This window comes from Leptonotus elevatus, chromosome 9 (genome assembly GCF_054856555.1).
Source record: "Leptonotus elevatus isolate MCC_2025b chromosome 9, RoL_Lele_1.0, whole genome shotgun sequence".
In the NCBI taxonomy this organism is placed as follows: Eukaryota; Metazoa; Chordata; class Actinopteri; order Syngnathiformes; family Syngnathidae; genus Leptonotus; species Leptonotus elevatus.
The window spans coordinates 9,562,115-9,663,124 of record NC_141247.1 but is presented as its reverse complement, the minus strand read 5'-3'; the positions used below and the strand labels follow the sequence as shown (position 1 = coordinate 9,663,124).

Sequence of the window (101,010 nt, the reverse complement as noted above, 5' to 3'; positions counted from 1 at the left end):
TAGGGTTTCAATCCTATAGGGTGGTTGTAATTACAAACGTGTGCAATTAAAAATGAAGTGATGACGTCACCCTTTGGGGTGGGGGCGATGGGGGGGGAGAACACCACCACCAACAACAAAAGAATTATCAAAAAAGTTGTTGACCACGTGAGATGTGTACTGAACGTAGTGGAATGGGCGGGAAAAGAGCGGCGCAGAGAAAGAGAGAGAGAGAGAGAGAGAGAGAGAGAGAGAGAGAGAGAGAGAGAGATGTGGTGGTGTGTGTGTGTGTGTGTGTGTGTTTGGACCAAAGGCGGTAAACTAAAAGGCGCTCTCGCAAGACCAACGCTCACTTTCCGCGCATGCACTGGCGGGAATCACTTGGCGGGAAACACCTGCGCGGAGAAAAGGGAGACGCGCCAAGATGGCACGTGGGGACGTGAGCGAGAGCACCGCGCGCATGTGCCGCCGTCGCCGGCGCGCAAGCCAGGACTCGAACTTGTGATTCGTCCAGCGCGAACCACTTCCAAAGTCCCACTATCATGTCCCGAAACGCCGCGTAAAAATCTCTCGAGACGCTTTTCTCCACCATGTTGCGCGGGCAGCGAGACCCAGCGGCTAGGCTGGTGGACCCGCGGCACCTCCCGCAGCTGATGGCCGCCCAGCAGCAGCAACCCCCGGCGTGGCCCCCCGATGCGCTGGGGGCCACGCCGGGGCCGCGCAACTTCACGCCGGCCGGGGCCCCGCAGCAGCAGCACGCTTTCCCCTGGGCGATGACCGTTCTCGCCGGCGTGCTCATCACCACCATCGTGGTGGACGTCATTGGCAACCTGCTCGTCATCATCTCAGTCTTCGGGAACAGGAAACTCAGGAAAACTGGTACTACACTTTCATCACTTTACTATTTTGCACTACTTTTACTACTGGTCTTCATGTTTACTTTTATTATGTAAATTGTTCAATCTAACTACTAGTATTACAGTGCATGCTCAACCCAGCTGTCTAGTTTTTCTTTTTCTTTTAATGTTTTTACAATTGTTTTTACAAGTGTTATTTGTTAGTTAAACTACCATTTTTTAACTGTATTTTTTTGTGTGTATTTTGGGTGCTAATTACTGGTTTTCCTATACCCCTATTTTTTTTACTATTATTTTTAAACTATTTTTACGAGTCTTTTTTTTTTTTTTTTCCAACTGTTGATGCTAAATGCTATTTTTGCTACTTTTAGGAGTGCTGTGAGTATTCTTTACCGGTATTATTTTCATTTTTGCCATTTTCACAAGTACTGTTTTTAGTAGTATGATTTTCATTTTTCACTTTTTTTTTTAGGTATAGTTTGTCCTACTTTTAGTGGTATTTTTTAAAACTATTTTATTTATGAGTGTTCTTATTTAGTTTTGACAAGTCGTATTGTATTACTTTTAGTAGTATTCTATCCTTTCTTTTTCTTTTTGTTTTACCAGTTTATTCTTTCTACTTAAAAAAAATCTTTTTTAATGATTTTATTATTTACAACTATTATTATTGTTTTTTGTTACTGTTACTAGTATTTGACTTCATTATTTATTTATTTATTTATTATTTGTATACTTTTTTTTACTTTTCCATTACTACTACTTATACTTGGATTATTTTTATATTAACTCTCTATATGTATACAGTGTACTATTTTTTTATTTCCTTTTTTTCCTAATGTTATATTTGATTTGAACTATTTTGTATTCTTACAAAAAAAATCTTTAATAACACGTGTTATCTTGTCTGCTTTTGCTCAATTTCAATATATTTGAACCGATTTGTGCCAATTCTCCATATGATTTTTTTACTTTTATTATCTTTAATAATGCTTCCATTGGTTGTTTTCATTTGACTTTCATTTATTGTACGTTCTTTATGTTGCTTTTAACGTGTAAAGCTGTGTTTTTGAAAAGAACTCCGTATTGATGATGGACACATTTGATTTAACTGACTGTTAAAAAGAAACTCATCTCATTGTGTTTAGGATGCAAAAATTTTTTACATATCATTTACATTGTCCACTCACACTCAAACAGTTCCATGTTTTAAAAAATAACATTTATGAATGGGAATGCATATAAAATTCCAAAGTCCATTCGTCAAATCAAGGCAAATGTTGAATTTTTCATATCAGATTTGTAGATAAGAAGGTTCCGGGTTGGAATCTGAGCAACTTAATGTCTGTCCATTTTCCTCTGAATGCCTGTAAATGTATGAATGTCTGCTCCATCGTGTGATTGACAGGTGATGGGAGTTGAGTGTCATATGATGATATGAGGCTTTGTACGATGTATGATGGCACACATCAACTCCATCTTCCCGTTGACACCAAACAAGAAGACTATTGAGTAGAAATGAATGGCGCATTGATTGATTGATTGACGACTGTCGTGTTTCCGAGGTAACGTGCCGCAAAAAGATCAAAGAACATCACATTTCCATTTCACAAATGGATTTATTTTATTTGTGCCTTTGGAAGTCTAATGCGTAGCGTGGTCAAACTGTGCGTACAAAACAAGTACGAAATGTCTCATTTGCGCCGTTGTGGGCGTAAACACAGCTAATTTACTTGGCACCCAATGGAAGCGGCTCCTATTCCTTTTAAGACGGGTGCGTGGGAAAAAAAAGACAAAAGGGCCCTTTAGGCATCAATAGGATAAAGGGCAGGAGCTGGAGCACCCAAAGCCCCCCCTCTGCACTCACTTTCATGTGTCCACCTTCATACTAATACCTTCCGACCTGCCAACGGAACTACCTTCTAATTCTGACATACTGAGCTATACCCGCCAACCAAAGTCTTTTGTCTAAAATGCAATTTCGTTTTAGTCCGAATTTTGTCATGTAAATTGTTTGACCGGCCTTCATGCCAAGCCTCCCGCTGCCAAATACCTTTTCTCCCGTCTTCTCCACTCTCGTCTCAATTTATCTCCCGACATTCCAATTTCTCTCCCGTCTTATTCCCATGATTCATCCCTCCCACCACATTCCTCCACAATCCTCTTGTCACCCTTGGCGGCTCTCTACTTTTTCCAATTTTCCATCCCGACTATTCTCCTCCCGTCTCCATTATTCCGTATCGCGCCTCCCGGGATCGTCCACTGGACCTCCTGCCGGGCTATTATATGCAAATGAGCTGCCATTGTTCAGACCTGAACGTTTTCACGGAACAGGCGTAAGACCCTGTGAAAGTGGAAAGGGATGCGAGTGTGGGAGCACGAGGCGGATGAGAGAGAGAGAGAGGGGGGGGGGGGGCGTAGGTCGTATTGGTGTGCAGAGCACGGTGACGTTGGCCGGCGGTCAGGAACATTCCAAGTAAAACATCTGCTCCTTAAGATGTGCATCGGGGAACGGGGGTTTGAGCGGGAGTGGGCTGTTAATTAAAGGCTTTCCCCACGCTGACGCAACCCCGCCTTCATGATCACAATTCTCAAACCCAAACCCCAATTAGAAGCCCTCACGCTCATTTCAACCTTTCACTTCAAACCCTAATTTTAAAACTTAACCCTAGTTTGAAACGCTACTTTAAGACCTTAGCTGTCATTTGAAATTTGATCGGTCTTGAAACCCTCATTTGAACCCTTCCTTGAAATTTTATTTCAACCCTAATTTCCAACCCTTGCTGTCATGAGCCCCTAATTTGAAACCCTAACCCTTGTTTGAAACATAAAGCTTGAAAACCAGTTGGAAATCATCAAAACGTCAAACCTTCACCCAATCTCTAAACCCTAATAATTGAAGAATGAGACTCTAATCTGACTTTAAACCCTGATTTGAAAGCCAAAAGCGTGTTTAAAACCCCAACGCAAGCCTTGAAACCCTAATTTGAAACATTCAAAACCCTAACTCAATATTGTAATTTCAAACTTTTAAAATTTTTGGTTCTAGCACTTAATTTGAAACTAACATTTTCTTGAAACGCAAATCTGAAACCCTAATCCTGTCTTTAAACCCTAATCCTGCATCCCTCACCCAGACTTGAGCATTTCATTTGAAACCCTAATTTCCAACCCGAACCCTGCCTAAAAGCTCAAATTTGAAACCTTATACTAGACTTGAAATCTTAATTTGAAGCCTTAACCCAAAGTTGAAACCTTACTTTGCAACCTTCGCTCTTGTTTGAAACCCCAACTGTGTAAAATCCTAATTTGAATCGTTAACTCTTGTTTGAAATCTTAATTTGAAAAACTAACCATGTCTTGAAGCCCTAAAATGCAACCTGACTTCAAACCCTCACCCGGAATTGCCACCGATCATTTCCAACCCTAACCAACAGTGCATGCGTTGTCGCATCTTTCATAAATGCCGCCTCGTTTATTTTCCTACTGCCCACCGCATGACCGAGCGCCGTACCGCTGTGCCGCTTAGGCCTGATGATAATAAATATGCCGGCAACGCACCGCACCGGCCACATTTTTTCTATCTAATTTCCGATAACCGCACGGCAGATTTGTCACTTTAGTGGTGACATGTCTCCACCTTACACCTTAAAAATACAACGTTCCATCACAATTTCAAACCTAAACCCGTGTCAAAACCTAATCTGAAATCATAACCCTGGATTTGAAACCCTGATTAAAAACCATAACGCTGCCTTGCAACTCTGGGCCCTATATTTATAGACATAAAAATGGCCACATCTTCGTTTTTTCGCGCCATGGCAAGTCTAGTTTACCGTGTTTGGGAATTTGTGCTGCTCCTTGCTGGGCATTCCAGCAGACCAAGGGCATTGTGACAATTTCAAGACAGAAAGTATAGACCAGACCTTAGACCAGCTAAAAGCAGGTCTAAATTGTGGCGCATGTGGCGTAATGGGATTTTGGTGAGTTTTATCGACATGCATCTCCGCTGCCATGTGTGTGGGGAGCCGCTTCAAATGGCCAGGAATCAAGTTGGCTGTGTTCACTTCCCCAACGATGCAAAGGTCCATTTCTAACTGCACCTGTCTATGAAAATAGCAAAAGAAAAGTCCACTCATGCACAATTAGATTGCACTTTGCGCTAGGAACACAAAATATTTGAAACTCGAAATTTGAAACTGTAACCCTGACTTGAAATCCTAAACCTGTCCTGAAACCTTGAGTTGAAACCCTAATTTAAAACTATAACCCTGACTTAAAACCTGAATTAGAAAAATCTTAAAACTCAAACTTTAAAACACTAACCCTTTGAAACCTTACTTTGAAACTGTAATCTGAAAACCTAACCTTAGTTTAAAAGTAACCCTGGTTTAAAAGATTCGTTAACACGAACCCTGGCTTGAAATCCGGATTCAAAACCAAATCTAGAAACATTGTTTCGTTCCGTTGTTGAACGTGTCATTTGAAAGCCGAACTCATGCAGGCAATATTGGTCTTCCCTACAGGAAACGCGTTTGTGGTGAGCCTGGCGCTGGCTGACCTTCTGGTGGCCGTGTACCCGTACCCGCTGGTGCTGACAGCCATCTTCCACGACGGCTGGATTGCAGGATACCTGCACTGCCAGGTGAGAGGCACAAAAGAGAGAATCTATTCTTATTTAGGGATTTAGGATGGAGCCCTGCACTGCTTTGCCTACAGATATGCTGCACTATTGCTATTCACTAAACATGCAAAGATCTTAAGAAAAGAGTGTGTAATGATGCCATCTAGTGGCTATAAAAGTGAATTACAGTTAGCGACGTTATGAAAACCAGACATATATTTTACTCTACGCCCTGCCACAGTGACGTAACAGTCGTTAACAGTCTTGTTCACAGCCAACAACATGCCCTTATTGTGGACATAATTGCTGAGAATGTCGCGTGGCCAATACTAGGGAGCTAATGTGGCTAACTGACGCACAACCATACAGTCTACAGACTAAACGCAGGATACGAGCACGCAATATGTACTTTTGTCACGAAACACAAGTGCTGAAAAGAACATCAATGAGGTAAGTAATAATAATAATATTATAAGGCGACTAAGTTCTTATTTATCGACCACAACAGAAACAGGAAATGAACGCCGGACAACGTATTTGCCATGTTTCCTTGAGGATAAACAATAAATGCCTTTTGCTATTGTTACATTATCTACTTGTGTTGCTCCATTTTGATAAAATATCTGTCGCTTTTAAAATTGCAACTGTCGATGCTAAATGCTAGCACGTCAATGGCATTTTGCATTGTTTGCTTAGCAGACTTGGCTATGGCAAAGCTGTGGCTGCTTTAAAAACACAACATGCTATTCTATTTGTTCTGTTTATTTTTGACAGTAAAGCGGGAGTGGGATTAAACCGATTGAAGACTCTTTCAAATAATTGTCAACTATTTGTCACAGTGCTGCGTATTGTGAATCAAGTTCGCTGCCACCAGGCAGTAATTGGATCTCAAGTTTGCGCATTCAAGCCAAAGCAAAAATTCAGCCGATCAAAGGCTAAGGTCGAGAGAGAAAAAGAAAAAAAGCTCGGAAGTTGAGCCCCTCTTATCTCAAGGCGCCACTGTACATTATTGAATTTACAGAAAAGTAAAGTGAAGTTGGATCATTTTCATCACTGGTCCATATTATGAGCCTCATTTAAAAACTCTGACCTGTCTTAGAAACCTAACTTGAAATCCCAACTCTTAATTGAAGCCTTAGCACTGCCTTAAAACCCCAACAAATGACCTTAATCCTGATTTGAAATTCTACTTTGAAACCCTCATTTGAGAGCCAAACCCTCACTTGTCTTAAAACCCTAATTAGTAACCCTGAGCATGGTTTAATTAGAGCCCTAAGACCTGCTTGAAACTCTAACTCTGTTTTAAAGTCTTGGTTCGAATCCTTAACTAGAAATCCAAGCCTTGGCATAATATGTCAAATATACGGGGCGTGGGCCGGAAGCGGCCCATCAAGGGATCCAATCTGGCCCGTGAAGACAGAACACAAACTTCAGCTTTTCACTCAAATGAACTGTTGTTACTAATTTTGTCCACTGGAGGTCACACTCCAATGATATTCTGAGCTTGAACTTGAGTGTCCAGAAAGGCACCTATAACTAAAATTTGTCTATTCCTCAGGATTTGATGCAAATATTGTGCGCTCATTTTTGTGAAGAGAATTCAGATGACTGAAATGGGAATATTTTCCGAATGTACGTGTAATTATTTGCTCCAAAAATAAAAGAAATACTTTTCACCTGCTGTTGTTTATAGCATATTAGGCCACGTGCACACTGGTCAGGCCCACTTAAGGTCAAATTTGGGTGAACGTGGCCCTTGAATTTAATTGAGTTTGACACCTGCGCCCTAACCCATGTTTAAAGCCCTAATTTGAAACCCCGATGTTGTCTTTAATAATGTGAAGCCTCGGCTAATTTGAAGGCCTCCCCCCCCACCAATCCCCCCCGCCCTCGCCCCCTGCAGGTGAGCGGCTTCCTGATGGGCCTGAGCGTGATCGGCTCCATCTTCAACATCACGGGCATCGCCATCAACCGTTACTGCTACATCTGCCACAGCCTGCGCTACGACCGTCTCTTCTCGGGCGCCAACACCATGTGCTACGTGGCGCTGGTGTGGGCGCTGACCGTGCTGGCCATCGTGCCCAATTGGTTCATGGAGTCGCTGCAGTACGACCCGCGCGTCTACTCGTGCACCTTCGCCCAGTCGGTGAGCTCGACGTACACCATCGCCGTGGTGGTGGTCCACTTCGTGCTGCCCATCGCCATCGTCAGCTACTGCTACCTGCGCATCTGGATTCTGGTCATCCGCGTGAGGCGCCGCGTCAAACCCGACTCGCGGCCCAAGCTCAAGCCGCACGACCTGCGCAACTTCCTCACCATGTTCGTGGTCTTCGTGCTGTTCGCCGTGTGCTGGGCGCCAATCAACCTTATCGGCCTGGCGGTGGCGCTGGACCCCCGGCTGGGTCGAGCCATCCCCGAGTGGCTCTTCACCGCCAGCTACTTCATGGCCTACTTCAACAGTTGCCTCAATGCCGTCGTCTACGGCGCGCTCAACCACAACTTCAGGAAGGAGTACAAGCGCATCGTGCTCGTCGTCTTCAAGTTTCAATGTTGAGGGCGACGCGAGGAAAATGTTGGAGGCGGAAACTAAACACTACAAGGAAGATGGAGTCCCTCGTATTATTTTAAATACCATCAAGCTGTGACATATTGTAGGCGATCCTTCTTGCCAGAAAGAGAAAAAAAAAGATGTTTACAAAATGGCGGGAACACATTGTTGGTGCTTTTTAGGACGATGACATCATCATCATCGTTCATTCTGAAGCTGTCGAGTGTTTGGAGAGGGGGAAAAGTTTTGTTATCTGATGCTACATTCAAGGACACTGGGAAAATGGGAATTTAAGGGTACGTCAAATGGTTATTGGCTGGATTATTAATAATAGACACCTTTTTTTTCTTCCTGGGTACCATTTTACATTTATTTTTTACGTTGACTGCATTTACCATTAGCCTCACTATTCACATTCTGCATATTGAATGCTGCTTTCATTGAAACTGGGAAAACTGAATATTCAACTTAATAGAGTTACTTGGATATAAAAGACGATAAAGTACGCATTGTTTAACAAAACAATTTAGAAACTCCACATTTCACACGAGCCTCACTACATTACTTTCTGCACATCTGATGCCACATTCAAGGAAAATGGGAAAATTGTAATTTAAGGGTATAAAATGGTAAAATGGTTATTGGCTGGATTATTAATAATAGACACTTTTTTTTTTCCTGGGTACCATTTTACATTTCTTTTTTACGTTGACTGCATTTACCATTAGCCTCACTATTCACATTCTGCATATTGAATGCTGCTTTCAATGAAACTGGGAAAGCTGAATATTCAAACTTAATAGAGTTGAATATAAAAGACGATAAAGTACACATTGTTTAACAAAACTATTTAGAAATCCTCCACATTTCACACAAGCCTTACTTTCTGCACATCTGATGCCACATTCAAGGAAAATGGGAAAACAAAAATGTAAAACTACTTAGCCATAAAATATATATATATATATATATTTTTTTAAATCTGACTTTCTTGCCGACAAGCCCCACTAGTCACATTCTGCACATCTCATGCTGCATTGAAGGAAACTGTGAAAGTGGAAAGCTCATCTTGACATCGTCTCGGCTGCAATAGACAACAAATAAGAAAAATATCCTAGAAATTTAGCACACTTCCCGCAAGCCTCCGCCATCTTATGCTGCTTTAAAAGACACCGGAAAACAGAAAACAAGTAGACTTCTTAGCAGTAGTACCAGCAACACAATATCATTCGCAAATTCACTCCACAAGCCTCACTCGCGACGTTCCAACAAGGAAATGAGGAAGCATAAAATTCATCTCGATGTAGTTCGTGCCACTTGGCTGCAGGATAAATGATGATAAAGCCAATATTCTCTACGCCTTCCCACAGTAAACCTGCTTTTCCAATGTTGCATTCAATGAAACTAGGAACTAGCAATTATATGTAACAAAACACTATAGACATTTACTACAAGTCTGAGTAGTTGCCTTCTGATTTCCCATGCATGCAACAGACAATATCTGGTCAAAAGTAATGGGACAAGGCTTGGATGATACATTTATAGTTATCAATACAATGTCTTTTTTCTTTATTACAGTAGCTTTCTCCTACAAGAGGCAGTAATTCATATTCATAAACTGTCATGGTTGTATGGAAAAAAAAATTGAGGTTTTAATGCTTCAAGTGGAAGTTTTTCAACAAAAACAACACAACGCCTAACACTATATGGACACAAATATTGAGACACATTTTTTAATCACAAATCATTTAGACGTTGAATTGGATTATTAATTTAACACAAAAAAAAAACCTCTCGGTTATGTTGGTTGGCCATCTAATTTGTTTACTTATAACTGTTAGGGGAACATTTATTTCCCAGATGTCGCGAATGCAGCACGACTCAAACGCCACATGGACAAAAGTATTGGGATGCAGCTGTTAAACAATTAATGACAAACCAGAAGTCAATTTGTTTGTCATTTTCTGTTTGGATAGGTTTGCTGTGGAAGAACAAACAGATGCAAAATATTTTTCTTTCTATCTTTTTCAATCCATATTTTCTTTACTTCCTGCCAGTGTTAGACTGATTGATTTAATTCCATCACATTCTTTAAGGGGTTTCGTGTTCCGTTTTTTTTTTTTGGTTTAAAAAAAATTGACATTTGAGATATTCGCAATTGCTTCGTTTTCCTATGATCATTACCTCTACACCCACCCTGAACATGTGAGACACAAGGACCCAGGTTGCACCCCCCTCCTCCTCCTTCCGGCCTGTTAATTGATTCCGACTGCCATTTTGTCAGTGGAATAACAAGGGACCACACATTACTGTGACTCATCTGATACACACACATACACACACACTTTACATCAGAACATGGTGACCGAATCACTGTGTTACATAAAATGTGGAGGAGGCATGTTTATCATCTGCTTCTATTGTGTGTGCGTAAAAAATGTGTAAGTGTGTGTTTTGAAAAACAACTGTAAACTGTCAGGATGAACTCCAATAACAGAGCATTCCCGCCAAATGGAACTTTATCCTTCTCGGCAGGGTGAGCATTTCCGGAGAGACTAATCAATATTTGGCGTGGCGTCTGATTGGAGCTTGAAGATGGAGAGAACTACAAGTAGCAAGAACTTAAAGGTGGAACTTTTCCCCAAAATTTGGTTCTTGGGTCTGGAAGGGAAGGTTGTACTTTCAAAAGGTCCAAGAAGCTTGTGGGTGGGGTTTTCAGTGCTGAATCTTTTTGGAACTTTTCGGTTTCTGGAACTACAGGTACAATGAACTAAAAGCTAAAAAATAAAAAATAAAAAATAAAGGAGGTGGAAATGCAGACTGTGTATGTCAGCAGTCACCATGGAAACAAATGTCTGTGTGTTTACATGATTTTAATCGCAAATGCTTTCAGGAAAACGCAAGCCTCAATTTTGGTCTAAAATGTGATTATGGGATATTTAAAAAAACAAACAGGGGAAAGTTTGTAAATTAGATGGCAGATGGGACATTTTCAAACAAATATTTTTGAAATGCTACGAGGTTGTGATGCTCCCTCTGCCATACACACTGTGAACAATGTTGACATATTTTTGTTGAAATGTTTTGCTGACATGCTAAAAGTTTTTTTTTTAATTTGTTGTCTTAGTTTTCATGTCTATCATGCACAATTATTTATTATACTTCCATATGATACCTCACTCTTTTTTACATTGCTTAATAGCTACTTTTGCACTTTTCAGCTAGCAGCTAATGCTAACTGGCTAATATTTCACGCATCATTTCTGCAGCCCGACCAGCGCACAATACACACCGCGTACTAAAATGCCATACTCCATAAAGCAAGGCACACAATACACGCTACACAACACACCTGACAGACAACGGAGGCCAAATAGTTGTTAAATGAGTCGTAAGCCATTTTGTTGTCTTCTTGTCGCCTTCAAATGACCTTGTGACAGCCGTGTTGTCAAAAAGCCTCAAAAGATGGAAAAAGTGACTAATTGCTGTCAGCGGTGCATTCAAGGAGTTCAGGCCAGCTGAATGTGGGGTGCGTCACATGACCTTTTTGCACATCGCCATGGAGAATGTTCCGTCTGAATGTTTTTGTCACGTTGCTATAAAGATGCTAATGGAGCTGAGCTAATAAAGAGTTCACTGTGACAACCAGTCTGTGTTATGCCTCACGCGGTTTTCATTGATTACACACACAAACACAGTGCACGACATTTCATTTGGTACTAATGAGATAATGAAAGAAATAATATATAATATCTTACATTGTAGTGTACAACGGCGTATTAGGGCCGCGTATAAATATATTAGTTTTTTGAGGGCGGGGGCAATATTCCGAGAAAAAAACTCGCAAATTTGTCACTTTACATAGTGGCAGATTTGCGAGAAAAAAAAGCTAAAAAATACACGTAGCGTACTACTTGACTGTTTGTGCCATTACTTTTCGGTCGGATTTCCAAATAAGGAGATAGTAATTGCTTTAGCATAGATTAACCATGTTAAGCGTTGTGTATGGCCCCTGGCCAGCGACAAAGACGCCTCGCTTTGCGAAGGTCCACACCTGGATGATCAAGCATTTAAGTTAATTTGTTAAACTGTATATTTACTTGTACATTTATGTTTCCAGAATTATTATTTACACATTCATGCATTTTGGTATTTTTTTTGTACAAGTATCTAAATTGATGTGTCAAATCTGCTGCTCTCCGTCATTCACTTGCATTTACCAATGGTCTGCTAGCATCTGATTGGATAGTGTTAGTCAGCTGATAGGGGATCAGGAAGTGTTGTCGCTCTGGCTGCGGTGAATGACAAGTAAAGTTTTAATTTAAGAATGAATCCGTCTCCATCCTGCCTTTTCATTTTATAAAGTGTCCCATTAACCACCAACAAATCCTCCCATAATTAGACTATAGCTACGCTAGGTGTATTTCGAGTAAATGTTTCAGAGTTTTTTTTTTTCACAAATCTGCCACTATATAAAGTGGCAAATACATGGCCCTAATACGCCGTCATAGTAGTGAGTGTACATCTTGAATAAAAGTGTAAATGTACTATCCCCAAATTGCCCCATAAAAAGATATCAAATAAACAAAAACGCGGCGTGTATTCACTTTTGTTGCCAGACGTTTGGACATTAATGGCTTTATGTTAGTTTGAATGTTGAAATACTCTCTATTTACCTTATTTGTTAGTACACAATTTAAAAACACTGTTAAGTCGTTATGATCAATTGCTAATTTATTACGCTGTCTCATCTGCTGGAGACTCGCCACTCGTGCCAACTGGCTGCTTGCTTTTGCTTGCCATTCATGACAGGTTTGATTTTCAACTTTAGTCCCCTTTAAGAAGAAGGAGAAAACGAGGAAGGTGGTGGTCACGTTCGAGAACTTTAGTGCACCATTAACAGCCTGCTGTGTCTCCATTGAATTAGTCACTACAGTGCAGATGTCACTTTTACAGCTTTGGAAGGTGAACATGACTTACTTTAATGTGTTCCATAGAGTCGATATATTGCCAGTGTGTATATATATGGTATGTCTAGATGCGCACCTTTAATGCACTGTTAATGCCGCAGCTGCTTTATATTCAGCATACGTCTTTTCTTTGATGTCCAACACGAAATCAGCATACAAAGCCAATTGCACGTGAACCAGTTTCACGCTGTACACTTTAGACATCAAAGCCATACCAGAAGCTACGGCGCTTATCAGCCTTGTAGTTTTCATATAGAAACAAGTGAGGAGAGACTTTACGTCAACTGTGCACATTTTCACGCAGCAAATCGGCATCTCACATTTGGATGACGCCAACGTCTCGTGTGACACGTTTAAATTGTTGTTTTGTATCTTATGTTGTTTGAAAGCGATCGTTGCTTTCAACGCGACTGTCGTACATCTGAAGCCGTCAGAATGTGCATGCTGACTTCAAAACACTCGTGCGTTGTAAATGAGAAATTGTTCTCAGTTGCCGAGACTTTGCCATCACACGTTGATCGAAGACAAGAGAAGATGACAAAAAGAACAATGAAAAATGTTTTCGCGGCTTTGAACGTGTTTTGAGGCATTTTCCCACATATAGAATTGTTTGTGTGAATTTAAATTGTTAGCAATTCTTAAAAAAAATAAAAAATAATGATGTTTCGTCTTCAATGTCTTTTATTGTTGGCAGGGAAGTATATGAATGGAAATGGAAATGCACAAACACTGCATTTGTCCGCCAAAATAAATGACTAAAACATGTGCAGTTCAACAGTTAACACAGATCAATTACACTTTTATGTGATTTATGGTCACAATGTGAATAAATACAATTTTCAGAGTCCCTCTGTCACAGTACAGCTAAGGCCAGTTACACACATAATGACAATTGTCCCAATTATCAGTCGAGTCATTGACTCGGTTATCTGTGACATAAATGGAATGGAGCCAATCCAAGAAGTGTCCTGGCTGACAAAAACGAAATGGCAGGAAAAAACAAAAAAAACAAAATATGTTTCAAGGTAACCTATATCGTCTTTTTTTTTGCATAAAAGTGGGTTTGCCAGACAAACGGAAATATTTTCCAGAGCATGTCTTTTCTTGACAATATCACCAATTTACAACCCTTCGGCCTCTTCAGAAACACTCGGCAACCATCGGCGCACAACCGGAAGTGTCTCCTCGGCTTTGTTTGTGATGTCACCTGTGATTAAATGAAAGCTCCCCCTCGGAGGAATAAATGCCCAATATACAATCTTTATGTGTGGGGTCTGACACAGATTCGAAAAAATAAATACAAATCTATTAAAATTTAAAATCCTCATGTGTGTACCGGGCGTGTGTACCGGGCCAAAAATGCATTGCCATAATCCAGCATGTGGTGTGTTGTCTTTTTTTTTGTTTATGTTTATATATATATATATATAACATAACATATGGTTCTCACTTTCACTGTATATATATTACATATAAATGATGAATTGTAAATGACAGTCCTTTGTGATTAATTACACTTACAACAAACCATCTAAAAAGATGTGCAGCTTTAATTAAAAATAAAAACTTTTATTAAAACATGTTTTTAGTTAAAAGATAAAAATGGAAAATTTAACAATCAAAAAAGGAAGTTTAAGGACGAAAAGAGCAGATAGAATATGGTTGCTGCAGGGTTGCCATTGAGTTTTTATTAATCCAGTAACCTCAAACCTACCCCCCCCCAATCCCCCTAAAACCAATTTAAACTCATTTTCTGCCATTGACGGTTATAAACGTCAAAACATAATTTTAACTATTTCTATTAGTTTAACTTTTCCCCCCTACTTTTTTTAACAAGAGTATGAAAACCTAGACTTTTTTAACTCACAACAAAAAAAAAATTCTAGGTTTTCATACTCTGTGGGGGAAAAAATGTTAAACTAATAGAAATAGTTCAAATTAATTTTGGACGTTTATAGCCGTCAATGGCAGTGAATGAGTTAAGTTTAATGCTCACCACTAACATTGTAACCCTAAAAATAAACCTAAACTCTCTCTAAACCCTTAACTCAAACTTGAAACCACTAAACATGACAACTAACCCCTAATCTCAACCCTATCCAAAAATCTAACTCGTAACCTAAACTCCTGAACATAATTCTAAATCTTAGCCTCAATGCTAACCCCTAAATTTAACCCCAATCCCTTAATCTACCCCTAACTTTAACCTCTTAACCCAACGCCTCAGCCAACAGTGTAGTAAAGTGCGGGGAAGTTAACAAAGTGAGATTACAAGTGTACTGAAAGTGAACATGTTAAATTTGGTTGAATGGCAGTGATATCATTTTGAATTTCAACATCTGGAACTTGCAGATATTTGTTTAAGTGCAGTTTGGACGTCAAATGAAATTCCTAGTGCTGCTCACTTTATATGTGTACAAGTAATTAAAAGGAGGAAAAAAATATCTTTGGTTAAACCGTGTTAACAAAATGGCCACTGATTTAAACTATTTCAAACTGGTCCCAGTTCATAAATTCAAAGCACAACCCACCTTTTTTTTAACATTAAAATACTGAGATCTTTACGTCCATTTTTTTCCGTGCTCTTTTACTGCATAAGGCAAAAAAAATCAAAGTGCAACTTGAATTTTGTTGATCAGGTGCTGGTAAAAACTGTAAATAAAGGTAAAAGGTACTAACAAGCATGCCAGTACTATCCAAAATAAAACTTGTTGAGGTAGTTTGACTTAACGTCAACAAACTCAAAATACAAAAAGTAGCAAACACCTACCTGACGGACTGAGTAGCGTACGACATGGATTAACACACACACTGCACAGTGACGATGAATAAAAACACCTCGCCCTCAATAAAAAGTCTCTGTGGCATGGCTACTGGAGCTCGCGTTTGAGCGTGTTGCGGGCAACGATCTGCTCGATGGCCACGTAAGTGCCTGCCAGGAAGCCCACCAGGCCCACCAGACTGATGGCCAGGTTTTTGGCAAGCGACGCCGGCGACAAACCCTCCACGTGGAAGGTGAGCACCTGCAGGATGGGTGGGAAGATGAGCGCCAGGAAGCTGCTGCTGACCGAGCCCACCAGTGAGATGACAAGGTCCAGCTCCGGGATCAGGATGGCAAGGGCGCCTGGTGAAGACAAAAACGCAGGGGATACGTTCACAAACGTGGATGTGAACAGTGTCTGCCCTGTTCGTGTGTCACGTGTATAGTTTGAATTGGGGCTCTAAAGACTGGAATCAATCAACTCTTTCACTCCCAAAAACGTATTTAGACGGTTTTTTTATCGTTGTTTGTTTTTATATAGGGCATACAGAAGGCTTTGATGCAGCTTTTGAAGTGAAGATCTCACTTAAAGCAATGATAGTCATTACAAAAACGGCCAGCAAGTGGCAGCAGAGTATAAGAGATCAACCAGGGCCAAAAAGCTATTTTCCCCACGGTTTTAATCGGATTTGTGAAATAATGATGAAACTTAGCTATATTCTAATGCTAATTGCTGCAAAATGGAAACAGATACAAATCCTCCTTCCTGATGAAAGGAGACTATAATCTTTCTTTTGGTAGGTTGCATGTTTTTATAGCAATAGAACATAATATTAGCCGGGAGCGAAAGGGGTTGCGTCTGTGAAAATGGCTGGGAGTGAATGACTTACTAGTGACTCGAGTTCCACAATGCCTGCACGAATCTTGAGCACCTTTAACAAAATTCTTGCTTTAACCAGCATTAAAATTACAAAGTTGCTCCTCAAACGAAGTCATTGATTTGCAAAACAGCTCCAAAAAACAACAACAACCTTATTTAGCGCCTTAAGTAGTCTGTTAACCGAACAAAACAAGCTGTGTGTTCTTATTGCATGTGTTAAGGAAAAAAATCATTTGCCCTCTTCGACAGGCGCATACAAACAAGAGACCATTACCAGGGTCAGCTTTTGAACGCAATCAATGGCAAACTGCTGCCAAATTAATCCAAAGGCCAACGCCAAGGTCGACTTTCATGTGACAGCAAGCAAAGGCATCACTCGGCTATGGAAGGACGCTCTTGAACAAATATTTAAGACTTTCCTGCACGTCAATCCAGGCGGGAGAAGAGGGAGCTGGGGAACTGAGGCCTACCTCAGGAGATGAAGCCCAGCTTTTAAGTCAAAGTGTATGAGTGTGGCTAAAAGGTTCAGTCGACGTCTCCCTGGAGGCGACAATGGCACAACGCAACAACTTTCATGGTATAGAAACAAAAGAAGAAAAATCAACGATTTTCTCATGTCCTCCTGCTGGCATCTCAGGGAAGAAGACCACTTAACGCTAATGGCTAATGATGCAACTCTAATGGATGAATGACGTTACGGAAGGACATTCAACTTCGTCTGCAGGCTTCTTGCAGGTTCTCCCTGGTTGTGATATCTGGCTAAAGCTGATGCTAAAGTAGTACAAATGTAGATAAAATAGGTTATGCTAGCTGCCTTAAAGCTTATGGTTTATGTAAATTAGCGGTGTGTTATAGTTGCATTAGTAGGTTAAAGCCAATGCTAATGATATTTGTAAAAACAAAATAAATAAATAAATAGTGTATATGTAAAATGGAGGTGCACTGTTGTCATGTTATTAGAAGCTAATGCTATTGCTAATTAGAACGTAAAACAGAGGTGTGCTGTGATTGTGCTAGCTAAAGCTAACATAACTGATACAAAAATAGGTCCACAATGCTGATGCAGTGTGCCGCAGCGTAAATAGCTGACTTGACTCATGTTGCAGAACACGTGTCGGCCTTTCACAAACTTTTGTGACCGACGTCAACAACACAACTTTGTCCTGAAACCACGTTCAAGTGAATCGACACGACTGAACAAGATCCTACTAATACTAACTGGTACTTCTTTCATACAAGTCAAGACTCAAATTATTCCTTTCTCAGTGCTGAATGCTTTTTAAAGGTATCAAAATGGTTTAGGTAAGTGACTTTCTACCAAAGACGTTCAAGAGGATTAATTCAATCAGTTCGTTCAAAGGAGCAGTAGAATCAAATTCCGCTGCCGTGCTTACTAATTTCATTCTAAACCTTTTGAATGCAATTGACGTGATTGGCTCGACGGCCAGGAAGCTCCCAGCACTCGTGAGGCCCTTGATTGAATCCCGGGAGTTGGGAATTTATTTTGCGGCCGTCACATTTGTTATTGATAAAACACTGGAGACGTAACACAAGATGAAACAATTATAAATGAAATGAAATCTGAAAGAAGAGACAAATGGGAAGTCCCACCTTTGCAATGGACAATCTTTAAAATCAACAATCTTTGACACCATGCTGTGCCTACAATTAAATGGTGTAGGCAAAAAAAAAAAGCTTTGCGCCCATCCACCTAGGTCTAGGAAATCTGTTTCTATTTGGGGCTCATTTTAGCAAATTCCACAGAAGTACATCAAAACATGCATCCGAAAAATGGCCTGAAATGGCTGCTTCAAATCAAAATCCCTGACATGGTTCCTGAAAACATTTTGTGCTTAGTTTTGTAATGATCAGTGAACTGGGTGGGAAGGACTGATTTTTTAATTTTTACTTTCAGTCAGTGGGCATGGGCAAATTTTCTGAATTTGCATAAACAACAATGACATTTGGAAGAAAATAAAAAAAGGTCAACTTCCTTTTGAAATGTTAGGCAAGGGCTCTTACGTTTTTATGCAGCAAGTCCTGATAGCCATGCTCAAAGAATTCCTTGGTGATCAATGAAATTCGTGTCAGGGACTACTTTTTTACTTATTTATTTTTATTTCAAATAAATAAATAAATGGCCAATGACCCTACAATGGCTGCTTCAAACTATAATAGCTTCTTGTTTCATACCGATTGGTGAAACTACTTTCAGGGTAGTGTTAATTTTATCCGCCAGTTTTAAGTTTAGTCTCAGTTTTAGTCCAGTTTCAATCACGCTTGTTAGTTTTTTTCATAGCCAAGTCGACCCCTCATCCCGTTTTTATTTAGTCAATTTTTAATCGACTATAAATCTAGCACTTAAGTCTTTATTTTAGTCCAAGAAAAACAATTTTATTCATCTAATTTTCGTCAACAAAAACTGTCAACGTTTTAGTCTAGTTTTAGTCAGGACAATCATGATTTAACCACTGCATTTTTTTTGTCAGCAGATTATGATGAACATTTCTGATTTAAAGCTTTCACATAACATTTTCTCTCATCTTTTTAACGAAAAAATACTTAACACAATTACAGTAAATAAACAAGTGGCTACTAGGCTCCATGCTATGAAGTAGTAAGTTAGCAGTAGTATTAACATTATTTTTGGAACGTTATAGTGACAGATTAGCAGAGACAAGATTTTACAAAATAATATTTTTCATCTCGTTTTTGTTCATGAACAAAAATGTCCATAGATTTTAAGCCAGTTTTTATTAAGTGAAGTACATTTTCGTCTTATCTTCATTAGTCAACGAAAATGCCTACTGATTTGGTCCCAGTTATTGTTTATTAATGACGGTTTAAGTCTAGTCTAGTCCAATTAATTTTAGTACAGTGAAAAATGTGTTGACAAAATTATTTTTGTTTAGTTTTCGTTGACGAAATTAACACTATTTCAGGGGCACATTTTTTCCAACTTTCCAGTGTCATGCCGTAGTGAGGTGGTCTTGTTTTTTTTGTCATGTCTTGTCTCTCTCGTTTCAGGTCACTTGCCCTTTCTCATGTGGTGTCTGTGTCCGCCCCATTCCTTGATTGTGTCCACCTGTTTCCCTTGTCTTGTTGCCGAAGTGTCACGTCCTGTGCATGGAAGCGTTCCCACAGTTAATCACAGACTTTGCCTTGTCTAGTCTTACACTCGTGTTCCTCTTTTTTTTTTGTATCCCGTTTTTCCTTCCTGTTTGGAGCGGCCTTTGTTACCCATTTTGAGTTCTTTGGTTCTTCCTCCAGTTGGGAGCGTTTTTTTGTTTAGTAGTTTTTCACTCTGTCAAGAGGTGATTTGTGTTGATTAAACTGCAGTTGTTGAGGCTAACCAAATCCCTGCGCCTGAGTCCTCCCTGCCTCGCCTTGTCATCCGGTAGATTTGGGGTGGAGGGGTTCGTTTGACTATGTCCTGAAGTCTTTGTTTATATCAGTATGCTGCGAATTTTGAGCTTTATATTGTAAGCATTGAATATTTTAGAAGTATCACAACATCCTCTATGGTTACACTTTTTATACAGTACTTAGCGCTTTCTATGGGGTCAGAAATAACATGCATCTTACGTTTTGCCTGATTGCGTCAAAGTGGGAGATGTAGGCCCTTTTGGAATCACTTTATATTATTACATTTATTACGAGTGAATTACATTTTTGGGGGCCTCAACATGCCTGGAAACTCACCCATTGTTGCAGCTTAGCACATGTATCCTTCATTTTAGGGCTAAGGTGATATATACATATTCCATATCCTTTTTTGTATATCATGAAAGCAGAGCTGCCAATCTATGGACATTTCTGAACAATTTATCAGAATTTTCAACTTCTGTCAGGAACATTACAGTGAGTGAGAGTATTAACAGGAACAGTGTGCCTATTAAGTCAGAAAGGGCTCAACACTTTTACACTAGTTTTATTTAAAGAGCTTTTTTTAAGTTGTGTTTTCATATATTGCAATCTTATTGCCAAGTTGTATTGACAGGCTATGAAGTTATGCTGTTCAACTTCCCACAAATGTTTCTGTGAGTGATTTTGATGAATAAGGTCATCCAGCTCTTTGAACCTAGCACGAAAGTAAGTGCCATTAGCTTTGTGGTTACTGAGTAACACTTAAGGGACCTTATTTTTGTGCCTTTACAAGCACATTTGTTTCTGAGAAATGCAAGAAAAAAAATCCTGTGCAAACATGAAGGTTTGACTTCTCCGGAATATTAAAACCAACAAGATGACTTTCTCCATAAGCACTAACAAATCACAAGTATACTGGGACGTGTGAAAGATTTTATCAGCATAACTAAACCCAACTGGATTATGAAAGGGTCGGTACAAGGGGACGATTAAACGCGGAGTAAATGAACACAGTTCAGCAGCTTGTATGACACTTTTAGTGGGAAAATAAAATGCACCTCGCAGATTGTAAATAACAGACATTGTCAGACCCCATTGCCATTTAGTTGGTTTATTTATTTATTTTGAGGGGTCATGGTTGTACAGTATAATATGAGCAGTGGATATATGTGCGAGACTAAGAAAAATCAGGAGGGATGGTTTACCTTGCCATGTAAACAGCGCACTTGAAATACATGATTGCCAAAAATTGTAGGGCTGTGAGTGTGAAGTATGACAAAAAAAGATGTTTTGCTGCTTGTTTAGCCCGCGTTTCATGAATAAATCCATACAAATGTGTCCTGAAATGATGATTTTGAAATGATTGACGTCTGCCTCAATGCAAAAAACGGGAAAGCATAATCAAGATTCCCAGGAGAACGATGGGAATTTTTTTTTACAACAGATTATGAGGAACACTATATGAATACTGACCTTTATCGTGGTGCAGTAGTTCTCAAACGGAGGCCCTGTAACTAGGGGTCTGCAAAATCATTTGCCGCATCACTTATGCATGCATATGAAGATTGGCGTGACAAAAAACAAAACAAAACAAGAGCTGCAAGCCGCTATAAAGGGCCCTCGCCACTTTGGGGTACTGGCACGTTGGGGTAGTGGCACAGTGGAAGCAGAATTTAGATGAAAATGGCATAATAAACCTTTACATATGGATTTTTTTTTTGCCAGGTGTGATGAGTGTGTGTGTATGTGTGTGTGTGTGTATATATATATATATATATATATATATATATATATATATATATATATATATATATATATATATACACACACACACACACACACACACACACACACACACATATATACATATACACAATTGCATGTTGTTTGTTTAGGAACGCTACGAAGGCTTACCTTGCTTGGAAAAGCAAACCAGCAGCAGGAGGTGAATCAGCTGGTAGTATTAAAAGGTGAACAAACATCACAAAAGTGAAAGGCTAAGAATGTGACAGCCCCATCGAGCGGCGGCACGAGGATGCCCTGCAGCATGCCACCTTTGCACTGAAAATTTGCAAAACGCTCTCCCGTCCTTTCTGGTTGGCGTCATCGACACAAGAGTGCATGCGAGCCTCTCTGGAGAAGAAACACCAATGAAACCAGCGGACAACAGTGCGCCTCAAAATGGTGATAAAATGGTGTATTATATACAGTGAGAACAATCCACAAAAGTTTCCCATTCATGTACTCAATCATATTTGCACAACGTTTTATGCCTTTATTTTGTCAAAGGGGAAGTCAACCACCCAAAAATAATTCTTGACAATAATATGTTCTATGCAGCCCCACTAGCCTGAATACGATATTCTGGCTAATATTGCGATAGTTGAATATGAGTTAAGTAGCAAAATCCAGCCGTTTTTGTCAATATCAGGTGACCATTTTGTCACTTGCTGTCGAGTGAAAACCATATCACAGTTGCTCAGGGCTCAGGCAACTACCAATCACAGCTCAGCTTCAGAAAACAGGTGAGCTGTGATTGGCCGTTGCCGAAGCAACTGTGATGTCATCTTCAGTCGACGGCAAGTGGCAAAATAGCCGCTCCCTGAGATGGATGAAAATGGCTGGATTTTGCTTCATAACTCATGTTCCACAAATGTAATATTAATCAGAATGTCGTGTTTAGACTAGTGAGGTCACATATAACATATTAGTGTCAAGAAATGTTAAAGTTGACTCCCTCTTTAAGTTTTATACGGATGCACATTGTCATTAGTGACGCCGCTTTCCTTCAAACAAGCCAGAAATAACACAGAAGATGATGTTAACAAGCTAGCAAGCTAAGCCAATGAAATATGGGCTGATGGGGCAAGGGACTTGGTGTGCCCATGCAGACCCTTTTAAGAAACATAGCAACCTTGTTCGGTGCTAACGGCTAACCAGAAGCCTACCTCGTGAATTCAGGGAAGAGGTGGTGGTGCTTCACAGTCCAAATGGCTCCTCCACTGGAGCTTTAATTCTTCTCTTTAAATCAATCTTAAAACATTGTATATTGAGAAGATAACTGAATACTGATTTTGGATTCATATTGTCTGTGTGATACGGTTTCTCATTCCAGATTAGAAAAGCAGGCAAGTAGGCAGACCCTGTTTGACAACCGCAGCAGCAAAAACACCAAAGCGTCTCCCTGGAGAACGGCCGGGAACCAGGAAGCACTACCTGATCAGCTCAAAGAACGAAATCCTCGGAGGCATTCGCTATGCCTGCGTTCAGAAAACGATTCCCCGCTTCAGTCTCACTTTGTACCCCTGTGCAAAAGCATTTTGACACGGCCCTTCTCGTCTCGTTCCCTGGCCACCCTCATCCCAACCCGGAGCTTGTCTTCTGAATTCTGCATTGAATGCACGACATTGCTAATTAAATCACGGGCTGCCTGCGGAATGACCCACGGACGTGAAGTGGTGCATGTATGCATTTATTCCCTTTTATTGGCTCATCAACATGCATGTGCGTAACGCTGTCCGCGTGAGTCGCTATAGGGTCCAATCACGGCTTAATGAAGGAAAGTCCAGAGGGGAGCGCAGCTGAAGCTGAAGCTGGGGCACGGGGATTCTGCTGAGACCCTAATTCGTGCCGCGGTTTTGCCCTTGACTCGCTCACAAGCATTCCCATAATGGCTGTTTATCAAAAGAAAGTAGACTACGCATTCAGTAAGCAACCACTTTTGTAGAGTTACGTAGCACTCTGAACAAAAACATCCCTTTAGAATAATTAAAAGGTTATTTTTTTTAAATTGCTAGACGGAGAGATGCAAATTGAGCAAACAAAAATGATTATCAGTGAGTACATGTTTACATGCAGTCAAAACCCTTTTAAAATCCGAATATTGGAAGTCTTCAGGTTTTGAAAGGCCATATTAACACATGCAGAAACCCAAATATGCTCTTATTTGTGTTTTTAAAAACGTATTTCCTCTTTTTGTTTGCTTTCAAACGTGTCACTTGAGTTGTGAATCTTTTATTTCTGCATCTCACAATGGCTTCTGCTCGTCCAAAATTCATGCCGCTATAAATGAGCACTCTTGCTTTGTTTTTTGTTCTCTGTCATAGATGAGGCAAGAATCCTGTTTGGAGCTTGATATGACAAATTTAGCGCATCTATTTTCATTGTTTTTTCCCCTCTGAATTTTTAGTGAATGCACATTTTTCATTCTATCCGGACTTTTACTGTACACTTTTCTTTTACTAGCGAATATGAAACCAGAAAACCATGGATTTTTTTTTGTATGTTTGAATTCGAAATGTCCTACTGTGTAACTGGTCTTTGAATGCACCTCATGTCTCACACGGACCACAAGTGACATCAGTGTTTAACAGTACTTATGACCCACGTTTTATAGATGAACCACAAAGGTTGTGTATATTACAAACAATAAAACAACTATCCAATTAAAAGCATCTGCCTGTGACATGGCACAAGTGAAATGAGTGATCAGCCCGCTTTCGCTTCACACACACACACGATACATTTTTTCCATATTTTAAGCTTGCGATTGCTTGATGGTTATGACCCAACCGGCCATACATATTGTGTTTGACAACAGCAACTAACTGCATTTATATTTCCACATGTAGGGATTAAATGGATCAGCGCTCCGTCTCCATTGTTAAAATGCACCGAGCGTGAATACTGTTAATATGGGAGATCAAGGAAGCCTGCGAAGTACACATCCAGACTCGGATGTTTGTTTGTTTGTTTGTTTGTTTGTTTGTTTGTTTGTTTGTTTGTTTGTTTGTTTGTTTGTTTGTTTGTTTAAACGGGAAGGCTTTAACCTGACCCGCATCGCACAGTGGCTTCCGCCTTCTCTGCGGCAGCTGATGCACCGCGCACAGTCCACATCTAAAAAAAGAGCTGGAGCGTTTTTTCGCTGCCCTGTCAATTTGAAATACATTCTTGTTTTTTCTTAATAACGGAATGGAAATGTATTCATTTATTTTATTTTGTATTTATAAAATTCACCAATTACTTGAAAAAGATAATCAACAGATTAATCTGTGATCAAAATAATTGTTAGTTGCAGACCATTTTAAGTGTGGAAAAGGTCAAATTTATTTCACCTATAAGGGTTATCATTAAGTTATGTGTGTTACTTCACCACAACTCTGCTCAAACTTGAAAAACTGTCTGATGAATTGTTGAGCGCAAAGGACAACTCGATTCTTTGTGTTCTTTGATTATTTATTTTCTTGAAGATGGAACGGTGGAACAGTAGGGTAAATTGGAACAGGTTGCAATAGTTTGGAACAGGTGGGAATGTGCTTTCCAGGGGTGCGCGGGTGAATGTGGTCCTTCTTATAGCACTTCCTGTTTCTAGGTTCCACTAGTTGTGTCTGTGTGTGCTTGCCCTCTGCAGGTTGGGAGGAGCATGCTGAATGTGCTTAATGGGATGAAGGGATGATATTGGTGTTTGACGCAACACCTCCCACTTGACCTCCTGGTTCTTCAACCCAAGGAGGTCAAATCTAGTTCTTATGCGCTTGATTCAGTTCTTCAATCAATGACTTCACAGTTGAGACTGGGTAGGCTGGGAAACGTTCTGACGTACACATCCCTTCCAATTCCCTTCTGGTCAGTGTTGACGTCAACAACTCTGGCAAGCTTGAACTGTCCTCTTGGGGCGTTTTGGTCAGCCAAGCCAGATAACATCTCTGATGGCCAAATTTTTGTGTGCAGTGTGCCATTTGGCCCTGATGAACAAGTTTGGCCCAGCTAATTGGCTCCATTTCCTCCAAAACCGGTCAACTTCTGTTTGGATAGCTCTTAACCTCTTGTAAGAGTAGCCTTCGAAATCAAAGGTCCCTGGATCTCTACTAGATGCAGTTCTTCCAAGCAAACTTGAATTTGGGCTGATGTAATTTACACAGTCCTCCCGGCTCTGAGTTCCTTTTATTGGTAAGGTTAGCGGCCATATAAAGGAAGGTTTGAAATTCACCCCATGTGAAGACTGCATTACCTCCCAGATTCTGCAACACGCGCTTTATGGTGCGGACAGCACTGCGTGATGGATTTTCCAGCTCCATTCTGTGTGGTGTTTGGTAGCCTAATTTTCCACAGTTTCCTTGGATGGCCTCTTAATGCTATGAATCGTTGGTAGGCCAACAGGAACCCTTCAGTTGACTGATCACTGACAAAGTCTGTGTGCACAGTTCTGGATGCCACTAGTTGTCTGTGTGTGCTTGCCCTCTGCAGGTTGGTAGGAGCATGCTAAATGTGCTCAAGGGGATGATGGGATGATATTGGTGTTTGACGCAACAGTACATTTTAGGTTTATCCTGTAATTTCACCCGAAAGTCCATTATCCCTAATTGTTTTTAATTGTGTATTGCAAGGACATATTTTATTCCACTCCTCTGCATTATTACTCAGTGTCATTGTGTCCCTTGAAATGCACTGTATTAGTTATTGTCATTAGAAATGAAGTAAGGGAAGTTAGCGCCACTCTTTCAATAGCAGCTCCACGCCAGAGCAAAAAGTGTGTGAACAGTCATTTCTAAAGTCATTCACTTTCAGGCTGGATGATTATAAGTGTTGGCTGTAGATGGCAGAACATGCCATTATTTTACACGAATGTCTCAGCTGAAATCACATGCAGATTTTTTTCTACTACGAATAGTGACCTTTAAATCAAGTCTTGGTGGTAATTGTCTCCAATGGGACTCGGGAGTAATACTTTCAGGAATGTGTTGTGTATCGCCATAAAATGCCTACAGAAGAAATGTATGATTTAGTTTTATATGTAATGACATGCAGATCATTATTGGAAAGGGCCCTTAAATAATTAGCGACATAAAAACATGCGTGCCCAGCTTATGAACACAAATGTTTTTACTGGGCCTAAACAAAACAACGTGCAAAGTCCCTCTTGGGATTGGGTTAAGATGCACGCATGCATTATTGCACACTGCTCATGAATACAAGCAAATTAATACAATGCATCTTTTTTTTATGGTTTAACCATAACAACATTTTCATTTTCTTTATGTGACCAAAAACATTTGAGATATAACATCCATGATAAGTTATCAATAAAGTACTTGTCACAGGCCACACCAAATGACAAATAATCTTTCAATTGACAAACTTATTAGATCAAATTTCCCACTGTGGTAATATGACCTCATTTAAGCAAGAAAATACTACAAGGATTAACAATAAAATAAGCAAACTTTGGCTGATGCCTAAGAAGATGAATTGTAAGCTGAATGTGATCTTCAAAGTTGAGGCTACATGATTTTATCTGTTGAGAGGTCAAACTTCCTAAAGTTTTAAACGGTTCAAATCTCAGACGATGACCTTACCTGCGATTAAAATTGACTTTTCCACTGATATTTAACAGTTCCTGAAAATTTCTGGTTAATATATCTATGGGCATTTGAAAGACGCATTAAACGCAAGTACCAAAACTTTAAACCCGCTTTTCTCAAAACTATGGATTTCAACCTTCCAACATTGAAATTGCTGTAACTGTCAGTTTTTTAGGTATGTCCTTGTATTATATATCATTTTAAAGGAAATTATGAGGATGATTGGCTGGCGACCAGTTCCCCAACTACCATCCGAAGACAGCTGGGCTCTAGCACACACGTGACCCTAGTGAGGAAAAGCCGTTCAGAGAGTGGAAGGATGGATCGGTGGATATCAGATTACAGAAAATTTGAATGACAGCAAACTGTGTAACATTTGAGTCTGCCATTTAGTGTTTGGCTAGAAGATGGCGGTGAAGTTAGATCATTTTTGGTAACACCTACTGATTTTTTTTCTTTAATCAGCCCCTGAAGCCAGATGGACTTACAAAATTAATTTGGTAACAATGTTGATCATGCACAGAACCACAAAAAAGGCTCTATGGCCCATGTTATAACAGACACAGGAAGCCTGCCATTTTGGTTTTCATTGCATGTGGGAGGAGCATGGTGGTGAAGTTTGGTGATTGACCATAATAATAATAATAATGCATCAGATCTATATAGCAATTTTCTAGACACTCAAAGACGCTTTACAATGGAATGGATACATTATTCATGCACTCACACATTCACACTGTGGTGGCGGTAAACTACTTTAGTAGCCACAGCTGCCTTGGGGCAGGCTGACGGAAGCGTGGCTGCCAGTGTGCGCCTACGACCCCTCCGACCACCACCAAACATTCGTACCTTCCATACACTATTGTGAGTAGCACTGGAGGCAATGTGTGTAAAGTGTCTTGCCCAAGGACACAACGACAAATGACTTGGGGAGAGCAAGGATCGAACAGCCAACCTTCTGGTTACTGAAGACCGTCTCTACACCCTGAGCCACGTCCGCCACTCAACACCAAACAAAAAAAAAACCCACCAAAACACCAAACTAATAATGCAAGTCAATAATATCATAGCTTGACCAAACGTATTGAAGATACAGAGGTAAGCTTCACTTGTCAATTTTGAAATTTGGCAAGGCTGTCTATCAAGAGTTGACCCACATGAAATGCTCAAGAACCCCGGCAAATTGCCGTTTCGGTTTGTAGCGTCACTCGTGCGTCAAAGACAAACTCACCAAGCTATTTGGTCTGACGAATACCAAATTTTAAACCCGTATTCTGGACAGATAGGTTAACGACAAATTGAGAAAATGTTTTACTTTTCATCATTGCGTGTGGCACATGGCAAATAAGTTTGCCCATAAGATATAAAACTATTGACACAGAGCTCAGAGCCTGACCAAAATGTCTCACGTGTGATTCACAGCCGCTCTCTATTCTCAGATGTGTGTAAATTCAATAACGCCACTCTGAAAGCTCTGATTTTATCTGCCCACATTGGGTGTGGGCTGCGGGGTTGTCAGTTCCCATTCATCGCTCACAACTTTAATTATGGTATCATTCTGAGTCATACTGCATTGAAAGGGGAGTATTTTCTTTGAGCTCCTATTTGACGTGCAAATTATCACAGGCATAAAAAAACAGGCACCCTTTTGAAAGAGCAGTGACACTATAGTTGTATGAAAGAAAATAAAAATGTAAGTTTTTGCCACAGTAATTTGGACTGCGGGCCAAGCAGCGGGATTGCAGACGTATAATTCATTGAGTCATAATTAATATAGCGGCAATAATCTTAAATGTGGAAAAAATAAGCTTTGAATGTGTGGAAGTCATGCTGCAGTACCTGCACACTGAATCAGGTAATGAGGGGTCTATATGGCCACAGCCACAACCATTTAGTTCCTGGCATAACGATCAATCAATGGTAACAAGAGGACTATACATTCTATTTATAGGAAAGCAACTGTTACTGCTTGGAAATCACGGAGGTGTGTTTTGCAAGGAAGCAGTACATTACTGTCTATTACTTCCAGTGCCACACATAACAACACTGCTACTACATTCATTATTTTAGTAGTCTGTGGGACCAAGAATATGGTCAATCTAATTATGGATAATTTATTTCATTTCATTTGCACATAGACAAAAAAAGACTTGACATTGAAAGTGTTTTTGTGCAGAAAAGATCAGAAAACCCATTTAAGGTTTATAAAAAAAAAAGATCTCAACTCAAATAATCTTCACATTCAGTATACATATTCAGTACAAAAACTAACGTAAGAAAGGAATAAAATAAAATAAACTTAGTACACTAATAACATTTAACAAAAATACATTGTAGGAATGTATATTAAAATAAAATAAGAGGTGTATCTGTAAGCCTACCACAAATCTGTGATTAGAACGGCGTATGATAGGGTTGAGTGACTTTGGCTTGTTAAGGTGTGCCCAAAAAAAAAAAGTTTTGCATAAGAATCAAGATTCAGAATCGATATAAAATGTCCCAAATTCGATTTAATTTATTTAGGTATTACCCTTGTTTGTGTGCCTTTATTGTGAGCGCTGTTCATGTTGTACAAAATGTGGCTCAGCACATTCAGATACACTCATAGCCCCATTAAAAAGTAGAAGAAAAAAGTTACGATCAAGTTATATGAATAAACGTTGTTGTTTTGCAGCGTAGGAAGAGCATATGCCTGTGAGTAATGTGAAGATACTTCCCTGTGTACATGCCCGCTGCGTTATGTATGAATAGACATTCTTTTGAGTGATACAATTGGCGTTAATTAGCGTTAGCGAGTCAATGGTGCTTTCCATTGTGCATTAGTCTTGAGCTAGCTACGTTTGAGAAACAAGCTTTTTGCATTTAAGTGTGTCATTTTATGTTTACTCTTACAGTTAGTGTAATAAACCAGCAACATTGAACTCTTTGAGGGACTGTTCACTATCTGCCAAACTCTACTCAGTAAGACAGGACCCTTTTACTACCAGGAACTTCTGTTACCAGTCACTCTTCTGGGCTTAGTGGAAAAAGGACAGTATTGGGTTTTGCTGTTTGTTTGGCTTTCTTGTGTGCCACTTTGATGATGACCATAGAAATAGAACTTGCCACGATGATGTGTGACACGCTTATGTTCCTTTGAGAATGTTGACCAATACAGTAGTGACATAATTTAAGTACTCACATGTGAAGATGACAAGGACAGAGCGGAGCAGCAGGTTGACGGCCATCTCCCAACGCTCTGACACTCGGGCTACGACAGACGGGATAAGGATCTCGGCAGGGACGTAGAACTGCAGGGCGAACGTGATGAAGATGCCGAAGCAATAGAGCAGCTTCACAGCTTGGTAAGTCCTGGAAAAAGATGAGGGAGAAGGAAGTAAGTGGGCACAGGCACAGTACAGGTACAGTTAAACAGGGGCGGCATGGCTCAGTGGTAGAGTGGTTGTCTCGCAACCGTGAGGTTGTGGGTTCGATCCTTAGCTCTTGTAACCATGTCGAAGTGTCCTTGAGCATGAACACTAAACCCCGATTTGTTCCCGGTGAACATGGCAGCGCCCTCCGATGGCAGCAGCCGACCACTGGTGTATGAATGTGTTTGTGAATGTGAGGCATTGTAAAGCGCTTTGGGCATCATCTGTTGTAGATAAAGCGCTCTATAAAAAGTACTTCATTCACCATTTAAAAAAAAAAAAAAGTATCAGCGACAGGACCGGCTTGAGAAGGCGAAACGAGTGGGCAGTTTCCCAGTGGGCCACCAGAGGTCACTATTTCGCTAATTTCAAAATCAGCCAATAACGTGCTTTTTGGTAAACCTTGATATTTAGATCCTCGGTAGAGAACAGTTGGACATGTGCGTTCAAATGTACAACAAAGGTCAAATTAAATTTACCTGTTAAGGTGATTTTAGGTTCATTCTGAAATTTCAAGCCTAATGTTCTGTTGAGTAATATATAAATAGATATATATTTAAGTGAGTTATTTAGCATCTTTGTGTCCCTTATTCAAAGTTGTTCCATCCATCCAGCGGAAGTGGATGGATGGATAGATGGTTGGATTTTGCAGTTCTAAGGTAGTGGAAACGAGAATGGGAGCCTCCAGTTATGTCCAGTCATTCACTCTAGGCTGGATGTTTAAGGCCAGCTTTACATGCACATGCCTTTTCTTTTCTTTTACCAAATGTCTCTGCGGATAATGTATGCAGATTTTTTTTGTGCAACTGACCTTTAAATCAAGAGCCTGAGGTAATATTATGTTTTTGCTCCTTATTAGAGATCATTGAGTTAACATATAACAGTTAGTTGGACTTATCATGCATTTGAGGTTCATCCCGAAGTTTCTTGAGGTAGCCAAATAGCCTTAACTTTTTGCGAGCAGTGTATGTTCAGCGCTGCACACTAAAGGTGCAACTCTAGAAAATACCACAGAGGTCTTCTTTCGGTCACAAACAAATAACAGAGGAACTAAATGTAGGCACTTAGGCACTTGTGATGTCATCTTACCAGCAGTTAGGCAGGTTGAGGGTGATGCTGCCGCCGATGTCGGTGCCAAAGCACATATACCCGATGGTGCCGAGGCTGATGTACAGAAATGTGACGATGCCCATTCCCAGGTAGAGGACCAAGGGGAAACTCTGTGGCCTGTGCATCTTGTTCTCCAGAGGAAGGACCTAGAGACAACAGTTGACAACCGCATGTCAAAGTGTTTGTCTTGTGCGCACGAGCCCTTTCTTTGTTGATCCGACACATACCACTCCAATCCCTTCAAAGGCAAAGATAGCCGTCCCGAAGAAGAGCGGGTATTCTTTGGCTCGGCCCACGACTGGAAGGTCGATGGGGTATTTGATATGCTGGAAGGGAAAAATAGAAGAGAAAACAGTATATATATATTTTTAATATTTATATCTTTGAAATGATTTAACCAGGAAAGCCTGATTTAAATTACAAGTCAAAGTTCAGTATTAATTGCAGGACCAGCGAAACTTTGAAATGTGTGATATAGTCTGAAAAATATGGTATATTAGTACTTTAAACCTAAGGCTCTTCCACTCGGCTGACGTTTGTGGTGACTAGGGCTGGGTATTGCCAACAACTTCACGATACGATGCGTATCACGATACAGGGGTCACGATACGTATCCATATGTATCCCAATACATGGTCTTTAAGGAGATACGTATCCCGACATTTTACATTGCTTTACATGCATTTTTATTATAAGAGCCATAGGTATATCTAAATGATTTTTATTATGCTGGATGGTAAAAATGTTTTTGTCAGCAGCTCTTTTGGTTTGCCACAGTGGCATGCGTGGCCTAAATGCGCGTGCATTGCAGAGCAAAGTGCCACTTTCACAGACACACCGGGAAACTTTACAAATAGGCATTGGCCAATATGAGTCAAACTATGATAGTATTAAAAATTACAGCTCTAAAATGTGCCTATTTGAAATATTTGGGGAAATAAAAACTTTTTTTTCATTTAATTGAGTTTCTAAACAAAATATAGGAAAATTGGTACATTAAGAAACATGTACCATGTTAAGTTTAAATAAATAAATGTTGATAGTGTTCTTCCGTTTTAATTTTTCTTGCAAGACAGTGTCCAATCACTGGTGAGCTATTTTTAGAACAGACTTGAATTTGTGGGACACCTACACATTGTACACTTTTTTTTTTTATTAAGTAAACTGTCTGCAAGGCACCAGTGTCTCTTTTCTCCGCCCCTTCCACTCTCTCCTCCTGCTGCTGCTTTGCAATTAACTTCAGAGGCTGCTGCAGCACAGCCCTGCAACAAAAACGAGTGGTTAACTGCCTACAGTATTTACAAATACAATGTGCAATATCAATTCTGACGCCAGCTTATCGATACGTGTATTGTTAAGATGCCCCTAACAATATATTGACTTATCGATTTTTTTAGCACACCCCCGAGTGGTGACGTACTAATTCATTTCCAATTTCCAGTTCCGGTCCTGTGTAGCTGTGTATTATTTCTCTCCAGACATTTATCAATTTGCTTGTTATTTCTTTGCTACAAAAAGTTGGTTACGCTCTACTGTTGGACGACTGTTCAATATGGACAAGTCGCTTGAATTTATTTTATTTATTTATTACACAATACAGTGTAAATTAAATCAAATTAATTTATGGAATGTGTACTGGCCAGCGTTATGGTGGACGCTTAATTTCAGTTTAACGGGCATAAAAAGTTAGCATTCAGTGTTTTCCATTATAAAATTCAGACAATATGCAACTTTTGGTAGCCTGTAATCCCATTTTGAAACCCTGACCTTGCCTTGAAACCCTAACCCAAGTTTGAAACTCCAACGTACAATCCAAACCCAGTCTTGAAATCCCTCATTGAAGCCTTAACTTAAAACTATAACTCACGCTTGAAACGTTAATTTGAATTCTTAAAGGGGAAGTTAACCTAAATATTTTCTTTGCAATAATATGTTGTGTGCACCCACTATCTTAAACACGGCATTCTAATTAATATTGCGCTTGTGGAATATGAATTAAGCAGAAAAATCCACCCCTTTTGATCAATCTCAGGGGGAGGCCATTTTGCCCCTTGCTGTCACCGCCATGCTCCGTCTAGCAAGCCAACAAAATCTGTCTTTATAGTAAACGTAGAAATGGCTACATTTAAATGACTGCCTAAGCTGGAAATAATCAGACTTCCCTTGTCTTTACAGACATGACTTCTTCAAGATGTTTTTTGTGGGTCTTTTCAAGATATATGCCTACCGACTACAGTAATTTCTGGACTATAAACGCACCTGACTATAAGCCGTAGCTATACTTGGGGAATACTCGAGTTACACATATAAGCCGCACCCACCCATAAGCCGCAAGTGTTTTAATGTTGCCGCACCGGGTTCCCGCTACTTTCTTTTCCATAATAAGGGCACAAATTGTCTCGCTCTTGTTCTGTCTCTCCTACTGTATTTGGGCTTACTTGGTTTGTTTTGCTCTGCCTGATGTTCTTGTTCTTCCTTTATAGTGGGCCTTTTTGTGATCTGATGGATAAGCCGCACCTTTGTATTAGCCGCAGGGTCGAATGAAAGTGAAAAAAGTAGCGGCTTATAGTCCAGAAACTACTGTATTATGGAGCTTAGCGATAAAAGCCTTTGGAGTCTCTCATGTTCAATCACAACTTACTGAATAAGGCCTGATACACACAGAAGGATTTCTCAAACCTTAAAATATGGTTAATTTGTTACACACATGAAATCAAAACAGATTAGCGTAGGATAATATTTCTTGCCTTCTGGGGAACCCACTTTTAAATAAAAACATTGGGTAGGATATGCTGGTTTTCGTTTACGGCTGCTTTGTTCCTCAGTCAGGGCGCTTCTTCGAATGGCTACATTCAACCACATCCACATCAAAATTCACGTCATGACTCGGAAGAGACATAAGCTTTCCCCACTCACAGAATTATTTGGTCAGAAGTAGTGAACACGTTGTATATTTAAAGTTGTCAGCCCGACCCATTTCAGACCATATTATCGGGACAAATTTACTCTTAACAAATTTCGGACCACAAGATAATCTTTTAGGATAATCTTCTAAGTCAAAAGATTGATTGTTGCATTTGTCGTCATTGGTCGGGAAGGGAAAAAATCGGGACAAATTCATCCCGATGTGTGTAACGGGTCTAAATCAACGTAAGAGTTTTGCATTTTGTGGACAGCCATCAAACTTCCCTGCCATGTTCTGCCAACACAATAATGAAAACTCAAAAAACTAGCCTTTGCAGTAGGAGTGGGAATCTTTGAATGTCTCATGATTCGATTCAGAATCGATTTTCGATTAAGAACGATTTTTGATTAAAAATGATTTGATTGACAATGATTTTTGCTTCAATCTATAAATGTGCAAGGAATTGTAATGATCTACTCTAGTCTGACTCGCTAATGCTAATTAGCGCGCTACTCGCGGCACTTTTATTACTCAAAAGAACGGCTCGACACTGCAAAAAAATAACTTTTATTGGAATAAATTGATCGTGATTTTTTCCTTCTACTCTCTAATGTGGCTACAACTTAACAGTGTATTAGACTGCGTGGAACCACACTGACCCTAAGTGGCTAAATTGGGTACAACATGAACAGCGCTCCAAATAAAGTCACACACAGACAAAGGCAAGACAGTATAAAATAATTTAAATAAAATAGATTTTGGGACATTTAAAATCGATTCTGAATCGTACTACATGAGAATCGCGATTCTACTGAGAATTTATTTTTTGGGCACACCCCTACTTTGTTTCGACAATGACCACATGACCCTATAATGGCCATTATGATATCCTGTGTCTTTTTCAACATAGCTTTTTGAAACAACATCCGTGGTGATCTTAACGAGTCACATGAATTTACAGCACAGCAAATCCCTTCAGATCTGTACATCCAGATGCTTCGTCCAGGGCTGCTTCACAGACCTCGTGCATCGTCCTATGTATATAATATTTAACTACCGCCTGTAAAACAAGAGGGCCTATTAAATATTTACACATTCTCCAAATCACTTTCATCAACATGTTCTGCATACCCAAGCGAGGTAAGATTAGGATGAGATATCAATAGGCGGGTCGGTGTAGCGACCCGCTGGTTGCCTGCGATTGGCTGGCAACCAGTTCAGGGTGTACCCCGCCTACTGCCCGAAGCCAGCTGGGATAGGCTCGAGCAACCCCTGCGACCCTTGTGAGGACAAGCGGTACAGAAAATGGATGGATGGATGGAGGGTCGGTGCAGTATCTGCAGTGTTGCAGACTCTGTATTGGTCCATTGTAGTGAAGTAAATGATTGGCTGTGTTCAATCCGAGTCATTCTCTACAGATGATCACCTATACTGTGGATAGTGCCCTCAATGTATCCCAAAATCTTAGTTTAAAAATAGTGAAGAGCCTATGCTCACAACTCAAAACATACCATGATGGATTGTACCGATACACTAAAGTGACTTCTATATTATATTATAATTTGAAACGGTGACACAGGCGTGAAATCATGTTTGGGTGTGTGTGGCATACCCCAAGTGGAAGCGTCTAAGACAAACAGTCCACTGATAAAACGGCTCTTTTTTTCTTTTTCTTTTTTAATATTTCAAAGAAGTTTGAAAAGTATAGCCAGAAAAAAAAAATCTAATAAATCTAAAGTTCCTTTTGGACTTAAATGTCATCTTCTAGAAGAGGAAGAATTCCCTTAGCCATTCAAATGTTCAATCAAACTACTTGTGATTCACTGCCTGTGCCCAACCACTTTACTCTAAGTGTCAAAGTGAACAAATAGCTTTTTATGCAAATGTACAGCAAGCATATCTCACAGACATTCATGAAATGTAGACTCTTCTGCCCTACTCACACGTGACGTGTGAGCACAGAAGCTAAAAAAATATATATATATTTATTTAAAGAAATACCCATTGATGTTTACCGTGATGGAGTAGAAGTAGATGAGGACCAGGCTGGCGGCCATGACCAGATTGGCGATGAGCGAGAGCGGCGCCAGGTACTTAAGGTTGGGCGTAAAGACCAGCAGGATGAAAGCAGGCAGGAAGCAGAGCATGTAGAGGCGCGAGTCAAAGCTGGGCACCAGAACCTGGGTCTGGTTGCCGCTGTCTACCTGGCAGTTGAAGGCGGTGGCGTTGGCCGCTTCCACCACCTGCCAAGAAGGGAAAACAAGGCAGAAACACTTCATTCGATTATGACTCTTAGGCTACAAATCAATTTGGATTCTTTAGGTTGCCATTTTGATTCGATATGGATTTGATGTCTGTGTCTGATGTCTATTCAGGTAGTTTTTTTACAAGTTTTATTATTAGCAATTTAACCCTGCCATGAAAACATGTGTGGTATGTCACATCGATTTTGTTGTTGTTGCTTTTTCAGAAAATAAATGCATGTCACTACTGTATATGATGCGCACACAAAACAAAGTGATGACCGCTCTGTAATGAAAAAGTAAAGTGTATGTAAACCTTTTTTTCTTCCTCTCAATGAAATGAGAAATGATAGTAAAGGGTCAGTCACTCTGGAAGTCCAACCATCCCACGTAAGAGGCACTGTATCACTGCCAATGACAATGACGCCAAACTCTGAACAGTTTCGGGATGACGACTTCTGACATGTTTTCCTGTTAGTATCGCATATCGCAATTTGAGAATCCGTCCCATCTTCTTGAACCTCTGGTTGTCCGTGACACTGTTCAGTGAAAGGTCCTGGCATATGAATGCAGCCATAGACTCCGTTCTCATCTATGCGCAAACAGAGCCTTGGCAGCAGTTTGCAGGCATTTTCAAAATAATGCAAACTGACCCTAAATGTTAGATTTAAAAATACTGTAGAAGGCGCACACTTTAGGCTCCTGCTGCTGTTTGCTTTTGTCACCATTTTTTTTATTTTGGTCCAAATGCGGCTTGCCTACATACAACGCAGGCTTCTCCCTAGCGTTTTATTTGCCCTGTAGCCCACCAGACTTTCCTTGAGCACCCCCCAGGCTAATCACTTTTCGATGCGTCTATATGAGGCGCAAAATGCTAATTTTGACTTGCAAATTGCAACGCGACCCGTTTATTTTTAGCCTTGAGACGCCAAAATAAAATGAGTAAAAAGATATGCAAGGTTACTTTTTAAGAATATCACAAGTTATCACATCAAACTGACAGGAAAACCGGTGTTACTTGCAACATTATTCCTTACTTTTCTTTCCTCGAAGCACCTAGCGCGCCTAGCTCGGGTGGAAACGAGCAGTGCATAAAGGTGCCAGCAACGGAGCTTGAGTAACTTCGTGTCTGTCGGATGGCCTACCATTGCAACTCGTGGGGTGGTGGCCTCTGTCACCACCTGAGTGGAGTCTATTATCCTTTTTGCGGAACATAATTTGCAGTCGGCTAATAAAGTGCTGTCACCTGTGTTCACCTGACAGTATCTCCGCATGGCTGAAATGGCTCCCACTCTGCCTGCCTGGAAGGCATATGTCAGGCTGGTAAAGTACTATTAGTGTTTTCGGGTACAAATACAAGCACCGACACAATATATATCAGTGCTGCCCTACGTGAAACTCTAAATCTGGCTAAACTCTAACTTGATTCTTAACTTGAGATCCAAGCTCTGACTGGAAATGTACAAAAAGTACAACGCCTGAAACAGCATGATTGACAATCTGACTATGAAACCCTGAACTTTGCTTTAATCCTGACTTGAAACCCTAACTTTAAAATTGAACCCTAATTTGAACTTTTGTTGTCCCACTGCACATTTGTAAGTTGATGGTAATGTCTGAACCAGCGTGACAACAGACTGGTACTGCCATCTAGTGGCCTTTCAAGACCCCTTCTTTAAATTCCGTACTGTATGAGGCTCAAGTGTGGCCCGAAGAACATGTGTCTAAAGCTCACCACAGTTTTACTTTGCAATATGAGTTTCAAAGAGCAGACCTGTGATTTGACGCCAACGGTCAAATGACAAAGTGACCACAGATAAACGGAGGTTGCCGTAGTGAATGGAAACCCCGCGTGTTTGTTACCTGCTTAACATTGTCGCTTAAGAAGACAAAGTAAACGCAGCAGAAGCCAAGCTGGGTGATGATAAGAAACAAGTTGACTGTCCGTCTAAAAGCAAAGGACAAACAGGCATTGATCACGACATGCCTATAAAACAAGTGTCGAATTGGTTCAATAAAAACAACAGCTGTGTAATGTTACGATGCTGGAGGATTTGTATACGTGTTTAACCTACTTTCCCCAATGCGAGTGTCTCCTAAGCCATGACACATTCTCCATGCCGTACTGGAATGCCTCGCCATACGTCAGAGACTGCCTGTTCACCCTAAAACAGAAAAACACATTTGGATTTGTAACAACACTTTGCAAGTCTGGAGGGTGGAACCAGAAAAGAACCAAGAACCAAGTCCACTCCTTTCACAATGAGTTGGTTCAGAACAAAAATGAGCCTCAAATTCATTATTTTATTTGTTTTTCATCAGTAAAAGCAGCCATATGCGGTGACAATATTCAACTACCCTTGTGCATCAAGAACTTGGTGAACTTTAGTCACAAGTTGCTTTGTAAACAGACGCACACAATTTGGCGTGCTGTTTAAAATGGAAACAAACACCACTGGGATCAACAGTGTGAAAGGGGTAATCGTGTAACACTTTGAGTTGAGCTATGGACACAAGAGCATCCCGGATAGTCTGTGTTTTTACCCTGTAACAAAGATAAATTACACTTAAGATGGCAAGTGTTGTTCAAAGCCAAACAAGCATGTGATCACAAGAATCAAATAAGGTGAGAACGGAGCTTACTTTGCACTGAGGTGGTGGGAACAGTCGACCAGCACCCTCATACAGTGCACCGCGATGAGGCCAATGCACAGCAGGCTGATCGGACCCAGCTGGACACATGAAACATACAAACAAACAAAGACAACATATAAAGTTGAGGGGCGATTAACACAATTCTTTAAAAAAAAAAAAAAAAAAAAAAAAGAGAGAAACATTGAATGTGTTTTCCCGTGGTGGGGGTGGGGGAACCATAGAAACACCCCAAAAATATTTTAAAATTTGGAGTGTCAAAATTAGAGCCTTAACGAGTTATCTTTAAGTCCTTAATGAAACCAGTTTTTTAACGCACATACCTTATTGGGAAAGCCCTGTACTCTGACAATTCCGATCGCAACGCAGCATTCATGTCCACATATGAATTATCCTCTACAAATGCACTGAACTGCAGCCAATATACTGTACACAATGTTTAAAGAGGAAGCAGGCTCCTGGTTAGCAGTTAGCACTGTGTGAGGTTGCTATAGGTCTCATACGAAAGCGTCTTGAAACTTTGGCGGGTCTCCCTATGAGAAATGTCTACCAAATTTCATGTTGCCAGTGCTTACTGTAAGTGAAACTGCGACAGGACAAATTCATCTTTAAAGGGGAATCGGAAATGGCCATTATGACCCTAAAATGGATGCTTTGACCAAAGTAGGGTTGAGTGCAAATGAAACTATAACATCTAGCTTCTAATCAAAATGGCAGAATTTCTGAGTGTTTTCAGGCATGGTTTTGCACACTCACAATAGAGATGCCTACTGAATTTCATGTTGAGCAGTGAAAAAGACTTTGAAGGATGAATTTAAAGAGGGCTCACCACCAGGCCTGCATTCTTGACCGCCAAAGGTAGACCCAGCAGACCTGTGCCAATGTTGCCCTTCAGCAGGTGGATCAGAGTCTGGCAAAAACTGCATGGGGATAAAAAAAAGTCACAGTCACTCCCACCTCACACGATGACGTTTTGCGGCATTTCTACTCGGCGACGTACGAGGTTCCGGTCTGCGTGCCGATCCTCTCATATTGGCGCTGTGTTCGAGAGGGTCCAGGAGGGGAAGGACACAGAGCATCCAATTCGGAGGGGTTTTGATCAGAGAACAGAGACCCTGTAGAAGGGTGAGAAGACAGATCTTAGCAGCACATCCTTCCCCCGCTGTACTCTAGTGCATAATGTATACAAATAGCATAACAGATCAGAGTTATAATAAGATTTTTGTAAACTAACCTCATCTCTATTTGCAGCTACTATGTTGTTAGCAGTACAAGTATACATCATGGGAAATCATTACAAATGACGGAAGTTGCTTTAAAAAAAAATCATCCCAAAAAATCATCTTGACAAACAAAAGTGATTAATCAGCCATCCCTAACACCAGATCATTTAATTTTTGAGCCCTCAATTTCCATAGGTTGATTATTTATGGCTTAATTGTGGCAATATGTCAACGTGGAAATTTGCTGATAAACACTGAGGCTCACACGTAACACACTAACTAACGCACAAGAGGAAGTGAGCGATGGCTGGTGTGAACGTGAAAAAGAGATGATTGCACATTTTGGCAACAGCAGGAGGAATGTGGACTCGTGATGTTAGACCTCAACGGCTCAAGTGAACAAGAGGTCCAAAATACATGCATGGTCACATGACATCGTGGTCACATGACCGTCTGTGTCCTTTTGTTTTGGGTTGCTGTTTTACAGGGTCGAACTTAAAATGCTTCAGTGAATTTCCTCGTTTTAACAATGCAGTGTCAGCCCTTTAGCGACACCTTCTTTTCCGTTATTGAACGTTCAAGTCCAAAATCCACACATGGTTCAGTATTATCATCCATTCTCAGCATTGTGTTATCTAAAGATGTCAAACATGTCAAAGCTACGGCGTCTATCAGCTAACAAAGATTACATAATGAGTTCAACGTGTCCGTGGACCTGGTCCATGTTACATGGGGAGGCGGCCGTCACACTAGTAGCACCCTTCGGTCTTTTTCAATAAAAGACAATCAACATGAACTCAAGCGTCTTATGCTGACAGGGTAAAGCCATTTGTTATCAATATGGGAGTTAGCGTGCATGCAAATCCAATGTACCTGCATCTGGCATGTAAACAGACAAGTCTGTTTACTAACGGCGGTGCCTCTAAGCATGCTTCCAGTTACCATATGGTGTGTCATATCTGTTGAAGATTTACTGCCTACTGATCATACATCACATGATCATTTTATGATTTAAAAAAAAAAATGAAGCAGTTTTGCTCTATTTTGTGCTTCTTTGTGCTTGCAAGAAGACAATTTCGGGTCTTCATTGAACTTAGCACGCAGTTTTCAAATTATCAAAGAATTGTGAGTGTTAATGAACCTAATGCATATATTTGTGTCAACAGTGTTTATTGAAACTACAGTAAGTAGCAGGTAATTGTAACATAAAAGATGATTTAATCTCTTAATATAGTCTTTCACAATCCAAGTTCATGTGTATAATGACAATTTAGTGTCTTCTTTTGACTTAACTTAATCTAATTTCTGAGACAATTTTGTCTTCCAAAAACAGCAAAGGCAATTTAATCATCAATAAACCTAACAAGATTTTTTTTAAACAAAACGAAAATGTAATCTTCCGCAAGCCTAATGGAAAAGTTTGGGAAACAAACAATTCAGTGCCCACTAAACATAGTATACATTTTTGTAAACACCAAAAACCATATAATCTTCCACAAACCTAACATAAATGTTTTGGAAAGAAAAAAAAATGCAGTTTTGCACTGCAACCTACAAATAACCTACACCTAGTACTTTCTTTTATAACTATCAAACACAAGTTTGTAATTGTTAAATATCAAAGACAGATTCATCATCAAATTGTACTGTTCACATTCACACTGCATGAAAAAAAATCTGCTTCATGTCGCATATGGGCAAAAAAAAATTTTTTAATTGAGCTGCAGTATAAATTGTATTCATTAAACACAATTTTTGGACTTTCAATTAAATTAGCTGAACTTTTTTGTCAAATTAAAAGACACGCAAACTAATTTTTCATACCTTCTCCTCGAACGTCGTCACTCGAGGACATCATGTCAGCGGTGCGTCTCCCAACCTCTTGGGTGCTAAAAACTGTACGTCACCAAGTGCAGCATGGGCGTCACTTGACTGTGAGGAAGAAGACAAATGTATTTAACATCAACAAGCAATGCCTCGACTAACTCTGTACTAATTACCTTTGTATGAAATAGGGACTAAACGCATCATAACATCCACTTTGGCTTGGGGCTGAAAAGTGGCAGCTTCAAAAGAAACTGCTTCACAGCAAATTAAAATACATTACCTGAAATATGATGAATATTAACATAAATAAATATTGACTGGTGACCGGTCCACTGTGTAAACTAGTGTTGTTCCGATACCAATACTGGTATTGGAAGAGGCTCCGATACTGCATTAAAACAGCGGTATCGGTATCGTTGAGTACTAACAAGTAACATGCCGATACCATTCATTTTGACTCTAATATTGAAGTTTGGGTGCAGCGTGTTGTGTCTTTTCTCATACACGAATTTCACTGATGCGCGACATGTTCACTGCATGCTGAGCTAAGATATCCTATTGGCCCTTGAATGCTCTGAACCAATGGCAGGACAGCTTTTTCATGTTGAGAAAAAAAAACTTAGGTATCTGTATGGTATCGGCAAAGCTGGGTATTGGAATCTGTATCGGATGCCAAAAAACGGTATTGGAACACCACAGTTGTGTAAACCCGCTGGTAATGGATGGATGGATGGATGGATGGATGGATGGATGGATGGATGGATGGATGGATGGATGGAGCTGAAATTAGAGAAAATGGTTCTGATCTGACAGAGTTATTTGTTTTGTGAGAGGATGCACCAAAACCAATACCAGTACAGCATTTCCTCGCTACTTTGTGGTTTGTTTTTTACGGATTCATTCTTTTGCGGACTTTCATTTGCAACCATTTATAACTCAGTTCCTGGGTAAGGTAAGCCATTTTAAGATTTAGGGAAAAAAAAGTTGAAACTAGTAGTTATTAAGCCGGTGTTTCATCCTCCTTCACATGTGCTGCCACGGTGGAGATCGTGCATCACATGAATTCATGAACGCAGGCTATAGTTAACCGCTCGTTATTTCTTCTACTCTCTTCTGATGCTGATTCCAATATTTGGCTGAATAAAACTCCAACAACCAATTTATTGCTCATTGATAAAAAAAACAATTAAAAAAAATAATCAAACAAATAAAATAACATCTTTTTTGCCATTCTGCTTGAAGTTTTTTTTTCTTCTTTTAAATCACCGCTTATGGGTCAACCTTTTCATCCCTGACTGAAGCTCCAATGCTAACTTGCCAAAAGGAAACTGTTTGCAGACAGTGTTTGTTTACTCATGACAAATAACTAATTTGTCATATTTAATTCCAACAGTTTGTTTTAAGTGAATTTTTAAAACCAGCCCAGCAAAACCTGAAACCACACCACACACATGTTAAAAATTTAGATTATCCCGTCATTTAACCCATTAAGGCCAGGAGCACATTACAGCATTTCTACCACGAGAGCCGGGAGCGCTCTAGCACTCTTCTACCTTGAAAGCCAGGAGAGTGTATACGTCATTTTGTTTTGACCAATTCGTGGTCTCTTAGCTGATGAAATGCATCAGAATATACACGAGGGTGACGTGGGCCTTGTAGCATGTCTTGGAATTTAGTTCGAGCATTCATGGCTGACGCAGATTCGCGGGAGTTATGAAATACATGACGGCGATTGACAATGACGCAGGGGGACTTCGAATCAGTGTAACCAGTAGACAGTGACATATTGTTACAATATATGTTTGTAGACAATGATGATGTAGAAAATTTTGACGGCTTTGTAACGGAATGGACGACGAATAATTACCACTCGATTCCCCGAGGTTATTACAACTGTGCTCCAGTGTTGAAGGTGGGACACAGTTTTTTGCTGAATTAAAAAATATATATATTGATTGAAGGTTTATAATAATAAACTTACCGGTAGGTTTGTGTAAACTAAACGCCACAGGTGTAAGCTATGAAATGTTTTTGGAATTATGTTTCTATCTGCATCAGGAGCTGAGATATCAATTATTTAGTAGGCATTGATAATATTCTTATAAGTTTTGCTCTATGTAGGCACAGCACATCTCTACTCATGTCCACCCTATCAAAACAATTGCCAGTGTTTTGGATTTTATGGGCATAAAGCCTCTAAGTTTACATACCCTAGGGTATGTACAAGAAGCACAACTGTATATTTATGTTTGAAATTGCCCCAAGAAAATTGCTGCCATGCAACAATGTAAATTTAAGAAATAGGAACTCGTGGTTATATAAACAGGAAACAAGTTGAGTGAGTCAAATGTTTTATTTTCTCTTTTGTATTCATAATTGCTTTTTTAATAAAGCAAAAATATATATTTTGTAAGAACATTTCATTATTCAATGGAATTTTCAATGCGATACTCAAACATTAAAATATCTAACCCTACAACTTAATTACGTTATTTGTCATAATGTCGAAGTCGCTCCTCTGTAGTCATTCATTAGCAAAAAATGCTCCTCAGAGAGAGAGAGAGAGAAAATGTTGGAGCCTTGTTATTATGTATGTGTATACAGTTAGTATAAGGCTTTCGATTCTGCCGATAGACCAAAATGAAGCAATACATTATTCTACTAAATTGCAGCTTTTGCAATTTGAAAATCTACTACATTGCGATGTTGATTTCATTTCCATGAATTGTTCAACCCTAATTTAGACCCAATCCGGGAGCAGACAACCTGTCTCCTCCCATTGACGAATCCTCGAATGTTATCCCTCTGATGGGACCAGGCCAGAAACACTCCACCGACGAGCTCCAATTTGAAAGCTTCGCCCCGGAGGTGGCTACATGATGGACCGATACATACTCTTGTCTACAACCGTACCAAGGCTACCATTAGCCGCGTATAACACAAAAACAACATGACGCGGGCGATCTAAAAATAAGATTAGTGACGAGGGTTTACATGCAAACGATGAGATAACCGCGCTAATCTAAACCTGTTACACCCATGACAGGTATAAAACAGCGAAACAAAAAATAAATCAGCATAGCTAGCCGACGTTAGCCATCCTTGCGACCATCAACACGCAGCGCCACATACAATCTATTTTTTGTTGTATTACCTCCGTAAAAGAAGTCGACGTCTCTGTCGCCCTTCGGCCCTCCGCGCGTTGCTTCTGGGATGCACGCTAACGTTTCCAAAGAGCTTTTGTGCTCATGATGTCGTCGTGAGCGGTGGCAAATCCCAGTGAGTGTGTGCCTTGGCTCGGATGCCACTGAAAATCGGCCAGAAGCCAGCCGTGAGGTCACGTGACACCAACCCGGAAGCAGCAACCAGTGCGCGTGATTGTACTGTTGCCTAGAAACAAACGATTTTTGCTTTTTTTAATTTACGTATCAGGACCAAAGAAAGACAGAGACAATAGCTTAATAGAGTCGTAAATCCCCCCCAAAAAAGTCAACCCCGTCTTCGCGGAAATGATATTTCCCAAAATTGCCAGAATGTCCAGACTTGGCTTTGGTTCAGACAACAAACAAGTCAAATGCAATGGCGAAAAGTGAAAAACGCTGATAAGATAGTGCTATGACATTCTGCCTTCGGCCACGACAGATGCCTATGGCTTTTTATATTTTATTTGTTGCACTCGTTTTGCACATTTCACATTACCAAAAGTGATTCTTACTTTTATGTAAAGCAAATATGCATTGGGGCCAACTGCCCTAACGATCTAAGGACACAATATAAGATATACTGCAATACAAAACTATTATTAAATTATTCTTATGCCTACACGTTTGACCCACGAAAATACTGTAAACTGTACACTTAAAGCCCCCAGTGGCCTAAATATATCCCACCGAAACGTTTTGTGGCCTTTTCACGCTAAAGCGGCAATGCCAGCCCCAAACCAGGCCTGCATGCTGGCTTTCATTTAAGGCATTTTTTTTCCCACCTATTCGTTGCTCTTCCACTAGTCAGGGGTAGGCAATTTCGGTCCTCGAGAGCCGTAGTCCTGCATGTTTTTTATGTCTCCCTCCTCGAACACAGCTGAGGCTCCTGCAGAACGTAATTATGAGCTGATGATTTGAAACACCTACAGGCAGGAGACACCGAAAACATGCAGGACTGCGACTCTCAAGGAACCAAACTTGCCTATCCCTGCACTAGTCTCTACGTGATGATTGAGCACTCACTCGTAGTTCACAACGAGGCGCTCTAAAGCGGCCTGTACACCACGGGCTGTTGACATAGCTAGATTACTACACTTTGCAACTGCCACTGACACAAAAGAAGAGCCAGACTCCACATAGTGTCACTTGGCACTGTTTAGCTACACAGAAAAATTCCGGAAAACTGAAATGGTGAAAAACACTTTTGACACTATACCTCAGCAATGGAGTACTGTGCTACATATAGTTCTCAGTCTTTGTACATGTTTTCAGGGTAATCATTTTTTGAACTTGGCAGTCGAGTGACTCGAGCATTAAAATAAAATGATTTAAAATAAATAAATTAAAATAAAACACAATCATCATCAGACAAATGAGAGGGGAAATGTTACAAAGCAAAAGTGATTATTTAAAATAATAGTAATAATAATCCCTTCAGAACCATCACTATACCCCCCCCCCTCCCCAAGTCATATTATTTTACTTTATACAATTTCCAATCAAGGTTAATAAAGTATACTTTTTACTTTTCAAAAGTAATATTAATTCCATTCCATAGAGGAATCACTATATTTTTTTACTTCCAAATCTGAAATGTATTTTTTTATTCAAGACTTTTCTCACTTGAATTTTTAAACATTTTGTTCAGGTATTAAGAAGGCAAATTATTGTAATTTTAGGCAGGATCACTTGCCATTTGTTCATTTTAAAAACATGGCAAAGATTATTTGGGCCGAAAAGCCTGTTTTTGTTATAGAAAGGTTTGATAATGATAGCTTTCTCTTTGAAATGGACATACACTTTTATTAGTTTATGTTTAGATTTACATTTTTAGGCAACTGTGGGTGGTATTGAGCAAGTGTATTGCAAGGTATTCAAATAGCAAATGAAGAAAATGTACATATAATTAATCAGGGTCTTTATTTGTACATTTTAGATACATTTCAAAAACAAAAAATCCCAATGCAATACTCCTCTTACAAAGAACGAATACATACAACTCACAAAATTCCATTTGTAACAGACAATAAATTAAAAATAGTAATGTAACAGGAGGAATATGTTATTCTGTGTCATTTACATTTGGGAACATGCACGGTTATGTGAATACTAAAAAGGAAAGGGGAGAAGAATAACCCTAAGGTTTATGTTTAATTCTAAGGATATTCCTTGAAGACTGGATTGGATGATGTGGATATTTAACAATTTCATGATTTGACGTTTATTTAGGAAAATCCTTTCATGACCTGAAATGACCACTGAAAGAAACATGCTCTCATTCAGTGATTCCCAACCACTGCTGCCATTCGCACAACAGAATAATAGCTTTGAATTCAACTAAAGAGGCCCAGGTTTCACACTGGAAAAATACATTTGGAAGTAAAAGTAAACAATAATCCCCAGCTACATCGCGGTTAACCAATCACGGCCCAGTTTTATCGTGGATATAACACACATTTTTATGCTTGACATTTTTTTGGGGGTGGGGGAGGGCGACGCAAGGAGATATGGTCGCTCCTTGCGAGTCTTCTCATTTTGCATTTGTATTTTTGACTATTTTGTCTTCTTCAATGAACGGCAGAAAGTGCCTCGGCAACTGTGGCATTACAGTACTTAGAATTGGAACAGGGTCTCACTCAGCTTGTCTGTGAAATTCAAGTTTTATAAATCGCCGTAATGACAAACCGATCTCTGTAGATGGCGGTGTTGCGTCACTTTGGATTTGAGATCAGCACAGCCTTTCAGTTGAACACAAAGATTATGCAGTGAATCTCGACTTGTCACATCGATTATGAGGGAAAGAAATGTCAACACGTTGGAAGTTGAAATATGTTAAAATGGTCTGTATGAGCTGACAGTAGAATATTATTAAAATGATCTTTGGAGAAATCTTATGCCTCTAATTATATTTTTGAATTATTATATTAAAACCCAGCACACCTTGGCAAGAACAGCCAGAGACTGCACAGAAAGACAGAAAGTGCTGTCAATCATTTGCCATGCAAACACGTGCAAGTAACCGCTTTTGGATACTTAATTGATTGTACATTCCAAATGACACAGCATCAATCCAGTAACATTCAATATTTTTGCAACACTCCATCATGAATGAGCCACGCTAGCATTGTGGCAGCCGTGGCTACGATCGGTTTGTTTAGCATGCGCGAGGCATGGCTTTGGTCAGAAAGTCGTGGGGGCGGATGGAGATGAGGAATAAAGCTACATTCAAATCTTGCTAGCCGCTAGAAAACTACAAATTCCCTCTTTTAGGTACATGGCATGATCTATTCCACTTCCCACACTACTCTTATCGAGAAGAATGTTCCATTTGCGCTATTTAAGTCGAGTTTTAGGGCAAGTGGCGCTGTTTAGATCGGTACAGTAATTTTGTTGCACTGACTTGGAAGAACCCTTTGGAATTTGGGCCTGTATAAGGTTGTTGGTGTTTATTTTTAACTGGAATTTGTAAGCCTATTGGAGAAGGGGTTCCCCAAGAAACAGACAAAAGAGTTGAGGAGATATGTTGATATAATTGTCAAGTTAAACTGTTTAACTCTAATTTGAAGGCATTTTTGGACCGTATTTTCTATAGACGATGTAACACAAATGTTTCCCAAAAAGAAGCATTCCCAACACACACTAACAAACTACATTTCTTTGGAACCCATAATTTTAGCATTAAAGTCACTGTCTGCTTGACATGTTTATTAATTTTTTTACAAAATCTAATTTTCTCCACTTTTTGGCCAGTGTCCATGTTTCTATTGCTGATTTCTAAAGATCAAAAAAGGTAGAAACTAAGGTTTTCCCTGGCAAAAGAACAAAGTCTTTCTTTTCTTTAGGTAGGATGGCCATTTATATTGTAACAACACAGTATTTTGTGGTCTTGAAATATCAGTCAAAATGCTGAAATATGTGGAACTGCTTTGAAAAGGGGCTGCCAGTGAAAGAGTTAATTGCTCCAATTTTTTGTCACGCAAATGGCACCAGCACGTGCAAGAAGTCGACTCAGTGACAGCTCATAACATGAAAAACCCACACGTTGGGGTGCTCTTAAGTCAAGGTGCCACCGTTTACTGTAAAAATCCAAACAAACTGGATCCCTTAAAAAAAAAAAAAAAAAAAACACGATGTAGCTGGGAAACACTAGGCATAATGCTAATTTTGAAATGGGACAAGACAATGACATGATCTCGTGTCCACAGGGATGATTGTCCACAGTCATGTTGAGGAGATGAATAACCACCAGTTCCAAGTATGTGTGTTAAAAATATCAATGCCTCCCTTTGCTGTAGCTGGATGGGTCACACAAAAAAAAGCTTTAAGACTGCTTGACCTTGTTCTTTTCCTGGTCGTTTACATGCTGCTGATGTTGCGGCTGCTGCTCCTCTCTGCTCTCCTCCCTCTCCGGCCGCTCGTCGCTCTGCCGGGCGATGAGCAGCCGGCAGGTGAGCAGGATGCCGAAGACCAGCGCGTGGGCGTAGCGTTTGAGGGGGTCGCCGACGAGCTGGTGGAAGAACAGCACGGCCAGCATGACTAGCAGCAGTATGAAGTTGGCTACGTCTTTGGGCCGGCCCGGCACCAGGGTCAGGACCACGCCGCAGGCCACCTCCAGGGAGCCGATGATCTTGCGGAGCAGCACGGAGGTCACGCCAATCTTTTTCAGACCTGGCAAAGCTTTGGCGTAGCTCTTGTACGCCCGTTTCTAGAGGAAAGCGTATAGAACAAATCAATGGTATGGGACATGTTAAAGTTTTGATCTTCTACTTCAGACAGAATGGCCCTGGGCCACTGTTAATGTTTAACCCTGGAAAGTGTCACGATTTCTATCTATCAAAACTTTGAGTGTGGTTGGGATGGCTTTCAACATGGCTACAACACACCAATAATTTTACAAATCAGATCCAGTAATGGGTTCTGGAGAAACTTAGTTTTTTTTTTTTGTGTGTGGTAAAAACAAAAAAAATGTCCTTTTGTGAGATAGAAAATCTGGCCAAAAAGAGTCTCGCTTCATTATTTTCAGCTTGAAATATCCATCAATAAGCTCATACAGGCCAAATTTCCAAAGGGTTCTCCAAGTTGACATCAAAATTACCGTGACACCGTCACTTGACCTAAAAACTTAAATAGCACAACTGGAACATTATTCTTGGGAAGAGCAGTAGAATAGGTCATGTATTTTGTCATGAATATAATCATGTTATGGAGCCTTATTTGTAAGTCAAGGTGCGATGGTACAGTGGTATCTTGAATTACAAGTTGAATTCGCTGTGTGGCCAAGCGTGTCATTTAATTTGCTTGTACTGCGGAACCTCCACATGTTTGTGGTTTATCATTGGCCGAGGTGGGGGAAATCCTCCATTATTTGCTGAAAATCACTCTATCCTACTCCTGATTTTGTGCTCAAGCCACTATAAAAGTATTACTTTGGCACCCTCTTGTGGCATCTTGATGCCAAAGAACAATGCTAAAGTGACTTGAAAGTCAAAGAACTATGTCAAAGTGAGTTTGGGGGCGATATTGAGACAAAAGTAGTGTGTAGCCAAGGTGATAATAAACCTCTTTGAGGGGGTGTCAAACTGTCAATTAATTGCAGCTGTTTGTGGCTGGGCTTGGTCCCTATCCCCTGCAAATATTGGGGAACACTATTATTCTGTTCCATCCCCCTAAAAAAAACAAATTTGCACTGTATTCTATAAAAACATACATAAAGAAACTGGTTTTATTAAGCGTACTTTTTATATGAAGTCAAGTGTACAGGTAATATTCGTGTGGTGGATCTTGAGTACCTTTACGATATGTGGCCAAGTGACATCAGGAGCTGGAGATTTATCCGCGCGAGTGCCTGGGTGTGAGCTGTGGCCTATAGAAGCGCCGTATCATATGTTTTCATTTAGCATTTGTATTTGACTGTTTGTCAAATAAATACATGGCATACATATAAATGGCTGAAAGTGCATCGGTAACTGTGGCTCTCCATGCCCACAGAGCATAGTATCCTTTTCACCTCATCAAGAGGCGGTGTATGTGAAGATTTTAACTTGCAATACTAGGCTTAAATTGTTTTTCAGATTAAATAAGCATTTTGAGGTCACATTTTGCAGCCAATTTTTTTCTTGCCAATGTCATGTCACGTAAACCTGACCACAAAGTTGAACATGAACCTGGGTGGAATAATTCAACTGCTAGTCAAAATATAATAGGCTGCTGTTAATTGCTCAATTTCACCCAATTAATATTACGGAGGCTATTTGAACCCATTTACGGCCTACTTCGTGCGCTGATGTGTCGGTAGTAGCAGGACAACACGTTTATACGATCTCGCAGCGAGGATGCTGAGGGAAGTGGGTCTGTTTGGAGGATTTCACGAGATAATAGAGGCGTACAAGAGAACGTTAAGCGGTTATTTTGCGGTTAGTTTAATATTTAGGTCAGCATCCACAGAACAATGGCCTTCCCCCACATCCCATTCACTCACCATCTCGCTGTACGCGTCTTTGCTAAGCCTCGGCGTCAGTTTAATGGTCCCCATGAAGACGAAGAACAAGCCGAGGGCGAAGGAGAGTGCCACGATGGTTATGGTCCTCGGTGAGGGCATTTTGGGGAAATTGGACGCCAGGAAGTCCTGCTGGGGGTTTGCGATGAATGGGAGTCAGTGGACCGGACGCTGTTGCCTGGATGCCTTGCCAAATAGTGATCCCGCACCGACAACCTGCTCGTGTTGCGCGGGAGCGCGCGCAGCCTCTTAAAGGGACAGTCGCCGATTTACATTCCCCCCCGCGGTGGTCACAAGGGCCCTCGTTTTACAACAGCTAGGGATTGTCTCAAATACTAAGAGTGTAGATTCATAATTATAGTAATTGTAATAATAATTGTGTGAGGGAAAACACATGTAAATTATAAGCCGTGATATTCAAATGGAAAAACAGTGAGTACCGGTAACCTTCACCTCCACCATCCACCAAAACCACTCATCCACTATTAACCCATCCTTCCATCGCTCAACCAACTATCCATTCAAACATCAATACATCTGTGCTAATCCACCCATACATCAATTTATCCTTCAAGCCATCCTCACCCTTCCAGCATACAGCCAACCAATCCATCCATCTTTCCATTCTTCCCTATATCCAATACTCCCACCCACCCATCCTTCCATCGATCTATCCATCCATCCATCCATCCGCCCGCCAAAATTCACTCATACAATGCTTTTTGTTCATAAAGAATTTGATACAGTTTAATATGTTCACTTTACTTCATGCATTACATGGAATGTTGTAATTTTATTAGAAAATGTAACATTAAAAAAATACACATTCCGTACTTATATACAATATGGATTTTTTAAATTATTATTATACAATGTATACCTACACTACATGATGGAATGTTCCATTTGAAAGATCCAGTGGGCAAATCGTCATTAGTGCATTGAAATGTGTACTGTCCATTTTGGTGATCGGAGAGATGAAGTGACTCCACACAAGCAGGGATTTTTTTTCATTGTCCCTTATCTTGACGCTCCTTCAGAGCCAGTATGGCTTTTCGGTAAAGATCTATTAGGAGACACAATCGTTATTACAAAATCCAATACGAATGGTGGGGGAGTGGTAAATTCTCACCAAATGTGGCAGAGAGGTCGACAGGTTGAGAGGAAGCTCCAGACATGTCTTCAGTGTTGATTTTGTTTCTTCTTTTAACTTTCACACCTTTCTTCCTTTTCCTTTTCCCCCCCTTGGCTGCACAGACAAATTATTACATTGTAGACTGTAATCCCTCATTTATCGCAGGGGTTGGGGGTTAAATACAAATATTATCCTGGCCTTACCTCTGAGGGGCTTCTCATCATTGTGTAGTGATTCAGGCACATCCAGGGTCTCCTTTGTCACCTTGCCCTTCTGTTTGTGTCTTCCCCTACTTGGGGGGATGATCGCGCTGCTGTTTTTCTCTCGATGGTTGCCGTTCTCCGTCTCCCCTTTACTGGCCTCCTCCTCCTCCTCCTGCTCGCTCGCCGCTTCTTCGTTTTGTTTGTCTTTGTTGGCTTTGATTGGCCTTTTCTTCCTCCTGGTGGATTTCTTCAGCTTATTTTTAAGCGTGTTCTCCTGCCAATTACAATGCACCTTGTCTATAATTCAGTATGACTGGCCAAAACTGAGGGTAATATTAAATAATACTCCCAAATCTATTCACCTTTGGCATTATGTTCTGAATGGGCTGCAACTTTCCTTCCCCATTGCAAATGTTCTCCTTGTCCTTTGGCCTGTGAACCTGGCGGAGGTCTGACTTGCTTGTTCTCATGCTATGGTTACATGTGAGGATGGATAACATGAAGTCACATGAAGGTTTCAGTTAATTGCATTCATACATTAGATGTGCACGTTGTTGTGCTCCTCCTCATGCTGAGAGTTTATCCCAGCCGCTGGACTGGTCGCTAAAGTCAATCTTAGAGCACAAATGAAGAAACAACCTTTCAAACTTACAATTACACCAACGGTCAATTTGAGTCTTCAATGAAACTGAAGTCCATATTTTTGAGAATGTTGAAAGAAGCCAAAGTACAGTGGTACCTTGAAATACAAGTGACCTGATTTAAGAGTTTTCCAAGAGCTGTCATTCAGTTAATTTTTGTTTTTACTTCACAATAAGCAGCACTTCGGCAAGTATTGAAAATTTGATTAACAAAAAAAAAAGAAGAGGCTTCAAGCTGTTTTTTGTCATTCCCACTTCACACGTTATTTAAAACGGAATGCTAACAAACAATTCAAAATGCCACTGACATGCTAGCGGTTAGCTTCTCTCGTCACAATTTTAGAAGCAACGGATATTTGAACCACACATGTTGACAGTACATTGCAATATTCACTATTCAATTATGTTCGAATGCTTTTTATAGAGTACAATATTATAGAGTGCTATTTCCCTCTTTAAAAACGCAAACATTCAACTTGTATCTCAAGGAACCACTGTACTGTTGAGCTATGACATCACAAAATAAAATGTTAAGTAAGGGTCTGCTCTCGTGCCATTCATTGCAAGCAAGCAACAATTTGTGAGAAATCATTATTAAGGATTTATACTTCTTGTGACATTTCTGTTTGCTGGAGTGCGGTGAGATTTTTGTCATGTAAATTTGATATTTGCTTCTCAAATTGAGCACTTCCACAACCACAACAATAAACGTAACCTGCCTCTCTGACAGGCATCACTCAAAAACGAGTCTTGCTTTCTGTATTTGTCATTCAGGTCTCATTGGAGTGGCACAAAGTCTGACTCACCGTTCACTTTTGTTTCTTCTTCTTGTCTTCTCTGGTTTGATGTTCCTCTCTCTGGGGTCCAGAGGCCTCTTGCTGTCCTGAGCCACACGGGCGCACAGCCCTGGGTAATCCAGATAGACGGCTCGCAGCAGCCAGCGAAGGCCCCGTAACGCCTTTCTGTCCGACCAACGCCGTAGGTCCATTAAGGCTGAACAAGGCTCCTTGTGAGGAGAGGGGATCGTAATGGGTTAGTTTGATGTGAGAAGGTAGCGGTCAGCCTCCTGTTACGGTGACTCACAATATGGCACACAGAGCGACTCTGGTTGACAAGCTTCTCCAATGAGAGCATCTCGGTCAGCTCACTTCCCAGCAGGGCATTCATTTTGTCTTGTTTGTTTGCCAAGCTGTAAAGATGAGGACAATACGCGGACTGAGTCACACATATACACAACAATCTAACGGTGTGGAGTTGGCTTTTTCCCATATTCTTGCTAAGGTTTATTAAATACTCCAAATTGTCCAGAATTGTCAATGTGAGTGTGAAGGGTAGGTTATACAGAATAAGTTTGTTTTTATCAAACATAATGTATCAGCTTTATGTTTATGACTTGGTGGTAGGTGGCTGTCTCATTCACTTAAAACCAGGAAATTGAAGTGTGCAGTGGAGCTCCACCGCATCGCTTATAGAAATAACATCTGTAGGTCAATCAGATAGCAGTGACCGCTCCTCCTTTTCACTGGACAGCAAGTGGGAAAATGTCCGCCCCCTGAGATGGATAAAAACGGGTGTATTTTGCAGCTTCATTCATGTTTCATAAATGTAATATTAATTGGAATGCTGTATTTAGACCAGTGCGGAGTAAAATGCTCATTTTTTTCAAGAATATAGTCCTATTTTTTCCAAGAACAAAGGCATATTTTCTAGAATACAAGAATAAAATTATATATTTCAAAATTACTTTCTCCCCTCAAGAAACTTTAATATTATAATGTAAATAAATAAATTCTCATAAGATTAAGACAATTTAGTTCGACTAATTGTCTCATTCATGTAGATCCCTCTTTTGTCCTGAAAATGTATGACTTTATTCTCATAACATTATAGTTTTATTTTCCACAAAAAAATATGAAGATGTTATTGTAACACTCTTTTTCTCGATAATAGGTTACTTTTTAATTTGTATGGAATTGAGAGCTACAAATAGTAGTCATGCTTAATTGTCAGGATTATGAGCGGTTCCTTGGAGAAAATTCTCCCGTCAAGGGCCCCTGGTCCAAAAAAAACCTGAGAATCTCAGTTCATAAACTGACAAAATTGGCTCCTAACAGTGAATGGTCATGCAGGTATAGGGGTATTCCACTAGAGGGTAGTGTTGGCAAAGTTATGCTCAGTAAAAAAAAAAAAAAAAAGGAATATAATTACACCAGGATGGGTTTTCCTGCCACTCTGGGCTGCTTAAGCAGGTCAGCCAGGACCTCCTTGACCTCCTTGATCCTTGGCCGGTCGCTGGAGTCCACCACGAAGATGACGCCGTGTGCCTCTCCATAATACTCGCTCCAGGCGCCCTGTGACTCCTCCGAGCCCCCCACATCCAGCAGGGTGACCAGGTAATTCTCCACCCTCAGCTCACTCCTCACGCAGCCCTGGGTGGGGCCTCCTTCCACGGCTTGGGGGACTGCGAAGGTAAAAAAGAACCACACGTGAATTCAGCAGCTCCAAAACAGGAATATTGGCCATACAACTGGAAGGAGCGACAACAAAAGTGCATTTTTAGTATAGTCTAACTTTGAATCGTTGGTTCAGGCTCAAACCTGTCCTGTTCACTTTTGGGACAGAAGAAAGAAATGAAGAGGGGAAAAAAGGACCATAGGAAAGGTTAAAAGCAATGAAGAAAGGGAATTAGGAATTGATGATGAAAACAGGAAGCAAAAAGCACAAGGGACTCGTGTTTGTTTAGCGCATCCACCTCACATTTCTAGGTCCTGTGTTAGAATCCCAGCTGGGGAAGCAAGAAAGAAAGTAATGAGGACAAAAAGGAAAGGACAATAAGGTACAGCAGGTATAAAAAGTCTACACACCCCTGTTCAAATTGCAGGTTTCTATGATATTTGAAAAAAAAAAATGAGACCAATATCAATCATTTTCAACAACAGAAAAACTGTGATTGCACAAGTGTGCACACCCGCTTATACCTGGTTTGTTCAGTATTACCCAGTCACATTCAAACTCTTGTTAATGGGAGTCAGCAGACAGTAACCTGTCAATATTTAAAGTGCCTCTAATTAACCCCAAATAAAGATCAGCTGCAAGTAGGCGTTTCCTAAAATGAAATAAAAAAACGTATTTCTATCAGAAACTTTTCATAATTTCTACTACCTTTACTAAAGCCCCAGTTCCAGCAGAAGAGGGGAGGGGGAGATTTTGTTAAAGCAACTTTTTGGCCACAAACACAACAATGCTCATCAGCAAAATAACACCATAACCACAAAAAAGCATGGTGCATCATTAAAATTTTATTTTCAATATAAAAATGCTTTTCTGCAATTAATGCCTTCCACGTAATATAGGCAGGCTAGACTGTCCACTTCTAATCTGGCCACAGCCTTTACATGTACAAATTCAGTATTTATCAGGGAAAACAAAACTATTTTTGAAAACAATAATATTTATTTGGATACCTCTTAACATGCCTCGGATGGATGACGTCTTTCCTGATTTGTCAAGACCCACCACGAGAACAGTCACTCGCCTATGAAATAAATACAAATATTTAGCATTGAAATCAAATCAGTTAGCAAAGTTAAGATGCCACTCAATGTATGGGAGTATTCATTAAACTATACAAGACAGGTGCCTTTAGATACACTTGTATATCAAAACATCTATTCCCAATTTAATGAATGTAAATGCCATTCATCAATTCCAGCCTTCCCTAAAAAACAAAAAACTGAAATTGTTGTCATGTATATTTCATTGAGCAAAACTAGCACTCCATAATATTGTACTTCATAAAAACATGCAGTAATTAGATCATTAAATAAAATCACAATGAATTAAAAAAGTTATTGTCACACTGCATCATAATCCTAACCCTACTTTTTTGGTCAAATTAAGAATATATAATTAAGTATTTTTATATTTTCTTTTTGCGTGTGTTGCTGTACTGTTTGTGTTCAGCTTGTTGCTTGAAGGGTTATAGCACTGCATGAAAGATGCTAATTAGCGTTAGCATGAACCTTGCAGACTAAAAGACACAGCTATGTGGTTCTTTTAAGTACACGAAGTGTAATTCTCTTTCTTAAATGTTTGATTTGACAGTAAAAGACAAATGAGAGTGACAATACAACGCTTAAAATTTGAAAGAATTGTTCACTATTTGCTAAATTTTTGCTTATTTTGAAGTAAGTTGAGTTCACTGCCATCATATAGCCCTTGTATCTAAAGTCGATGCCGGCTAGTCAAAGCAAAAAAAAAAAAAAAAACGAATGATGGCTCATATTTCGAAAACCTCGCAATTTAACGCACTGTATTTGAGTGATGTATGATGCAACTTTGTCAGCTGCAGCGTCAGTCAAAAATAAGCATTTGTTTAGCATACATTAGAAAAGGTCACCTTATTGGCTCCTGGATTTTGGAGAACCAGGTGCAGCAGTTGCTCATCAGGTTGAACATGTTGTCTTGAGGTGAGCAAGGTGTGCACAGTGGCCACCATTTTCTCTGCAAGCGGTACCTGGGAACACAAGGGGGCATAATTACGACTACGACTTGTTTGACTTTCGGCTGTCAGGGGTCGTCACAGCGAGTAATTTGCATGGGATGTTCGACTCATTTTTACGCAACCCACAAACGACAGTGGCTGGGCAACGATTACTACAGTATTACTACTACATGACAACTAATGAAATGCTCTCACAGAATCAGATGAAATATGTTTAAAACCCGTGGGCTGTATTTTATTTTTGAAATGGCTTGGTCAGAACCATGAAAAAAACCCAAACGGGTCACAATATTCCCTAGGGCTGAAATATGGGTGCATTTCAGTAGAGTACGTATGTGGTAATCCTGGATGATGTTCACGATGGTTCTGTCTTTTATTTGTGTGACCTGTTCAGAGGTCACTACAGGGGTTTGCTTCCAACTCAATCACTGAATCTAGTTTTGCCTAAATACATGCTCAGCGTTACCTACGGATTTCAATAAATTTGGACATCATCTGGAAATGCTTTTTTCTTCAGTGCTTTCTGAGAAAAAAAAAGTTTTGTACAATATTCAGATTTATTGAGATGTCCCTTAGTTAGTTTTGGAAATTGCATAATCAACCACAGCTAAGCAAAACTTGGTGTTAAAATATTTGTGCCTGTTACATATTACCCTTGTAAGATCAAGATGAGATCAAGTTTGGAAAATACCTATAGCAATCCTTGACAAAACAACTAAAACTTTAAGATGTCCTAAATAAATAAATAAATAAATAAATGAATAAAACTTCAGTCCCCTTGAGGAATACCACATTACATGGATGTTGTACTTTAAATGCCTTTATGCACTTATTGAAGAATAACTAACATATTAAATAAATTATATGAAACTGAAGCTTCTTATTTTTTTCATCTGGCTTGGCGTTTTGGTATTTCATGTCCACTTTTTCCTCAAACAATATATACAACAAAGAGTCTTTTGCTTTAAATGGGCAATCAAAATTTGATGCCTGCATGGCTCTGCCCAAATTACATTAAAATGTGGATAGTTTGACGTTATCCATTGGACTAGGATACCTTTTAACAATTGGAGCTCATTTGGATCAAATGCCTAACAGTAGTTGGTCAATGTACAAGGCCTGAAAATCACCCAAAATGGCTCCTTCAAACTAAAATGGCTGACTTCCTGTTCAGTTTGGGGCTTGTTTTTTTTTTAGGTGTGCTGTTATGGCAGACTCGTCTACCGGATTTCATGTCAATCAGTCAAGCTGATGTTGGGGGTTAATTTTGTCACAGTGAGCGTGTTTTGTTGTGTTTGGTACTGTTAAAAATCCATACATTCTAACCAGGAAGGATACATGCGCCTATAGTTGAACCCCCCCCCCAAAAGGTGAAACTTTGCACAACAACTCCAAGAGAGCTCCTAACAAATAATATGTGTGCTTCCTGAAATTGCACTCAACAACAGCGACCAACCATAATGTCCTCTAAGTGTATCTTACAAATGAGACATTTCTTTATTTTAGGGCCATGTGGTCATGCAGTGTGTACCACACAGCAGGTGTCTGAGGTCAGCAGACGACAACAACAACAACAACCAAATACGCACACACATACACTCACGCAAAAGCTGGCAGGTCTTTCACTCCAGTGCATCTGTTCTGTCTTTGTATAATCTGCTAAAGCCAGTTTGGAATGGCCTGCTTTTCCTGTGTTGTTAACAAGTCGACCCATATTTCCTTTGACACGAGGTCACCATACAAGTGAATGAGAACAAATTCTATGTCAGGAGCAACAGAAATATTTGTAAATGTAGAACTGGTAGTAATACTGCTAATGAGCAGCTTTCATTCATTTAGAGGTGCAATATGTATGTCAGGTTTGACATTTATTAGTTTTATTTCTACTATGCATAGAAGAACTTATGTATGACATTTTTGATACTTCTGTCAAACATAGGCCACACTCACTAGACACAAGATTGAATAAGAACAATTGCATGATTTAATAAATCCAATACAAGATTGTTTCAAAATCTAGATTCAGGTGTACAGTATCTCAATACATTAGAATACAATAGAAAAGTTAATTTATTTATGTAGTTCAATTCAAAATGTGTTGTATATCTTGGGCCTAATCTGCTTACTTTCAGTTCAAGTTTGACTGTTTCTTACGCAATATTTTCATTCCTTGAGATGGTGAAGTCAGGGTTTTCGCTGTTTCTCTTGTGACTTTTAATTTGAACAATTAGATTACATTTGTACTGTGTTGTTCGTGCATTACTGGTTACCTTATTTACCTACATGAGATGGGGTCAGAATTACAAAGCCAATTGACAGTCCAGTCATATACAAATTCATGCTCAAACCACGGACTTACAGGAGGTGTATATGGATAATGGGGCAGACATCGTACATTACCACATTTACTGGCAACTTGTTGTTTTTTTCATAGAAAACACAGTTATCAGTGTGTGTTTTACACCTGGATCCCTGTCTGGAGTAGCGAAATCCTCTGAAAGAGTGAACTTCACTGTCTGCATTGACCATTCAAACTATATGATCACAGTATTGTGAATCGTGACTCACAGAGGTTAGATTTACAATTTTACAGAGTTTTGTTTTTCCCGTATTGGCTTTTACTTTCATTTGATTGTTTATGGTTCTGGCAATATGCTACAGACGAATCTTAAGGTAGCACTCGGAGTTATACCATGTTCGAGAAAATCTCCCAGATTTATTGGTAAAACTATATACCTAGACGGTGGCACTTTCACCATAGAGACGGAAAATAAGGTAAAAATGCTACAGATAAATCAATGTATTCAAGCTAGGTGAGCTTACTGAGTGGCAACATATGGCTGTTGGTGAGTTCATTACTTTTCCTGACATGAGTAAGCGGTATTCTTAGTCCATTCATATATTATAAGTCCGTTAGTCCAAACTTATTTTTATGTTGACAGGGTCTAAAAGTTGTCCACTATAAATTGAGTGCAATAATTGTAAATGCCCAAACATCAATCATATATATCAGTATTTCATGAAAGATGAAAAGTAATATTGACTTTTCTTATTCATTCCAAGTGGTTGGACGGGCCTAGTATGTACTGTCGTAAATTACATAATATTTCATGATTTATATATTTTGAAAACATTTTAAGTGTTAATGACCAAACATGCATTACATTGGCGATAAAAAGCTGTGCACCTATTGATAAATAAACATACAATAGTGGACTCTAACCTAACATCAGCGGATGATTGTCGCATACAATTACTAAAATCTAAAACGTAATAATACTTACAGAAGTGGGTCTACGTCCATGCAATTGTTTGGGTACACCTATGTGCTAACATCTTGCACCTACCTGCTGCAACTCTTAATCAGGCTCACACTAAGCCTCTACTCACCCCATGTGGGAGGTGCCACCTGTGTTTTGGTCTCTCAGCCAATCACGGGGACACCGCGTGAGCCAGTAGCTTCCCTATTGGATGACATGTTTTCTCTCCTGTTTAAGTAACTTAATGGGGATCGCCATTAGATTTGTTTAGTCCACACAAGGCTAAACGGGTCTCATGGTGTAACCTGTGATGTCTGAAAGTGGCACCATGTTGCGTTGGAACACATTTAGGTTGGGTAGACAATGTAATGCCCTCGGCACCCACTATACATGTGAGACTTTCTAAATAGCCCATATGGACATAAGTAATACCTAATGGATTGATTCTAGTCACACTGGCACATATTATATGTTCCAAATATCTGTGCATAGATTCATGTTAAATAAACACAGAGGTGGCAAAAGTAGTCACACTCTGTAGTTATGTGGAAGTTAAACTACTTGTGATTGATGCTAATGGTTAGCATGTCAATGGCGTTTGCCATTAGGCCTACGTGTTAGCATTAAGCTAGCGGGGCTTACATATAAGGCTTAAATGCATGTGTAATTCTTTTAGTTTTATGTTTGGTTCGACAGGAAACTTTAACTGGGAGTCGCATTCATCAGAATTGAATTTGCCTAATTGCTTGTTGTCAAGTGGTTTGTTTTTTCACTGCCACCATGCAGCGCTCGTATCTCACGTTTGCACTCACAAGTCAGAGCAACAACAACGACAAAAGAGCCAAATCATGGATTGTATCTCGAAAACCCAATAAATTGGGTCACTGATTTTTTTTTCTTCGCTATGAACTGCATAAACTACATAGAAAAATGAACAAAAACATCATTTGGAAAACAGGTTTAGGTTTAACAGGGTCACCACAATCTAGGGCACACCTTCCATAATGATATTTAAAAACATGCAAAAACAAAGCTCGGAATTGGCTGCCATGCAAGTGTAACAACTAATGAAACCTAAGATCAAATCAAACTTTATTTATATAGCACCTTTCATACACTAAAATACAACTCAAGGTGCTCAAGATGAACCATCACATGTTCATTATATCTAATAATAAACTTTTGTTTAGTTGTGGCATTTTATTTCGAATGTATTAAGTTGTTTAAAAGGATCCCCACCCCTTGCCGACAAAAGAGATAGGCAAGTCATTCTTTACGTCATGATTTGATTAGAACAGATTAATAATCTTATTAAAGTGCTGCAGTATATTTATGGACAGTATAATTGCACATCACATAGAGAGGATCAACCCGTTACATAACATCATTGTGATGAACAGAATGGCATGAGCCTACTGGGATGCAAAAAACTACCACTAGATGGCGTTAAAGTCACAGCCTCTCCGCCCACCCCAACCCCCGAAAAGCGCACTAAATCAAATTGAGGCACCATATTTTCCACCAAGTGTCTTCCACAATTATAGATTGCATAGTGAAATTCACAACAAGTTATACTTAAAAATCCATGTCATAACACATCATCCATACTAAGCATTCAATAGATAGATAGATTTAAAAAAAATAGATAGATAGATAGATAGATAGATAGATAGATAGATAGATAGATAGATAGATAGATAGATAGATAGATAGATAGATAGATAGATAGATAGATAGATAGATAGATAGATAGATAGATAGATAGATAGATGGATAAGAATGTTTTATGTTTATATATATATATATATATATATATATATATATGCTAATAGAGTAGCTATAGTAAGGTACATAAGTATTGGAAGTGTGGTTACAGGGTTGTTTGTCTCATTAAGACATTACACTAATATCCGGTCTGGTACCGCCCTCCTCTACAAAATCATTACTCAAGCACACACACGCGCACACGCACACCCCCACGCACAGGCACACACACACACACACACACACCAAAAACAGCTGAGGTCAAACATAGCCGCCACACCCCCGTTTGCTCCACATAGCAAACATGCCTGTAAGCCCCCTGATAGTTGATTTTGCACTCTGTGCTAACCTCCTGATTCAGAGGCGGCTTTTCAACGATCCCAAAACAAAGGCTGCGCCACGCAAGCCTTCAATTCTGCTGCTCCGTAATGAGATTTCCATCTTCCTGTTTCTCCGAGGCCCCACAGGAGCGCAGCACCTCTGCAGTCTGGAGTCAGTGACCCACAGCAACGCATGCATTAGTGATGATGAGTCTTCATTTGTGCTGTCCGCTTCCTCCTCCTCAGTACCAGGCGCAACTCATTTACTGAGATTAAATCTGACAGGAAGTAGATAGCATGTTCGGGGTCAGCTCTGAGTTTAGTTTTTTTCCCCACAGAGGAAGCAATGGAAAATTGAATAATATGTTGGATAATACTGTATATGGATCAAAATGTCACCATTATTAAAGCTCTTAGCTGTAAATTCAACATTTCAAAGTCTCTGTAAAATGAGAGTAAATGTCTTCTAAATTTGACACTTCACAGAAGAGTTTTGCTAACTTCCCTGCCAGATTAAAAACAAAAACTAAGTACTGCATATTAAATGAGGACTCTCAGATGCTGTAGGTGTGTCTGCTGAAGGCATTGGGATTTATGCAGTCCTCAACTGTCAACTGTCAATCAAATACCTCCAATACAAGCTGAAAATGGATGCTACTGCATCTCCCTTAAGCCTACTCATGATAACCATATGTTTGAGCAGCGGAAAAATATGTGCTAAAAGCCTCTGGTGGCTGGACAATATCCAAGGCAATTTTCAATTGGAAGGAAGATGAATTTTCACCTTGCAAAATAGGCATAGCGAGCTGGCAACTGCGCATCACAATTGCACCAGATAACGGATGACATGAGCAAAGGTGCTTAAGTTCATGTAGTTTGGGTTAGGTCATTTATGTCAGATGCCCAAGTGCAACTCTGACATACATGTGTGCCGTTTTAGTCAAACCCATGCCCCAAAATCAGGAATACTGAAATGGTGGAAAACAGTTTAAAACTGTATTTCCACAATTGAGTGCTATGGTACTCTTTGCACGTTTTCAACAATTATCTTGAAACGTACATAATGTATTTAAAAATGCAAACAAATCTGTGAATTCGCTTTACAGGGTCTTTAACTCATTCACTCCCAGCAACCATTTTGACTGAAGCAACACCCTTTGCTCCCGGCTGTTTTACTGGATTTTGACTGGTTTTGCAAAGCCCACAGAATATTATGTTCTATTGCTATAAAAACATGGAACCTACCAAGAAAGATTAGAGTCTTTACTTTCATGTTTCTGTTTTGCAGCAATTAACATTAGCTCATAGCTAAGTTTCATCATTATTCACAAATCTGTTTAAAACACGGGGGAGCCTTTTTGAGCTCCTATACACTGCTGCCACCTGCTGGCCGTTTTTGTAATAACTACCATTGCTTTAAGCATTCTCTTCAGTTCAGAGGCTGCATCAAAGCCTTAAAAAAGCATTAAAAAAATGTTGTTGTTTTTTACGTTTTGGGACCATTGTAATATCTAAAATAAAATGTGTTTATATGCTTTTAGGAGCAAATTAGTTAACTTCCTTACAATTTTAAGAAGAACAACTAAACATTAGAAATTGTGTGTAAGTGCAAAAAAGAAGAAGAAGAAATCCTAAGCATGTGAGACTTGGAAAATGTAAATAAATAAATAAGTAAATAAAATGGTGAAGTACAATATAATGAAAATAATTTGAATGGTTTGAATCGGTTGAGGACTGATGAAGGACGAGGTCACTATGTAAAATGTCTGCATTGATTTTGGAATCTTGTCATGGAGAATGTGAAACTGAACATTTTAAAGTTGTAATGGTTGGAATCAATTGGAGTTACATTTAGAAAAATTCTTCATTCATTACAATGGGATTTTTCATCCATTCATTGATTGATTGATTTTTTATTGGCCACAATATACTGTCAGCGTGACCTGAATTTTTTTAGGCACGTTTTCCCCCCTAAAAATTATTTTGGTTTTAAAATCGTCGAGACTTGACAGTGCTTGCCTATGCTGTGTGTATTTGACTACAATAAAGCCTTCTCAGCAAATAGCAGCTCATTTGCTTTCCATGCTAAAGCCCAGCTGTCAGACTGGTTCTCTTAACCTCAATTTTAACATGTGCTCCAGAGAGCCAGTGTGACCCGAACAAGCAACATGACAAATGAGGACACATCTGCGTAAAAAGTCAATGAGTTGCAGAGTGAGTCACTCTGTTATTATTTCTCTCTCTCTGCTGTAGAGTTTCCAGCGCAACAAGTCCCAGGACAACCAGTGAGTAAACTCTAAAAATGGAAGTGCAAAGCAACTGAACTCTCAAAGCTAAATGTATCCCACTGCTAAGCTGTAGTGTGTTCCTCTCTGTGCTTTTGCTTGACAAGAACATGATATATTGCACAACACTCATCCATTTTTAGTTGAATGTAGTCTATTCATCTAGGAGATATGACATGATCATGTAACCATGCACTAATGGAAGTGGTTTTCCACTCTCATATGCTGGAATAAAAGCATCATCAAGAAGGAAACAATATTCAGACAAATATTGAAATACTGTAAAAACCTTATGATAACTACATTTCGCATCGCATCGGTATGGAACTGACAGAATACAGCGGGTTTCTCTCTGGACGCTGCTGCCAAAAAGCATATTTTTCTGTGAAGGCAAAAGGTTATGTAGCGTAGGGGAACAGTTACAGCAGATAACATTTAAAATACATTTGATTTAAATTGTTGTTTTGTGTCTACTGAGAGTGGAATGCTGGTAGTGGTGTAGTCCATTTCTATCTTACAGGTTACTTTTTCCAATCAAGACACCAAATTATTACAACTTTTACATCTATTGCTAAAGCATCATCAATTACAGTACATTAGGTGCAGGATATAAATTTAAAATTGTGTGCATTTCTAAATTAATTTAACTCTATAACTTAATGTGTGTTTTGTTACATATTTTAACTGATATTTTCCTCTCTTACTATAATCAATAAACCACTATACATTTTTTGTATTAGAGCACATTTATAAATTTAGCGGGGGGAACAAATAATATTTTTTTATTAACCCCCCACAATATCCAAGAGCACAATAGACATGAAATGACCATGCAAAACTGGAATCATTTGCCAAGAAAACATGTACCTGAAATAAATAATTTAACTATAGGCAATTCAATAAAAATAAAATAAACTGACTTGGGAAAGGCTGCTCTCCAGGAATGTGCCTGAAGGGATTTGTTATTGGACACTCATGTAACTTCTGCACAGTATTTTCCTTTTCCAGCTATAAGGGAAGGGTTGAGTGACACACCTTTAGTTACTGTAAACATTGACTATTCATCCCATAATTTAGTCTAAAGAAGTCTAAAATTAAACTATTTTTAAATCAACTTTAGCATTCATCCAGATTGTTTTCTCACCTCACAAAAACAAGGCCATTTCACACTGCAGTAATTTTAGACTGTGAACAAAGACATTTACTCTACTCAGCTCATCTTCATTTATATAGCGCTTTCACAACAACTGTAGCTCTAACAAAGCGGTTACAGAAACACATGACATAAAAAAGTTACAATATTGCAAATATAACAGCCATTCCTTACATAGGTTTTGCATTGTTGTTTGAAGTGGCTATAGATACAAGAGGAGAGATTCCATCTCCTTTAGCATAAATTTGACACGTGTTCACACCAAAGGAACTTTGGGGATTTTTTTAAAATACCATACGTAAAGTTGTTGACGTTTTGTCATGCCATTGTTTTAAAGTAGATGCAAAGTTAGCTTGTAGCTAACAGCTAATACGGTAATTGCATTATCCTATTTTTTTCCCCAGAACAAAATGTGTACCCTCAGGAATATATATATATCTTCAATTGTGTCATTTCATTGTCTTGTAGGTCACTGCGGTCTGCTGACTGCCTTTTACTTACGGTCCCTTACCCAAGATTAAAAACTAATGGTGACAGAGCCTTTCAATCAGTATATATATGTTTGTTTGTTTTTTTTAAAGAGAGAACTAATGCTTATTTTCATGAACAAAAGGAAACATTTTTATCAACCCCAAAAAGTTCGAGAACCCCCATTACTGTATAAGGGTTATAATGACTCAAAGAAAGTGAAGGGCCTAAACCGGGATATCCAAGTTTGGTTGTGCTCTTATTTTCAGTGGCAGTCCTTTCCACATCCGGTTTTGTGTTTATTTTGTACGCTCTTGACACAACCACCACGGAGGGTGCACTGCATTGCATGAAACAGCTGAAAACACATGCAGCTAAAATCACGTCAACCGCCGCCGCCACCAAGTCATGGGGCCCAAAAATTGGACAAGGAAGCAAGAAAGAAGACATTTTGAGGTTTTGGCGATGATTAAGTTGAGGACGTGACGAGGCGGAACTTCCACGCAGACGGACCGAACGAGCGAGTCGTACCGACGCCGGCTGGGGAGCAAACCCACAGCTGCTTGCCGGGCTTCAAAAAGGCGTTTCCTTGTTTCAAAACTTCACCTGTTCACTATTTTGGACGCAGGAGAGAACAATGGTGCCAGATTGGAGAGATGCGGCCAAATTTGGAGTTAAAATAATGGACGCTAAGGTTCTTTCATTTAAATACGCGCGTCACCTCGGTGGTTGAAGCGTGAAGAAGAAGAAAAAGTTTGGGTTTTTGTTGTTGTCGCCATGGAGGAGCAAGAGAGGGAGATTTCCTACGCGGACCCCCCGGCGTCGGACAGCGAGGTTGTGGTGGTGGTGAATCCGAGTCGAGTGCGCCCTCCGCTGGGCGTGGTGCTCGCCACGGTGCTGTACTGCGCGGAGCTGCTCAACGCCGCCGTGCTGTGCGGCAGCTACCACCGCACAAATGACGAGCACTGGCTGGGCTTCACCATCGCATTCATGCTCCTGCCGGCTGTGCTCATCCAGATGACCCTCATCTTCATCCACAGGGACGTGGGCCAAGACCGGCCGCTGGTCCTCCTGCTGCACCTGCTGCTCCTGGGGCCCATCATTAGGTAGGTTTGCAAGAACCACAAAAGAAAAAAATACATATAGGCAGAGGAGGCAAAATGACTCACATTCTATACTTCTGTAGAAGTACAGCAGATCAATGAAGTGCTAAAAAATACTATTGGAAAAGTATTAACAGCCTGCAACTGGGCCATATACATCAACTGGATCTACAGCAGTTCAGGTAGCTACAGAATAGTACAAGTTGGCTGTAACAAGTTTTGCTTTAATCAACCAATCACAAGAAATAGAATGCAGATGCAAAAGTAACTGGGTGCTTTGAAATATGAGTAACTCGAGTTAGGAGTTTTTAGTGATACGAGCTGTCGTGTTTTTGTTCATCTTTGTGAGTTAAAATTTGAGTTATGAGTGCTATGGTGGCAGTGAACTCAGCTCACCTTACAACAAGCAGTAAGTATCACTTTAGCTCTCTTTAGGCTAACAAGTAGCCTCAGTGTCTCGTGATTATAACCATTTAAACAATGATGGATATGAACGTATGTGGAGAAACACATGCATACACTGAGATATTGTTACAAGCGTTTTGAGTTATAACCTTGGTCACGGAACTAAATGAACTTGGATCTCAAGGCACCACTGTAGTGATTGAACTTACTGAGTGGTAGGTGGTCAGGACTGAACACTAATTAGATGCACTGAGCTACTACAGTGGATATGAAAAGTCAAAAAGTCTGTTCAAATGGCAGCTTTTTGTTATGAAAATAAAAAAGCGAAAAACAAACCACAACAAAACATTGTCCACCGTTCATGTGACCAGCTAGCTTTTAGCTCTGTCAAATTCACTTTAGCTCTAGGGGCAAGGTCATCCACAAATCTGGACATCAAAGGATCAGGATGTCATTATCATCGGCCAGTCATCACCAAAATCGGCAAGTGCTTCTCTATTTTCGGCGAGTCCTCTAGGATATGACGCCTTGTAAAAATACACAGACTGATCTTGTTATTAATGTTAGCTGGGTAACTCGACGTCTTAGTAGTTTATGCTGGGTCTCATATGAGCTCTGTGATGTGTTTTTTATTTATTTACACAATGTAAAGGTAGCATCGTAACAGGCATGTTGAACTTTTTTTGTTTTAATCTTTTACGTTGCATTTAGTGTTTCCTCCGAGTAAACAACCATCCTGTACAGACAGTAGAGAGAAAAAATCGGACGTTTGCACGTAGGTACAGGGGGGGCTTTTGCAAATGGTCAATTCTCTTGGATAAAAGCACACATGAGAAATATCTTTCTTCTCTGAATCTGTTGCGGCATATTTGTCATTAATGCTCCCTGGTTCATGTTGAGCTGTCTTTGTTTTTGTCCTGTCTCCAAGAACTCAATCAATAGATCAATCAAGATCTCAACCATAGTTGACTATACCTCTTTTTACATTGCGTTATCATCCGCAGAGGTCGGGAAAAAAAGTGACGAGGCTATTTCACAAAGTATAGAGTAGAAAGAAGCATTGGCTAAAATCCATAATCCCAATTCTACAGTTAATGCAAGGTAAAACACCGAATCCAAACAATCTTAGGTCCAACCTGAGTGAACGGTTGCGCAAGTGTGCAGGGTTCGGCAACGGGATTACATGAGTGGCCGACAGTCAGCAACTGGTTTTGCCATGATTCAAAATTTGAATCGCAGATGAATAGCTTCGCGACATTGCAGATATAACATCTAATCAAGAATGCCAAAAAAACATAGACAGAGAGACAGATCGCCAATATGTACCAAAACACTATAAACAGCATATGAATATTCTGCTTTATCATCTCCCCTTTCCTCTCTTTTTGGCAATCCACTTCTTCCTTGACAACTGCACCGTGTTTTTATGGTTCAATAAAATATGAAACAGTACAATATTCTTCATGTGTAGCCTTAAAACATGATAGAAGTTTGCAGTTTTGCGTGGTGCTTAATCACTTAGTGTGCAGGCTTGAGCATGATTTAATGTTTTCGCTATGCTCCACTTTAGTCGGCTTTGGTGCCTTACTAGGAATCCCTGCATGAACAAATGTGCTTTTGACAACTCTCTAACAAAATCCCGGCAGCTCATAGGTCAAATTCCACAATTTGGGGGAAACTGATTGCAAGGCTCTGTCACCATTAGTTTTTAATCTTGGGTAAGGGACCGTAAGTAAAAGGCAGTCAGCAGACAATGAAATGACACAATTGAAGATCCACCACCAAGTATGGAGGAGCCTGACCATTGAGGGCTCTCTAAGTGACCGTTAAAATGTTATATTGAATCTTAAAATAAAAAGGCTGTGAGTGCATTAATGACAGGATGGGAGTGACGTGGCTGAACCAGTGAGGATGAGACAAAAGCCTAGCTACGGCATTCTCACTTATTTAGAGACTTTGTTGAAAGAAGTGACAAGAAAATTTTAAAAGTTATGATGTGAGGAGACGACCATGAATATTCATTGTAGTGTGTAATCTAGTAATTTCAGAATTAGTTGAAATGGGAATAAATCAAGTAATATTTATGAGCGCAAGAACCGGCTACTGTTTGAAGTATTTGATTTGATAGCATGCACGTGGTTGCATGACTTATTGTTACCATATTACAGCCTAGAATTATTTTTCATATGAATATTATTTACTGTAATTATGACAGTTCAGGCTACACATGTTGTGGAATGCACTTGTCGCCACAGTGACATCACAATTTATAAGGCATGCTGGTTTTTTTTTTATGCTCAGCCAGTGAAATGAATGGAGGGTGGATTTACCTCCAAAATGCTGATAATTCAATATCTACCATTTTCCACAAAAAAAGCGGGGTGGGCAGTGCGGGGAACACGGGACAAAATACCCACCCCTAAGAAAAAAATATATTAAAGTTAATAAATAAAGTATTTAGGGTTGTCAGGCATATCATTAGGTACACAAGAGTTGTGTCAAAAAGTTTTCATTTACAAAAATAATAATGATACTATAAGTGGACACTTGCAAATTCTTCTGTTGCGTGCAGATTCACAACCCAGATGGAAATAACAGAAGGCCACACACTGAATAAAATGTCCTCCCACACGATATCTTGGAACCATTGAAGGTGAAGACAATCTGTCGCATGATACTGGTCGACCAACAACCAAGTGAACATTTACAAAAGACTGCAATTGAATTAATCAAACTGTCCCCATCATAATGGGTACAAGCAGTGTCTTAACAAACGAATGCAAACTCGTTCACTTCCTTGGTCGTTTAAATTTGTCAACTGGAATCCAAACTGCCACCAACACATTTGTATGTCAAGTACTTTTTTTTATTTTTTTTATGGGAAGGCGTGAAAGAGGGTCTGAAATTGAAGCTTGTACATACAGTTACTGTAATGATGAACAAACGGCAATGGCAACCTGAACGCAGGGTCCGCAATGTTATTATGTTGACATCATCAAACGCTTGAAGTTGCTCTAAAATTGTGCAAGAGACACAGTTGGCCTCTTATCTCACTTTTCAGCGTCCGCACATGATGACACACAAGTGTGAAAAGTAGTTAAATATTGTAAAATATATCATCAATAAAAAATGTTATTTGATTTTTTTTTTGTCCAATCTGCTTTCAGCCTCAATGTCTTGCCATGCCAATTAACTCATTCACTGCCATTGACAGCTATAGACGTCAAAAATTTATTGTAACTATTTCTATTAGTTTAACATTTTTTTCCAATTTTGTTAAGAGTATGAAAACCTATAATTTTTTTTATTGTACATTTAAACAGATATAAAACTTGCCACTTAATAAACTCGCAAATTTCCGAGTTTTTTTCTCACTTTATGAAGTGGCAAATTTGCCACTTTATAAACTCGCAAATTTGCCACTTTATAAACTCGCAAATTTACGATTTTTTTCCCCTCAAATTTGCCACTTTATAAACACGCAAATTTATTAGTTTTTTTCTCACTTGAAATTTGTAAATTTGCCGCTTTATAAAGTGGCAAATTTATCCCAAAAAAATCTTGCAAATTTACCACTTTATAAAATGTCAAATTTGCGAGTTTTTTCGCGAAAAATACGGTAAAATGAATTTTTGCCGTGAATGAGTTAATCTGCCTAGGGATTTCAGAATCAGTACTGGCTGATATAACTATAAACTATATTAACAATGGGACTTTTCATTTAACCAATCAGATTCACCTTACAGGTGGCCTCAAAAACATACCAGAATTGTACTTTCCTTTGATTTGATGGTCAGAGAAAAAAGGTTTTGACTAGCAAAATAGTACTAGAAATGTTTTGCGATTTTGTTATGTTGTTGGCTAAATATTGATTCCGAATTGTCAAATTTCATTTTGTATAGTATTGAATATTGGTGGTCTATATAATTCCAATGTGATTGTGTAGACGATGAAGTCTGGTAAATCCTGACTGAATGCACAGCCCAACACTGGGTTCTACGCTATTGATTTTTTTTTTTTTTTTTGCTTGTTTCAATCCCCTCCCCCAGTAGCAGCGTTTACTGCCTTGCAAGCACACCCACCATTCATCATATTTATTACAGCTTGATCTTGGCCGACCCCTTAAAACAGTCCCCTTCATGCAGCTGATGAGCCTACATTTAAAAAGAGTGATCGGAAAAAATGTCTAGAAATAGCCCTGCCCCTTTTATTCTGGAGGTAATCAGCCGTCAAAGAAAGAAAGAAAGAAAGAAAGAAAGAAAGAAAGAAAGATAACCTGTTTGGCAGCTGTGGGCGAGACTGTAGCGATCTCAAATTAAGCCCCACCCCCACACCCCTCCCCCACCACACACACACACACAAAAGTAGAAACCTGGCATATACATGAGTGGACTTGGTTTTATTGTTATGCTCCCTTTTGCGCAGATAATCTAACAATCTGATTGTGTTGCCATCTGATGCAAAGATATCAAAGTGGAAGTCAACCTTAAACATTTCTTGACAATATGTTATACGGGATCTCACTGGTCTAAAACATGACATTCTGATTAATATTACATTTGTGGAATAAGAGTTATGAAACAAAATCCAACCATTTTTATCCATCTCAGGTGGCGGCCATTTTGGCAGTTACTGTCGACTGAAGATGACATCAATGTTGCTCAGGGCTCAGGTAACAACCAATCGCAGCTCAGCTTCAGAAAACAGGTGAGCTGTGATTGGTTGTTTCCTGAGCCCTGAGCAACTTTGATGTCATCTTCAATCACAGCTCATCTGTTTTCAGAAGCTGAGCCGTGATTGGTTGTTACCTGAGCCCTGATTCAGTCGACAGCAAGTGACAAAATGGCCGCCCACTGTGATGGATAAAATGGCTAGATTTTGCTGCTTAACTCATATTCCTCTAACACAATATTAACCAGAACACCATATTTAGACCCGTGGGGCTGCTTAGAACATATTATTTGAAAAATAATAATTGGGGGGTTGACTCTCCCTTTAAACAAAAACTAAATCCACGATTTTGGCACGCCCATCAACTTGAGTTGTAGAGCACAAAACTAGAAGCAGCTGTTATCTTTTATGTGCTTTACGCTTCCAAGCACTTGCCTCACGTCAATGACTTAAATGGACAATGAACATGTGACCACCTTTTGAATATCGCAGTGGGCGGCATGTCGATGAAACAAAGGCTAGAAAGAGCACACACACACACACACACAAGTTTGTTTTACTGTCTTTGTGGGGCCATCTCATTGACATAATGTATTTCCTAGCCCCTAACCCCAACCATCAAAATTGATTGCCTATTCCTTACCCTAACCTCAACCATAACCCAATTCAAACCTAAACTCTAAAACCAAGTCTTGACCCTCAAAAAAAGGCCTAAACTTGTGGGGCCCAGCAAAATGGCCCCACATGGACGGGTGGGCCCCACAACTCTGTGAAATCCCGAAATGTTGGCCCCACTATGTCACAAAAACAAGACACACACACACACACTGGTGCACATTCCGCTTCCTCTGCTTTATCTCAAGCCGATGTAAACACATTGTCTCTGCTGCCTGTTGGCTTCCTGTGCTATACGCGGGATGATTTAATGGCTGAGCTCATGGCCGTGCAGTAAAACATCCTCTGCAGTCTGGAGTTCGACACTCAGATGACAAATTAGAAAATGAACTAAAAATGAGGTAAAACTGAAATCAAATTGAGGACACTTTTATAGTGACAAATCGCATCAAGTAGCAATAGCATATCATACACGTTCTGCAGCGTTAGAATATGTCGCTATAAGTGTCTGTATTTGTCCGCAGGTTTGGGCAAAGTCCGGGTCCGATATCTTTTCCTGAATTCTGCAAAGCATAACAGGATGTCATGCACTATCTGTGGTCACTTGACACCAGTGTAGCTTCTGGTTCTAATATCATTTCTCCTTCTTCCTGAGTTCAACAAAGCATAGCAGTAATGGCATGGATTGTCCACATGGTCACTAAAAGCCAACATTTGGCAGCAGATGTTTGTGAATTCCAGGTCAAAGTGACTTTATATTGCATGTCATGCACTATATGCACAGCGTCATCGTAAAATTGGATGACGTACCTTTTAAAGAAAATGTTTTTTCTAGGGATAGACCGATTATCGTGCCGATATTTAGCATTTTGACAACTACCGGCATCAGCCTTTTTTACGAAACTGATCAAAAGCGGCTTGCGAACGTAGCAAATTTAGGGTTTTCATCAGGATTTGTAAGATGTTCACAGACAGTTTTTACTTGTTATTTCGAACCAATTGAGACAAATTTTCACTGTCTGCAAAGATCTTTTGAAACCTTTTACAAACACTGATGAAAACCCCAAATGTGCTACATTCACATGCATTTGCCGCTCAGTGAGATACTTTTCATTTATGGATTTATTTACACTTTTTAGTTTAAATAAAAAAATACAAGAAATTATGTTGACATTTTAGAAAACTTTATTTACAGTACACAACTTTGGGGGACTATTTACTTTATCTTAGTTTTTAATTTAGCTTAACATGCTGATGACCCTGGAATCTCCCTGCATTTTTTTTAAGTTTAAAATGAAAAGAAAAAGTTAGTTTTTTCCATTTTATCGCTAATATTTTGTCTTTTACAGCAAATGAATATCAACTTGAAATATCGGTTATTGGTCTCCTTGACTACTAATAATCGGCCTTGAAAAAATTGTATCGGTCTATCACTAGTTTTTTTCATCAGTCAGCAAAGTTGTCTATCTTGCCCCAACTCGTCGCGTCCCAATTACTGTCTCACACTCGACTCGTCCCAACACGCCGCGCCTTCTTGCGGTTGCTGTCCTCCCGCCCCGCAGACCTCAACGTATACATGGTCTTGCCCGAGGCCTAATCGCGGGCGGTCCCAAACAGGATGATCTTGCTGAAGAGATGTCGAAAGAATTTCCTGAGAGAGAAATGGTGACACAAAGTTGCTCTGTGTTCTCACTTTAAATGGATGCATCCAAAAAAAAGGATAAAAAAGTCACCATATTGATTGATCGGCTAATGTATTTATCAATATAGCCCAGCTGGCTCCCAAGAGTTTGAACGCACCCTTGGCCGGAGCACACAAATGCTCATATCAGCCTGCGAGGGCCAGCGAGAGTGGTGATAAGCGTTTGCTGACTGCCAGTTGCCAACATTTGGGTCAAGGACCAGTTGTGTCGAGGTTACACTACAAAATTAGCAGCCGGTCGGTCAGCAGCCGTGCAAAACATTCCAGCACCGTGACGTGAAACGACGTGATGCATTCGATCCTTACTTCAGAGTTGTGTTTTGACGAATAACTTTCTACCCAGAAGCCTCCGCTGAGAACTTTCCTCCCAGCATATGAACAGAGTACTGTTTGTCCTGCAACGTAACACAGAGCGCATTCACCTTGAAAAAAAATTCACAGGACTGCACCCTTAACAGTTTCTGTTCAGCCTGGCAGCCCTCAGGGAAGTGTTTGCTTTTCTCAGGCTGCCCTCTGGTGGAACCTCAGGTGGGGTTTTTTGGATTTGTTCAATATTCTTAAACCCGCCCATGTTAAGTTTCCATAGGCAGGGTAAACACCTTTAGGATCTTTTAGCCATAATGTCAATCCAATTAATATAAAGTGAATTAAAAAAATATATACTGATTATAATCTCCCAAGGGGAAATAGACATTGTGCTGTAAAATGTATACTACAAAATCTGAATCAACACGAAGCCTAGAAAAGCACAAAGCATCAGTGGTTACCATGAAAATAACTTTTGTGAGTCCTCTCTGTGAGAAGAGCTGTGGTGCCTTGAGATGAGAGTTAAATTCCTTCAACCCATTTTCACTGAAGCAACACCCTTCGCTCCTGGCTGTTTTACTGGATTTTGACTGATTTTGCAAGGCCCACAGAATATTGTGTTCTATTGCTATAAAAAGATGCAACTTACCAAAAGAAATATTAGAGCCTCTTCTTTCATCAGGAAAAAAAAGTATATGTCTATCTGTTTTTGTTTTGCAGCAATTAGCGTTAGAATATAGCAACATTTCATCATTATTCACAAATCTTTTTAAAACTGTGGAAAAGAGCTTGTTGCAACATGGCCCTGGTTGATCTCTTATACTCTGCTGCCACCTGCTTGGCGTTTTTGTAATAACTGCCATTGCTTCAATCATTCTCTTCAGTTCAGAGGCTGCATCAAAGCCTTCTGTTTGCTCTAGCATAAAAAACGGATAAATACGTCTTTGGGACTCTGGTAATATTTAAAATAGAACATATTGTAGATTTTGGGGAGCAAATGAGTTCACCTTGTCCAGTCGTCCCTCCTAAAAACAAATGTTTGTGATATGCATTATATTGAGAAAAAATAGCACTACATAATATTGTACATTATGAAAATTTGCAGTAAATACAGAGCATAGAGATTTTTTATTTGTTTTTAAAGCCCTTTTTGTCACACTATGTCAGTTGAATGGCCCTTGTGCTGCTCTTTCTGGTGTGCACTATAAGACAGACACATTGATAAACAGTATTGTCCATTGAGAAGTCTCAACTCCTCCTCACTCATCAGTCAGTAATATTAGTCGTTCTTCACAGAGGATGAATAATATATGACTGCGAGTAAAATGTATTGTTTGCTTACATGAGTTGCTGCAATGTTGGTGTTCAATCAGTTGCATATATACTGCAGCACTAAGTTTTAAATACACAAAGTGCAGTTCACTGTATATTTTACTGGTAGTGGCATGAAGCCTCTTTGTATTAAATTGTTCACTGTTTTCCAACGCGCTGCTTAATGTGACGTGAGTTGAGTTTACTGCCACCACACAGCGCTCGTATCTCAGAACTGGGCCTGCAAGTCAAAATAAAGTTTGGCTGAATGACAGCTCGTTGCTTGAGAAACTTGTAAGTCGAGTCACTCCTGTCTGAAGACACCACTTGTATATAAAATGCACTTACTTCCATCCACTCCTTTTAACATTCTGGTAAAAAATAGAAACCAAAGAAACCTGACATTTATTGCGCTGATCCTGTTTGCATTCAGATAAAATTATTTATTAATGTGTTTGTAAAAATGTCGTGTTCACACCATGGGGTTGATCCCTTTTTTTTATTTTTTTTACAAGTCTTCACACTTGTATTAATTACTTTTGTATATTATCATCATCATCGTCATCGTTTATAATTGTGTGTCAATCTCCCACGGCCTTCCTAAATAATACAAATAAAGTAAGGCTACACTGCCCTCTGCTGTTGTAAAAAAGTACTCCATGCTTACTCTTGCTTGTCTCGCAGGTGTTTTGATGCCCTGATGGCATACTTTAAAGCCGGCAGGAAGGAAGAGCCCTACGTGACCATAACTAGGAAGATCTACTTGAAGAGGGGCGAGGGCACGCGCACAGAGTGCGAAGTCAGCCGCTCGGAGCGCATCCTGGCCACGCACAGGAACGCCTTCAAGCGCACCTCCGTCATCCAGGCCTTCCTGGGCTCCACGCCGCAGCTCACGCTCCAGCTGTATGCAACCATCCAGGAGAAGTACATCCTCCCCGTCCGATGTAAGACCAATCAAATCCTTTTGTATAGTAATAACACACAGTGTGGGTGGAAGATCAAGTTTATCCTCATGCATGAAGGAGGAAGTCGGTGCCAATTAACTCTTGTCAACACTAAGTTGTTGTGAAAGCTTGGTATTTTCTTATGAATACATGATAGACGTAACTCACTGTAAGCTGGTACCACTTGGTCAGCAGTTTTCTATTGTTAACTAAGTTGTTGTGAAAGCGTGACTTGTCGACCAATTGTTGTTTACATATGACAAAGATCTTCCCGCCATGGACACAATGTGACATCCGTTTGTCACTGACTGACGGCCAGCTTGTGGTGGCATATACAGTATAACCACTAGAGGGAGCCTCAGATGGTCTAGGTCAGAGGGAGCCGCCATTTTTAACCGGGAGTCCCCTGTGATGTTTTCCATTCACTCTGACGTGCAGTTTGATATGTGGGTCATTTTTATAATTGGTGGTTTTGTTTCTTAACTTATTAAATATAAAGGTAAGATTAAATGAGTGTTTTAATAAAAAAAATATAAAAAGATTTTTAAAAAAAACATTAAAATGGAATTTGACCATGTACTGAAATAATATTGTTGAACAGACTTGATTGAAGCATAATTAAAATAAAAAAAATATAGGCTTATCTATTTTGGACTGCTATTTTTGTATCCGACTGCGGAGGATCGAGTCTGTGCCTCACCAGTCATGAACTTCACCACAGCACACAGGTGCGGCACTTACTTTACTCAAGTAGATGACACACCCGACGATTAACTCGGGCACGGCTGAGCAGGCGACTTTTTGAGTACGTGTGGTAACTTTGCTGAGCTAAGACGAAAATGATCTGGTTAAAAGTACGTTTAAGGTGAGTCTCATTGGTATGGTGAATTGAAGTGGTTATTTCTTCCTCGCAGTTCTGAGATGCAGGGTTCAAACAAACAAAATATCAGTTGTGTGGGGAGTTCGCATGTTGCACATACTTAAAAACGTTGTGGTTAGGTTCATTGATGACTCCGAATTACGGGTGGGCAAAAAATGGCCACATTATTTTTGCATAATTTTTCCCCCCCTAAAATTGGTTACAGAAAATGCATTTGATCATTTTTTAAATAGTCACATAAAAGTATTACTTTTACATGTATCATTGTTTTTGTTTTATTATATGTTTAGTTAACTGATTTATATGAATTAAAAAAATACAATTGAAAATGAGCATGTATTGGCTGCCGACCAGTGCAGTTACCCGCGAGATGATGTCAAGCGGTCTAGAAAATGGATGACTTGTCAGAATATGGAGGAGCCTAAAACGAGTGCACAGTGGATATAAAAAGTCTACACACCCATGTTCAAATGCCAGTATTGTGTGATATAAAAACTGAGTCCAAGATACTTTTTGGGGAAACTCTCTCTACCCTTATTAACTTGACCTATAATCTGGACATCTCTATTGGGGAAAAAAAATACAACTGAGATAACTTGGTTGCAAAAGTGTGCACACTGTCTTATAATGTTCAGAATTCACATAATCATATTGAAACTCAAGTCAAATGAGTTTACACTTGTGCTTCTGATTTAACCCAATTAAAGCTCAGATGTTCTTGGAGGCTTTTTCTGACATTTTTGCTTCACAAAAAGTTCAACATTGATTTGGTCGGACCATGATACATTTTTACGGATGCGCTTGGGAGGTCAGTACTTGCCAGAAATTGCTGCAGTTGCGTTATTTTTGCGTTCGCCCTCTTGGCAGCCTCTGACCAATTTTCTTTTGCACTCATTTTCATATCCACTGTGATAAACAAAACTGATGATGTTGTGGTTTTTTTTTGCAGTGACTCTGATGATCATCACCAATATCTCCATCATCTACGGGGCCCTGGTGTGCAGCGTCCTGGCCATCCAGATCCGCTACGACGACTACAAGGTGCGCTTCCGCCCGTCGGCCTACCTGTGCATGATCCTGTGGCGAGGCCTGGAGATCACCACGCGCATCATCGCCCTGGTCCTCATGAGCACGGCGCTCACCCACTGGGTGATCCTGGTGGGCATGGCCAACCTCGTCTTCTTCTTCTTCCTGCCCTGGGCCGAGTTCTGGGCCAAGAAGGGCTCGCTGGCCAAGGACGTGGAGAAGAACTTCTCCAAGCTGGGCACGGTGGTGGTGCTGTGCTTGTTCACGCTGCTCTACGCGTGCATCAACGTCTTCTGCTGGTCGGCCGTGCAGCTGGACCTCAGCCACGCCGAGCTCATCGACCGCAAGCAGCGCTGGGACCGGCTGGCTATATACTACGGCGCTCGCTTCGCGGAGAACCTGCTCCTCATCATTCTGTGGTACTTCTTCAAGTCGGACTTCTACGAGTACGTGTGCGCGCCGCTGCTCGCCGTCCAGCTGCTCATCGGATACAGCCTGGCCGTGCTCTTCATGCTGCTCTTCTATCAGTTCTTCCACCCGTGCCGCAGCCTCTTCCGGCACAACGTCCACGACTGCCTGCGTTGCGTCTGCTGCCGCCGAGGAGCGGGCGAGGGAGCGGGGCGAGCGAGGAAGATGGCCCCGTCCTACTCCACCGCCGCCACCATGGTGCTGATTCCCGACGAGCCTCACCAGCTGCTGGGTCCGCAAAACCTCAACAGCGACGCCGATCTGCAAGAGACGACCATTCTGGACGACATCACCGAGTATGCCTGAGATCGCAATAGTAGGAACATCCGCGCCATCTCGCAGCTGAGATTTCCAACCATCAGAAATGAGCCAATTTCACTTAAATGCTCTGAAAATATGTATTTACCACAAATGCTGTTGACATAAAATGACAGGTGGAACAATCACCATCTCAATGCACCTACATACAGTGGTGCATTGAGATAAGAGTTGAAGTTGGTCTGTGACGACACTCGTAACTCAAATCACGCATAGGCCTATATCAAATCATTCGTTACAGCCTCTCCAATTGCCATTGTGTTAGCATTAGCATTAAGCTAACTGCACTGAAGGCTAAACAGTGTGTTTTAAATACATAATGGGTAATATTCGCTTTGACAGTCAAGTTCAACTGTGAGCGGCGTTAATTAAACAGCTTGAAAGTCCTTTTTAAAAATTGTGCAATATTTGCCAAACTGCTGCAGTCAAAGCAAAAAAAAAAAAGTCCGATTGACATTTCATATGTTGAATAAACTGTAAATTGGGGTACTCGTAAATCAAGGCACCGTGATTCTTGTTGTTTTAGTCAGGATTGGGCTAACATTTAAGCAATATTTAACATATTACATATGATTTATTCCAATAAATTTCCTGTAAGTCCCATGAAAGATTTTCTATTTAGAAAATTGCTGGAAACTATTATGTTCAATACACTTAAATATAATTTCAAACTCATCCTACGCTAAAACAGATAGCTAACTGATGATTTGATTTAGAAAAAAATGCATCACGTTAAAATATGTCCGTGGACAATATGCTGGATGGACGGGAATTCATATTTAATATTTTGTCACTTTTAAGTTGCGAGCATAGATGGCTGATAAAAGACATTAATGATAATAAGAAAATGTATATTTGTAGTAGACAGCAATTTTCAGAACATTTTAGTGAAATTGGTTAATTTCTCACAATATTCTAATGTGGCTTGGCACAGTGGTTGGGATTATCACTGAATCAAAAAAATAGAGAACAATGCTCAGTTGTGAAAGTGGAATTAATGTAACAAATATGCCTACTGAGAGCTGTTTCTAATATTTCGAACCAAAACGACCACCCTGTGACTGTCATTTTGTTTGACTTGATCATAGAAGGAAATCAAATGTTTTTTTTAATAGACTCATATCACATAAGACTGCACCTTAAATGATGTGTTCTGGGTGCAAATCCCATTTCGATGCATTGTTTTTAATAGACTGATATCACTAAAATATCAAATGATGGTGTAGTGGTAGCAGTGGGTTCAGTTGGGTGAAGGAAGTTGTGAATGCTTGCTTTGTTTTTGTTTTTAATGTGACCTGTGATTAACTGACGGCCACTCGCCTAATTGCACAATTAACTCTTTGTGTAACCACCAAAATACTAGAAACTGCTCTGAGTGATGCAGCGCAGGAGACTGCAATGCCAATATTGTTACTTTTAAAATCTCGTGACATCAAAACTGGGCATTTTTATCATTGCAACTTTTTACTGTGCGGATTGCGCAGGTGTGCCGACAAACACAATTATTGTTTATCAGAGAACTATTTGGATTACCCCCGTCCCCCCCCCTCCCTCCTCCTCTAGTCGATTTTGTACCTCTTTAAGAATGTAGTCTACGCAGGACAAAGAAAGCCTTGAGAGTGGACCGCGACCAAAGCAGGTGTGCGAGGGAAGCGAGCCGCAAAAAAAAAAAGTGCATCTGAGTCGCTTTGCACAACCTCGCGTCCTCTCAAAAGAGAGCAAACTCTACGGAATTAGTCTTCCTCGTCTGCTCGTCGAACTGCTTGGACCGGCTGCGACGGAGGCCTCGCCTTGTTGAAACTGGTTTATGGTTTGGGCAAAAGAGACGACAAGAAGATCTGTGGGAAACAAATGTAGTTGAGTTGGACTTAAACGAGCAAAAACAATCATGATTGATGGACTAAGCAAGGAAAGCAGGAAAACGCACTTTTTTGCAAAAAGTCTGCGATATTTGGTTTTGGGGTGAAAATGTCTATATTCATATCTCAGAGGCACAACAATTGAAAGTAGACGGTACCTCACCATTGCAAGGCTTCGAACAGATGGCAGGAAGAAATGAACATCATTGAAAATCAATTAAATGCTTTTTTTTTTCCAAAGGTTTTTGAGTGTTTCAGTAAAATCGTAAAATGTCACCCCTGAAAGCCAAATATCATTAACATTTTGTAAGTAGTGTGGATTGAATGTCAATCAGGTCGAAAAGATAATACAAAAAAAGTCAATATGAACTTTCTGTAATGACATGTCCACTTGTCCCGATGGAGAACAAAGCTAACATTCAATTTCTGCCACCGAACCCGTTTACTGATAAATGTTCACATATTGTTTTTGTGTCCAGTGCCTTGACTACTTCATTGTTGACTTGAAACTTTAATAAAAAAATAAATAAACCACCTCTATTTAAAAGCAAGTTGCTTGGTGTATAAGAATCCTGTTGATGTGACGTTTCAGCAGCTATTTTTAAACTTCCATCAAGGTTTCTCACACTTCCTCATTTCTCCACTGTTGGACTTCCTGGTTGATCGGAATGCAGTCCTTCAGCTCCTGAAGAGGAATATGGCACCTTTTAGTCTCCTCAATCCCGCCCTGCCTTTTTGTGTGTGTGTGTGTGTGTGTGTGTGTTACTGTGTGTGTGTTACTTCCTGGTGTGTCAATCACCTCAGGGAGGAGCCTGCAGCCTTTAAAAGTGCAGCGGCATCACGCCTGATGTGATCCAAGTGCAGGTGTTCAACATGGCCAACTGGATTATTAACAATGGCGTTACCTGTGTCACACTGGTGAGATGCCTCACATCTGCGCTGCAAATGACATAAATGAGCATTTTTGACCACTTTTATGTTTGCAGGTGGTGTGGATGGGAATCAACCTCTTCCTCTTTGTTTGGTTTTATCTCTTCTACGACTTGGGGGATCAGTTCTTTTACACACGGCATCTCTTAGGGGTGAGTGCTTTAAAACGTTTTTCTTCTTCCCCACTCTCCATCCGAATCCCTGAGAGACTCATGTTTGTTTTTTGTTTTTTTTGGTGACCCCAGTCAGCTCTGGCTTGGGCCAGGGCCCCCGCCGCCGTTCTTAACTTCAACTGCCTGCTAATCCTCCTCCCCGTGTGTCGCAACCTGCTGTCCCTCATCCGCGGCTCCCTCGTGGTAAGATGTGCAAATATGAAAAGATATGGGGCGTCTTATGTAAGATGAAAGATGGGGGGAATGTCCTCATATTACAATTTTATGAAAAGCCTACCACATGCAACTTTGTTTTAATGTAGGGAGGGGAAACTTAAAAAGCCTCCCAACATTTATCACACAAATGCCCATAAATATAGTAAGTACAGTGGTGTCTTTAGATTCAAATTTTATTCAGTCCTTAACTAAGCCTGCAACTCAAAACATTGTATATCTAATCATCTTTCCCTATCAAAATGGATGGAGCAGTCATTAATTTGTTACAATTTGTGCTCAGATGTCCATTACATAAATGGTAACACCGCCGCCACATAGATGCTAATTGTTAGCTTGTGTGTCTATGGAGTTTCCCATTGTGTGTTAGCATTTAGTTAGTGGAGACTATGTCGATGTTTTAAATTGTAATTGTCTTTAGTTGGACAGTAACCTTCAGCCGAACATTTACGCAGCAAAGTGCCACTTATCGTGAAGTGAGTCGAATCACCGCTCACATCTCGAGTTTGCGCTCATAAGTCAAAATGAAAAATCAGCGGATCGATGGCTCTTATTTATAAAAAGTCAGGTCGCTCGTATTTCAAGGCACTACTATAAATACTTCTTTTTTTTGTGTGTGTGTTGGATGTATTTTAAGAGATAGATTTAGTTAAATCCTTCTAAGGAAAAGTGCTATAACCCTTGAGTGGAAATAGGTTCTGCAGTCTAGTAAAGTGCTGCAAAAGGAGGGAACATTTCTAGACGGACATTTTGGATCATGTAGACTTTCCATGGGAGTCATTGCAAATTTATCAGGCTAATTTTTAAAACCTGCAACTTACATATAAAACAAGGAGCATGCAGTATATTGTCGCTTTCCTGTGAAAAGCGCTTATGACCATTTTTTTAAATTCATTAATTAAAAAATTTACAATGCCCATCCCATAAACGTAAAAATGTTAAACAAAAAAATGACAAAAATGGACAAAAGTGTTTTTCACAGGACAGCAACGATATATTGTTTGTTGATTGCCAAAAGAAAACATGCACACATCCAAATGATTTGTTAGATTGTCCATTTATCCATTTGAATGGTATTTGTTATTCAGTAATAAAATACAAATATTGGCAAACCTGCAATGTTTCCAAATTTCTACTTTATTCCCAATGATTCCATTAAATTCATATTTAAACAATCCCATCCAGTGGTGCCTTGATATACAAGTTAATCTGTTACATGACCACACTCATAACTCAAAACACTCTTATCTCAAATCATCTTTCCCAATTGAAATGAATAGTTCTGTTCTGGCCTCCTCCCCAATAAATACCAACAATTTTGTCATGTATTTAAAAAAAGAAAAAAAGAGGCACTCCATGATATAATTAAATACAATGGAAAGAAGTAAATCATTTTTGCCTGCTTCTATGGAAATTGCGCTGCTCTTTCTGACCCCTAAAGGCAGTAAAATATAGACTTACAGATATACATAAAGATGTTCACAGCTTCTCTGTAAGTTGCAGTAATTTTAGTCATTCATCACAGAAGATAAAGAACATATGCCTTGTTCACACTGGAGCTGTCAAACAATGACATTTTATAATCATATTAATTGCATCTTAGAATTTTGATTAATCATGATTAATCACTCAATTAAAAAGGCTTTTTATCAATGTTTTTTGCCCGCCAAATTTGAAGAGCACCAGTTCTGTTTGTTGTGCAGTGAGTTGAATTCGCTGGCTTCATACAGCGCTCGTATCCCAAATGTGTGCTTGCAAGTCAAAGCAAAAAAATAAAAAAAATCTGCAATCAAATGACAGCTCATATCTTGAAAAACATGTTGCTGTTTAAAGAGGGAATTAATAGCAAAAAAAAAAATGCATTGTGTGCTTTTGGCTGCGATCTCTAATAAAGACATAGAGAAAACAAATCAAATGTCTTGTCAGCATTGTGAAAACAATCGAGTATAATCCAACCCTTGTTCCTTGTATTTCTGTATGTATATATTTAAAAGTGAGTCAAAAAGACTAACTCAAGTTTGTACATACATTTTGAGTGATTGAAGTTTGCTGCAGTAAAATAGTATATATGTTCAACCTAGCATGAAATATTTTTGCTGTTGTCGTATTCAGTGTTGCAGTCGTAGTTTGAGGAAACAACTGGACAAAAATATCGACTTTCACAAGCTGGTGGCTTACACCATCGCCCTGATGACAGGTGAGTTAACGAGCAGAAAACGGAAGAGGCTCAAATGCACTGATAGCGGATGATTGGGTTATGGGAAACAGGAGTTGAGTGAGACTGTGATTGTTTATGTAATGAATTCCTCCGTGTGACAAGTAATCAGGTGTGTCATCTTATCTGTTCTGCTTTATCAGGGAGGTTGCACTCACGAATGACCTTGACGTTGTAGCGAGATCATGAACAAAGATGCATGCAAATGAGTTGCGATCAGATTATTGTTTTTTTTTCTAGGTTTAAAAATAATGACATCTTATTACACAGAGATCAGCAGACAGACAAGAGTTGATAAATGAGTATGTAAATATTGACATAGGCTGATTCTACTCATCAAGCGTGACTGCTGGAATGCTTTTAACCCGATAACCCGACACAACATGTAAATACGTAAAGCATCTTTGTTCTAAATGTAATGCCTCGGCTGTATCCGACCTTACTCAACTGTTAAAACTGTAAGAGACGTTTCTAAACTGAACCTGGTGGGTGTCAGCCATTTTGCATACAGCTCTTGCGCTGATCATTAGCATGTTTGCTACCTCAAAACAAGTGTGTCATATTCGACATATTCGTGTTGTTTCCCGACAGCCGTTCACGTCATTGCCCATCTCCTGAACGTGGAGTGGTACAACAACAGCAGACTGGGCGGTTACGACGACCTCAGCACGGCGCTGTCCGACCTGGAGGACACCAAGAACACCACCTACATCAACCCCATTCGCATAACAAGTGCAAGCCTGGTGAGCTGACTTCTACTTAACTTCTACATTCACTGCAATTGACGGCTATAGACATCAAAAATTCATTGGAACTGTTTCTATTAGTTTAACTTGATTTTTTTCACTTTTGTTAACAAGAGTATGAAAACCTAGAAGAAAATTATTGTACATTTAGAACGTATATAAAATTTGTGATTAATCGTGAGTTAACTATTGAAGTCATGCGATTAATTACAATTACAAATTTTAATCGCCTGACTCCCCTAATTTTTAATAATTGAATTGCCTGATGCCCCTAATTTTTTATAATATTTTCTTCTTCTTTTTTAAAGAAAAAAGAAAAGATTATTTTAAAAAAAAAAGTCTAGGTTTTAATACTCTTGTTAACAAAAGTGAAGTTTTTTTTTTTTTTAACTAATAGTTCAAATGAATTTTTTACGTTTATAGCCGTCAATGGCAGTGAATGAGTTAATTAAATACCTCTAAAACCCATTTTGCCACTTGATGTCGACTGAAGATGACATCGCACGTGCTCAGGAAAGAGGTCACGGCCAATCATGGCACACCTGTTTTCTCGGTTTGGTCATGTGAATTTAGCAAACGGAGCCATGATTGGTCGCTACCTGTTTAAGGCGTATGTGTAAAACATATTCCGAGAAAAAAACTCACAAATTTATGACTTATTTTCTTTTTTTCCTCGGAATATTACACCCCTCATATATATATATACACACACATATATACATGGGGCCCTAATACGCTGTCGTACAATTACAATAAAATTTGTTTGTTTTTTATATATATATATATTTAGCAAAATACCTCTATAACAGTCATTAATAATAGAGCCACTAAGAACCTAAATTGTTGCAAACAGTTTCGCAATAATGCCAGTGTTGAATTCATGCTGTACGTCTCTGACCGTGTCAAACAAAAGTGAGCATCATGCTAGCAAAGGCCAAATTGTGCTGTTGGCGTTCCTAATGAAGTGGCCAGTTAGCACAAAGTTGCTTGTGTGTGTCAGGATGCGCAGCAAATTCCCACGTACTTGGTGTTCACCACCATCGCCGGCATCACGGGAATCATCATCACCCTGTGCCTCATCCTCATCATCACGTCTTCCATGGAGGTCATCCGCCGCAGCTACTTTGAGGTCTTCTGGTACACGCACCACCTCTTCATCATCTTCTTCGCCGGCCTCGTCATTCACGGCGCCGGGTAAGAGAACGCCCGCCGTGCCGTCCGCTCTGTCTTGTTCGCCATCAACTCTTGGCGCGTCCCCTTCAGGCGCATCGTGAGGAGTCAGAATAACGTGGAGGCCCACAACTTCACCATCTGCAGGAACCGCATCAATCAGTGGGGGCGGATTCCCGAGTGCCCCATCCCGCAGTTTGCAGGGGGCTTTCCCCAGGTTGGTCTCGTCTTTTGGATGAAAAACAGCATACACCGCTCACAAAACGTTGACGCAGCTCAAAATCCTCTTCCTATCTCCTCCAGACTTGGATGTGGGTGATCGGCCCGATGATTTTGTACCTGTGTGAGCGGCTGCTGCGTTTAGTCCGATACTTGCAGGTGGTCCGATACCGAAAGGTAACGCTTGAGGTTTCCGCAGAACAAGAAATAATTTGAGCTGAAAGGAGAGAACATTTTTTGCTATACTGTAATTATAGTTTGTTTTGTAAACTAAAATGTAGTTTTGCGTTTTTGGGGTGTTAAAAAAAAAAAGAAAAAAAAAGGATTTGACTTTTTTTTTTCCTTAGTTTTTTTTTTAATTAAAAAAATATATATATATTTATTAATTTTATTTGTTTTGGTATAGCTTTTGTTAATTAAACTAACCTTGCCCTACTGGTGACTATTTTTCCCTTAAAAAAAAAAGTAATAATAATAATAAAATTACATTGTTGATGCTGAGAGATGAGCATTCACACAAATTCTACTGTTTCAAAGTATTTTACTAATGCTGAGAGACAAGCATCCACAAATGCTACAGTCTCAAAATATTGACCAATGCTGAGACAAGCATTCACCATTCACTAATGCATAATTTTTGTGTTAGTGCTGAGAGATAGTTGTTCACGTTAATCATATTTTGTCCAATCCAATTTCATTTCAACACTTAAAAACAAATATTGTGGAAATGCTAAGAGATGAGCATTCACACAAATGTTACTGTGTATCAAAGTATTTTACTAATGCTGAGAGACAAGCATTCATACTAATGCATCTTTTTGTGTTAGTGCTGAGAGATATCTTTTCACATTAATCATATTTTGTCCTGTCCAATTATATTTCAAGACTTAAAAAAATAAAATAAAGTGTTAATGCTGAGAGGTGAGCATTCACACACATTATACTGTGTGTCAAAGTATTTTTTCTGAATGCTGAGACACACACACACACACATATTTATTTTCTTTTTCCTTTCTTAGATCGTGATGCATCCGTCCAAGGTGCTGGAGTTGCAGATGGTCAAGAGCGGCTTCAAAATGGACGTGGGCCAGTACGTGTTCCTCAACTGCCCGGCCATCTCTCAGCTGGAGTGGCACCCGTTCACCATGACCTCCGCCCCCGAGGAGGACTTCTTCAGCGTGCACATCCGCTCGGCCGGAGACTGGACCGAAAAACTCATCAGCATCATGCAGCAGCTGCCCGAGGGCGCGCAAGGGCCCAAGTTAGTTCATTTCAAATGTTTTGCTGCCATTATGTGAATGCTGAGAGACCCTATTTAGCCTCGTGCTATTCACAGTAAAGCTGTTGCGCATCGACCAGATTTGTGTGAGTATTGAGAGATGGCTGTTCAGGTTAATCATATTTTGTCCAATCCAATTCTATTTCAAAACTTTTCTAAAAGAAAATTAGTGTGTGAATGCTGACAGATTGAGCATTCACACAAATTTTACTGTGTCACAGTATTTTACTAATGCTGAGAGACAAGCATCCACAAATGCTACTGTCTCAAAATATTAACCAATGCTGAGACAAGCAATTATTCACCAGTCACTAATGCATAATTTTTGTGTTAGTACTGAGAGATAGTTGTTCACATAATCATATTTTGTCCAATCCAAATTTTTCAAGAATTTTCTCGAAGAAAATGAGTGTGTTAATGCTGAGAGATGAGCATTCACACAAATTATACTGTGTTTCAAAGTATTTTACTAATGCTGAGACAAGCATCCACAAATGTCTCAAAATTTTAGTTAGTGCTGAGAGATAGTTGTTCATGTTAATCGTATTTTGTCCAATCCAATGTTATTTCAAAGGTTTTCAAAAAAATAATAATAATAGTGTGTAAATGCTGAGAGATGAGCATTCACACAAATTATATTCTGTATAAGAATATTTTATTAAAGGTGAGAGAGAAACATCCACAAATGCTACTGTCTCAAAATACACTGTATTGACCAATGCTGAGACAAACATTCACCATCACTAATGCATCATTTTTGTGTTAGTGCTGAGAGATAGTTGTTCATGTTAATCATCCAATCGTCCAATCCAATTTTATTTCAACTTTTCTATTAAAAAACAAAACAAATTGTATGGTGTATCAAAGTATTTAAGTAATGCTGAGACAGTCATCCACAAATGGTACTGTCTTAAAATATTGACCAATGCTGAGACAAGCATTCACCAGTCATTTATGCATCATTTTTGTGTTAGTGCTGAGTGAAAGTTAATCACATTATTCATATTTTGTCCAATCCAAATTTATTGAAAGAATTTTCTAAAATAAATGAATAAATAAGAATAAAAATAGTGTTAATGCTGAGAGATTAGCATTCACACACAATTCTACTGTGTATCAAAGTATTTTACGCATGCTGAGACACACATCCACGTATGCTACTCCACTTTCAAAATTTGGACCAATGCTGAGACAAGCATTCACACTAATGCATCATTTTTGTGTTAGTGCTGAGATATAACCACTCAAATTATGTTAATGTTTTAAAATATAGTGTATTTCAATGCTATGAAGCATTCACACTAAAGCTTGTTGGGAATGCTGAGAGACAAGGACTCACACTTGTGTTGGTCTTAAATTTGCGTTTGCGCGCATCAAAATACATGCTGAAGCACAATCATTCCCACTCAATTTACTGTGTCAATTACTATACTGAGTGAATGCTGAGGAATGAGCATTCACACTAATACTATTGCAAATCAAAAATTATTATGTCAATGCGAGACACCAATTCAGTACTTAAGTAAGACTGTTGTGTGTAAAATCTTTAGTGTGTGAATACTGAGAGATCAGCATTCACAAAGTAAGATTATACTGACAAATGAGGACAGTTTGTTTGCATTGCGCTGGTGTAGAATTTCAATAATGGTACCAGGAGCTGTTTCTCATATTTCAAAAGAGGGTCAAAATTCAGCGGTGCCTTAAGATATGAGCTCAATTTGTTCCACGATCATGCTTTTAAGTCAAAACACTTATCTCAAATCATCTTTCCCCATTGAAATGAATGGAAATGCCATTAATATGTTCCACGAGCTCCCAAACAACAGCAAATCTTTTAGTTTTTTTAATATGGAAAATCACTTGCACTTGATAATATTGTACTTTATAAACACATGTAATAATAACATAAATAAATAGAATGTGAAGAGCAAAATAGTGTATCACAGGTCATGACACACCTTGGCCACTTTTGGCAGTATAACGCAGACGGACTGATTGCAGCACTAAATCATGATGTTTAATTCTTTACTTTCTAATGATGTGATTGCAACTCTAAAAACGTTTAAGTTGGGTCACTCATATCTCAAGGCAGCACTTTGTCAGCAAGACACCATTTTAGAGTAGGAGCTTGACACTTCCCCGTGTTTTTTGCCGCCATCAGAATGGGCGTGGACGGGCCCTTCGGGACGGCCAGCGAGGACGTGTTCGACTACGAGGTGGCCATGCTGGTGGGCGCGGGAATCGGCGTCACCCCCTTCGCCTCCATCCTCAAGTCCATCTGGTACAAATTCAAGGAATCCAACCCTGTTCTGCGCACACGAAAGGTAACGAGCGAAACACGGCAACTTAGCTGGGTTTTGATTTTGTTGTCATTTTAAGTCGATATTTGTGCTGTCCTGTGGAACGGCACCTATTGTCTGCGCTGTGGTTCTTTTCACGGAATGTTTTGACACGTACGCACGCCACGGGTCATGTAGAACTGGTTTAATGAAGGATAACGTGAGACTGGCTAAAGCAACTTGACATTCTCAGGATACCGATTACAACACTACCTTTTTCAAGTCCATATTAGGGCTGGGCAATAAGTTGCTTTCCATCCTTGGCTCGTGAACAAGCAAATGGCATTAACATTAGTCAAAACAAGTTAGTTTTTTTTTTCCAAGTGTTTCCTTCTTTGATATGCTTTATTTCATCTGATGCCAAACAATATTCTCAAGTTCTTTTTCCTAGATATAATAAGAATTTTTTTCCCCCATGCTTCCTCCTCTAAATGTTTCTTCAGCCAAAGCATGTAAACACAATCCTTAATGAATTCATATTTTAAAGTTAACATAACAAAATGAACCGCCATTCAAGAAGAATGTTGTCTGTTTTTTTAGCAGGGATTATTATTATTATTATTAGTTTTGTTTTTTCAGGGGAAAATAGTCACCAGTAGGGCAAGGTTATTTTAGTTAACAAAAACTACCAAAACAAATCAAATTAAAACATTTAATTAAAAAAATTAATGCTTTAAAAAATAAATAATAATAATAATGTTACATTTTAGTTTACAAAATGAACTATAATTACAGTATAGCGAAAATGTTCTCTTTTAATTTTTGGCTATTAAGTTAAAACATGAACCTTTGGAGTTGATTAACTTTTTACTTTTAAATGCATTTATTTCAGTATTACAACATGGCCAGAAGGGAGGAAGGTCAAACAGACGTTTGGTCATTGTGGTCCTTTTACTGTGACGTCATCATGCAGCAACCAATAAAAAAATGCACTACCAGATGGCGTCACTCCTAGGTGACAGCCATGCATGTGGTAGAACGGGTTCAGTTTTTGGTCACAATCCAAAACGCGACGCTAGGTAACAACTGTTTTTCATTTCGTATATGGAAAAACATATATACTACTCTGGTCATTGTTTTTTATATTTAGAAATCTTGATGAGCATAACCTATAATTGAAATTCCGTTGTCATCTTTTCTTCCCGTTTGTTCCATGGCGACATTTTCTTTTGGCAGAATGAAGCAAAGTGATGTAACCTGCCCGTGCGAACACACCCTGATCGTCATTAAGTCATTTGCGAAAGGTCCCATTCAGTTTTTTTCTTTTCTCTGACTTCCTGTTTCCAGATCTACTTCTACTGGCTGTGCCGAGAGACGAATGCCTTCGAGTGGTTCGCTGACCTCCTGCAGGTTCAAGAGCGGGAGATGGAGGAGAGGGGCATCGGGGATTTCCTCACCTACAAGCTCTTTCTCACCGGATGGGATCAGAGTCATGTACGTTTGGCAAAATGAAGCAGATTTTTTTTTTTTGTAATATTCACAACAATTTCTCTTGTGGAATGGAATCAAATATGGCGGCTGGTTCTGGAACGTACTTTCACACCATTTTGTTTGCTCATGTCATTTCTTCCTGTTCCCTTAAGGCCAATCACGCCATGGTTCACTTTGACGAGGAGACAGACGTGGTCACTGGACTCAAGCAGAAAACTAACTACGGAAGACCGGACTGGGATAAGGAGTTTGAACAAGTCCGCAAAGAGAACCCATCGTAAGAGAATCATCTTCCATCTATGAATTACCAAACAAAATCAAACATTTCCTAAAAGTCCCCCCCCCCCCTTTTTTTTGTGTGCATTTCCTGTTCAGGGCCGTGGTGGGAACGTTCTTGTGCGGCCCGTTGGTTTTGGCCAAAGTCTTGGAAAAGAAATGCGTCAAATACTCAGACGTGGACCCGCGCAAGACAAAGTTCTACTTCAACAAGGAGAACTTTTGAACTGGGGAAAAACAACCGCAGTTTTCTTTTGGCAAAACCTGTTGGGGAATGTTGCTCATTGCTAATTAAGGCGCACACACACACACACACACACACACACACACACACACACACACACACACACACACACACACACACACACACACACACACACACACACACACACACACACACGTGTTGAAAGCGCACACGCAAAAAAAATCAAAAAAACAATGCAGGGCGTGTTGCTCCACTCAGAATTCTGACGCTTGGGCCCTGAGCTTCATAATTTTCTGTTTTGCAATGTGCGCTTTCACACCAAATGTTACTTTAAATTTTGTAATGTATGTTGCCAATTTTTCTACTTTAGCATTTTTGCTCAAAACCGTATAAATTGTAAACTTTGGCACTTTGTTTTGTAAATATGAAGAGCACTGACTTCTACGTAATGGGTTAATTCCTGATGACGCTATGGCGGTTACTGGTAAACAAAACCAATGATTGACTGTCGCGTGTGGTCAAAATATCCTTGTACAGTACAATTATATTGTATCTAAAGTGTTAAGAAGGAAGAAGTGATCCGGGGAAAATGAAGGAAAGTCACATGGTGTGTGGTTAATGATCCACTGAAAACTCCATTTACATGAAGTTCTCAAGTGTTCATATAGTTCTGTTATTGTCTTTATGCTTGTGTTAAATAAAGAAAAAGTCCTTGTGCTTTATTAGTTTTGTTTTATTGGTGAAACATGGGGAAAAACAAAGGATGTGGTGATTTTGTGTTCACACTTTTGGCAGGGCTCTATAAAAATAAAAATTAAAAAAAGACATGAAAAAAAAATAAGACTATACAACCATCTAAACTAATGAGACAACTTTAAGTTGAGGTCAGGCTGCAAGCCCTAAAAGAAGAAGAAAGACACACAATTATAATAGTAAACACACTGGAAAATACTTTTCAGGCCTGATTTGTATCATACAAGAGTAATGGCTTGGCAAATGATTTCTTGAAATAATGATTTAGTGGGGTTTCTTAGCTGTAAGCTATAATTATCCAAATGATTAAAAAAAATAATAGAAATTTCACTAAGCGAGATATTGACCATTTGCACCGACGTCACGTGATCACGTGACTGCCCTATAACGGGCGGCGGAAAGAAATGATTGTTGAATGGAAGTGGACGTGACCCGGAGCGATTTAGAGACTAATCTACTACTTCAACCGAAGTACGCCTGTCAGTCGAATATTTACTTTAGTTGGAGATCGCTAGTTTCAAAAACAGCCCCTTGCCGAAATTCACAGCGCACGACCTATATCATTATGTAGTCAATGCCGGTGCCTAACGGTCTCTCCCCTCCTTATACTGGAGCGGATTTAAATGCTCGTCGCTGGCGGTCTCTGGGACGAGATGCTAACATTTATCTACTGACCTCGCAAAAAAAATGATCGCTGCAAATCCGTGAATACTTTGTGGGCTGCCGGTCCTTTCTGTTGATTGCTGCTATCCATCGACCGACGTCTTTTGTCTTCATTAGTGGGTATGCGATAAAAAAAGCAATATTTGGTTTACTCCCTTGTCTATCTGTACAACTGACCGCACAGCAACATATGACCCTTTTATGAGTTCATTGATTAGATGAAGGACCATCTAGCGTCCCGGAGGGGGCGTTCCCATGAGGACGGTGACATCACGTGCAAAAGGTCAATAGTTTTAGTTTTATTACTAAAATCATGTCACAGCATACAAAGAAAAAAGTTATAACATTAAAGTTATAATAAAGTACATTAAGAGAATTTTTGAAAAATAATTTCACAAAAAAAGTCATTTATAAATTTGATTAGAATTTTGGAAAGAATAAAGTCAACGCTATGAAAATTAATTTCTATATTATGATTTAAAAAAAAGTTCATTATATGAAACTAAAAATAAAATGCAATTTTAGTATTTAAAAAACACTAAGGAAGAAAAAGAATTGAAGAATAACGTCAAATTACAAAAATAAATTAGTATGATATCATACAACATCAAAGTTGCAATTATTACAGAGCAAAAAATAATGATCATATACAACATTCCCAGTGCAGCACCTGCCCGCCACCTACCGGCATCCGGGTGGCGATCAAGGCGCGCCTGCGGTTTTCTGGATCTGCTCTTTGAGGATGAGGATGCTCTGCCTCTGCTCGGGGGGCAGCATGGCGATCTGTTCCGGGGTCAGCTGGAGAACTTGCATAATCAAGGCAGCCTGAAATAGTCACGCAAAACAGATCAATACTATACACTCAAGGATTACATACAATGGAGAAGTGCTTTTGGAACTTGGAAAAACTCTGCTTGCATTTGTAGTATAATATGAGATTTAAGAAAAAGATGACGTTCAAGAACATTAATATCCATGTGCGTACTGTACATCAGGGGGGGAAAAAAGTTTTTGAGCCAGGAAATAGCCTGGACAGAAAGGAGCGTATCCCTAAGTGACTCCCCACCTTCTCCTGGTCTTGCGAGGAAACTTGGTTCTGACCCGGACTGAAGCCGCCGCCTGCTCCTCCCGAAGGAGGAACTCCCGACATACCGGGACCCTGTGGAGGAAAACACGGTGGATGTTTTCACTGTTGATCGGACGTGTAATGATTAGCCGGGCTGGACACACAATTCCGTTTGCAGGTCAACCAAAAACGTTACATATTATTTCCTTTTTTCTTTGCATTGTTAACTACAATACAATACAAGCATGTGCATTACAACCACTATGCATAAATGTCATGTGTGCCATTTGATGTTTCATACACTGTACACATTTGTGCATTTAAACTCCTTACGTATAACTGTCTATAAAATACTTCTCCCTTCCCTACTGTTCTATCCATCATCCATCTATTACAGGGGTGGAAATACCATGACCCAGAATTGGTTAAGGAAAATGTTTGGATTTCTTAAATCAATTTATCACGTTAAATAACCGTTTAATCTATTTACTGTAGAAAGAAATTGAAATCTGAAATTCATATTTGACATATTTTGGGGCAATTGTTTAATGAATTTTATTGAATCATAAATTAACACCATTACCGGCAAAATACATTCAATGTCTTTTGAATACACATTAAACAATAAAAATAACTTATTGTAAAAAATTCATACATATTTACAATTATAAACACAAAAAAGTCAAAATGTTTAAATAAAAATGATTAAAATGTGTTATTTCATCATTAAAGGAAATTATTTCACGTATTGTATTTAAGAAACATTTTGTTGCAGTTTGTTTATTACTTAATAAAAAAAAAATATTAACCACACATGATACAAATAAAAATAATGTGTTTTATTCATGAAAGAAACTATTTTACATACACATTTAAACTCTACTTAATAAAAAAAAACAGTTTTAACTAAATTTGGTTAGTTTAATGGATTTCGTTATTTGTTGCTCCTTTAAATCACTGAATAACTGGTTAAATATTTCTTTGTAAATTATTTTTAAAATAATGTTGAAATAAAACAATTTTAAGATGCATTTACTTTATTAAAAATTTTTAAAAATGAAATATTCATTATTATGATACAAATAAATGATTGTTCCAGTATTAAAAAACAATGGATGATTGTAGGGTGGATGGACTCATGTGTCAGCATGAGATGAGCAACGCAGAAGAAAACTAAGTTGAGCCTTTCACCCGAGGAAAAGACAGATAAACACAAAGAAAATCGGAGCAGATGTTTACCGGCCGTGGAGCGAGGGGAGCGTTGGGGCCCATGTTGTGGGGGATGGGGCCTTGCATTCCTCCCGCCATGGGAACCCTCTGGCCTGCCACGGGGCCACGGGCGTCCATCGCTCTGGGATCACGGCCTGCGGGAAATCACAAAAAAACTGAGATTACTCGCAAGTAATATTGTGTGAACAAACAAGAGGTTATTAGCATGTCATTGCTTTTATAACAATTGGCTTAAGTCGAGTTTCCTGGTGCTCACTTGGCATGCAAAGATGTCAACACACAAACCCTTTTTTCACACCGCACTTGCACAGTGTGAAAAGTCCATGTGACAGAGCAAAAACCGACAGCGTCCCGGTGGCCGGCATGCCCATACTTGGAAGTGCCAACATAGCGCTGGTTTAGATGAGAAGTAGACCAACCGCACTAGGACAACACGTATCTTTCATTGTTGCAAAAGCTCTGGCTTTGCTCATTTTAAAAAGGAGGAGACAAGCAGCAAAAAGAAAAAGAAACAAAAGTGCACCCTTTAATTGCTTGGAGGAGAGTTTAGAGAATTGTTTTTGTTTTTAATTCGAGGCACCTTGCCATGCACCGTTCTGTTTTCCTGGGTCTTCACCAGTCACACAATGAATAGGTTTGACAGAGACACACTGTGACCTGCTAAGTGCAGTGTGAAAAGGGCTATACAGTGCATCCAGACAGCCTATTCAGTGTGTCACTTCTTCCACAGCAAGCTCCTGTATCTTACAGCCTTCTTTCAAACCGGGCTCAATTCATTTTATCCTCAAAATTTTAAGATGACCTCCCAAAAGTATTCATATTGCTTCACTTTTTCCAGATTATCACGTTGAAGCCTCATTCCAGATTGAATTCATTCTTCTAAATTTTACACCCCATAATGACAACAAAATTTAAATAATAATGATAATAACAATATTTATAATCAATACTAAAAAGAACAAAACAACAGAGATTTATCCATCTATTTTCCTAATTAGAAATACAAAAATGAGGAATCACACAGACATTTGGGAAACAACTTTGCCATCATTTTGTAGCATCTTGGTGCCCAGGAACTATGCTTAAGTGAACTGGGGAGTTTCATTTAGACAAAAGTAGGCCAGTCTAATCGTGGGATCTAAAGGCAGATGGAAAGTATTCCACAAAAGCTTTTTCAATATATTAGAGAAAAAAGTTTGAAACAATTTGTCATCAAAGTGTTGTGTGCAATATAGCAGTAAAACTGTAACGTCGAAAAAGTCAAGTGCTGTGAATACTTTTTGAATTCTGACACTTCGGCTTACCTCTGGTGTCCATCGGGGGTCCCCGTTGCTCCATCATCGGGGGCCCTCTGGGGTCGCCCATCATGTTTCGTGGCTCGCCCATCGGCGGCCCTCTCATGTCCATCGGTGGTCCTCGCATATCCGGCGGCGGTCCGCCTCCCATGGGGCCCATGTGCACTGGCGGCGGAGCGAGCGGCGGAGGCGCTCCCATGTAGCCTCGGCTGAACACAACGTTTTGATCGGTCAAGTGTTTGTCTGAACAAGACGTGAGCGGACCATCGCAAACAAATGACAGCAGGCGACTGCCCCTAGCACACTTACTGCTAAATCACTGCAAAAAAATAAAATAAAATAAAAAAAACAGCAACTTATGACACACTTTGTGAATTGTTTAGTGCCGTCGTTTGGTCTGCTGCTTATTTAACACTCCCGTATACTCACTTGGGGTCAATGGTGTCTCCCGTGACCGACAGCAGGCTTCCTCCCCGGGGATCGTTGGGCCCATCGCCCAGCAGGCCTCTGGGGGGGATGCCGCCCCCTCCTATAGGAAGAACAAACAACATGAAAACGTGCATAAAAAATATGACAGGAGACAATACACTGCCGGCCAAAATAAGTCACCATCCCGCTTCAAAATGTTAAATTGTAGCATTGGCCGGTGATGCTGTGCTATTATCGTAAGATACTGTAATATGCCATTTTTCATACAGAATAAACAATATATGCCGGTCAGTGTTGTTATACGGAATAATCGGCCATATAACAGCTCATATCTTTAGAAACGGCTATCACTGAACGCATGTGGAAAAATACACTGAGGAGATTAGTATGAATGTGTTTTTGTTTTTATTTACTTCAGCTTTGGTGCTATATTTACCCACTTGTAACTCCTCTAGTGACTTTCTTTTTTAAGTGACTATCAACTAACTCCTACTAATAATGACAACATGAGCGGAAACCAATCTTGTTTTGTGTAAGAAATAAATAGAGTCTGGTGGAAGGCAATCACGGAGTCAATTGTGCTGAACATTGCCAAAAGACAATACATGTGCTCATAAATGTATAT

General features: G+C 39.7%; 7 protein-coding genes across 11 annotated transcripts in view; 3 read left to right on the top strand and 4 right to left on the bottom strand.

Moving 5' to 3' along the window:
* The first annotated feature begins 347 nt into the window (after positions 1-347).
* Positions 348-11,557, top strand: mtnr1al (melatonin receptor type 1A like). Its single transcript, XM_086085561.1, has 3 exons — positions 348-858; positions 5,360-5,478; positions 7,361-11,557. Exons 1-3 carry the CDS (start codon positions 570-572, stop codon positions 8,009-8,011), a joined length of 1,059 nt encoding a protein of 352 aa, XP_085941687.1. The 5' UTR covers positions 348-569; the 3' UTR covers positions 8,012-11,557.
* Positions 11,558-13,638: 2,081 nt separating this feature from the next.
* slc36a1 (solute carrier family 36 member 1) lies at positions 13,639-46,043 on the bottom strand. Of its 2 annotated transcripts, none has more exons than XM_086085559.1 (12): positions 45,868-46,043; positions 42,711-42,818; positions 40,664-40,778; positions 40,493-40,583; positions 39,655-39,743; positions 39,087-39,176; positions 38,875-38,959; positions 36,784-37,011; positions 32,091-32,189; positions 31,843-32,009; positions 30,525-30,694; positions 13,639-16,099 (listed from the first exon to the last, which is right to left on the bottom strand). In XM_086085559.1, the coding sequence occupies exons 2-12, from the start codon at positions 42,742-42,744 to the stop codon at positions 15,846-15,848; spliced, it is 1,422 nt and encodes a 473-aa protein (XP_085941685.1). In that variant the 5' UTR covers positions 42,745-42,818; positions 45,868-46,043; the 3' UTR covers positions 13,639-15,845. The 2 variants fall into 2 exon arrangements, with proteins under 2 accessions (XP_085941685.1, XP_085941686.1); XM_086085560.1 differs by having other exon boundaries at positions 40,664-40,719; positions 42,712-42,818.
* A 1,774-nt stretch (positions 46,044-47,817) lies between these two features.
* tmem35a (transmembrane protein 35A) lies at positions 47,818-52,658 on the bottom strand. Its single transcript, XM_086085792.1, has 2 exons — positions 52,395-52,658; positions 47,818-50,621 (listed from the first exon to the last, which is right to left on the bottom strand). Exons 1-2 carry the CDS (start codon positions 52,512-52,514, stop codon positions 50,238-50,240), a joined length of 504 nt encoding a protein of 167 aa, XP_085941918.1. The 5' UTR covers positions 52,515-52,658; the 3' UTR covers positions 47,818-50,237.
* Positions 52,659-53,192: 534 nt separating this feature from the next.
* On the bottom strand, positions 53,193-62,268 carry arl13a (ADP-ribosylation factor-like 13A). Its single transcript, XM_086084118.1, has 10 exons — positions 62,180-62,268; positions 58,791-58,907; positions 57,856-57,926; positions 56,600-56,852; positions 55,475-55,580; positions 55,198-55,397; positions 54,113-54,221; positions 53,751-54,024; positions 53,545-53,661; positions 53,193-53,478 (listed from the first exon to the last, which is right to left on the bottom strand). Exons 1-10 carry the CDS (start codon positions 62,197-62,199, stop codon positions 53,423-53,425), a joined length of 1,323 nt encoding a protein of 440 aa, XP_085940244.1. The 5' UTR covers positions 62,200-62,268; the 3' UTR covers positions 53,193-53,422.
* A 6,196-nt stretch (positions 62,269-68,464) lies between these two features.
* On the top strand, positions 68,465-84,304 carry xkrx (XK related X-linked). Of its 2 annotated transcripts, XM_086085712.1 has the most exons (4): positions 68,465-69,251; positions 78,943-79,202; positions 81,032-81,554; positions 81,637-84,304. In XM_086085712.1, the coding sequence occupies exons 1-4, from the start codon at positions 68,923-68,925 to the stop codon at positions 81,779-81,781; spliced, it is 1,257 nt and encodes a 418-aa protein (XP_085941838.1). In that variant the 5' UTR covers positions 68,465-68,922; the 3' UTR covers positions 81,782-84,304. The 2 variants fall into 2 exon arrangements, with proteins under 2 accessions (XP_085941838.1, XP_085941837.1); XM_086085711.1 differs by having other exon boundaries at positions 81,032-84,304.
* Positions 84,305-84,510: 206 nt separating this feature from the next.
* On the top strand, positions 84,511-95,671 carry nox1 (NADPH oxidase 1). Of its 2 annotated transcripts, XR_015095949.1 has the most exons (14): positions 84,511-84,671; positions 84,740-84,835; positions 84,929-85,039; positions 87,182-87,266; positions 87,876-88,027; positions 89,031-89,224; positions 89,294-89,417; positions 89,504-89,596; positions 90,439-90,680; positions 92,860-93,022; positions 94,325-94,471; positions 94,621-94,745; positions 94,844-95,042; positions 95,117-95,671. XR_015095949.1 is itself a non-coding variant. In XM_086084693.1 (13 exons), exons 1-13 carry the CDS (start codon positions 84,627-84,629, stop codon positions 94,968-94,970), a joined length of 1,704 nt encoding a protein of 567 aa, XP_085940819.1. In that variant the 5' UTR covers positions 84,511-84,626; the 3' UTR covers positions 94,971-95,671. The 2 variants fall into 2 exon arrangements, 1 of the variants encoding a protein (XP_085940819.1); XM_086084693.1 differs by having other exon boundaries at positions 94,844-95,671.
* Positions 95,662-101,010, bottom strand: part of cstf2 (cleavage stimulation factor, 3' pre-RNA, subunit 2) — a 12,751-nt gene continuing 7,402 nt past the window's right edge. For both annotated transcript variants that reach the window (XM_086084694.1, XM_086084695.1), the window contains 6 exons: positions 100,386-100,485; positions 99,966-100,165; positions 98,671-98,795; positions 97,432-97,524; positions 97,051-97,190; positions 95,662-95,848 (listed from right to left, as the gene is read on the bottom strand). In XM_086084694.1, coding sequence (XP_085940820.1) covers positions 97,068-97,190; positions 97,432-97,524; positions 98,671-98,795; positions 99,966-100,165; positions 100,386-100,485 — 641 coding nt within the window. In that variant the 3' untranslated portion in view covers positions 95,662-95,848; positions 97,051-97,067. The remainder of the gene's footprint in view (positions 95,849-97,050; positions 97,191-97,431; positions 97,525-98,670; positions 98,796-99,965; positions 100,166-100,385; positions 100,486-101,010) is intronic.

Coding starts and splice junctions, on each gene's coding strand:
- mtnr1al (XM_086085561.1), top strand. CDS start 570: ATGTTGCGCGGGCAGCGAGACCCAGCGGCTAGGCTGGTGGACCCGCGG. Junction 859..5,359: donor CAGGAAACTCAGGAAAACTG/GTACTACACTTT, acceptor TCTTCCCTACAG/GAAACGCGTTTGTGGTGAGC. Junction 5,479..7,360: donor CAGGATACCTGCACTGCCAG/GTGAGAGGCACA, acceptor CGCCCCCTGCAG/GTGAGCGGCTTCCTGATGGG.
- slc36a1 (XM_086085559.1), bottom strand. CDS start 42,744: ATGATGTCCTCGAGTGACGACGTTCGAGGAGAAG. Junction 37,012..38,874: donor TAAGCGACAATGTTAAGCAG/GTAACAAACACG, acceptor CCTTCTTGGCAG/GTGGTGGAAGCGGCCAACGC. Junction 30,695..31,842: donor CTCAACCTGCCTAACTGCTG/GTAAGATGACAT, acceptor ATCTTTTTCCAG/GACTTACCAAGCTGTGAAGC.
- tmem35a (XM_086085792.1), bottom strand. CDS start 52,514: ATGCCCTCACCGAGGACCATAACCATCGTGGCACTCTCCTTCGCCCTC. Junction 50,622..52,394: donor AAGACGCGTACAGCGAGATG/GTGAGTGAATGG, acceptor GCTTTCCTCTAG/AAACGGGCGTACAAGAGCTA.
- arl13a (XM_086084118.1), bottom strand. CDS start 62,199: ATGGACGTAGACCCACTTCT. Junction 54,222..55,197: donor AGAAGAAACAAAAGTGAACG/GTGAGTCAGACT, acceptor ATGTAACCATAG/CATGAGAACAAGCAAGTCAG. Junction 54,025..54,112: donor TTCAGAACATAATGCCAAAG/GTGAATAGATTT, acceptor TGTAATTGGCAG/GAGAACACGCTTAAAAATAA.
- xkrx (XM_086085711.1), top strand. CDS start 68,923: ATGGAGGAGCAAGAGAGGGAGATTTCCTACGCGGACCCCCCGGCGTCG. Junction 69,252..78,942: donor CTCCTGGGGCCCATCATTAG/GTAGGTTTGCAA, acceptor CTTGTCTCGCAG/GTGTTTTGATGCCCTGATGG. Junction 79,203..81,031: donor GTACATCCTCCCCGTCCGAT/GTAAGACCAATC, acceptor TTTTTTTTGCAG/TGACTCTGATGATCATCACC.
- nox1 (XM_086084693.1), top strand. CDS start 84,627: ATGGCCAACTGGATTATTAACAATGGCGTTACCTGTGTCACACTG. Junction 89,597..90,438: donor AGGTGGTCCGATACCGAAAG/GTAACGCTTGAG, acceptor TTCCTTTCTTAG/ATCGTGATGCATCCGTCCAA. Junction 94,746..94,843: donor GTCCGCAAAGAGAACCCATC/GTAAGAGAATCA, acceptor TTTCCTGTTCAG/GGCCGTGGTGGGAACGTTCT.